The sequence below is a fragment of the Topomyia yanbarensis genome, chromosome 2 (genome assembly GCF_030247195.1).
Source record: "Topomyia yanbarensis strain Yona2022 chromosome 2, ASM3024719v1, whole genome shotgun sequence".
Classification (NCBI taxonomy): Eukaryota; Metazoa; Arthropoda; class Insecta; order Diptera; family Culicidae; genus Topomyia; species Topomyia yanbarensis.
In genome coordinates, this window is record NC_080671.1 from 331,378,619 (window position 1) to 331,522,797 (window position 144,179).

The following is a 144,179-nucleotide window of genomic DNA, read 5'->3' on the forward strand; positions in this document are numbered from 1 at the left end:
CTAACATGTCAAAACTCTAGCTTCTATTATTCATCATTTTCTATTATTTTTTTAAATCAAATTTTTTTATCAAATTTTAAAAAAATAACGTTTTCGCCATTTTTTGCTCAACTCTAATCATGACCTTATTCATTGTTGAAAAAGAATTAACTTTTGTTTGCCCCAATGAATGACATTGTTATTCAAAAAAATCCATTTTTGGCAAAAAAAAACTTTTCAACAAAAATAGTTAGATATGCAGTGCCTTGAAACAAATTATTCCCCTTAAAACAACCTTGAAGTTGTCTGAAGACTACTTCGGTTTTAAAGCAATACCGCAACAATAAGGCCATTACAAATCTTTTTTAAAAATTATGTCCAAGTACAAATTTTTTTCTGAAGGGGGGGGGGGGGGCAAACAAAAAATAAATATTTATTTTAATAAACACAATTTTTTTTCTTTTTACACTTTCTTTCGATTGAACAATGGTAGACGTTTCCACAGGGTGATTTCGTATAGCGGGGTTGAGCTATTTGTTTTACTAGAAAAATTCAAGCAAACATTACTGAATCAATCAAAAGTTTACATAGGAAAGGGATGCTAAAGTTTTCGTTTTAAATAATTTTCCGAACAGTGCAATTTCTAAATTCCCAAAAAAGCTTGAAAGTTCTCTAGAACTTAATGTAAACATTTAAGAGTACATTAAGGTATTAACTTTTGGTTGCTTGAACAGTTTTCATTTCGTTGTGGCGGCATATGGACCGACTGTACACACAAGGCATGAAAATCGGTCAACGGTGAACCTGCTTGATAACAATGTACAGAAACAGGATTGCAACATTTCACTTATGGACTTTTGGAAAACATTCTGGATATCAGAAAATGTCTGTATGTTTTATAGTATGGTTAAAAAAGCTTCAAAACTGCATTGGCCCTAGGTGGGACTCACTTTTGTGCCTAACCACTACTAACAGTCCTCACTTTTCTTCTTTCAAAAAAGTGAGGTTCTCGTGGAACAAAAGCACGAGACTGCATCGAAGCGTTATATCGTGGGGAGGCTGATTCAGTCTCAAGACAAAATGATACATTAGAGCAGTTTAGCTCCGAACACATATCCGGCTAATCGCAGTGATGAACTTCCTTTGGCCATTTGGCTCCAGTTTCTGTGAACCATTTAGTTCCTGTTTTCGCGAGCCATCTCAATTTCCCGTCGGAAGTTCTCCCGATACCGATGCCTGTTGCGCGAATCATTTAGCTCCCAGTTTTGTCGCAATCTACTCGCATAGTCAATAAATCCTACTCAAAGGGCCAACCAGTACTTGGCGAGGACGGTTCGGCGATACCGGATAGAGCGTAGCTTCTGGTTCGCTGCTTCCGGTTCGTTGAAAACTCGACGACCCACCGCTGGTGCTTCACTCGACCTACTCGATCTTGTCCCTGACGGTGAAACTAGTCTGCTCACATGCTTCGGTCCAGCGATTTCCGCTGGTTCGTGGTGCTCAGTACACTGGCGCCTCAAGCAAAGCTGTGGTTGCTCTCACAACCTTCCCCTTAACATAATCGTCGTGACTTTAAAAGTTCAAGTCGATGATATATTTTCCGACCGCGCTGTCTTTCGGCTGCTAGTCATCACCAACTCTGTTTTATGATGGGCAATCGTCTCCGTGTCGAGTGTCTCCTTTTCTAGTGATTGTCCGATTACTTGGAACACCACATCATCCGTGAAGCCGAAAATCGTTATATCTCTGGGAAGGTTCAGCTTCAATACTCCATCGTACACTGCGTTCCACAGCGTCGAGTCTAGGAACGTCAGTTGTATCTCTGCTGTCTCCACAGCTCCCACAACCGTTTGGATGGATTTCACTGTAGACCTGCCTATAAGGAAGCCGAATTACATGAGATGCCGTTCTCACGGTCCGCGTACTTCGTTAGCTTGTTCAGGATTACTCCTTCTCTCTAACATTACCAAGGGATATATTGACTACGCTGAAAGATTTCCATGTTGTCCCGGTATCGGAAGCAACATCAGCTTTTGTCGCTTCCAATTATCGGATCGTTTTGAACATATCCGGGCTCTCATGTATCACTTCACTTTTATGGCTTTCGCCATCTCGATAACCTGTTTGTTGGTAAACCGATCTTCATCTTTGTGATCATACCTAATAATAGATTCATGTTGTGGGGAAAACCTTTCGATGGTGACCTCCATCTATTCCGGGCACCTTTCAGGTGGTGCAGCTGAGCCTTTTATCTTTGTTATGCCAACTTTGTAGGTCTCTCCTAAGGAAAATCGCGTTGGCTTTGTGGTAAGGCTTTCTTGTACAGCTTGACTGCTTTGTTGAGAGCGGTTCTTGCAGCTCGCTTACCTCGAGCCTTCTGACTTCTTTTTAATTTTACATATATTTGACACGGCTCAATGCGTTAGCACAACTGAGCCGTGGAGCGCACCTTGGGGGTCATTTGGTCCGTCTTCTCTCGCGTTTTAGTTTACGTCCATGTCATCATCGGTACTGCATTCATCTTGCTCATCGTCGGATGTTCTTATTTGTTGTTTGTGCTTACGGGTCGCTATTGTAAATTCTTCTTCATCGGTATTAGATTCCTTATTGGTGGTGTTGGTTGTTGGTTTGGAAACATTTGCTGTAATCGTTGTTACTTCGATGTTGATAATGGCAGTTGGTTTAGTGGTACTGGGGCCGATCGTTGTTGAGCTGGTGTTTGTGAATGTCCGGTCTGCAGTCGTTGGTTTACCAACTGGTTGTGGTTTAACATACGATGATTGTATACCGGCTTTGGTCGTATCAGGTGGAATTTCTTTAGCAGTCTCTGCGCAAGGTTTCCCGTGGTGTAGCGGATGATCACAATATTGACAGGTAGGAATCTGTCCTGGGTGCGTGACTAGTGTTCGTTGAGAATATTCAACACCATGAGGTGATTTGCATGTGAAAGTCAAGTAAGAGGGAATAGGTTTTGTCGGACGCATTCTCACCACACGAACTCCGTGGCGGAGTCTTGGGAAGAAGTTCCTCCAACTATCTTCCTTAACACTATTCACCTCTCCGTATTTTGACAGGATTTATTTGATAGCGAAGGAACTAGTACGTGGTGCCAGGTCATGTCAACATTTATATATGTTGGGATACTGTATAAAATGTCATTACATTCGATGACGTGTTTCATGTTGTTCTGGGAATCGAATGATTCTGCTTGACTAATGTTTTTTAACATATTCAGTACCGCATGACGTAAATGGTGGAATTGCACCGCATAAAGTACCGCAAGCTACGTTGAACTTCAAGTTCACCTTCAACATTTGCTCCCCTTCATGAATTGATGGTATTACCGGATATTTCGTGTAGTCAACAGCAACACAGTTTGCCCGCATCGTGATATACTTTTGCTTGGCATTGTCACTCATTGTTTGTTCACGTATCACACACTAGGCAGAAGGAATCAATTTTTGCCAAGCGTCGCGCGGGTAAATTTGATTACTTGCCCTGCTATTGCAGCGGAACGATTTCTAGCTTCTGAACTGAGCGAGATGAGAAACCGAAGTGATCTCCGACTTCTTCTCAAGCTCGGAGGCAACTTATACGTAGATCGATAATCGTCGTATTGCACCCGGCGACCGTTTCTCAGTTTCCCATCCCTTGGTATGGTCGCATTACACGCCTTTGTTAGTAGTGCCGTGAACTCGTTCGCATTTAGGTTGAAGAGGATACCCTGAAATTCAAGTTCTTCGACGGACACGTTCCTGTGATAAATCGCTGTTTTCCATCTTCACTCGTTTATTTATCTCCTACATATTCATATTCATGTGTAGTTCATAGTCCTGTTATCAATGCTGTACCAAATCGCTTGGTGGTCGCTGTGGATATATCCTCGCACACTTTTCAGTCCATCTTTCCGGTTACTCCAAGGCTACAAAAATTGACATCGATAATGGATTCCCGGTTCTTCCTGCGGTAAGTGCCGATGATACCATTATTTGTAAGATCTATATTTAGCTTTGCTAGAGCATTAATGATCGCTGATGGCCAGACAAAGTTTTTTTTTAATGTAGAATACATTTAAGCTTTCAATATAGGGGTCCCGTTTCAAAATATCGGCTGCGGCACCGCGTCAGATTTTGAACGTTAATAACTTTTATCATACTTAACAGAATGATTTGATTTTTAGGCCAATTTGTTGAAAATATGTTCCTCTATGCTGTATTAAAATTTTAAGTATGTATAACATGCACTAATAACAAAAAATTGTGTTTTGAAAAATCTTTCGAAAACGACTCGGAAAAGTGAAAATTTTCAGCCCATCCCGCACAGAGCCGTCAAAATGGTGGACCAACCGAACAATAAAATAATGAAAAGTTTATATATAGGTCCACTACATGTTTGTTTTATGATTATTCGTATTTGGTTGCTTGACGAGAGCAGTTAGTGGGGGAAAGACGGCATACTCCTTTGGTTAGGCCATTAGAAGCCGGACGGAAAGGAAAGGCTCACGCACGGCACGAGAACGAGCGAGAAAGCGATAGTAGTGCATATTAGCGCGATTATATAAATATCTGTCGGTCGGTTTTTCTCATTCGTATTCGTTCAAGTACTAGCAAGCAGCCAGTCCACCGAAGTAAAGCAGTTGGCAATGACGACGGTCCGATAAAGTGCCCCAGCTACTGGTGACTCATCGGAACTGTCGCCCTGCAAGAATTTCGCCCCAACTAAAGGGCAACTAATCTGTAGGCTATCGTTCCAGCGTCTATATAAGAAATACGATGTGTGGAACGAAAGAAAGAGAATTTAAATTATCCTCTCTCGCTCGTTTTCGTGCACTGCTTTTCCATTCCTTTCTGCTGCTAATACCATCATAACTTAAACGAATGTGCATGTTCCCCCACCATCTCATGGCCAGTGTTGCCACAATTGCATGTTGCTATTACACTTTGAATTATTTTATCGATCCTCTCTAGTATTGATAAAATATAGAACGTGCAAAGTACACTAGTCGCATGCTTTTATTCGAACTTTTTGGCAGCCTCCGTTGATTAACTGCATAAATCGATTTGTTTGTGCAGCTCCTTGCTAGTAGCAAACTAAATAGCCTTTATCAGCGCTAACAAATAACACAAAAGAATTTAAATTTGTGAAAATATTTTCCTTCCTTCTTTTCAAATCTGTAACATTCTTTGAAAATATTGTTTGAATGTTGTTATTGAAAAACTGAACATGCAAGTTTGCTAGCACTGGCCACTACATTGAAGGCGATGGAAAGACAGAATATTCGTTTTGGTTATGCTAGTATTGGTAGCCGAACGGAAAGGAAAGGCGCAGGAATGGAACGAAAACGAGCGAGAGAGCGATAGTAGTGCTTTCTCGTGTGTTTATATATGAATATTGGTCAGTCGGTTTTTCTCATCATTCGTATTCGTTCAAGCACTAGCAAGCAGCCAGTCCACCGAAGGAAAGCAGTTGGCAATGGCGATGGACGGAAACAGTGCCCCAGCTACTGGTGACTCATCGGAACTGTCGCCCTGCAAGAATTTCGCCCCAACTAAAGGGCAACTAATCTGTAGGCTATCGTTCCAGCGTCTGGTTCGTGAGATTGTACAGGACTGCAAAGTCGAGCTACGCTTACAAACCTCAGTCGTAATGATGCCCCGAGAAGCCAACGATGCCTACTGGTTCGAGAATGCAAAATAGTGCGCCTGGTTTGTTCGAGAATGCAAAATACTGCACCAAACGCATAACTTTCAGGCCAAATATATTAAACTGGCTCACCGTGTCGCGGGGAGTGCGTCTGAATTATGCTCCCGCAATAAAACAATAAACGGTTCTTTTCAGGACCAATTAATTGTGTTCTAATAAGAGTTAAACTGAAATATCCATTTGAGGTGTTTAACAATTTTCAGCAAGTAGGTTAGAAATACGATATGTGGATAGAAAGAGAATTTAAATTATCCTCGCTCGTTTTCGCGCACTGCTTTTCCATTCCTTTCTGCTGCTAATACATCATAAATTAAACGAATGTGCGTGTTCCCCACCATCCCATGGCCAGTGTTGCCACAATTGCATGTTGCTATTACACTTTGAATTATTTTTTCGATTCTCTCTAGTGTTGATAAAATATAGAACGTGCAAAGTACACTAGTCGCGTGCTTTTATTCGAACTTTTTGGCAGCCTCCTTTGATTAACTGCATAAATCATTAGATTTAAATTAACGTCTCGAAGTGAAGTCACGATGCTCCGGTTATGTCACAGACATTACCCACCCATCTTTTTTTAGTTTAGTAGAGCGAATACGAATTACTATCGCTCTCTCGCTTGCTCGTTTTCGGGCTATGTTCCTTTTCATTCTTTCCTGCTACTAATACTAGCATAATCAAAACGAATGTGCGTCTTCCCACCATCCATTTAGTGAGCAGTGTTGCCAAACGCATTTTCAGTTTTTCATCAATAACATTTCAACAATATTTTCAAAGAATGCTGTAGATTCGAAAAAAAGAAAAATAGTTGGTGATGGAAAAGAATTCCCAATTAGAATTTTTAACCATAATTATAACGAATCATTTGAAAATTTCACATGCAAACGTAATTTCGTTGCATATCATTAGATTTGGATTAACGTCACAAGTGTAGTTACGACACTCCAGTTATGTCGCAGACATTACCCACCCATCTTTTAATGTAGAATATTTAGTCTAGAAATCAGAATGTTCCAATGGTCGTTTCAGGCGACTTCAACATAGATGTTTCAAAACAAGAGAATTTGAAATTTGTTTATTTTATGAATGAATGTTTCAAGCTTCGTTTGATCTCTGATCCATCACAAGCAACTACACTTGCAGGCACATGCATTGATCTTGTATTTGTCAAAAACGTCAATGCAGAAACCCGAAGATATATTTCGTACTTTTCATATCACAGACCAATACTTTTTTTAATTGATCCAGTGGTTTAATTTCAAATGTAAACAACGCTTGAAAAATTATAACCGGTTGACGACCTACACCTACACCAATCATGTCAGAATCACCTCCTGGACAACAGCTAAGCCCGGAAATAGTAAGAAGTCAGAAGCATCCAACGAAAATCGAAGCCAGCGCATCTCCCCACCAAGGCCAACAACGCCAACAAAAACGGTCCTTGTCAGGACCACCATCATTTTTGTAAAGAATAATTTGAAATATTCCTCGCCCAAATCACCTTTTGTCCGAAAATTCCAATGAATATCAACATATTTGAAGAACGTGTTCCTTATGTATTCTACATCTCTCCGGTTATGTCGCAGACATTACCCACCCATCTTTTTGATTCCAGCGTCTATCTCGAAAATTTCGCATGTTTCTGGTTCTTGGAATATTTCAGAATTAATGTCTCTTCGGCTTCTTGGAAAACGGCTTATTCAATTTTCACAAGCTTAGCCTTAAATGGAAGGTTTGGTAGCAGATTCATAAGAATCGCACATATGGCTGCGGAAATACGGTATGAATACTAAGATCCCATATGAAATCTTTAAATGTCAAAAACCTTTCGGTAAAGTTCATGTATATTGAATATTGAATCATATATAAATCTCCAGGAGTCTGATTTGAATTCAGATTGTTTCCTTATCGAAATTATTTTCGAATGCAACGATCGATTATGTCTCTATCGACTGTTGCGTTTAAAATGGAATCGATTCAGAAGTCGGTCTGTATTAGCCTTTCCATGAGATGTTTGTTTGATAATACACAGATGGGTCCTTCCTTCCGCGACCAGCAAACGTTTCATTCGATGTTGGACTGGATCGATGATCTCATTTAAACTTCACATTTACCCGAGAATGGTCAAAATAAAAATTATCATGGGATGGTAATTTCTAAAACTACCATAATAGTTTTCAGTTACGTAAAGCAAAATCTGGAAGCTATTGTTGTTCTATAAAACGTGACAATTTTTTGAATTTTGGTTATTTTAAAAAAATTATTTGCCCCCTGATTTTTTTCAGCGATTTTGAAGGGGGGGGGGTGACATAATTTTTAAAAAATATTTGTGATGGCCTAATTTAAATAAAACTGTTTTTCTACGAAACACTAAGAAACACGCTAGCCTTCGATTTTAAATTTGTTGTAAAACAAAAAGTATGACAGATAGAGCTTACAAGTCTTCAGCAAACTTTTCCAAAATTTGTCGTTCTACAATTTCGCTGAAGGTCGTTTGGCTCTAGCTGGAATGATTAATAGGTTAATTTTTTGATCTTGGTAAAATTAGAACCACTCTAACTGTTGTTTTAACGAAAAGAAGGGGCTCATAAACTACGAAAGCTTCTCCGCAGACTTAATTCGTTGTTTAGTTTTAGTAAAATCTCAAAATTCCTGCTAAATTTGCATTCTGGACCACTGTGCAGTGTGCGACTGCTGTGGGATCACTGTAGATGTCCGCCACGCGATTCTCCACTGCAGAAAATACGACGAAGTTAGAATTGATATCGAGTCGACTAGTCTGCGAGCAGCTCTGCGCAACTCCGAGCAAAATGAGGAGAGTATGATAAAATTCCTAAGGGAAGCTAACCTGTTTAGAATGTTGTAGTTTGATATTATGAATTGTAACGATAACTCCATTGTTAATTTTTCAGGCAAAAATGTTTTTCCTCCAATACGAATGCACCCTTTCTTGGTGTAAAGTGTAGTTAATAAACAACAACCTTCTCTGCTTTCACAAGATCACTAAATTTGCTGGTTAGGCCATACCGTCAACTTCTAAACACACCCATAAACACTACTGCCACCTATAGAATTAATGTGAACTACGATAGTCAGCTTTGGTCGGTATAGTAACTTGCTTTAGAGCACGCGACGAATTTGTTTCTGAGCGTCCATCAACTATCAGGACATAGGTCCGTTCCAAGCCGTGTAGCGACGAAACTAATTCACGGATCAAAAAACATTTTACTAACATATTCTAGACACGTTCAGTCTTCGATTTATAAAATAAAAAAACGATTAAAAAAAAGATGGGTAATGTCAGAGACATAACCGGAGTGAAGTATAATACATTTGGGATTATTTATATACATATGTAGGCTATCAACGGGATTTTTCGGAAAAGGGAAAGACTTCTAATTATTTCTTCATCAAAATAATGGTGTTCCTGAAAAGGACCGTTTATGTTCGCTTTGAAAAATGATGCGCTGGATTCGATTCTTGTTGGATGCTGCTGATTTCTGCTCTCTATTTCCGGATTGAACTGTTGTCCATGGGTGCGATACTGACATGATTGGTGTAGCTGTAGCGTTATAAACTGCATCGTATAATGAAAATATTAAATTGCTGGATCAATTAAAGAAAGATGGCGTTTGGTCACGGGTTTCTTACAATAATATTGTATTGCGTCTACCACCTGCGTTTCGAAGGTCTTCATCTCCAGGGCAAAAAACACTAACAATATTATCTTTGTCAAGTTTGTTTGAACATTTGAACGGAAGACGCAACGCACTGATCTACCTCAGACGGTCCCCGCACTCAGCACTCATTGCTCAGTCTGCTAATGATGAGTAGAGTGGTGAAATTTGAAATTATTTTTCGAGTTAGCTAAAAAAAGATGGGTGGGTAATGTCTGCGACATAACCGGAGAGATGTAGAATACATAAGGAACACGTTCTTCAAATATGTTGATATTCATTGGAATTTTCGGACAAAAGGTGATTTGGGCGAGGAATATTTCAAATTATTCTTTACAAAAATGATGGTGGTCCTGACAAGGACCGTTTTTGTTGGCGTTGTTGGCCTTGGTGGGGAGATGCGCTGGCTTCGATTTTCGTTGGATGCTTCTGACTTCTTACTATTTCCGGGCTTAGCTGTTGTCCAGGAGGTGATTCTGACATGATTGGTGTAGGTGTAGGTCGTCAACCGGTTATAATTTTTCAAGCGTTGTTTACATTTGAAATTAAACCACTGGATCAATTAAAAAAAGTATTGGTCTGTGATATGAAAAGTACGAAATATATCTTCGGGTTTCTGCATTGACGTTTTTGACAAATACAAGATCAATGCATGTGCCTGCAAGTGTAGTTGCTTGTGATGGATCAGAGATCAAACGAAGCTTGAAACATTCATTCATAAAATAAACAAATTTCAAATTCTCTTGTTTTGAAACATCTATGTTGAAGTCGCCTGAAACGACCATTGGAACATTCTGATTTCTAGACTAAATATTCTACATTAAAAGATGGGTGGGTAATGTCTGCGACATAACTGGAGTGTCGTAACTACACTTGTGACGTTAATCCAAATCTAATGATATGCAACGAAATTACGTTTGCATGTGAAATTTTCAAATGATTCGTTATAATTATGGTTAAAAATTCTAATTGGGAATTCTTTTCCATCACCAACTATTTTTCTTTTTTTCGAATCTACAGCATTCTTTGAAAATATTGTTGAAATGTTATTGATGAAAAACTGAAAATGCGTTTGGCAACACTGCTCACTAAATGGATGGTGGGAAGACGCACATTCGTTTTGATTATGCTAGTATTAGTAGCAGGAAAGAATGAAAAGGAACATAGCCCGAAAACGAGCAAGCGAGAGAGCGATAGTAATTCGTATTCGCTCTACTAAACTAAAAAAAGATGGGTGGGTAATGTCTGTGACATAACCGGAGCATCGTGACTTCACTTCGAGACGTTAATTTAAATCTAATGATTTATGCAGTTAATCAAAGGAGGCTGCCAAAAAGTTCGAATAAAAGCACGCGACTAGTGTACTTTGCACGTTCTATATTTTATCAACACTAGAGAGAATCGAAAAAATAATTCAAAGTGTAATAGCAACATGCAATTGTGGCAACACTGGCCATGGGATGGTGGGGAACACGCACATTCGTTTAATTTATGATGTATTAGCAGCAGAAAGGAATGGAAAAGCAGTGCGCGAAAACGAGCGAGGATAATTTAAATTCTCTTTCTATCCACATATCGTATTTCTAACCTACTTGCTGAAAATTGTTAAACACCTCAAATGGATATTTCAGTTTAACTCTTATTAGAACACAATTAATTGGTCCTGAAAAGAACCGTTTATTGTTTTATTGCGGGAGCATAATTCAGACGCACTCCCCGCGACACGGTGAGCCAGTTTAATATATTTGGCCTGAAAGTTATGCGTTTGGTGCAGTATTTTGCATTCTCGAACAAACCAGGCGCACTATTTTGCATTCTCGAACCAGTAGGCATCGTTGGCTTCTCGGGGCATCATTACGACTGAGGTTTGTAAGCGTAGCTCGACTTTGCAGTCCTGTACAATCTCACGAACCAGACGCTGGAACGATAGCCTACAGATTAGTTGCCCTTTAGTTGGGGCGAAATTCTTGCAGGGCGACAGTTCCGATGAGTCACCAGTAGCTGGGGCACTGTTTCCGTCCATCGCCATTGCCAACTGCTTTCCTTCGGTGGACTGGCTGCTTGCTAGTGCTTGAACGAATACGAATGATGAGAAAAACCGACTGACCAATATTCATATATAAACACACGAGAAAGCACTACTATCGCTCTCTCGCTCGTTTTCGTTCCATTCCTGCGCCTTTCCTTTCCGTTCGGCTACCAATACTAGCATAACCAAAACGAATATTCTGTCTTTCCATCGCCTTCAATGTAGTGGCCAGTGCTAGCAAACTTGCATGTTCAGTTTTTCAATAACAACATTCAAACAATATTTTCAAAGAATGTTACAGATTTGAAAAGAAGGAAGGAAAATATTTTCACAAATTTAAATTCTTTTGTGTTATTTGTTAGCGCTGATAAAGGCTATTTAGTTTGCTACTAGCAAGGAGCTGCACAAACAAATCGATTTATGCAGTTAATCAACGGAGGCTGCCAAAAAGTTCGAATAAAAGCATGCGACTAGTGTACTTTGCACGTTCTATATTTTATCAATACTAGAGAGGATCGATAAAATAATTCAAAGTGTAATAGCAACATGCAATTGTGGCAACACTGGCCATGAGATGGTGGGGGAACATGCACATTCGTTTAAGTTATGATGGTATTAGCAGCAGAAAGGAATGGAAAAGCAGTGCACGAAAACGAGCGAGAGAGGATAATTTAAATTCTCTTTCTTTCGTTCCACACATCGTATTTCTTATATAGACGCTGGAACGATAGCCTACAGATTAGTTGCCCTTTAGTTGGGGCGAAATTCTTGCAGGGCGACAGTTCCGATGAGTCACCAGTAGCTGGGGCACTTTATCGGACCGTCGTCATTGCCAACTGCTTTACTTCGGTGGACTGGCTGCTTGCTAGTACTTGAACGAATACGAATGAGAAAAACCGACCGACAGATATTTATATAATCGCGCTAATATGCACTACTATCGCTTTCTCGCTCGTTCTCGTGCCGTGCGTGAGCCTTTCCTTTCCGTCCGGCTTCTAATGGCCTAACCAAAGGAGTATGCCGTCTTTCCCCCACTAACTGCTCTCGTCAAGCAACCAAATACGAATAATCATAAAACAAACATGTAGTGGACCTATATATAAACTTTTCATTATTTTATTGTTCGGTTGGTCCACCATTTTGACGGCTCTGTGCGGGATGGGCTGAAAATTTTCACTTTTCCGAGTCGTTTTCGAAAGATTTTTCAAAACACAATTTTTTGTTATTAGTGCATGTTATACATACTTAAAATTTTAATACAGCATAGAGGAACATATTTTCAACAAATTGGCCTAAAAATCAAATCATTCTGTTAAGTATGATAAAAGTTATTAACGTTCAAAATCTGACGCGGTGCCGCAGCCGATATTTTGAAACGGGACCCCTATATTGAAAGCTTAAATGTATTCTACATTAAAATATGGGTGGGTAATGTCTGCAACATAACCATAGTGTCGTGACTACATTTCGGGGCGTTAATTCAAATCTAATGCTATTGAACGTAATCACGTTTGAATGGGAAATTTTCAAATGATTCGTTATGATAATTATGGTCAAGAAAATACAAATTATTTTTGACATTAAAAATGTCTTATTCCACTATCTGGGGCTAGGTGTCATTCTAAAATCTAAACTATCTCCCATGTAACGAAACTATGTAAGGTTTGCACGCTTATAACTCCGATATTACTAGATGGATTTTAATCATTCATACACCAACCGATTCAGAAACACCTTACTTAAATATTGGTAATAATTTAATATCTCCCCAATAAAAGTAGACTTTTGGAAATTGGTAAAATTAAAAAGTTCACAAAAAACGGGAAAATTACCATTCGTGATGCAGATTTCTCAGACACAGCCGTCAAGAGAGGGCAGCTTAGTTACTCAATGAAACACGAAAAGTCATAAATAGAAGCAACGCATGTCCGTTCAAATCAGTTGTTGCTCTTATCCCATACGAGCAACATCGTCTCCGGGCGATGCAATAAGCGCTATCGATTTTCGGCAACGTTGGCATTTGCACACACTCGCACCTAAGTGACTAAACCATATAGGGTAAAATGCCTATTTTCACCATACTAAGCAGGGTGCCTCACTAATTCATTAATTTCTCGGCTTACAATTCATGGAATGCGAAAAAAATGATATCAACCGCTTTGCTTCATTGTTAAGAATCAATATAGTAACACAAATGGGCTGGAAACAGTGAAATTGTCGTGTTTGAGCGCAACGGTGACGCGTACCCGTTTGAATCAGTTTTTGTTCTTATGTCTAACGGGTAAGATCATGGCTGCAGCGTTTGGGCACTACAATAAGCGGTAGACGCTATGCATTTTCGGCAGCGGTGGCCGTGTGCGGATTTCTCGGGTACCAGCACGGTGTCACAGAATGATTTGCAAAGTGGGTGGGCGGGGTGGTTTGGATTTAATTCAATACGGTGTGTGCTGCTTAATAGTGTTGCGTTTGAAAAAAATATATTTATTTTTATGCATGCGTGTGCGTTGTAACGTTGGAATCCATGTTTACGGCGCTTTCTAGCTGCGTAGGGTAAAGAGCCTATTGGTTTTCATGTTTCATATTTCGGTTATATGTTTTTATCAGTAAGGCATCTGACAACGTGCTTCTGTAGTTATTGCACTGTTCAGCAGCGTAGTATTTTATATAGGAGAGTACACTCAGGTTTTTTACGCGGATTTTGAAATTTACGCGGTTTTCATTAACGCGTTTTTTTTAAATTTACGCGGTTTTCATTTACACGGCCTGTACTGCCCATATATGAATAAGAGTCCCATATTGAAAAACAGCAAGCCGAGAAAAACGCTGTTCAAGATTTACATTTTTCATTGAGCCTTATGGATGGGACAATCATGTTTTGGTATTTTTTTCGATATTTTCTGAACAAACCTGGTAATCTTATTTGTGCATTATGATTCAGTGGTGATACAGAACACAATCCAGCAGATATCTCATTTTCGACCAAAATCCATATGGGACTCTTATGCTTATATGGGCAGTAGACTGCCCAGAAAAATATTGAATTTTTGAAAACACAATCGGCCCACCCCTGCGTCGATTCCTAGTCCCACCAGGAGTACTTACTCCAAATTTGAAGCAAATCGAACAAGTCTAGCTACCGGACCAACGTGCTTGAAGTTTGTATGGGATTTTTAGACAATTTACATGGAGAAAACCCTCTTGCTCACATTTTCGCCGCTAGGTGGCACTGCATACATCAGATTATCACCAAAAGTGAAACTTAAGAAGATAATTCTATTGTCTACAACTTTGTTGAAGACTGCAAAGCGATTCGACTCGAATAGGAAAAGTTATTAAACTTTTAACGAAGTGATGTCTGAGTCAGTTTTGCATGGGGCCTAGCAGTGCATGATAGTGTATCAGTACTAGGTTCTAACAAACTAAACATTTTTGTGGATTAATGGTTAGATTTAGCTGAATAGTATGTTCGGAAGAATTGCAGTACATAATACGAGCTATGCTTTGGTTAGAAAATTTTAGTTCAATCTGTGACCGCATAGATGGCGCCATCACTAACTTTTCAACGGAGAGAGATAGAATATCGAAATGTTTAGAAGAATTACTGCAATATTCTTGTTCTACAACTTTGTAGAAGACACCTAATTTCTATCTCTCTTCGTTGAAAAGTTTGTGTTGGCGCCATCTATGCGGTCAGATGTGGAACTAGAATTTTCTAACCAAAACATAACTCGTATTATGTACTACAATTCTTCCGAACATACTATTCAGCTAGATCTAACCATTATTCCATAAAAATGTTTAGTTTATTAGAACCTAGTACTGATACACTACCATGCACTGCTAGGCCCCATGCAAAACTGGCTCAGACATCACTTCGTTAAAAGTTTAATAACTTTTCCTATTGGAGTCGGATCGCTTTGCAGTCTTCAACAAAGTTGTAGATAATAAAATTATCTTCTTAAGTTTCACTTTTGGTGATAATCTGATGTATACAGTGCCACCTAGCGGCGAAAATGTGAGCAAGAGGGTTTTCTCCATGTAAATTGTCGAAAAATCCCATACAAACTTCAAGCACGTTGGTCCGGTAGCTAGACTTGTTCGATTTGGCTCAAATTTGGAGTAGACACTCCTGGTGGGACTAGGAATCGACTCAGGGGTGGGCCGATGGGGGTCATTTTTTTCTGTCACTCTAATGGGCAGTGTATCCCCTGCGTGAAAAATCTGAGTGTGATTGCATCGGAAACAATCACATTCCGAGCAGAACTTTTTGTTTTCTAATTTCAAACCCCTTATTTTCGTACTGCACACAACGGAAAATTTTAAAACAGAACTTACCGTCCCAGCAGCAGTTTAAGCGGGTGTTCTTTTTCGATTCAAATTCAAGCCATGTCTTAAGCGTTACTGGACTTAAAATTGTTTTCCCAGTTTATCCAGTCAGAGTATCTGTCCTGCTCTATGTATTTAAACACAGTTCTAATCGCGTTTCAAAGTATACAACAAATAGAACGGTTGGGTATACTAATTTAAATCTCAAAATAAATCTGTTTTAAATTATGAAACAAACCGCTGTACTGAAGATATAATTATGTCAGTCCTATTACCACATAAAACACCTATATAACATAAAACGCTGCAGAATTGGTTTAATAATACAATGTTTACACTACAGAGTTATAACACGTGTTAATAATTAGCAACAAGAAAAATGTCCCCAAGATAGCATAAAAACCCGTTTTAACTGGTAGTGCGAACGTTGCATAACAATGTAATTTATCAAATAATTTCATTTTTTTCACCACTAATCGATCAAGAAATACTTAAACTTAAGATTGTTTACTTAAGTTCACTAGTACATTATTGAAAATTTAAATGGAAAATGAAATTTCATATTTCATGGAGAATCTGTATATTTCCGTTGGCGGGCGTGGGCTTCCTCATCACAGCTCTCAATATGGAACTTTTCTTTTGAATATATTTTCTGGACAGACCAGCCTATTTTTACTAGATGGATCAGCCAAATAATGCCAATCACCTAGTGAGATACTTGATTAATTAATAGATTACCGTTAAAAGACCTTCAATAAATTATGTTTTGACTGGGAGGGTATATAGCAAATTGTAACATATGAAAACAGGCGAGTGAACAAGAACGTGAGTCGATATGTGTGATAGATAAAATTCATTTGCACGCTCTTGAAAAAAGCTACATTTTTAATTTCACCGTGGTCGTGTCCTGTACACAACCCTTTAATTTTTCTTCTTTTCCAATCTGCAACATTCTTTGAAAATATTGTTGAAATTTTATTGATGAAAAGCTGCAAATGCGTTTGGCAACACTGCCCACTAAATGGTTGGAGGGGAAAAGACGCGTATTCGTTTAGGTTATGCTAGTATTAGTAACAGAAAGGAATGAAAAGGAGCGAGCAAGAGAGTAATAGTAGTGCGGATTCGCGCTACTATACTAAATATTGGTCGGTCGGTTTTCTCATCAATCGTTGTACACCAGAATAGCAGAAAATTTCGCGCCATACAGACCATCGGCAAGCAGTCAGCAACAAAAACCATCCGCGAAAGTACCTCAACACCGGGTGACGTTGAGGAGCCAAATTCTACGGAACAGGAATTGTCACCCTGTGAGAAATTCGCCGCTACCGGAAATGAACGAAACTTTCCTCCCACGATAAAACAAACCAATGGTCCTATTCAGGCCCAAATTAATTATATTGCAAGAATTTTTAATTGAAACTTCATAACACTTCGGTTGTCAGACATTACATGCTTGTCTTTTGACATTAAAAAAGTCTTACTACACGATGTCAGGGGCATGTGGAGATAATTCGTGTAAGCACGTTATTTGCTGTGTAGCTATAGTGGAAAGATTTTTACTCTGGGCGAGATGAGAAGGTAGACTGACTTTAATTAACTGGTGATTAAAATGGATAATTTTTGTATTTTTATAGCACGTTCAAGGAATTTTTCTTCTAAAAGTGGATTGTGTTGAGATAGAATGGCGATTTGGGGCCTCGCCCAAGTAAACACGAAGCATTATTTAATGGCTTTAGATATGTTCTATACTTGCATACAAAACATATGCTTTACGGCTTCATAGTTCTATAGAGATCATTAAAGCACACTTAGTGCCGGAAAAGACGAAATAGTGTGAGAATAGAGCTAGTTCAGAAGCACCTTAATGGCTGTCAGCAATGTTAATATAGAGCCGTTTAAAAATAACTTTTCCTTTCTTTATCAATACTGCAAATGAAAAAATAAACTTTCGATAATACACTCACCCTTCCGCTCTTCTTTCATTTGGCGTGCCGACTGTTTAAATTGACGATTTAGTGCCCATAGAAATGGGATTCAATCCGCTGTTGAAAAGCTCGTCCCAATGTGGTATATGCGTTTGATCACTGATCTGTGAGAAGATTTGCTTGTATATTCGGTTTAATCCAAACGATACCTAGACGTTTAGTTGAAATTACGCAAACGTGGATTATATTTGCAATTGGATTTTTGTCGAAGAATCGTGCAAAATTTGCATTTTGATTTTACGTTTATTGCCTCATCATTTATTACAGGAAGGCATACGAGTTTAGGTGATTATTGTAACGCATAGGTATATTTGTTATTGTTCGGTGTCTCAAAGCACTATAAGAAGATTCTATATTTGCATTTAACTTCAAAAGCTTTTTAGCACGATGTCTATGTTCTGTATGTCGATATAGTGCTAGATTTAATATTTCAAATTTTAGGTACGTTGAAGCATTAAAATACTTGTATGCGGCTAGTTAGCAATAGCAATGCTAACTTATAGTCAATTTAGAGTTTTAAATTAGTGCTTATGGTTACTTGGGTGATCAAACGCGTATACCAAATTGAGACAAGGTTTTCGACTGCGGATCGAATTTCATTTCTTTAGGCAATAAATCGTTAATGTAAACAGTCGGCATGTCAAACGACGAAGGGTGGATACGTTATCGAAAGGTATTTTGTTTCTTTTGCTGTGTCGATAAAGAAGGGAACTTATTTTCAAAAAAACACAGCTCTATGTTATCATTACTGACGGCCATTAAGGTGCTTTTGAACTTGCTCTATTCTGGCACATTCTTTCGTCTTTTCCGATACGAAGTGTACTTTAATGATCTCTATAGAACTATGAAGCCGTAAAGAATATGTTTTGTATGCGAATATAGTACATATCTGAAGTCATTTAATAACGCTTCGTGATCTCTTGGGTATATTCCTTACCCCTAACCTTACCACTTCCCCAATCTTTTCCATCAGAAAAATCATGAAAAGACGATTCATTCGTACCATTTGAGCTAGATGGATGCTGCTGATTCCTGAGTACCCGCAAATTCGAAAACTCGTAGCTATGGCAATTTTACCCGATTTGGATACCATGGAATAAGATGCTGTCGAAATTCACCTGTCTGGCACGCTATCTGTGGATGTGGATGAGTCAACCGGAGACTAATAGAAACCACGGACTCACGAGTTTCTCAAGACTGAAGAGATACCAACTCATACTCAATTGCGAATATCGTAAATTTTTGATATAAATGATTTTGCAAAAGCATTATTTAGCCGTGCTTTCATTGGTGGTTTACTTGTTGGCGCCGCCTTTTGGCGATGAACCACATCTGAGATAGGTAAAACGAATTGTCTATAGAAAAATGTTTTCAGTTTGTATTTGATCATCGTTGAAATCAGTTCGCTTGTCGCCGGAGACCCGCTTCGTTAGTTCCTGGAAGGAATACTCCCCGTTAGCAGCATCAAACAAAGGCGCTCTCAAAATTACCTCCATCACTAGACGTGTACAGAAGTCGCATTATTAATATCAAGGAAATGTCGAAATAATATTCACAACAAACGGTCCTTAATAGGACCACAAAATCATTCTCAGAAGAATTACAAATGAAATTTCCATTTCGTGCTTTGGAAAATAACTTCCCTCTTATCGGGTTAGTTATTTTCTATAATAATATGCAAAAAATGTGCGACCAATTGAATGGAAGCAACAGAATACCTACAAAAATTTGAGCCAGAAAAGTGACATTGACGGAAAAATTATTATCGCGGTGCTGTACAGAACAAATAGATTTTTGCGCAATTTGTTGGGAAATGATCAAAACAATTGTGTAGTAGATTCCGTAGAGGATACGATTTGTTACCTTTTGTGTGTAATCCTAAATAAGTCGATGGCATTACAGGATGTATCCACGAATAATATGGCTGGCTCACAAAAATGGTCGCATTTTTAATGTCATCGTGGTACTTTCTTGTACACAACCCTTTAATTTTTTCTTTATTCATGCAAGTTATGACTGACTGATTGGTTTAAACATTGTGTATTTTGGTTAAGTACAATGAAAGTTACAAACTTTCAAAACGCGAACTTCGATCCAAATACGAATGTTGATAGAAACAAATCTGTAGCGGACCTATATTTAAAACTTTTCATCATTTAAGTGTTCGGTTGGTGCACGATATTGACGGCTCTGGCCGAGATGAGCTGAAAATTTTCACCATTTTCGGTAGTTTTTGAAAGATTTTTTAAAGCACAGTATTTTCGGTATTAATGCATGTTATCCATACTCCAAATTTTAATAATACATTGCGGAACATATTTTCGATAAAATTGCCTTAAACCTTAAATCATTCTATTAAGTATGATGGAAGTTATTAACGTTCAAAATCTGACGCGACTGCCACAGCCGATATTTTGAAACGGGCCCCCATATTGAAACGTTAGAAGTATTCTACTTCAAACTTCTGGTTTTAGGGAGCCTAAGTACCACAAACTTTCTGGTCATTTGGACAAGAATTCAACGCAACGCAACACAAAATCAAGAATACAATTTATCGCAGCTTCATCCCATCCTACTGTCCAAATTAAAATGATCATCTTGGATTGCACTTTTCAACAAACATGTCATTTCTTTTATTGTGAGTCCATCACTTTACGATCATCATCAACGACAATAAAATTTTCCTCCTAAAAGCACTGTAGCTTATATGTCTATAATGAACTAAACGAATTGTATCCCCCTTTTTACACAGCAAATTGTAATTACTAGTCGCTTCATCTTTTGAAATGCAAATTCAGTATGTATAACGATATCACGCAGTTGTTTGTGAAACGAATCCCCCATTACCATACCATCAACATACCTGTAAGTGGTATATTAGCAACGCCGTTAATTTGATTGATGTTGTGGTTGAGCGGATTTATTCTAGATCACCAAGATAACATTTACAATGCGCATGCTCAACTTTGTCTGATAAGCTTTCTGGGATGTACGAATAGCTCATCAGAAACATATAGAATCAGGTTGATTGTTCTTGTAAATCAGATATGGTTCTTAATCGTGTACTAATCAATAGTATCTTAAGTTCAGTATCGCCAGGAGCAACACAGATCCTGCCTCAACCAAATTTGATTTGTAGCCTACAGAGCACGTGGAGCACGCAGCCTTCAAATCTATCACTCATAAGCATAGAGATGTTAGTGTATGCACTTACTACGAGAACACTATCGCTTTTCAATCGATCAACTTGCCTATATAGGTTACTACATGCACAAGTGCACCGCGTTACGTTGTCTAGCATTTAGTACGCCTAGGTATGCACTATTTCAGTGTCAAATGCACTTTGAATCAACGTTGTAATCACTAGCCTGTAGTCTCGAAACAGCACAATTCCGAGGCGATCCTCTCCTAATTAGTCATTCCAGGCAGAGCAGTGCGTTCAGTTGCTTCTAAGCATTCGCGCGTTGTTCACGTTTCGCGCCATTTACGCCATCAGCGTGCGACGATAGGGCAAAAGTGCATCCCTTGCAAACTGAATGAACTGTGAGGACATTTGTGGTACCGAACGAAAATGATCCTTGCTTTAACAGTGCTTCTGGGGACCATTGGTCTCGCAGTTTATCTGTACCGAAAGTTCGCCGATGCTCTGTATTACGCGTCCAAGCTCGACGGTCCCAAAGGCTATCCGTTGATTGGGAACGCGCTTCTATTTGTCAACAAAAGTCCCCCGGGTAAGCATTAGTCAATAGACAATTGGGGTCGGTAGTAGGTGTGAACCGACTACTAATTACTAGCAGATTTGCATGACAAAGCCGAGTGAGATGTATGTGAAGATTATTTAAATCTTAAAAGTTCGCAACTTGCTGTTGGTTTGAAGCATTGCATTTCTGTGTTAAACGGGAAACCTACTGTTTACATGATTGTAATTTCATTTGATAGAAACAATTCTTTCGAAATTGTTATTAGATTATTGGGAAAAATTAGTATTGTAGTATTAGTTATTGGTTATTGAACAAAATTAGTATTGTGCGTTTCATTGTAGTAGCTGTTGTTGAATTAAAGCTTAGTTTAAGATTTTTTATTCTTCAACCTCTACTTGATTGGCTCAGAAAACATTCAGTGATAATGAATCGGAATATCAGAAATAATACATATGGTACAGCTGTAACGAAATAACCCCAGTTCTTGTTACAGATAAATCTGTAACGAGAATCTGTAACGAGAACTAGGGATATGGGAGTCGGAGGTGGATAGTTGCTATAATGATGAAAATAAGATCTAAATATTGACAAATGAATACATTCACTACATACTTAAGGAGGTTGCCTGCTTTAGGAGGCATAAAAGAAGCGGATTATTGCGATTTTTCACAGAAACAAAAAACAATTTAGTTTTCTAAATTTTGGGAATTTTTCTATATATATTTATATAACTTATTTTTTGCTAAAACCGCCACAAACTGCGGACTTATAGGTTATTTTTTAGTGGAGTGCTTAGTCCCTGTAGTACCTAATTGGCGAGAGAAAAGCAGCTCGCAATTCCTGTTAAAAACAAAAAAAACTTTAGTTTACTTTCTGCTTGAACTCATAAATTCGTAAAATGGTAACTTTTTTGAAGTTTCAAAATAAGTATATGTTTGAGATGAATTTTTGAATTCTACCTGCTATAAAAATATTCAAAAACCGTGTTCACCTAGAAGAGAATTCAACTACCGTAAACCGGGGTGACTTTGATCATCGGGGCGACTTTGATCACTCGAAACTTTTTTCGTAGATCGCTTATTGAACCAGAATAGTCGACCGAATCATTTTAATTTAGAATGATTTTACTCTAAGCATATGAAATACTGATTTGTTATACTTTTTGAGTATATTGTTCGGTTTTGGGGTACAAAAACTTCAAAAAACCGAAATTTGACTTTACCTTATTTTTACGAAGCTTCGTAAAGTGGCCAGGCACAAATCCCCGACTATGTACGGGGAACGTGCCATTTGAGCCAATATATTCTGATTGAGCAAAAGTAATAAATTACAAGCGAGTTTTAGATTGGGATATGCCAAATTTAGTTTTAAGAGATTGTTTATTTTAAATACATTTTTTTGTAAAACTAGTTGGCAATTTTTTTAAATTATTTTAATCTAAAATTCACAACATTTTTTTTTATTCTTCAATATTCCAACGTGTTAAAATGGATGAAACTGATTGTACTTTGATAAAGAACTGAAATAAAATAATTTTAGCAGTTTTAAAGGTTTTCAGAATCTTTTATTCTAGTTGGACACAAATTATACGAATTTTGGTTACTCGAATTTTAAGTAAATTAAAATACTTTGTATAATACCAATTAACATCTATTTAACAATTAGTATCTTTCCAGAATTAGTTTAAGCAAACATTTGAATGAAACACATTGACATCAATAACTTAATGTGGATGAACATGAAGGTTATCAAAGTCACCCCGGAACACGAAAACTGACTTCAACTTGAAATATTTTTTGAAAAATAGCTGTAAGCGGACAATTTTAGGTAAAACCATTCAATCTTGTTCTCCATACAACAGTACATGGTTTAAAAATATTAAACTTGAAAAAATGTGTTGCGTCTAAAAATATGTAATGATAAATTCGAAAAGTCATCAATTTCACCCCGGTTTACGGTACTAAGCTTTTAAACATTGATTCGTTTCAATCGGTCAATAACTGCTGTTGATATTTGTCGGGACTACTCAGAAAAATCGTAGTATGGTAAGCGAAGAATACGCGATTTCAAGTTTTCGATATCAAAAAGGACTAATTATCGATTAATTGCACTAATTTTCCGATAGCTCTAGTTTACTCACAAGAAATTTCAAGGGTCTATAGTAATATATATGCAAACTCGGAAATAAAAACTTATTCCAATAAAAAAATTCATAGTAACCCTGCATACCTCAAAACTTACAGTCGCGTACAGGGCCGGCGGAAAGCGTGGGTAGTATGGGTAGTACTACCCACTCGAGAATAACCGAGTGGGTAATTACCCACTCGAAACTTTGAACCATTTCAAATAATTTAGATGTGCAACGCATGTATCTCGCACTACACATATTTGAAAACATCGATGTACCACAATTCTATTTGCATAAACGAACGTGATTTAATGTGAATGTAATGTAAGCGTGTGCATTGCGAAAAAAGAAAAAAAATCCTTACTAATGGACCCCTCACCCTATGCTTTCTACCCACTCGGGCGTAAAGTGTTTCGCCGCCCCTGGTCGCGTAGCTTATCTTATAATGAACAGCTTTGTTGAAGATCGCATATTGATTGGGGGTTCCCCTAAAAAGTTATTTAACTTTGTAGACCAACCAATTTTTTTGAAATTTCCTATTCTAAGCGTGTGCGAAAAAGAGAGGCAACGCATAACTTTATATGAGAATATGTTTTTACTGTAAAGTCGGATCAATATTCAGTGTTTGGCAATGTTGATCCTTACACCATAAGCTATATATCTGCAGATGTTGTTATATTTGCAGAGTTTTCGAAAAAGGCTCATATTTGACAAATGGTATGTGAAGCCAATTACCGTTTGATTTAACAGTGTTCCGAAAAAAAGTCAAAATTGTTGCCGGTCTAATACTTATACTAAGGAACTGTATTGTGTTGTACCTTCATTAAATATCCTCCCACCAAAGTAGGTGGCAATTTTTTAACCGGTGTATAGGTGCTTTGGAGTAACAGATCAAATCGTCGAGTTTAATGACCTGACGTTCGAATTCTTCGTGTGACCACCCAAGCATTGCATGGAAAGGTCATCGCTTAGAAGTTCCTCATAAATTGGACGAATGATTTTTTCGTCAGTTACTCGATTAGTATGCTTCTTCTTCTTCTTCTTTCTGTGTGCTCTTTAAATGTCAAATTTTGACAGATGAGCCGTGGGGATGGCACAGCGATTGCTATATAGCCAGTGGTGTTTTGTTTTTAGTCTCATCGACTTTACTTTCAGCACTGTCGACTGGCTTTCCATTTTTGTAGGAGCATTCATGTTTGTGAGCCGTTGTCAGATTTTTTTGTCTATTTCTCGGAGGAAGGCTGTTGCATTGCGGAGTATTGTTATGTTTTTGGTGTTGAAAACTTGGTAGATATTGCTGTCGTTGTTTAATGCGTATTTGTGTCTGATTTGCGAGTAATTGATGCAGTGGAAAAGTATGTGTTCTGCGTTTTCAAACGTGTTGCATCTTTCGCATATGGTCAAGGCTCCGAAAATGGCAACCACAGGCGAAATTATTTTTTATCAAATTTTGCGTCAAACTGTTTGTTTTCCGTATGTATATAACCTCTAATATTAAAAAATATGAATGGTGATCCCAGAAAAAAATTTCATGTCTGTCATTTATGAAAGTTTGTTGATGCTACTTGCATGACCTGAAAGTGACTAAAAGACCATAAGGAGATAAAAAGGTAAACAAAATCCATATTTTCAACTTTTTGCTTGCAACCACATTTTTCTATCGTAGTCTAATTTAAATTTGATGATATTGCTTGAAAAAATTTGATGAATATGGATTATTGCTTATTTTCAATTGTGAAGTAATGGAAACCAAATAACTTGTAACATGACAGATCAAAAATTCAAAAAAGTTTTGTGGACCACACCAACAGCATGCATACAATGTCTAACCTGCATTTTTTCTTACTACTTTGAGTCTACTTTTTGAAACTGTATTGTGAAAACTTTAAAGTTTTATTAATTTTTAAGAAAACACAATTTATCTTATGTAACGTGACAGATTTTTTCTGCTGTAAAGCAGTTCTATCAAGTTTGATTCAATCCCGTATAAATAAATACCATTCCCGAAATCTTCGGAACCATTTCCAAACTATTCATATAATGCTCACCATATTGGGAATACTACTGATATATTCCACCATTATAATTGAACTGTTTTACTACCATACCCATTATAGTTACCATTTGCTATACCTCCCATATATCCTATATTGAAGATTTGTATACTACATTGTACTTTTGTGCCAGAGGTTAATATTGCTCTGTTGGTCTTTGTTATCCGCATATCTGTTGACGCTGCTCTAAAAACCTGTAGCTTAACATGATCAAAAATCCTCGTCTTACAATATTGCGGCGATAGCTCAATTGGATAAAGCGACAGTTCACTTAGCCTCAACGAAACTCTCATCAGAAGATTGCGTGTAACAAAATAAAATTTCATCAATCGATAGAATTGAAATGTGGAATGGGAAGACGTTTTTTTTCCACCAATATTTTATGCAGCGCTAGATCTAAAATATGCATGTCACCATAATCTGTATAGTTCTTGAATGGTATGTTGTTAAAATGTATATGGAAAATCGCATATTTTGGTATGGTGACCGTTCTTAACAACCCGTTGTTTGTATGGTTGGGTATGGAAAAACGACACTGGTTATGTTCGATATTATACCAAGCAATGGTTAATCTATTGTTGAACGTACCATATGGAAAATGGTTTTTCGACGTTTGATGCAATGGTTGGAATATGGTACAGATTTATGCGGGATTGCGTCAATATTGGTGACCATCTTTGATCCTGATGAAACCTTTTACGTTTCATGTATATGGGAGACTAAGTATTTTTCAATATTAAACAAACAATTTTTATTCAAGAGTAATATTTAAAAAGGGCATATGAGATCTTGAATGCGCTACTTTCAATATATATTTTTCGAAAATCGCCATTTGTGCAGCAAAACTATATGATAGCGAGTTCTAGGGAATTAATTGTTCTGTGTGAATATTTTTTGGTGATATTTTTCAAAAAGAAAGCAAAAAATGTTAAAAATGCAAATATATTGTTAAAAAACAAAAAAAATGAAAATGCAATTACAGAAAAACAATGTTTTTTTTGTTAACGAAAGCCTGTAAACTGATGAAACTATAATTGCACTATTAGGAAGTTATTAGTAAGAAAACATTTTTAACTTCAAGTATTCTTCTAAATTTCTTAGTATTTGCCAGTCATAAATCTAATTTTCTTATACAATATTAATACTAAATAGAATTTCGAAGCAAAATGCTCTTAAGAATTTTTTTTTCAAAATATTTTGATTTTTTTTCAACAAAAATATCTAGTAGTGAAAATACGCCCTTTTAATAAATTACTCACAAATTCCAAACGCAAAAAACATAACACGTTTAAAATATAATTGCAAATAAAAAAACTTTAAAATATGATTGCATCGTAGAGAAAATAATAATAAAAAGTTTTAACATATTTCAATAATTCTTTTAATTTCGAATTTTTATTTAATTTTTTTTCTTTAAATGATTTAGTTATAGAATGTATTTCAAAATGGGTTTTCAATTCAAAATGCTCACGAAAATTATCGTTCAAAATTCAGATGTTTTCAAGTTATTTTGGATTTTCTTTTGACATAATATGTTACTTCGTGAAATTACGACCTTTTCAAAAGTTTGTTCATCAAAACCAATATGATTTTCAAAATAAACATGAAATTTCCCGTTAATGCTCAGTTCCTAAATTAAGGATGATTTGTGTACGATTGTCTTGATATCCTTGCTTCAATGAAAATGCAGAACTGTAACGTGACAGATTCTGGTTGTAACGTGACAGATCATTGACAATACTCCATAAAATCGAAAACAAAGTTTTTCTTCAGGAAAACTATATTTCAAACTCTTCCTTGCTTTCTAAGCTTCAACTTAAAACTGTTTTCATGCAATTTTGGGGGCCCACGGAACAGACTTTTTCTATTTAGTCGGGCAACCTCCAAATTAACTGCGAAAATTGTGTAACGTGACAGACGTATCAAAATGACAATAAAGTGAAAACGGTTCATGATAGAAACAAACTTTCTGTAGAAAAAATGTGCGGTTTAGTGACCTTAACAATGTGCAGTTGTGATAGAATATGGTTTTATTGTTTTTGCTGACTTATCTTATGAAATATGCGTAAAAATGTAACGTGACAGACAGAAGCCTTGACCATGTGCAGTCTGGTATCATGCTCATTTGGAACAGCCAAAAAACCGAGTAATCGTGTCCTGCTAGTAGGCGGTTCAGTGTGCGAGTTTCTGTATTGGTAAGCTGTAATCCGGTGTACCAGGGTTTGGTCGGAATCGCATTTTGGATCTGGAAAAATTTGCGTCCTTTCCCGTCTTCTGAAGCTTGTTTGAGGTACCACTGTTGTGCATTTGTATTTCCAAGATGCAGAAAGTAATTCACCACGTCGTGGACAAGCATGTTGTTGTTGCAGATTTGATGTTGTTCTAGAGCTACTTTCGCCAAGTGGTCAGCTATCTCGTTTCCGGTGATTCCAGTATGTCCCGGGATCCATTGCAATATGGTTTGAGTTTTTGAAGTCATCGATAATAGACCTTCAATGATCTCGTCCCGATAGTGATCCTTTATGTTTGATTGGATGAACTCCAACCCTGCTTTTGAGTCTGTCATGATAACAGCGTTGGTGATTCCGGAGCGCCATACATACTGAAGGGCGACACAGATGGCCTCCAACTCCGCAGACGTGATGCATACGTAGTGTTCGAGTTTTAAGCTGAGGCGGAAGTTTGATGATCCATCGTATATTCCAATTCCGCAGAACTCCCAGTTTTTGGACGCATCAGTATGGATAATGCGTTTACCTGCATATTTGCCGTGAATTAAAGCGAGAGTTAGCTGTGTCAAGGTTTTACTGTTGGTTAATTTCTTTTTCCAGGTGCCGCCCAGTAGTTCGGTCTCGATCTGTACTTCATTCCATTGGGCTTTGCTGGCATGTGAAGGAGATAACTCGCGAAGAGTCTATGCGTGATCTAGAGCCATCTGTTCGATGAAACTGTACCGATTGTTGTCTTGCTCCTGGTCCTGATCTATTATGATATCAAGTTGTTGTTTGACGGCTGATTCTCGGTGGTAGTGCTTTGCTAGCTGTTTGCCAGCGTTCTGTTCACGACGATACTTGAGTGGGAGTCGACCTGCTATTGCATAAAGAGTGTTGATGGGTGTTGTTTTTGTGCATCCGATAACCTTTCGTAGGCACTGATTGTTTAGCACGTCAATTCTCTGCAAATTCGATTTGTAGGCGGAGCCATATATTGTTGAACCGTAGTCCAGGCAGCTCTTAAAGAGCGCATTGTAGACCATTCCGAGTGTTTGCGGATGTGCGCCGTACTGGGTGCCGCTGATGACTTTTATAAAGTTTTGTCGTTCTGTCAGTTTTTGGATGAGATCTCTTAGATGTGCACCATATCGGAGTGATCTGTCTAGGATTAGACCCAGGTACTTGTGAGTTCGAACAATTTCGATATTTATGTTGTCTACACGAATGTCTATACTGTGCGGACTGTTGATGAAAATCATAGCTTTGGTTTTTTGCAGGTTAATGGATAGGTTTAGTTCCTCCACCTTACCTTTGAATTTTCTTAGGAAAGCTTCTGCTCTAGCCACAATTGTCGCTCTGGAAGCGCCTTCGATGAGGATCGCGAAGTCGTCGGCGTACTGTACAAGTATTACACCTTCGACTTTGATGCTGTGAAGTACTGCAGTATAGACGTTAAATAGAGTAGGTGAACTGACATCGCCCTGTGGTAAACCTTGACTGACGATGCGGGTGAGCGTTTCACCAGCCACCTCAAGTTGGATTTTTCTGTTTGTTAGGAAGGTGACGAACCAGCTTGTCAGTTTGGGAGGAATATTCAGATTCAATAGTATTTCTTCAAGTTTATCGATTTTTACGCAGTTGAAAGCGTTGGAGAGATCCACGAAAACTACTGCGGCAATTCGATTTTGTCTTTTGATCTGACAGATTCTATTCGTAACGAACTCGAGGCATGTGGTGGTTGACATTCACTGTCTAAAACCAAAAGATAGGTCGGGGATGACATTTTTTCCTCCAGTACGTCTTCAAACTTCTGGAGAATGGCTGAATTTAGCAGTTTCAAAGCACAGTTTACTAGTGAAATCGGTCGTGTGCCGTCAACATGTTCGGGATTTTTCCCCGGTTTGCGAATTGCGACAACCTTGATTGTTTTTAGGTCCGTAGGTACTCTTTGGGTTCTCCAGATTAGATTTAGATCCCTGATTATATTGTCTCTCACTGTTGGTTGTAGCATACCCAGTATTTGGTACGAGATTCCATCTGGTCCTGGCGCTGATGTTTTTGTTCTCCCCTGGACCTTCTTGGCGATGTGGCTCTGCCAGAAATCCACCGAAAGAACGTCGTAGTCAGCTCTGTGAGCTAGAGTGTCTTCTTGGTAAGGTTCAGGCGGAAAATGTTTATCGAGAAATTCGTTTGCTGCTGTGATGTCGACGTGGACCAGAATATTTTCGACTTTTTTTTCTGCGACCTGTTAGCTGTTTTAGTTTGTTCCATACAATGTGAACGGGCGTTTGTGGGTCGATGCTTGTCACGAACTTCTGGAAGTTTGCCTTCGATGATTCCTTCTTCTTCTCGACAAAAATCGCTTCCTTCCTTTTGAAGTCCAAAAGCTCCTTCATGCCCCCGGTTTTGTTGAATAGTGTTCTAGCTGCTTTCTTGTCTTGCCAGGCTTGCTCGACTTCGTCAGATTACCAGAACTTTGGCGTGTGCTTGTTTTTCTACTTGCAGAGTTTCAGGACGCTTTTGGTCTCCTTTTGAAGTTCGGCTATAGAGCTTATCTTGCTGCTTTCCATGTTTTTGACATATTTATAGACTTTTTTTTCATATTGGTGAAAAACTGTGACCTCGGGCGAGGTTTGATTTGTATGATTGTTTCCAGGGCCATATGGTGACTGCCTACTCCGTAGTCGAGGATGTTCGTGGTCGCGTCGAGCAGTAACGATGGGGATACTAACACAAGATCAATGGCTGAGGGTCTTCTGTTCAGATTCGCAGGAAAGAAAGTAGGCTGTCCGTTGTTCATGATAACTAGATTTTCGTCGTTTACCAATTCGAGCAGTATTGATCCTTTCCCATCCGTGTGCAGAGGGTTCCAGGCGTAGTGGTGAGCGTTGAAGTCGCCTTCGATTACAACTTTGCTAAACCCAGACGCTTTGTGAAGAATTTCTTTCATCTCGTGTTCGAAATCGGTAGCAGATATATTCGGTACTACATACAGAGATATTACTAGAATATCTGTATGAGCAATGTGTCGGCCTACTGCTTGGATTTTTGAGAAATCGGGTAGCGGATATTCTCTGGACTTGATCTTGTTGTTAATTATTATACCTGCACCTCCATATCCATCACTTCTTGACTTCAGAAAAGAGAAAAACCCTGGTATTCTATACTTCGATTGTTCCAGCTCTAGCTTACTCCAGCATTCTGACACAAGTGCAACATCATATCTCTCTTCAATCAACACTCGCGATAGCTCTTCCTTATGCTTTTCTAAGCTTTGAATGTTTATCTGAAATATTTTTAAGACAGTATCTGACATTTACTCACGGTTTGTATTCTGTTCGGCTCTGCGTTTGCTCCTGCTCCGTGACCGCTCTTTATGCTTCGAGTCGAGGTTGTTGCTCCGATGTATAGCACCCAAAGATTTGGGTACGTTATTCGTTCCGTTGCTGTTCGTAGTTGTTTCAGCACCTAGCTGTTGGTTTATTTCTTGTGATCGTTGCTCTGCTTTTTTTTTTGGGCCCATCTCTCATTGTCTGTGACGTGGAATTTGTTATCTGCATACACTTCGATGGTTTCCACGGGGGTGCCGTCTTCTAGTGGGCGTTTCGTTTTCTTGGGCTTGGGCTTGAACCCGGGTTTTATTGTGAATTCACCAGCCGCTATGGCTGTGTATGATTGCGGTAGTGTTGGGAACTCATCTTCGTTCGCTAGTACATCGTACCGGTTTTGGGTAAAGACGGGATGCTGTTCTTTGGCTTCCATGTAGGTAAGCGTTGTTCGAGCCATGATCGTTTGGGTTTGAGCAATCTCTGGTCTCGTCTTCGTGCAGTGCCGAGCAGTTGGAGCATCGTTTCTTCGATCTGCAGTTTTCGGTTCGATGGTTGTATCTCAGACACTTGAGACACAGGACCGGTCTATTGGTGAAAGGGCGAACTGTATTGATGCAGCAGAACATTCGGACGTCTCTGGGTAGCTGACTTGCGCGGAAGATTATTCCAATCCGGTTAGTTGGTATTTTTCTGCCGTCCTCGAAACGATGTAATCTGTTGATGCTGATGATCGGGTATGGGCTTGTGATGTTTTTCCGAATCTCTTCAATCTCCATGTCCGCCGTGACCCCGGTAACTACACCGGAAACCGAGACGAAACTTCGTGGGATGTACGCTTTGTAGTTGTTTTCCGTCAGCAATTTATCGTGTTGTAGTTGGTTTGCCGCCTGTAGTGCTCCCAGGTAGACAACAAGTTTGAATTTTCCGAGTGCTCTGATGTTCGTTATACTTTCGCGATACGTCTCTGATGTCGTCATCAGTTTGCCATAAGATAGCTTGTTTATATGTGCGGTCCCATCCTTGTTGTTTAGCAACTGCACAATTACTCGATAGGGTGTGGGGTCCGACCCGTTGTATTCGTACAGTTGATACACCCTTCCGCCGTCCGGCGGCTTCGCCATTTTGAAAGGCACCTCCGCCTTGCGTAGATTATTTCCAAAATCGAAAAACTAAAGAAAATTCTCTTCTCTCTTAATTTTTCACTTCACCGCGTTAGTTGGAATTAGAAAACTGTTAATCAGTCTTTTTTAGTGCGAGAGAACACCAACAAAAACCGAAAATATTTCCGCTCGAAAAAACCAATATGGCGATCGCCGCAGATTTTTCACCCAGAATGGATTAGTATACTTAGTTCAAAGAACTTTCAGTGAGCGTCAACACGAATTGAACGCTTGATAGTATGCGTTGGAAAAAATGCGTTCAACTTTGTCACCGTTTTATCCATATAAAACATTTATTACACTCTAAAAGAACAAAATCAGTCGATTTATTAGATTATACGGATTCAAATAATGCAAAATAGTTGGTGTAAGAACAATTGACCGGGTGGAATGGTGCTCTTGAAAAAGTGGCGGTGATTTTTCGACACGCCACCACACTGTCCCGGGGCACGCAACACAACTGCGTAGTGAAAAAACCACAGCCACTTTTTCAAAAGCACCATCCCGCCCGGTCAATTGTTTTTACACCAACTATTTTGCATTATTTGAATCCTGATAATCTTATAAATCGACTGATTTTCTTCTTTTTGAGTTTAATGAATGCTTTATAGTATAAATCGGCGGCAAAGCTGTACACAATTTGTCCTACGCATACTACCAAGCGCTCAATTCTAACACATGCTCAAAGAAAGTAACTTGAGCCTTAAGGCTCAAGTTACCTCAAGGGTGCGTAAGAAAAATTGTGTTCAGCTTTGCCACCAGATTATCCATTTAAACCTTTCCAAAACTCTAAAAGAAGAATATCAGTCGATTTATTAGATTATCACGATTCAATTAATGCAAAATACCTGCTGGAAAAACTATCGGCTTAGCTGAATAGTGTTTTGAAAAAGTGGCTGTGGTTTTTTCATTGCGCAGTTGTGTTGCGTACCCCAGTACGGTGTGGTAGTGTGACAAAAAATCACAGCCACTTTTTCCAAAGCACCATTTAGCAAAACCGATAGTTTTTCCAGCAGCTATTTTGTATGATTTGAATCGTTTTTTTTTGCAGATATCATGGATTTATGGATTAACAGTGTATTTTTTTTGGAAATGATTCTAAACGGCCAATTTTATAACAAGCAATGAAAAAAATTCGGGGGAAAGCTTTAAAGTACATAGTTTAAACTGGAAAAATAAGTTGTTCTCACTTACCTTACTAACAGTGGCATTGCGCATGAGAAAGTGACGTTAAGGATGAAGGTAATGTGATGCGGCTTTGCCGCATAGTCGAGTCCAAGGATTCGAAGCGGCGCAAAGCCGCGGAGAATCCGCCGGACGGGGTTGTTTCGATCTTGCTATCGAGGGTGCAATTAAACCTGTAATTTGTAATATACTCAAACATAGGAGCTATCCCTAGATTAAGTCCGACTGGGCGGCAGCGAAGTCGGACAGCAGGACAAGAAGCGATGTGGCGTAGCCACATTAGGCATTAACAACGTTTTCACGGTGTATTTGGTAGAACAATTTTATTCGAAAAAAAATCAGCATCGCTAAAACTTCAGCATGTGATAGAATGCGCTTTTCCCTTTTCGTTTGAAAGTAAAATTAAAATATTCTGTCGAGGGCTCCAGAATAACTTTTTATTTTAAAGTTTTTTTGTTTGAAAACTTAGGTTTTTCAAGGATACTGGTTCACATTTTTGTCCCTAGGTAGTACTTTAGAATTCAAATATTACCAAAAGTGAGAATCTGATGCACAGTTTCATTGTGTACAACTTTGTAGAAAACTACATCGCGATCTAAAATCGCCAGAGAAAGCTGTTAACTTTTTATCAAAGTTTCTTGATTCGCACGGGCCTATTCGTTAAGAAGCTTTATTCCAAAAACTTTTTCATTTGTAAAAAAAAATGGATTGCTTTATTTTAACAGTGTCCTCAGAAAAACCTAAAGGCAAGCAAAGTCCAACCTTTAAGCGGAAAAAAACATAATTCCTGATTCCACCGTTTTATGCGCACCAATGATATTTTAGGAGCAAGAAGATAAAGAGAAGAGTAGATAAAATTTGAACGAAATTAAGACTCTTTTGAAAGATGCTGGGTAATGCAGCAAAATGAAACAATTTTTTCTATCACAGATATATTTGTTCCTTCTTTATTATTTCTTCACTCATTCTGGAGCATGCTTGATGTAATCTTGAATCAACCTTTTTGCTCGTTAGCTTCTTGTGGGATATATTCGGCCCAAATTTTAACTTTATATTTGACCAAACTCAATTAGGTATTCAGTCATTTGTTTTGATTTCTGTTGAGAATCCTGATTGACAGTTTCATGAAGGATAGAAAAAAAAATTCAATGAGATTTACAGTGACACAATCTCATATTCGTACACCTGTAGTGTATATGTTTAATATTGTTTTATAAATGTTTGCGCTATTTAATATAGGTATTGTTTTGTAAATGTGGTAGTAAAATCATCATCTGTCGTTTTCTTATCATTTGTAATCAAAAATGTGCAAGTTTCCGTACACTACACATAAAAATCATTACTTGGTGTAAAAATGGCTCAATTTCATATTCGTGCTCTTTTGAAAAGTCAATTAATTTGTAATTTAAGACCTGTTATTTCTTTATTTTTTTGTTTTACTTAGAAAAATTCATTTTATGACTACAAAAAAAAGGTTCATTTGCACAGTTTGCTCTACACTGGTTTAAGAAATTCACTCAAATTGACCTAATGATTCAAAAAAAGTAAACTAACTGCCATTATGGGACGGAAACTATAATGAGAATAATCTTAGGAACTACTATTTACAAGAATGGGATAAAATTTAAGTTGAATACACACAAAAACTAGTGGTCAGCATTCCAATACGATTGAAAACTGTAATTACAAACAAAAGCTACGACATTGAATATTTATTATAGAAATTTCAATTGATTTTTGAAAAAGTATGTGTACTGTACGAATATGAGATTGCGTGTATATTTGACTTTCTTTAGAATTATGATTATTTTTGAAAAAAATGAGCATTTGTAGTACAAAGATAATTATTGCATCGTCCCTATGGTATCTATAAAACTATTTCTACATAAATAAAATGTCTCGTAAACTAATGTCTTACTTGTAAAATGCATATAAGCATTCCGCATAGCGGTGTACGAAAATGAGATTGTGTCACTGTATGTTCAAGTTTGTTAACTTTTGGGAATCACTGTACATTGAACAGAAATCGCTATAGTGAATGATAAATGGTTTTGTCTATTGTACGAAGATAGCGATAAATATGAAAGTAGATATAGAAAGTAGGGGAATTGTGGGAAAAACCGACACTGTGGGTAAAACCGACACCCCACAACATTTCCTAGAAATCAAATTTTTATTCGTTTCATAATGATACATTATTATTAGTACGTTTATTTAGAGCATTTGAAGAAAAATTGGATTTATGTTAGTACGCCGAATGTAATAAAAATAAACAAAACATACGACAGCAGCGTTCATACTCATCTGGATGTTAAATTTCGTTGGTAGATTTTAAGGTTTTAACCGAACAAAAGCTTTTCAAATCACCACATTTTTCACTACCTATTATTATCGGCCTGTCCTATGATCAACTAGGTGCATTGAAGACGAGTTTGAGAAATTCAATATTTTTAATCGCTTTTATAAAAAAATGTGCGCTGTTGGGGTAAAACCGACACCCTATGGTTAGGGTAAAACCGACACGCTGTTAAGATGGTTGTGTATATTTGCGATTCATTTCAAAATACTGGGGATCTTTGTGACACTTCAATTAGCCTATTAGAACACTATAGTATCAACAGAAATGCACAGATATACTCTTATTGTGTTTATTTCTTGTAAGTCTCTTTAAAAATCGAAAATTGGAATTTTTGCTTATCTGATTCTATCGAAGCTGTTGCTATTTCTGCAAAAAGCTCATCAAACCGAATTTCTAGTGTTCTCTTGGTTTGTCATAGACGAACTTTATCACAATGAGACAGTGATCTTATGTGTACCCCAATAGATCTTTGATGATCAGAGTCCGAAAAATCAAATCTGAAAAAGATAGTTTTACTAAGAAGTGTGTGTGTCACTTATAAGTGAATGAATCCAATTAGCAGAACGTAGAACGCTTGCAAATCTTCTCTTACGAAATAATATGAAACTGGAGGTTGCAACGATGTGCGCAAGGATTATTTGGAAATACTCATCAATAAATAATCCTATAGCATAAAATACTCTTATTTATAGTACTACGCTTTCGAACTTTCTTCCCCTCACTACATGATGAAGCAATAAAAAGCACATATTAGCATCATACATACTCACACTTAATTATTCACGCATATATCTCATGTTTAATAAACATAAAGACTTTAATAAAGTGGAGAGAAAATAAATTAAAGGGGGTGTCGATCTTACCCCTATAGGGTGTCGGTTTTACCCGCAGTGCCTACAAAAAGTCACTTTGTTTTCCAAGTTTTACAACCAATAATTTTTAACGAAATTAATTTTTTGAAGCGCTGAAAAAATTAAGTCTTGTTAAGAATTTTCTGAAGAAGAATTCTGCATAAAAACTATAATTTTATTGGTTTGGTGGCAACTTAGAAAAATTGTTAAGCTTAAGGTGTCGGTTTTAACCATAATTCCCCTATCACCTTTACCCGAAAGACGTGTTGCTGTTAATGTCTTCAGATTCTGAACTGAACTGGCAACTCTGTCTTCTTGATATGTTGTCTTTGCTCTTATCCCATATTATGAGGGAAATCTTCAATAAACAGACTTGTATTACTTTGAGAATTTACTGAATGTTTTGTCCAGCCTGATATTTTCTTGTTCGTTTTCTGTTGTGATCCGTGTTCAACGAGTAACGACTTCGGAATTTCTTTTTAAAGTAATTAATGAAACTTGGTTTTGTTCTTTTTTCTAAGATTATGTGAAGTGTGTTCGATTTGGAAATAAAATTTGAGGACAAGCAAAAATCTGCATCTATAAATTCTGATGAAATGAATCTACCCCAAAAGTAAACAAACATGGATCCAAAGCTAGAAGAGCTTTTTTCTCTATCAATCATCTTTCTTTTAAAGTTGATAAAGAAAAAGTCATGATAAAATCCGTTACTACATTAATCAACATCTTGAAAAGGTATAAGTTTATCGAATAAATTTGTTCAACAGCTTTCCACACCTCCTTTTTCATAAAGTGTCATTTTCGCCCAAGACCCGGAGGAATCTGAAAATATATTTTTTCTGCTTAGAATGGGACTTTGTATACATTGGAATTTATCTGGATTTTCCTGTTCATTTAAACCCAACATTTTTTGTAAGTCCGTGTTAATCGACTTCTTAATCCATAAGCCCCGCGCACACCTAAAAATTGATAAAATTTTAATAACTTTCGCGGGTCATTTTACATCGATTTATAATATTCTACGAGGTTGTAGACAATAGACAATTGTCCATCAAATTCTCACTTAGTATTTTTTGAATGTCTATAGTACCAATTAGTAGCAAAAATGCGAATTAATTTCATTAAAAAAACTTAAACTTTCAATCAAAAAACTTTAAAATAAAAGTTGAATATTTTAATTTTACTTTCAAATGAAAAGGAAAAGTCCATTCTTTCATATCCCGAAGTTTAACAGATGCCGAATTTTTTTGAATAAAGTTGTTCGACAAAGACACCGTGTTTTACTTAGTAACAATAGCGGCCCTTACATGTTCAATATTTTTGTCAATACACAGTATTGGCGATATTGTTACAATATTTCAATCCCATTGAAATCCACATCATCAATACAACTTTTTTTCCATTACACGTACAATACTTTTGTCAATTCTTTCTAGTATTGTAAAAAATGTTGAACTTGTAAGGGTCGCTAATAGGATAGCATTTAATTATAAAAATAGAATATTGTCAGTGCCGAATGTGGCTACGCTACATCGCTTCGATCAAGTGCTGTCCGATTTCGCTGCAGCTCAGTCGGACTTAAACTAGGGGTAACCCCTATGTTTGAGTATACACCCAGGTTTTTTTTACGCGGTTTTTTTTGCGCGGTTTTTTTTACGAGGTTTTTTACGCGGATTTTCCAATTAACGCGGTTTTTTTTACGCGGATTTTCCAATTAGCGCGGTTTTTTTTTACGCGGATTTTCCAATTAACGCGGTTTTTGCAAAAATATTCTAAGTCCTTTTGAATGCAAAAAACATAGAAGATTTTCGGAAAGATGGAAGAGACGGGTCTGAAAGATTCCTTAAGGCCCGCACCCCAACAATATGGGTATTTTCGGAATGGTCTTGAAGAGTAGGTTCCAGAAATTGATTTTTGACGCCATTTTGAAATCAAAGATGGCGACTTCCGGTTTTAGCGAAATTCGTTATAACCCAATTCATATGGGTATTTTCGGAATGTACTTGAAGAATAGGCGCCAGAAATTGATTTTGACGCCATTTTGAAATCAAAGATGGCGACTTCCGGTTTAGCGAAATTCGATATAACCCAATTAATATGGGTATTTTCGGAATGGTCTTGAGGAGTAGGTTCCAGAAATTGATTCTTGACGTAATTTTGAAATCAAAGATGGCGACTTCCGGTTTAGCGAAATTCGCTATAACCCAATCAATATGGGTATTTTCGGAATGGTCTTGAGGAGTAGGTTCCAGAAATTGATTTTTGACGCCATTTTGAAATCAAAGATGGCGACTTCCGGTTTAGCGAAATTCGCTATAACTCAATCAATATGGGAATTTTCGGAATGTTCTTGACGAGTAGTAGACAAAGACAGATGTTTGACGCCTTTTTGAATTCCAAGATGGCGACTTTCGGGTTAGCCACATTCACTATAACACAGTCAATATGAGTGTTTTTGGAATGATCTTAACGAGTAGGCTCCAAAAATTGATTTTCGACGCCATTTTTAAATCCAAGATGGCGATTTCCGATATCGCGAAATTCGCTATAACCCAATCAATATTGGTATTTTTGGAAGTTGAAGTTGTAGTACAAATAGTTTTAATTAAACAGTTGAATTTACTTAAATTTAAGCAATATGTTTAATTTGAATAAATTCAAACCCCCAACTCACACCACATACGTCTCTTTCTTCTCTCTCTTCCATTCTCACCGCACTTTCCTGGATGAACTCATAAAAATATTTTGCATTTTGCTGGTTTATGATTAGATCTTATATTTGAGGGTGATTAAGACGATTGCCCAAATTTTTCACGCGATAATTTCGGTAAACCGGAAGTCGCCATCTAGAATTTTGAAATTACGGCAAACATCGACGTTTGTCTGCTACTCGTCAAAACCATTCCGAAAATACCCATATTGATTGGGTTACAGCGAATTTTGCTAAACCGGAAGTCGCCATCTTGGATTGCTAAATGGCGTCAAAAATCAATTTCTGGCACCTACTCTTCAAGACCATTCCAAAAATAGCCATATTGATTAAGTTATAGCGAATTTCGCTAAACCGGAAGTCGCCATCTTTGATTTCAAAATGGCGTCAAAGATCAATTTCTGGCACCTACTCTTCGAGACCATTCCGAAAATACCCATATTGATTGGGTTATAGCGAATTTCGCTAAACTGGAAGTCGCCATCTTTGATTTCAAAATTACGTCAAAAATCAATTTCTGGTACCTACTCTTCAAGACCATTCCAAAAATACTCATATTGATTGGCTAATAGCGAATTTCGCTAAAACCGGAAGTTGCCATCTTTGATTTCAAAATGGCGTCCAAAATCAATTTCTGGAACCTACTCTTCAAGACCATTCCGAAAATACCCATATTGTTGGGGTGTGGGCCATAAGGAATCTTCCAGACCCGTCTCTTCCATCTTTCCGAAAATTTTCTAAGTCTTTTGCATTCAAAAGGACTTAGAATATTTTTTGCAAAAACCGTGTTAATTGCGAAATCCGCGCAAAAAAAACTTCCAAAAATATTCTAAGTCTTTTGCTGAGTTTTCTTTTGCGCGGATTTTTTAATCAACGCGGTTTTTTTACGCGGATTTTCCAATTAACGCGGTTTTTTTTACGCGGATTTTCCAATTAACGCGGTTTTTTTTACGCGGAAGTGGATTACAGGTTTGATTGCACCCTTCAATAGCAAGATCAAGACCACCTCGTCCAGCGGATTCTCAGCGGCTTTGCACCGCTTCGAATCCTTGGACTCGACTATGCGACCATGCCGCATCACACTACCTTCGCCCTTAGCTTCACTTTCTCATGCGCAATGCCACTGTTATAAAGGTAAGGTGGATAAACTTATTTTTCCAAATTTAAACTAAAGCTTTCCCCTCGAATTTGTTTTATTGCTTTTTGTAAAATAGGCCATTTAGAACCATTTCCAAAAAAAAAAAATTAACCCTTTTTTCGAGAAAGCCGCGATTCGAAACAATTACCCTCTCAGCAGCGATGCCACATGTTTTTGTGAAATGTCTGTAGAAGAATAACTAAAATGTCTGTAAAAGTCTGTAGATGGTTGTGTAAATCCTATTTACACTAGGTTATTAATTTAAAAGTAGCTTGAAATTAGTAAACTATTGTGAAGGAATCACTCGTATTCGGATCAATTTATTCTAGTGCAACACTGTTACTCTTTTAAAAGTCTGTAGATTTCTGATTACGTCTGTAGGAGGCCATCAAAAGTCTGTAAAATACAGACATATCTGTAAATCTGGCATCGCTGCCTCTCAGAAAAACTCTTAAACTACTTTGATTATTTTTAGATTTTAATCGATTATGATTAATAGCGATGTGAAAAATAATCGATTAGCTACTAATCGATTAATTCGAAAAATCGGGCATCCCTAACTACAACTCTAGGAGCTAAACTGAAGCACTATTCTTCAGCCATAGCTCTATCAAAAATTTTAATATGTATAACAAACAAAGAATAATAATAATACACTGTGCCCAAATGAAGCTGAACCTAAAAGCAGAAGGAGCGGTTACGCTAGCGATTTTTAATTAGGCAAATAGGATATTAATATACTGCCGTTATACGCATAGTTGTTCCATGTATATAGAGAATCCCATAGAATATGGGACAAATATGCGTATAACGGCAGTATATTAATATTAATTAATATATTAATATTAATTGATTGTCGTCAATAGTGAAAGAATGACTGTAACTATCCACCAGTGGTGTTTATTTTTAATTAAAAGTGAGTCATAATTTCCAGAAAGCGGCGGATATTTTCACGCAACCAATGACGAGGGATGCACACAGGGGTGCCAACTTTTCAGATTTATCTGGATTCTGCCAGATTTTTAAGCGTCGTCCAGACATACAGATTTATGTATGTCTGCTCCAGATTTCAGAAAATTTGTCCAGATTTATCCAGACAATTTGAAAAATAACAAAATGAGATAGAATAATAACTTTTCGAGCTACGATTTTGAAAACAAAACTTTTTAGAATAGCTGGAAACACAAAATAGCAAAGGTTTTTTCGCTAAAAGTGAATAAATTTTGTTGAATTTTCATCAGCTGGTAATTCCAGCAATCCAAGATGCTGAAAACTCACAGCCTCAAATTCAATCCTCAAGCTTTATCAAAAAAAAAAAAAATTGGGCTATGCAGACAATTCCAGACTTTTTCGAAAATTATTAGACTTCTTGGAAAAACACTTGGCATCCCTGGATGCACATTCGCCGAAAGGAAGTATCATTTCATTTCTGTATATTGAAATATTCACCGAAACGTACACGCCGCACCAACTGCATCCGCTGTAAGAATGCCAGTAATTTTTGGTTTAACTAGCACATGTATTTGCTATTTGCGCTTGAAATTAAGTGATGTAGTGGTAGTAATAAGCATTCCATTTTGGTTTAAACGCAAAGACAGTTTTTGAAACAGGATTTGATTAATTAGTTTACCTCATTTATCCAATTTTATCAATTCTGTAATGTAAAAATAATCTTTGAATTATACTTAACGTGGCGAATTTGGCACCACTTGCAACTGGTATAATCAACCTGCACAAAGTGTTGCATAACGCAGGGCTGTTTTTGGAACAACATGTGTTATCATTCAGCCCTTCGCTAGGCAAAATCACGATATTATGACAGATGGGCTAAGCGCGGCGTTTCATGGAGCACGGCCGTTCCTTTCAATCGTGAAAGGCCGCGTGGAATTTTGAGGAAATGCGCCATTGATGAGAAACACGAATGAGAATTTGTTCATTACATACACACACAGACATTGTCTCAAATCGTCCAGCTGAGTTGATTGGTATATAAGACGTGCCCCCCCCCCCCCCCCTGGCAGGGTTACCATATTCACAGATTTTTTCACAATTTTTGATCACAGATTCTTTTTTACAGATGACAGTTTTTGGCATTTTGATAAAAATTTCACAGATTTTTGGAAATATTGTGATTTTTCACAGATTTTTTGGAAATTTATCACAGATTTTCACAATTTTTTTTTCCTGTTTTAATCATCACAGAGGGTAAAGAAATTTTTTTGGCCGAAACACAAATTTCAATATGGCATCCCTGCCCCCCGGGCCGCGGAAATTTTTTTTGAAAGTTTGAGCGAATTCTATACATTTCTTTTCGAAGAAATATAAAAATGTATAGTCTGCAGACTGTTCTGTAACGCACCGTAACATTTATGCGGGATCCCGCATAAATGTATACCACATGCCAACCATTGAATAAAACGTTGAAAAACCATTTTCAATATGGTTCGTTCAACAATAGATTGTCTGGTATAATATCATCAAACATAACCAGTGTCGTTTTTCCATGCTGGACCATACAAACAATGGGTCGTTAAGGTTGGACAGAGAATGTGCAAAATTCGCAAACGAAAAAAGCAGTTTTTTTCCACACCGTATGTCAGATCTTCATAAAAATCAATCAACGTAGGGTGAAGTGCCTATGTTCACCATACTAAGGAGGGCGCCTCACTGAATCAATAATTACTCGGCCTACAAACAATGGAATGCGTAAAAACTGGCATCAACAGCTTTGCTTCGTTGTTAAGTACCAAGATAATAACATACATGCGCTGAAAACAGTGAAATTCTTGTGTTTAAGCGAAACGAAAACACAAATCGAGTGCCCCTATTGTTGCGATACCATTTGACTCAATGCGTTAAACAAAGATGGCAGACACTGCTCTAACCAACGGCTTCAAATGGGTAGCGTTATAATAGAAACATAGCGATAATGGGCTCATCACGCTAAGTAGAATGTTGTTACTGTACTGCTGATTGATTTTTATGAAGATCTGACATACGGTGTGGAAAAAAACTGCTTTTTTCGTTTGCGAATTTTACCCTTTCTCTGTCCAACCTTAAGAACAGTCACCATACTACAATATGCAGCTTTTCCATATACATTTGGACAACATATCATTCAGAACTATACAGATTATGGAGACATGCATATTTTAGATCTAGCGATGCATAAAACATTAGGCGGAGATAAAGAATTTCTTCCCTTCCACATTTCAAATCTATCGATTGATATCTTTTTACAAGCTATCCTTCTGAAGAGAGGCTCGTTAACACTAAGTGGACTGACGATTTATCTAACTGAACTATCGCCGTATTATTGTAAGACAAACATTTTTGATCATGTTAAAAGCTACAGGTTTTTGGAGCACCATAAATAGATATACGAATAACAACAGATCACCAGAGCAATATTAACCTCTGGCACAAAAATACAATGTAGTATACAAATCTCCAATAAAGGATACACGGAAGGTATTGGAAATGGAATCTAAAATGAGTATGGGAGTATAAAAGTTCAATTATAATGGTGGAATATATCAGTAGTATTCCCAATATGGTATTATATGAACTTGGGAAATGGTTCCAAAGATTTCTGTAATGGTATTTATTTATACGGGATGGCAATATGGCGCAAGGGTGAGTCGAATAAATTTATTAATGTTAGTTTTGTTCTTGCGGGCTGATATGATATTGTGCTGGCCAGATTTGTTAGAAACATGTAGTATTTGATATGGCGAAATGTTTGTTGTGAAACGGACTTTGTGTATTATAGCACATATCTAAATAGCAAAAAGAAATTGACTGCACTGCCAACATCACTAGCCGCATACAGTCAACTGTCATAAATTATTCAGCAGGGAACAAAAAAAGCAAGAAAACTAAAAACAACAAAACAGTTGCCTCGTCTTAGGGTAACTGCGGCTCTAAGAGCTATGCTGAAGCACTATTCTTCAGCTATAGCTCTACCAAAAATTTCAGTATATTACACATACTTATTTTAACATATTAAATATTACACCTTGTACAAATGAAGCTGAACCTACAAGTAGAAGGAGCAGTCAGTAGCGCTAGCGATTTTTAATTAGGCAAATGAAATTACTATTGTCGTTTTCACTTGAAGCGAATCCCGTATAAATGTGTACCATATGCCAACCATTCCATCAATCGTTTAAAAACCATTTTCAATATGGTCCGTTCAACAATAGAATAACAAAAAAAGGACTTGGTTGTTTTTGCGTTTTTCAAACATGGCGGTTAATGTTTGGCTTAAGCTTAAAATAGTTTTTTTTAACAATTCGCGTGTTCTCGCTTGTATTTTGTTTGTCTAGTGCACTTCATTTAGCCAACGAATATGGGAAATTGTGGAATCGTGTGTAAGTATAGTGGAACAAGATCTCTGACCTAAACTCTTAATAAAAGTCAGATTGTGGTAAGTTTTGGTGTGCAATCCCGTATAAATAAATACCATTCCAGATATCTTTGGAACCATTTCCAAACCTTTCATATACTACTCACCATATTGGGAATACTACTGATATATTCCACCATTATAATTCAACTATTATACTACCATACTATTTTAGTTACCATTTCCAATACCTTCCGTGTATTCTATATTAGAGATTTGTATACTACATTGTACTTTTACGTAGGAGGTTAATATTGCTCTGGTGGTCTTTGTTATACGAATATCTGTTTACGCTTCTCCGAAAATCTGTAGCTTAACATGATCAAAATTCCTCGTCTTGCAATATTACGGCGATAGCTCAATTGGATAAAGCGACAGTTCACTTTTCAGGGGTGGGGGAGAAAATAGCGTAGTTGGTAAATCGATTGCCTTGTACGCGAGGAACCTGGGTTCAATCCCCAACCCCGCAAAGAAAGAGATTTCTCTAACCCCCCCGACAAGAGGCGAATGGGGAGGTTTTTATTAAAACCTTCTATAATCAAAATAAAAAAAAAGTTCACTTTTCAGTATCAACGAAACTCTCTTCAGAAGATAAGATGGCGGTAACAAAATAAATCTTATAATCAATCAATAGAATTGAAATGGGAATGAAACTTTTTTTCTCCGCCATTAATTTTATACATCGATGTATAAAATATTTTGATGTATTTAGCGATCGCTAGATCTAAAATATGCGTGTTACCATTACCTGTATAGTTCTTGAATGGTATGCTGTCCAAATGTATATGGAAAACAGCATATTTTGGTATGGTGACAGTACAGTCTGAAAGAATATATAATGTTACATAAGCCGTATTTGAAGTTTTTCCATTTTTAATTTTTAGCTACAGTATAAAAGAATTTGTATTTGAATAGTGTGAAAAATGGTTACGTGTGCTGTTATAAAAAAGTATGAAAAGAATTGTCTAAATCCCCAAACAGTAGAGATACCTGAGGGAGAGTCATAGCGGGAACCGTTCGATCTAACAGGCCAACTTCCATCCATCTTTGCCCGTGTAACAGGAACTTCATTCTCCTCTACTGAACCTTCTTCTAGACAAAGTTTCTTTCCCAAATCGATTGCATTGTTAGTGGTTTTAGAAATCGCTGCATTCAAAGTTTCGTCCATTTTGCCTTCTTCTGCGTAAAAGGTGGACTTGGTCATGAATGGCTGTTAGCTGTGTGAAAAATATCTTCGGATTGTGAAAATGTTGATCCTGAGCATACAGTTGCCCAGACTAAGGATTTCTGCAGCGCTTTAGTTTTTCGATCTGACTTGCCACATACCACCATACCACAATGTTCGCATTTGAAGAATTTACAAACAAATAAAGAAATCCAACCTGGGTTCATTAGGTTCACTTCCGTCTTCCTCTGTACTGGGAAGTATATCAGCCTCAACATTTGGCTCTTCTGGTACATCAGATACGTCATTTCGCGCTACTTCTTCGTCGACACCATCATTATCATTGAAATTTTAATTAGTAAATAGGAAAATCTCAATTGGAATAATGTAAATGTTCCAGTCATAGTGAGGTGGTTGGCATTCTATCCCACTAAAATTTAGCCAGAAACTGAGCGGAAATTCTGGATGGTTCTATTTTGTATTCCGGCTCCAGTAACACGACCGATTTAATTAGAATTAGTAGTATCACTGGAGCCGGAATACAAACTAAAACTAGCCAGCATTTCGGCTGAACTTACTGGGGCACACCATTCCAACTCATGAAAAGTCTATTTCAAAAGATGCAGACCTGTTCAGTAGATCAATGCTACCGTCACGAATTGCTACAATATTTGCCTCAAATTCGAAATCTTCACTCCATAAATTGAATTGGTCGTCTTCAAAATTATCTGCATCATCTTCATAACTATCATCAATAGAAGTTAGTACCAAAATCATGTACCGATTTTACAAATACAAACCGATCATTTTTAGAAAATGAGTTCTCGTTATCGGACTTTGGTTCAAATTCATGTGATTCGTCCTTTACTTCGGTTATTTTTGTCGTGACTAACGACTTACCTTTCAATATAGCGGCCCCTTTTCAAAATTTCGGAAGAAAAATGATGTAAGATTTTTGTTGTACTGAATGGATTTAATCAATTTCTTCGGCATTTTGTCGAAAATATTTGTACCAATGTTGTATTAAATTTTGGAATATGTAGGATATTCATTATCAACGGAAAAATAGTGTTTTGAAAAATCTTTCGAAAACGACTCGGAAAAGTGAAAATTTTCAGCCCATCCCGCACAGAGCCGTCAAAATGGTGCAGCAAATGAACAATAAAATAATGAAAAGTTTATATAAAGGTCCACTACATGTTTGTTCCTATGATTATTCGTATTGGGTTGCTTGACGAGAGCAGTTGGTGGGGGAAAGCCGGGATATTAATTTTGGTTAAGCCATTAGAAGTCGGACGGAAAGGAAAGGCTCATGCACGCCACGAGAACGAGCGAGAAAGCGATAGTAGTGCATATTAGCGAAAGCGTTACGTACATTTTGAACCTTATTAACTTTTCTTCTACAAAACGGATTGCCAATCTTGTTTCATAAATCGGAAGGAAAACGTTCAATGCTTGCTACCGATACGTTCTTTGCTATATAAAATTTGTTTAAATAGTTCGAAAACTACTTTAAATGAAAGCAACATTAATGATAAAACCTATAAATAGGGGTGTCGCAGCTTTTCTCAAAGCCAGACGTGTGTAAGACGCAGTGCATAACAGACGTGCGTGGTCGTGAGAAGCTGCATCGGACGACCAATCAAATCAGCTACCATCGGAGAGAAGAAGAAAAACGTTGGTGGAGGTGGTGGCGGTGAGAAGTCCAAAAAGCAAAAGGCTAAGAAACGCAGTCACTGAAAAGGCGGTTGTAACTGCCACTAAAAATGCCACCAAAACATCGAAGGCTGCAAAGCGTACTCATTCGGTGTGAGCTGCGAAAGGGGAAAGATCGTATGGATGTACGCAGTAAAAACAATCGTCTGCAAGGTTTGAATTGTTTTAAAAGATTCCCGTCTTGAATCAACATAGTTATCCACAAACCGTCCTTATTAGGACGAAGGCAAAATGGAAAAAGAATTTAATTAGAAAGTTTCTTTTATTAACTAGTATTAAGTTTGCGCTTGGTAATTCTGTACTTTTACCAGTGAATCAGAAAATGTTTTTCTAATCTACAAACCCGAAGTTTTTTGCAAATCCTTCCAAAAAAATCAGTGAATGTGGCAACTCTACCACTAAGCGAAAGCTACACCAAAACGAATGATGAAAATATTTTCATTTATCGAACAAAAGGACGTCCTTCCATCTGCATTGTAAAGTCAATAAATAGGAACACCATGATGAAAACCGTGCTCGTTCGGCGTGAGCTGCGAAAGGGGAAAGATCGTACGGATGTACGCAGTAAAAACAATCGTCGGCAAGGTTTGAATTGTTTTAAAAGATTCCCGTCTTGAATCAACATAGTTATCCACAAACCGTTCTTATTAGGACAAAGGCAAAATGGAAAAAGATGGGTTGGTAATGTATATGACATAACAGGGGTGTCGTGACCACACTTCGAAGTTATTTCAAATCTTGCAAAGCATAAATTGACATAATTTCAATGATTGTTCCTTTATGAATGAAATGACAAATTTTCAGGTCAACGCGGCAATAACTTTGCAATTTATAGAACAATTTTATATTTTTAGTTATCATATATTAACTGTCATCTCTTCCAAACAACTTAACCCTCTGCTGCCAACCCCGTGCTTGTACAGGGTTACGGAGAGTCATTGTAAAATGTCCAATACACGATTTTATGTTATTACCTCCACTAAAACACTTCAGAACACTCCCACCTGTCATACATGTACATTGTCTGCTTGTTGAACTCATTATATGAAATTATTGACCTGTATTCAATGCGGAAATAAGGAAAAGATTCCGATGGTTGTTTCGAGAGATTTTAACATTGATATTTCAAAGCAAGAAAATTGTTCATTTCATGAATGAATGTCTCAACGAGCTTAGAATCCAGAGCATCCCCTATCAACGCAGACGCCAACAACAAAGTTTCTTTTCAGAACCACCATAATTATTATAAAGAATAACTTGAAACATTCCCACATATTTCATTGAGTATCATTCGATTTGAATTACAAGTCAAACGAGTAGTCACGACACTCCGGTTATGTCCTAGACATTACCCACCCATCTTTTTCGAATCCAGCATTATTTACACATTCTGTGCATTTTTCAACCTTTCTTTTCTTGCCCCTCAACCACTGATTAGCTTTACCTGTATGTTTTTTTTGTGTGTCGAAGCATTTTCTAACGTGGGCGTAACCGGGGATCGAATATTCGGCGGGTGTAAACTTCCAACTTCTCGTGAAGTTAGCGGAAAGAAAATCAATCAGAACTCGTAGGCGGAGAACAAGATTGAAAAGTTGATTGGTAAACAGACAGCTAAAAATCAATCAAGTATAAATCAGCAAAAGTGAGCAACAATCAATAATAAAATAAAAATATATAAATTTTTTGCTAAATTTGCTACCTTGTCTAAATGACAAGTTTTTCACATATAATAATATGTAGGTATTATAGGTACAATAATTACGCATTACATATGCTAATTATTTTCTCTGATAAGGTATTAGATATACAGTTAAGAGCTTTTAAATGAAACTCCATTAAAACCCTACTGCAGCCTTAACCTTTGCCTGATAAAATATTGAACAAAACCATTATCGTTTTTCCATACTCGACCATACAAACAACGGGTTGTTAAGAACGGTTACTATATCAAAACATACTTTTTTCCTTTTACATTTAGACAACATACCATTCAAGAACCGTTCAGCTTATGGTAACAGGTATATTACAGATCTAGCGATGCATAAACTATTGAGGAAAAAAGTCTTTTCCCTTCCACAAATCAACACTATCGATTAATGAAATGTTATTTCGTTGCACTCCATCTTCTGAAGAAAGCTTCGTTAACACTAAGCGAGGACTGACGCTTTATCCGATTAAGCTATCGCAGTAAGACAGTAGGATGAGGATTTTTGATCATGGTAATGTACAGAGTATCAGACCAGTTCATCCAGCCACGGAAGCCCGGTTGGCATCAGATGGAATTCGAGCTTTAATGAGTACTAGGTAGAACCTAGCAATAAACTAGGCTTCCCGCATAAATAAATACCATTCCAGAAAACTTCGGAACCATTTCCTAACTATTCATATTATACTATATTGGGAATGCTATTGATACATTCTATCATTATAATTCAACTATTATACTACCATACTCATTTAGTTATCATTTTCAATACCTTCCATGTATGCTATATTGGAGATTTGTACATATACCTACGACATTTTACTTTTGTGCCAGAGGTCTGGGTCGTTTTTGCTATTTGTATATCTGTTTACGCTACTCCAAAAACCTGCAGTTTAACATGGTCAAAAGTTGTCGTCTTTCAATAATACGGCGTTAACTTAATTGGATAAAGCGTCAGTCCGCTTAGTGTCAAATGTAGAGGTAGAGTTCTTTTTTCCTCACCAAATATTTTATGCATCGCTAGATCTAAAATAGGCATGTCATTAACTGTATGGTTCATGAATGGTATGTTGTCAAAAATGTATATGGAAAACATCACATTTTGATATGGTGACCCGCATAAATCTCTACTATAGGCCAACCATTGAATCAAACGTTGAAAAACCATTTTCAATATGGTGCGTTCAACTATAGATTAACCATTGCCTGGTATAATATCGAACGCACGTTCGACCATACAAACAACGGGTTGTTAAGAACGGTCGCCATACCAAAATGTTCTTTTTTCCATATAGATGTTGACAACATACCATTCAAGAACCATACAGTTTAGATCTAGCTATGCATAAAATATTAGGTGGAGAAAAAAAGTCTTCTCGTTCACATTTCAATTCTATCGATTGATGAAGTTTTATTTCGCTGCGCTCGATCTTCTGCAGAAAGCTTCGTTGGCGCTATGTGGACTGACGCTTTATCCCATTGAGCTATCGCCGTAATATTGTAAGATGAGGTTTTTCAATCATTTTAATCTACATGTTTTTGGAGCAGAGTACCCGAGCAAAGTCCAACATCAAAATTACAGAATATTTTGAAAAAACAAAAAAAAATAGACAACATATTTTGATATCAAGCATCAAATTGAAATTTTATTTTGATATCAGTTTAAATTTTTCCAGATATGACATCATATTTTGATCTCATTTTGATGTGCTTACATTTTTAGAAAAAAATGTTTGTTTCTATTTCTTTGACAAACATCAAATTGATTACTTATTTTGTTATCAATGAAATATTTCACCATCTCAATGAGTTTTCAATTTGCTTTCACTGATAGCATGAATAGTTTTCTGTTTGATGTCATAGTGCAATTTTTCTGCTTTCGATTTTGATATTTTAACCTTTAAAACGACCAAAATGATAACAACCTGAGCAATCATTCCCTACTACATCACAACATCAAGTTTAGTTCTCAATTTGTTATCAGACTCTGCTCGGGTAAACAGATATGCGAGCATCCATAAATGACGTAGCATTATATGGGGGAGGGGGGAGTTTTGTATTTTGTGATGATGTGTGACGACAGGGGGTAGGGGTCATGTCATGCTACGTAGCTTTTTTAAAGGGGAATAGGGGTTGACCTGATGTTGAAAATTTATCATCTCGCTCTTAAATATGCTAGGCCCATTAGTTTGACACATATTGCCCTGGGTACACACATGTCAAAGTAATGGGATACAATATGCTAGAGCGAGACCCCATGTTTCAGTCCATGGAGACAGTAGCGGTTTGCTTCCTCTAGTAGTTATAATCTCTTTTGCTTGAAAATAATGTCCATTTATTTATTTACTTGAAATTATGTCATAATCCGAATAGAATTTTACAATAGCATTTACCCTACCAACAATTATAAAACAGTAAATGTTATAGTTATTACTGTTTCAACATTGTTCAACGCAGTGTCCTCGCAGTAGATTTACAATAAAATTTAATGTGACAATTAATTTTACTGTTCAGCAAATAACTAATACAGTAATTTCACATTAAGTTTTACTGTTTTCGAGTTAAAAAATGTATGGAAAAATCGATTTTTTTAATGTTAAGATGCATAACCACCCCCTCTTTTACTGTAAGAGTAGCACGGTGTCTTTGTCGAACAACTTTATTCAAAAAAATTCGGCATCCGTAAAACTTCGGGATATGAAAGAATGCACTTTTCCCTTTCATTTGAAAGTAAAATTAAATTATTCTGTCGGGGGGTCTAGAACAACTTTTTATTTTAAAGATTTTTGATTGAAAACTTTAGTTTTTTAATGAAATTAATTCACATTTTTGCTACTAATTGGTACTACAGACATTCAAAAAATACTAAAAATGAAAATCTGATGAACAATCTCATTGTCTACAACTTCGCACAAAATTATAAATCGATGTAAAATCACCTGAAAAAGTTATTAAAATTTTATCAGTTTTTAGGTGTGCGGCCTATGGATTAAGAAGTCGATTAACAAGGACTTACAAAAAATGTTGGGTTTAAATGAATAGTAAATTCAGATAAATTTCGATATTTACAAAGTCCCATTCTCAGCAGAAAAAATATATTTTCAGATTCTTCCGGTTCTTGGGCGACATTGACACTTATGAACAAGGAGGTGTGGAAAGGTGTTGACCAAATTTTTTCGATAATCTTATACCTTTTCAAGATGTTGATTAATGTAGTAACGGATTTTATCATGCCTTTTCATTTCTTTTCTAGGAGACAGATAATGTAAACTAAAATGACCTTTCTTCTTGATCCTATCCTGCCTGGTAAAATACAATTGACTTAAATTCAAAGCTTTATATTTGATGAACTAAAGTAGACAGTTCGAGTCATTGTAATAAACGACGGATTTTATTGCAACTTTGGGTTGAGAATCCTGTTTGTCCTTATCAACATTAAAAGAAAGATGATTGAAAGAGAAAAAAGCTCTTTGAGTTTTGGATCCATGTTTTTTATCTTTTGGGGTAGATTCATTTCATCAGAATTTATAGATGCAGAGTTTTGCTTGTCCTCAAATTTTATTTCCAAATCAAACACACTCCACATAATCTTAGAAAAAAAGAACAAAACCAAGTTTCATCATTTCCTTTAAGACGAAATTTCGGAGTCGTTACTCGTTGAACACGGATCACAACAGAAAACGAACAAGAAAATATCAGGCTGGACCATACATTCAGTAAATTCTCAAAGTAATACAAGTCTGTTTATTGAAGATTTCCCTCATAATATGGGATAAGAGCAAAGACCACATATCAAGAAGACAGAGTTGCCAGCTCAGTTCAGAATCTGAAGACATTAACGGGAACACGTCGTTCGGGTAAAGGTGATACTTTTTATATCTACTTTTATGAGATCGCTATCTTCGTACAATAGACAAAACCTTTATTTCTCATTTACTATTGCGATTTCTGTTAAATGTACAGCGGTTCCCAAAAGATAACAAACTTGAACATAAAACTCATTGAATTATTTTTCTATCCTCCATGAAACTGTAAATCAGGATTCTCAATCAAAATCAAATCAAATGACTGAATATATAATCGAGTTTGATCAAATATAAAGTTAAAATTTTAGGCCAAATATATCCCACAAGATGCTAACGAGCAAAAAGGTTGATTCAAGACTACATCAAGCATACTCCAGAATGAGTGAAGAAATAAAAATAAAAGAAACAAATATATCTGTGACAGAAAAAAAAACTATTTCATTTTGCTGTATTATCCAGCATCTTTCAAAAGAGTACTAATTTCGTTCAAATTTTATCTACTCTTCTCTATATCTCCTTGCTCCTAAAATATCATTCTTCTTCTTCCAATTATGTTTTATTTTCCGTCGGCCTATTTCAGCTACGAGGCCAAACACCGACGCCAGAGAGGTGACACTCCCACTATCTGGACTGGATATCGACCTATCAACTCATGGACCGGGGACCAACGGCTTTACTTCCCTTCCGAAGGAAGGCGTGACCTCAGATTTTTCTCACCTCTGAAAAATCTCAAAGACTTGGACTGGGATCCAGACAAACTGTGGTTTGTGGCCGTCACGCTTACCACCCAACCATCGGTGCCGTCTAAAATATTATTGGTGCGCATGAAACGGTGGAATGTGCAATTATGTTTTTTTCCGCTTAAAAGAGGGACTTTGCTAGCATTCAAGTTCTTCTGAGAACACTGTTAAAATAGGGCAAACCAATTTTTTACTAATGAAAATGTTTTTGAAATAACACCCGTATAAATAAATACCATTCCAGAAATCTTCGGAACCATTTCCTAACTATTCATATAACACTCACCATATTGGGAATACTACTGATACATTCCACCAATATAATTCAACTATTATACTACCATACTCATTAATGGGATTTTCGATTGATTGGCACCGGTGTAGTGGATTGCACTTTCTAGCAGAACTTTCAATGGAACATACCCAGTTTTCTGCACTTCTGCTAGAAAGTGCAAAAACGGTGCAGTTCCAGTGCACTCCACTACACCAGTGTCAATCAATCGAAAACCTCATAAGTAACCATTTCCAATACCTTCCGTGTATCCTATATTGGAGATTTGTATACCTACTACATTGGACTTTTGCGCTAGAGGTTAATATTGCTCTGATGATCTTTGTTATTCGCATATCTGTTTACCCTGCTCCAAAAACCTGTAGCTTAACATGATCAAAAATCCTCGTCTTACTATATTACAGCGATAGCTCAGTTGAATAAAGCGACAGTCCAGTTAGTCTCAACCAAGCTCTCATCAGAAGATTGAGTGTAACAAAATAAAATTTCATCAATCGATAGAATTGAAATGTGAAAGGAAAGACGTATTTTTTCTGCGCCAATATTTTATGCATCGCTAGATCTAAAATATGCATGCCACCATAATCTGTATAGTTCTTGAATGGTATATTGTCCAAATGTATATAGAAAATCGCATATTTGGGTATGGTGACTGTTCTTAACGACCCGTTGTTTGTATGGTCGAGCATGGAAAAAAGACTGGTTATGTTCGATATTATACCAGGCAATGGTTAATCTATTGTTGAACGAACCATATTGAAAATGGTTTTTCGACGTTTGATACAATGGTTGACATATGGTACAGATTTATGAGGGTTGCCACCCCTCCGGGTTTCACCCGGATTCTCCGGTTTACGGGAGCGATCTTCGGGCCTCCGAATTTTATATCAATTTATCCGGGTTGGGTGGGAAGAAGCATAATTTTAACTTTTTTGAAATTAGTCTTTGCAAAATATTTAAAAAGTCTCTGTGTGCTCTGGTTCAGATTTATTTTGTCCGACTAACCCTTCGTTTCAAGGTGGCGAAGAGGATTTCACCAAACATTGCGGATTTCGTTCGCAAACCAATTGGCGATTTGCGGCAAAACCAAAATTAGTCATGCGACACCTATGATTCAGCTCATGAACTGGCAAAGTGATACAATTTGCTTTTTTTCACCCGTAAGTGAGTCGTAGCTTACAACAAAATCTTCATTATCTTCTCGGAAAAAGCTAACCACTGCCAAAATATGAATGAAACGAGTAAGAAATTTAGTTTAATTTGCAATTATTCTGAAAGTACAGCCATTTGCAACTGTTTGACTCATACATTTCTTCGAAATGTAATCGGGGTATTATTGTGGTTATAAAAAATCGTTCCATAAATAAAGTTCCAACTCGAAATCGAGACCCAATCAGCACTAATGTCAAACTCCTTTATATTTTGAACTACGTAGGAGATTCAGTGAAGACTATCGGAGAGAAGGATCGGCTGTGCATGATACAAAGCTGACACTTTCCTATTAGCCGGATATACTCTTTCCTCGCGTGATCTGGAAAGTTTCATGAATTTACACCATCTCATGAAGGTTTAGCTTATCTTAGGACGAACGGGAAATGCTGTTGCGGCGGCTACGGTGCTCAACAAATTACATTTCGAAACAGCGCGCATATAGCTCTGCGAATAATATTAGAAACCACTATGTTTTACACTCTTTTCGCAAGATGTTTACTCATCATCTGATAAAATGATGATTTTCCTCCATTTTCATAAACAATTATCAACAAATTGATCGGTAATTTGGTGTTTAAAAGTCATTTTTTACCAATGTTTACAGAAAATATATGCACTATGACAGAACAGAATAAAATCAGCAACACTTTCCTTCCAGCGCTATCTGCGAGCGGTTTCAACGTAGAATCGCCAATGAAAATGGAAAACAAATCGAATTTAAGGAAAGCAATATTTCGCTATATGCTACAATTGAAATTTTGCATTCTATTACGTCGCTTAAAACGGTGTAAAAAGTTTTTTGTTGCAATTTTACCAAATCCACTGCACTGTTGGTGATGCTTATCGACAGCTGCACCAAGATATGGCGGATTTGTTCTAATTCTACTGGCTAGGTCAACATCAAGCGAATTTTTCCAGTGTTGTTGCTACTCCTGCAGCGACCCTTAACTGTTGGCTAGGGACGTGAGTTTTGCCTCTTTGTTGGGACCTCTGGTAATGAATATCCAACTGTGATTCCGCCGTCCTGACTCCTTTACCGTTCTTTTCCTATTAGTTGTGAAGGAGAGCAATGCTCATTCGATTTATCTACCACAGCGAGAATAGCTGGTGCTTTTGTATTCTGGGCCCTTAGCCGGGGAAGTGAAATGCTAATTAAACCGACAAAACCGTTCTCAAATGTAAAAAAATTGTAAAGCTTTCTTTTAAACCGATGTAAGAGTGGTGCGCAATAAGTTTGGCAACACTCTACGGTGATTGTGAGACAATTTTGGCAATGAAAGCGTACATATTTTAAATTAAAAAGCGCTTTAAAATGTCGAGCAATCGTTTTGATTTCAATTTCAATTTTTGTCTGTCTCATAACACTAGTTTACAAAATAAAAATCTGAACTTTAATATTCGAACACCATTTCTGATGTAAAATTTCGTGCTGAATCCGAACATGAGGTCCAAAAAATTTACAGTAGAACAGTTTTCGTAAAAAAATGAATTTCTCCTTTAAAATTAAAAGTGCGTTCAGTTAAATCCAAATACTTTCGGTTGTAGTGCATCGATATGAAATATTATAATGTTGAATTAAAGATAATTGAATGTTCTTTCGATCGTTAGAACATTTTGTTTTAGTGCTACTACTGGTTCTGGCGTTATTTACGAATCTATTGAACTTTTTCCTGATTTTTCGTCATATTTTGAAGAAAAAATAGCGTTTGGTCAATATTTTGGGCAAGATAATGCAATCCTAAAAAATATATTTTATGGGAAATTAAAGCCTATGAAGCCTATAACCAATGAAAATAAGCACTTATTAGTTTAAATCGGATGGAAATTGTGAAAGTTATTCAATTTTTGTAGAATGGAGATTTTTGAGTTTCTCTGGGTCAACTTATTGAACCGTATCGATTCCAATTTTTTCTAGGCTTTGTTTCATAATATATGAGGGACTCTCTGTCAGAATTCTGTTAAACAAGTAAGTTGAAGAATTTTGAGAAAATTTAGTGTGGTGTAATATTCGAATTCGTTTATCCAAATGATTCAACACTTCTGATAACAATAATTTTAGGCTCAATGAAATTATAAGTCATCGAATGATTGGTATGCAATACTGTATGTAATATTTACAAGTGTATTACATACAATAATACTCTTATGATACAGACGTCATAAAATTCGTTTTTTGAAACGTTAGCTGCTCAACTGGATTTTGTACAATGTTAATACAAGCTTTATGAATCCGTAGAAATATGTGATACTACATACGTCAAGTATTAAAAAATTTATAATTTGTAAAACTTTTATTTTGTTATCCTTCAGAGGCCATCTAGCAGTTCGTGTTTTGAAATTATGTAGGACATCGAATAAGACTTATTTTAGGTTTAAAATCTCAAAATCGGAACTCCAGAATGATTTGAAGAACTTAGAATATTTTGTAATTGCACATAGATGTTTTACGCAATATATTGTAGTACATTGAAATTTTGTGAACCAGTACAGTAAAATCGGTACATCATAGAAGCCAATGTGAATCCCATATAATTTAACTCCAAGACGTTTTAATAACTTCAAATAAATTGTTGGCAGAAAAAACGCGACGAAATAGGTGGATAAGTCATCATTCGTGAAGCTAGTGTCCGAATTTATCATTTTGCACTGTCATAAACTTCCGATGTGTGTATCCAGGCTTTGTGGAGCGTGCAGTTTACAACTTCTCTTGAACATATGCGATTCTGTATGACACATTTGAACATTATGCGTGCCAAATTTTTGATGACATTACTCCACTGAGCCTGAACTTATTGTTTTAAGAAGTCTTGAATCATTTTGATAAACGAGTTCGAATATTACCTCACATTAAATTTTCTCAAAATTCTTCCACTTACAGAATTCTGACAGAGAGTCCCTCATATATTATGAAACAAAGCCTAGAAAAAATTGGAATCGATACGGTTGACCCAGAGAAACTCAAAAATCTCCATTCTACAAAAATTGAATAACTTTAACAATTTCCATCTGATTTAAACTAATAAGTGCTTATTTTAATTGGTTATTAGTAGGCTTTAATTTCCCATAAAAATATATTTTTTAGGATTGCATTATCTTGCCCAAAATATTTTCCAAACGCTCATTTTTCTTCAAAAAATGACGAAAAACCAACAAAAAGTTCATTAGATTCGTAAATAGCGTAAATAGTGTTCTAACGATCAAAAGTGCATTCAATTACCTTTAATTCAACATAATAATGTTTCATATCGATGCACTAAAACCGGAGACATTTGGATTTTACTGAAGGCATTTTTAATTTTATAGGTGAAATTCATTTTCTTACTGTAACTCGAAAACTGTTCTACTGTGAATTTTTTGAACCTCATTTTCGGATTCAGCACACGATTTTACATTAAAAATGACCACCAGCTTATTTAGTTCAGAAATGCTGTAAACTAGTGTAATCTACCATCCCCCAGGTTTGTGAAAATCTCCGGGTCTCCAAAGGTGGCAACCCTATTTACCAAATATCCCAGTAAAGCTCAGCCGGAATTGAACTGGAATTCTGGCTAGTTCCAGTTCGTACACGGGCTCCAGTGACACAACCGATTCTAGTTAGAATCGGTTGTGTCACTGGAGCCCGTGTACGAACTGGAACCAGCCAGAATTCCGGTTCATTTCCGGCTGAGCTTAACTGGGATAGATCCCATCAGAACATTGAAGAAGAACTGTTCTCATCTTTTAAAGATTAAATTTTATGTTTGGCCTTTTAAAAATTCGTCAGCATTGCTCAACAAAGCGAGTTAAGATAAATTTGTTAGTTATTGATTCAATAATATCGGTTTGGTGACATCGATTTTTCTTTCAAAATTCCAATTTTTTCCACAATAGATTTTTACCTCGAAACATCGATTTTTTTCCTGCTCGATGTTCGACCACATTTATTTTTTCGAATTAAAACAGAGCGGAACATCGAACCGAAAAGATCGGATGCAAAAAATCGATTTTTCGAGTGAAAAAATCGCTTTGACGTCGCCCATTCCTACACTCCATATTTCATATTCAAACATCGATAGCGCACTATATTCTTTGTTCCACATCAAAGCGATGGAGTTCGTATTACGGTAAAACATTAGAGGGTCGATATATAATATCTTATCATAATTATTTTTGAAGAGCTGAGTGAAGTTTATTATTAACTTGTGCCGGCTCAAAAACGACGTTGCTTACGGCGTTGCGCACTGTAAATTAGTGTTTGTCGTTTAAAATGAAATTCGTTTCATTATAAGTAAAATTATATGTGAAAAAAATCTGGCATGCGGAATCCAGACAATCCGACGCGTTAATATTTATAGTATAAGAATTGATGAAACGTGACTCGTGAGTACGACGCAGAGAAGATTTGAATATGTTGGTATTGCCGTTTGGGGAATTTTTCGTTGCGACCGTTTTAATATTAAACGTCTTGCTATTAGAGCATTTTATTCTTAATTACCGTAAAAGTATTACGGGTGAGTTTTGGGTGTAGATATTCACTTTAAATTTACCTTAAGGAGGTCTGACAGTGCCCCTTCGCCCAACCAAACCCGGTCACGCCTATCTCTATTCAACAAATTGGTGTTTCGAAGACAACCATTAACATGCTCACTATTCGATATAAGAAGTGTTCAGTACCTTAGTTATCGTGTAAAGTTTGTTTAAAATTGCTTTCAAAACGTCACAAAAAATTACTCGAATCTATCAATATGATCGGTAGAAATTGTTTCAATGGCATGGTTCAGGTCCGGACCTGGTAAGGGGAAACGGGGATGGGCTAGATCCAGGGACTGGTCCGGATCCGGCTACTGGTTCAGATCCGGGAACTGGTCCGGATCCGGGTGCTGGTCCGGATCGGGAACTGTGCCGGATCCGGAAACTCCCTAAAAATTTTATTTCACTATCCAACCTACCCAGTAAAGAAAATCCGTAATTCAGGCTGGATTCTGCCAATATTAAGGGAGATTCCAACTCGAATTTGGGCAGAAATTTGCCAGAATTCCGGTTGGTTTGACCCGATACTAACAGTATCATAGAAATCGACCGAATTATCCTACATACGAACAGAGCCGAGGTTGACACATACTGAAAAAGTGTTTGATTGTGTGATACACATACACAACCGAAATTCGTCATCCCATCGTTTATTACCTTTGCGGGAATATGAGTTTAATGCCGCAATGCGCAATTGCGCGGTCTGTTACCGAAAAGACAATAGAATCTTACCCAAAAGTAATAGAAACATACCCGCCGGATTTTGGGTGCAGGAATGTAAAACTGTCGAAATATTACAGACGTTGCCAAATCAAATTTTTATTCATTTCATAATGATACATTATTATTAGTACGTTTGTTTAGAGCATTTGAAGAAAAATTGTATTTACGTTAGTACGCCGAATGTCATAAAAATAAACAAAACATACGACAGCAGCGTTCATACTCATCTGGATGTTAAATTTCGTTGGTAGATTTTAAGGTTTTAACCGAACAACAGCTTTTCAAATCACCACATTTTCCAGTACCTATTATTATCGGTCTGTCCTATGATCAACTAAGTGTATTGAAGACGAGTTTGAGAAATTCAATATTTTTAATAGCTTTTATAAAAAATGTGAACTGTTGGGGTAAAACCGACACCCTGTGGTTAGGGTAAAACCGACAACTTTGTTAAGATACTTGCGATCCATTTCAAAATACTGGGGGTCTTTGTGACACTTCAATTAGCCTATTAGAACACTATAGTATTAGCAGAAATACACAGAAATACTTTTATTGTGTTTATTTTTTGTAAGTCCCCTTAAAAATCAAAAATTGGAATTTTTGCTTATCTGATTCTATCGAAGCTTTTGCTATTTCTGCAAAAAGCTCATCAAACCGAATTTATAGTGTTCTCTTGGTTTGTCATAGACGAACTTTATCACAATGCGACAATGATCTTACGTATACCCCAATAGATCGTTGATGATCAGAGTCCGGAAAATCAAATCTAAAAACCTGTTTTAATCCACCTAGAGGTGCAATTGTGCCTTTCTCATTTCTCCAAACTATGATATAATAGCTGGTTCGTACAATATAACATTATGGAAATCTCTTTCATTCTTATTACACTTGGCAAGTACATATATAAGAGCACCTTTTTGCATTCATCGCGGTATCGGTTTGAATCGGAGTTTTCTATGTGATCGCACTCCACAACCCGTAACTCCTGAGCCGGAAGTCGGATAGAGATGGAATTTAATATCAGTTTCCGGGGACGCGACACCTTTCATTTGAGACTAAGTTGATCAAATCGGTCTAGCCATTTTAAGAAACCAATATAACCGTTATTCTGAATTTGGATACTTCAGGATCCGTCGATGGTGGCCAGTGTGACCAAAGAGCCTTTGAATGACTGTTGGGGACCTAGATCTACAAATTCAACAGTTGTGCACATTTTGGAAAAAAAATCACCTTTTTACATTCATCGCAAAATTCGTTACAATCGGAATTTGCTGCGTGATCGTACGTATCACCCTGTAATTCAGGAACCAGAACTCGGATCTACACAAAATTCAACAGCAGCTGATGGACCTTTCATTTAAAATCAAGTTTGTCAAAATCGGTTCAGAAAATTCCGAGAAACCGATGTGGACAAATCAACAAATTTTGTTTTGTAACCATACTCTTCAACTCGTAATCCGGATCAAGATGTCGGTTGAAAATGAAATTCAATAGCAACCTATGGGAATATTATACCTTTCATTTGAATCTTAGTTTGTAAAAATCGGTTCAGCCATCTCCGAGAAACCGATGTGTACATTTTGTTAATCCGCACATACACACATACACACATACATATATACATACATACATACATACATACGTACATACATACATACATACATACATACATACACACATACATACACACAGATATTTTGCGATCTCGGCGAATTGAGTCGAATGTTATATGAGACTCGGCCCTCCGGGCCTCGGTTAGAAAGTCGGTTTTTGGAGCAATTGCATAACCTTTCTATATAAGAAAGGCAAAAGAATAATATTTAATTAGCTTAATAAGCATGAGTTCAATGTTATCTTCATGTGATTATAATTTGGAAAGGTTGGTGGAATGGGTTTGAACGTGTAGGGAATGGGGGGTTAGTAGAGTGGGAGTGGAGGATGCGTGAGAAATCCTTCATCTTATTTCGGTATACGGGGTGGATGAAGGAAATGCAGGCGTGAGGGTGGTCCAAGGGAAGGGGAGTGATGAAGGAGGGAGGTGTAAGGGCAAGGCGGGGGGAGGGGTGGTGACGCAATACTCAACTGCATATTTTGCCTTCCATTTGAGACTTGGTTTGAGAAAATCGGTTCAGTCATCACCGAAGAACCGATGTGACTTTAATTGTGGAATATGCCCGGAATTCCGGATTTCCGGAATCGTAGATATTGGACAATATATTCAAAGAATGTTTGATTGGCAATCAGTGATCTAGATCTGCGATTAGAAGTAATTTGGTGACCATTTCAATAGTTTTTAGCCTCTGAGGTATTACGATTGTACCGATTTATATGGAAAATTCCAGTGTATCCTTACCAACACTCCTGTAACTCCGGAAGCAAGAGTCAGAACCGAATGAAATTCAGCAGCAGTCAATGGCATTACTGTATCTTTCATTTGAAATCAAGTTTGTAAAAATCGGTAGAGAATTCGTTGTGGAATGGGTGTGATATTAGTTTAGGAACTTGGCGAGTTCCCCGGGGGCGTTATGAACCGTCATAGGTGGCCAATGTGGTCAAAGCTGCTTTAATTGATCATTAGTGATCCAGACCCGCAAACTAGAGTAATGTTACATCAATTTTGATATGTTTTACATCATTTGAACATCATGGTGGTACCAGTTTATATGGGAATTTGCTGTGTGACCGCACTTTTCAACCCGTAACTCCGGAACCGGAAGTCGGATCAACTAAAAATTCAATAGCAGCTTATGGGAACGTTATACCTTTCAGATGAAACTAAGTTTGCGAAAATCGGTTCAGCCATCTCTGAGAAAATTGTGTGAGTTTAAATGACACACACACACATACACACACACACACATACATACACACACAGACATTTGCCGATCTCGACGAACTGAATCGAATGGTGTATGACACTCGGCCCTCCGGGCCTTGGTTAAAAAGTCGATTTTTACAGTTATTGCATAGCCTTTCTTTATATGAGAAAGGCAAAAAGATAGTTTTACTAAGAAGTGTGTGTGTCACTTATAAGTGAATGAATCCAATTAGCAGAACGTAGAACGCTTGCAAATCTTCTCTTACGAAATATAATGACACTGAAGGTTGCAATGATGTGCGCAAGTATTATTAGGAAATACTCATATCAATAAATAATCCTATAGCATAAAATACTCTTATTTATAGTACTACGCTTTCGAACTTTCTTCTCCCCACTACACGATGAAGCAACAAAAAGCACATATTTGCATCATACATACTCACCCTTTATTAGTCACGCATATATCTCATTTTTAATGAAGATAAAGATTTTAATAAAGTGGAGAGAAAATAAATTAAAGGGGGTGTCGATCTTACCCCTATGGGGTGTCGGTTTTAGTCACAGTGCCTACAAAAAGTCACTTTGTTTTCCAAGTTTTACAACCAATAATTTTTAATGAAATTAATTTTTTGAAGCGCTGAAAAAATTAAGCTTTGTTAAGAATTTTCTGAAGAAGAATTCTGCATACAAACTATAATTTTATTGGTTTTGTGGCAACTTAGAAACATTGTTAATCTTAAGGTGTCGGTTTTAACCATAATTCCCCTATTGAGAGAAAAATTAACTTTTAATATTTAACTGAAAAAATTACATAGTTGGCAACACTGTCGGCAAAAAATAATATTTTTTATAGACTCCTTGAACAATTTTCTTCAAAAGCCATCTTGTGGTTTGATTCGAGAGTAAATAGAACCGGAGATATGATCAAAAGAAAATCAAGGGTTTTGGCAATTTGCCAAAACGGGGGGTGCTCCCTTGACCCGAGGGGTGGTTCAATTGACACAAAAATTTGGGTTTTTTATATATTGACCCTAGATGAACAATTCCTCTAAATTTTGTTTAAATCCGTGAAGGTCGATTTCAAGTTTGCATCTTTTTTTGATCACTTCGCGTGGAATGACCCATATTGATCCCTGCATGCTGATCAATACCGACGCCGGCTACGTCCGAATGTAGATCTTCTGGGAAAGGAAGGAATGTTAGTCCGATACATGTTGCTACTAGAGACCGAGGAATCCTCTGCATCTCCACATGTATCACGGGAAGGGGAGAGTTGTTAGTAAGTGTGCCAATAGCGTTATCATGTATTAATTGCTCTGGGCAGCCGGCTGCCGAGAATTTGGGAAATTTATCATTTGTTGTATTGATACGATTAGCAAAATAAGCAACTTGAACTGCGGATAGCCGGCTATAAGGAGCACTGCATATATATTTTAAATAATATTCAATCACGCGACGATTTTTTTCGTGGTTTCTATCGTGTCGGTGCTGATTTTACCCGGCGATCGTTGGAATAAAATGCGGAGTCTTATACAGAAGATATTTGCCTGCGTCTTTATTTTTTTCTTATCTCGAGTACTATTCTTGTAGATAGTTGGAATCGCACATGTATAATGATTTCGTAGTAAGAGGGGCTTTTATTAATATTAAACTTTATTAAGAAGTGTGAAAACAGGAATGCAAACTGAGTTATTTCAGTTGTTACGTTGCGTTGCGTTGTGAAGATGATTTTGGCGAATACGCTACGCCTAGCATTCTCCATCCAGAAACTGGGGTTTTGAATTTAGCTAGGAGAACTGCCTGTGTGAAGCACCATACAAGCATATTTATAAAAATATTTACGCTACAAAATGTTCGAGGCCCTTCGAATTTCCTCAAACGCATGTATATTTGCATGCATTTTAAACTTTTTTTTAGGATTTCATGAACGTTTGTCTTCAGGATGGATTATTTTTTTGGATAGGGCGGATGCCTTACAAAAAACCATTATAAGCCAGTATAAGACTGGCCAGGCAGAATGAAACATAACAAATCCGGCCAAAAAGTGTTGAATCTTCGAAAGACCTCAAGAAGTCACTTTTGGTCGCTTCCATGTGGATTTGTCCTTTTACGGACACAGATATGACGTAGAAATTAATATTTTTCCACATCCACAGATCGCTAGCCATACAAGGTATTCTTTTTTTTCCATACGTTTATTTGATACGGCATTTGCAAAAGCTTTTTACGCCAGTTTCTTTTTTTACATAGCACGTTACAAAAATCCTTAAGACTAATTTTAACTATACTAGTACTTTGTCTAAAACTAACACTGAAATCACTTTATTGTTTGCTTTTTTCCTTACATTGTTGTATTTCATAATGATCTAGTATTTTCGGGTGTATTTATTTACTTTTTTTTCTGTTATTGTCTAAATTTAAAAACTAAATATTCTAGGACACTTTATGGGTGAATGATTAGCCTTGGATGAGAGTATGAGGAGATGAATTTAATTAAATTTTGACTGACGCTGTTTTTAGAAAATGATAGATAAGTTCCATGTATAGAGGATCGCGATACGCCAGGATGTCTCTAACAGGAACATGGATTGGTCTTCCTCGGACTTGTAAAGAATCTACTAATTGTGATCTGGCTTCACGATATTCAGTGCAGGACCAAACAACATGCTCAATGTCATGGTAACCTTCTCCACAAGCACAATGATTACCCTCAGCGAGCCCAATACGACGGAGATGCGCATCTAAAGTATAATGATTGGACATGAGCCTAGACATCACACGGATGAAGTCCCGACTTACATCCAATCCTTTGAACCATGCCTTCGTTGATACTTTAGGGATAATTGAGTGTAGCCATCGTCCCATATCTCCATTGTCCCAAGATGTTTGCCAACTAGCAAGTGTCCTCTGTCGAGAAGCGCTATAAAATTCATTGTAAGCGATGGGTCTTTCATATATTTCACCATCTAGTGCACCAATCTTGGCTAAATTATCAGGTTTCTCATTGCCGGCAATAGAGCAATGGGCGGGGAGCCACACTAGGGTAAATTTATAACATTTGCTTGTCAGGTTACTCAGAGATTCTCGTATCTTCCCCAAAAAGAATGGATCGTGATTATCAATCCTCTTTGAGCGTAGAGCTGCAATTGTGCTGAGACTAGTTCCGCTATATAAACAGAGGCGGGTTCTGCAAGTTTGAGAGAAATTGAAAAATTATTGTTGAAAATACCGAAACCAGTGGCCTCACTGATTCGTGACCCATCAGTGTAAAACATTTTAAGGCAGTCTATGTGTTGATATTTACTTGTGAATATTTTAGGGATCTCCCGCGAGCGTAGATGATCCGGAATTCTACGAATCTCTGCTTGCATGGACGTGTCGAAGAATAAAGTGGATTCAGGAATATCTAGTATATTGACGTATGTGGGAACATACCTAGCAGGCGTTATTTCTTGTGTCATGTGATTGAAATACACTGTCATGAATCTGGTTTGGGGTTGAAGCTCGACAAGTCTTTCAAAATTTTCAATTACCAGTGGGTTCATAACCTCACATCGAATAAGTAAACGAGAAGAGAGATCCCAGAATCGGTCTTTTAAAGGAAGAACTCCCGCTAGTACTTCAAGACTCATCGTATGGGTCGACTGCATGCAACCTAAGGCAATTCGTAAACAGCGATACTGTATCCGTTCCAGTTTAATAATGTGAGTGTTCGCAGCTGAACGGAAACAGATGCATCCATATTCCATTACTGAAAGTATTGTTGTTTGATACAATCTTATCATGTCACTTGGATGAGAACCCCACCATGATCCAGTTATTGTTCGCAGAAAATTTATCCTTTGTTGGCACTTCTTTATCAGATACCTAATGTGGCCTCCCCATGTACCTTTAGAATCGAACCAAATTCCGAGATATTTAAAGGTCATGACTTGGGCTATCGTTCTACCAACCAACTGAAGCTGAAGCTGAGCTGGATCACGCTTCCTTGAGAAAACGATCAACTCTGTTTTCTCCGTAGAGAAATCGATGCCCAGCTTTAAAGCCCAAATTGATAAATTATCCAAGCTATCTTGCAATGGTTGTTGTAAATTTATAGCTTTTGATCCTGTAACAGAAACCACGCCATCATCTGCAAGTTGCCTTAGAGTGCATGGGCTGACAATACAATTATCAATATCATTCACGTAAAAATTGTAGAGAAGGGGGCTTAAACAAGAACCTTGTGGGAGACCCATGTAACTTATTCTGAGTGTCGCCAAATCGCCATATGAAAAATGCATGTGCTTTTCTGACAATAAATTGTATAAATAATTATTTAATATCGGTGAAAGACCACATTGATGTAGCTTCTCCGAGAGAACATCAATGGAGACTGAGTCGAATGCTCCTTTTATGTCTAAGAACACAGACGCCATTTGTTCTTTTTTTGCGTAAGCGAGTTGGATTTCTGACGAAAGTAGCGCCAGACAATCATTCGTTCCCTTTCCCCTCCGAAAACCAAACTGGGTATCTGATAGCAAGCCGTTTGCCTCAACCCAATTGTCGAGACGTCGTAGGATAATTTTTTCCAACAATTTCCTGATGCAGGATAGCATTGCAATCGGTCGATACGAGTTGTGATCGGAGGCTGGTTTTCCCGGTTTTGGAATAGCGATAACTCTCACTTGTCTCTAGTCGTGCGGGACAATGTTCTGCTCAAGAAGCTTATTGAATAAATTCAACAAGCGTCTTTTTGCTAGGTCAGGCAGATTCTTCACCAAGTTGAATTTAATTCTGTCTAGTCCCGGAGCATTATTGTTGCATGAGAGAAGTGCAATTGAGAATTCCATCATTGTCAAAGGCGAATCTATGATATCGTTACTTGTGGGAGCATCGCGAGTGATTTTCTGCGCAGGAGCAGAATCTGGACAAATTTTCTTGGCAAAATTAAATATCCAACGATTCGAAAAATCTTCGCTTTCATTAGTCACGTTTCGATTCCTCATTCTTCTGGCTGTGTTCCAGAGAGTACTCATTGATGTTTCTCTTGACAAGCCATTAACGAAGTGTCTCCAATAACTAGATTTTTTGGCACGACGTATACTGTCAAATTTGTTTTGCAAAATGAAATAATTTTCAAAGTTCTCACGTATACCCCCTTTCTGTTTCATAATTTCTTTGTAGGCAACTTGTTTAGCTTCATATGCATCAGAGCACTCTTTGTCCCACCAAGGATTAGGGGGCCGTCTACTTATTGTCATTCCAGGATTGCATTTCGTTTGGGCTTGTTCTGCTGCTTCAATAATTAAACCCGCTAAGAATTCATATTCTTCGGTAGGGGGTAGCTCTTCTGTCGAAGCAAGAGAAGTGAAAATTAACGTTTCGTATGTTTTCCAATCAATATTTCGTGTTAAGTCATAAGGAACATTGATTGAATTCGTAAGGCCTAATTCACTGTTAATTGAAACAACGATTAGCAAATGATCGCTACCGTGAGGATCAGGTACAACCTTCCACGTGCAATCTAACCGAAGTGATGTCGAGCACAGAGATAGATCTAATGCACTTGGACGTGCAGGAGGTCTGGGGATGCGTGTTGTTTCGCCAGTATTTAAAACTGTCATATTAAATTCGTCACAAACATTGTATATCAAAGAGGATCGATTATCATTGTAGAGGGAACCCCACAATACTCCGTGCGAGTTGAAGTCTCCCAGTATCAGACGCGGAGCAGCCATGGATTCCACTACCTCAAAAATTTGACGTTGTCCAATTTGAACTTTGGGAGGTATATATATAGAAGCGATAGACATGTCTTTGCCTTTAATGTTCGTTTGGACAGCAACAGCCTCAATGCCCGCAAACAAGGGGATGTTAATTCTATAGAAAGAATAGCACTTTTTAATTCCTAGAAGCACTCCTCCATACGGGGTGTCTCGGTCTAGGCGAATAATGTTGAAATCATTTAAGTTGAAATTAATGTTTGAGGTAAGCCATGTTTCACATAGAGCAAAAGCATCGCATTTTAAATTATGCAGTAAAATTTTTAAGGAATCAATTTTAGGTATGATACTTCTGCAATTCCACTGTAAAACAGTGATGGAATCTTTCATTGGAGGAGGTGAATTACCCATTGAAAGATACAATCGCTGCAAGGATGGGCCATTGAGCAATCAGCTGCTCTAAAAATGTTCTAATTGTTGGGAGGAAAGCTGAAAGTATACTCTTTAGTGGTTCAGAAATATTGAATGCTTTAAAAATCCAATCAACAATTTCAGAAAATTTCAATAATCCTACCCCCGGCTGAGGCTCAGAGGAAGTCGAAATTTTATTATTTCCAGTAATGGTGTTCTGTTTGGATTGTACGTTCCCAAAACCGGGCGGAATTGATTTCGGTTTTGAATCGGAATTTTTCGGTTTTGGGCGCAGTTTATCTATTGGTGGAGAAATTTTAAGGCCCTTGCTTGGCAGCTTGGGAAAAGAAGACTGTTTTCTTTTTCTGGAATTTCCGGGTAAAACAAATGATGTACCTTCGCACGCTCCGTCAGAGTCAGACTGTTCCGAAAATAGAAATGTGTAAGTGTTTTCTAAGAAGATGGGTTTAGGGGTAGCATTTTTCAACATTTCTGCATAGGAGCGCTTAGACCTCTCCTTCAAGGATCGTTTAATTTTATCCTCACGCAATTTATAAATGGGGCATGCAGGGACCTCATGTGAGTTTTCTCCGCACATTAAACATTTTTCTGAATTTTCATTACATGTATCCTCTTGATGAGAACCCCCACATTTGCCACACCGTGCCTTATTGGAACAGTAAGTGGCTGTGTGGCCAAGCTGTTTGCAATTAAGGCAATTCATTACACGAGGGATAAAAAGGCGAACAGGGAGACGAATCTTATCGATAATGACATAGTTGGGCAGCGCAGACCCAGCGAAAGTCACTCGAAATGAGTCAGACAGTCGATAAACTTTTTTATCTCCTTCGTGTGATACTGAATGCAATTGCTTGCATTCAAGTATTTTTACGTCTTTAAGTATGGTGTCTTTGAAACGACCAACCCCATGCTTAACTAAGTCATCAACAGTCAAACTCGATTCTGTGATGACCCCATCAATTTCAATTTCTTTTGAAGGAATATACGCTCTATATTCACGCGTAAAAAGCTCGCAAGAAGCAATTGTATTGGCTTGTTTGAGACTACCAACGACAATGCGTATTTTATCTTTATTAACTTTGACGATCTCTTTTACATCCGAGAATCGCGAAGTCAAATCTTTAGAAATTTGAATGATATTTAGCGCCTTTGCTTTACGCCTAATAAATACAATCCATGGTCCCGTTGACGACTCTGGGTAAATTTTAATTCTAGTCGGATTTATATTTTCAGCATAAGGCTTAGGGGGAGGGTCTGTTACTCGTTCTCCCATCTCTTCATCCATTTTACCTAGTAAGAAAAACTATCACAAAAAGGAATGAAAAATATACCTGTTATCTGCTATCTATTAGGTGACGAAGACACCGATAGAACACACCTCATGTGTTACGTTGTAAACTCGGTGCCCGTTGTTTGACAATGTGACACTTGCTGTCCTTCTTCGTCGCGTTGCTTCTTCAGTAGAGAAATAGTCCTACCTGCAACACTTCAAAACTCTCTCCGATTAAGCTGCTCGTCGGTATCACCACCACAAGCGCGCTCTCTCCGTTTCCACCACTTTGGTAGACAAATGTGGCTACCTGTGGCTTGCTGCGAAAATCCCACTGTCGATGCGGCACTTTTCGGTGCCACTTGTTTTCCTTATTCGTCGTATCACTTCTGCGGTAGACAAATAGAGCAAATGGGTCTACCTGTGACGCTTCCCTCTCGTCGATTAGAATTGGCCGACGACACCAATACACTATATTTTTTTCTGTGTGTACAGGCACGATCACTGTCGATTTCTGCCACCGCGGTAGGCAAATTCGTCTACCCGCGGTTTGCTGTCAAAACACCACTTGTCGTGTATCAAATGTCGACTCACACTTATCAAACTCGTCTCTCTCTCCCACAATAACGCATACAGCGTCTCGCACTCCGTCACTCTCTCGAGAACAAAACCTTCCACCTGGAGGCACAACCGTCTCGGTCGGTTGCAAAAACTGTTATGATACAAGGTATTCTGGTTGGTTGGCTAAGGTTCGGTGCCTTCCAAACGTTGTATACGTGTGTAGTAAACGTTTGGGATACGGTGCAATGTGCGATTCCGAGCTGCTATAGATCTATTATTATCCCCATCACGAAAAAATGTTGTGAACAAATATTTTTTTGTTTTGAATGAGTGTGCGGGGCCCCCAAAATTTCGGGGCCTCTGGCCCTGGCGCAGTGTGCCCATGCGTAACGACGGTACTGGTAACGAAAACAATCTTAGCAATATGTACGAATAGGGCCGTCGAGAGCCGCGTCGGGCCCCATGGCTTGTATTACTGCCGGGCCCTTTTAAACCGAAGCCCTCTAGTTTAGTATGAGATAGTACCTCTTCAACCATAATTTCTATTAGTCTCCGGTTGACTCATATTGCCACATCCACAGATAGCGTGCCAGACAGGTGAATTTCGACAGCTTCTTATTCTATGGTATCCAAATCGGGTAAAATTGCCATAGCTACGAGTTTTTGAATTTTAGGGTACTCAGGAATCAGTAGCGTCTATATGATGACAATTCTCATTCAATTTGTGAAATGCAGATAGAAGAAGACGAAAAGGGAAGAGAGAGGTTAACAGTAAGATCGTTGACAAATAAAATCAAAAGGAATAGATCTGTTCACGTAGAAGTTGTTTTAATTGTCGGTCAATCTTTAACCGGGCTAGATGTTACCACCGTTATTTTGAAGGACTGTCGATGTCAAGTGTATACGAAAAAGTGGGAGCACTGCCGAATCTCTCGGAAGTGATTTTGTGTTCCTCCCATAGTTTACAAAATTTTGCAGTGAAATATAGTATATTTAATAGGAAATCAAAGTTCATCGCTCGGTAGGTCGTTTCTCCTGTTGTGTTATGTGTTGGTAGGCAAAAATATCGTTGGAATAGTGTAATTTGACGTAGTGATTTTATCGTCACATCACAATTATTTTACTATGTATGTGCGCGACTCGAGCGAGCTACCAAAAAAATGTTCCCACTTAGCATCGACAGCGCCATCTGAACTTGACTAGTTGATGCAACGATTTCACTGATTCCCAGTTAAACTCATTCATGAATGGAGTCAGTACCCGGTCAAAAGAAATGCGGACGAAGATCGTCAGGCGATTTAAACAGTTTGACGTTTGACTCAACTCGCCTGTGCTAATTGCCCCTAGGAACAAATGCTATTTGCGAATGCGATTTAAAGGCAATTTCAATACATAGACGACAAATTTTCTGGCGGCTGCAATGGACTTGGTTGTTTTTGCATTTTTCAAACATGGCGGTTAGTGTTATCCACATTATTCATATTATTTATCTTATTAATTCAATAATTTTTTTATTGTTTTATTCATGTTGTTTGTTTCATTTGTATTAATAATTTTTTAAATTGTTAGTTTTTCCCAGTTCATATATTGTTCAGTTTCTTCATTTTATTAATTCGGTTTAGTCAGTTCTTTTAGTTATTGGATGACAGTTAGTTAGCTTGAAACAATTTAGTTTACTCTATTAATTTCATAACTTTTTTTTAATATTGTCTGATTTTCATTTGAGCTAATTTGATTTGTATTATTAGTTTGATTTATATGGATCATTCTATCCATTTTATGAATAACTTTTTTTGCTTCATAATTGTTTTGATTTTTGGTTTGTTTTGTTATTGTTTTTTAATTTATTCAGTTTATTATACGTGTTATACGTGCAGGACTCGAGGCTGTGCTTGTCTCACATATAGTTGCTTGCCAGCTTTGCGTGCGTTTGGCAATTTAATGAATAGAACAACAGTTATATGTATGAGAGGTGTCTCATCCCACTGATGGGTGGATTAAATCGGTTTTATGTATACATGTGTGTATATATGTATATGTGTTTGTGTGTGTATATGTACATATAAATGTTCAAAAAATGGTTGCATTATACACGGGATTGTTTTGTAGTGTACACATATAATCTAATAATGTGAAAAACTGATACTTCTGGATAGAAGTCAGATCTTCCTCCAATTACAGCTCCTTGGAGATCTCCAATGGAACAACTTACACAAGTCCAACAGGCAGTGACACCAGACTAGGAGAAACGGAAGCGCTGAGGAGAACACGGAGTCTATCGGTTCTTTTTTATCATTTCCCCTTTTCTTTCTTAAATAAGCAGGAATTCAAGAAATGTGGATGAGAGTTAAAGGAGACATAAATGGGAGATAGGAATGAAGGTAGAAAACTGAAAAAATGGTAAGTTCTAGTACACATGTGTTATGTTATATATATATACAAATTGAACCATTATAATAAATACGCGTCGATTCCTGCTTAAATGAAATCGAAAGTTTTACTGTAATGTTACAATCCAATTGATACAAACATTACAGTAAGGCGGGGCTAGTTGATGGAACGATGACCTCGGAACATGTCTGGCACTGTACACGAAATGGGTCATCGGAAAGTCAATTGAGCTAACACCTTCCTAAATCCGTGAACCAAGTTATTTGCATGAATGTTTAAATACATGCAATCATCTTTTTTCTGTAAATCACTACCAGCTAGTGGGAGATAGGAAGGTTAACACACACACACACACACACACACACACACAGGAATCAGTAGCGTCTAGCTCAAATGGCACGAATGAATTGCCTTTTCATGATTTTCCTGGTAATGGAAGGATTGGGGAAGTGGTAAGGTTAGGGGTAAGGAATATACCCATGAGATCACAAAACATTATTTAATGGCTTTAGGTATGTACTATATTCGCATACAAAACATATTCTTTACTGCTTCATAGTTCTATAGAGATCATTAAAGCACACTTAGTATCGGAAAAGACGAAATAATGTGCCAGAATAGAGCAAGTTCAGAAGCACCTTAATGGCTGTCCGCAATGTTAACACAGAGCTGTTTTTTTAAATAACTTTCCTTCTTTATCGACACTGCAAAAGAAAAAAATACCTTTCGATAATGTACCCACCCTTCCTCTCCTTTTTTGTTTGACATGCCGACTGTTTAAATTGACGATTTAGTGCCTATAGAAATGGAATTCGATCCGCAGTCAAAAACCTCGTCTCAATTTGGTATACGTGTTTGATCACCCAAGTAACCATAAGCACTAATTTAATACTCTAGATTGACTATAAGTCATTCCTATTGCTTACTAGCCGTATACAAGTATTTTCAATGCTTCAATGCACCTAAAACTTGAAGCATTAAATCTAGCACTATATCGACATACGGAACATAAACATCGTGTCAAAAAGCTCTTGAAGTTAAATGCTATGAAGTTTTTATAGAAAACTGTAAATGCAAATAAAGAAGCTTCTTATAGTGCTTTGAGACACCAAACAATAACAAATATACCTATGCGTTCCAATAATCATCTAAACTCGTATGCCTTCCTGTAATAAATGTTGATGCAATAAACGTAAAATCAAAATGCAAATTCTGCACGATTCTTCGAAAAAAATTCCAATTGCAAATATATTCCACGTTTGCGTAATTTCAACTAAACGTCTAGGTAGAGTTTGGATTTAACCAAATATACAAGCAAATCTTTCCACAGATCACTGATCAAATGCGTATACCACATTGGGACGAGCTTTTCAACAGCGGATTGAACCCCATTCCTATAGGCACTAAATCGTCACTTTTAAACAGTCGGCACGTCAAACGAAAGAAGAGCGGAAGGGTGAGTGTGTTATCGAAAGTTTATTTTTCTTATGCAGTATCGATAAAGAAGGTAAAAGTTATTATAAACGGCTGACAGCCATTAAGGTGCTTCTGAGCTAGCTCTATTCTGGCACACTATTTTGCCTTTTCCGGCAATAAGTGTGCTTTAATGATCTCTATAGATCTATGAAGCCGTAAAGCATATGTTTTGTATGCAAATATAGAACATATCTAAAGCCATTAAATAATGCTTCGTGGTTACTCGGGCGAGGCCCAAAATCACCGTGCTATCTCAACACAATCCACTTTTAGCAGAAAAATTCCTTGAACGTGCTATTAAAATACAAAAATTATCCATTTTAATCACTAGTTAATTAAGGTCAGTCTACCTTCCCATCTCGCCTAGAGTAGCAACTGAAAATCGTTCCACTATAGATACACGGCAAAAACGACTGCAGACAAATTGTGTTGCTATTGATTTTTGGAAATGTCCTGTAAAACCAGCTACTCGCAAAGTGAAATAATTACTAAATGTGCAGATTGTACTCAGTCCGAGAGAAGTTAACGCCCTTCAAATGCACCATATCAAACATTAAGAAGCACAGTCGTGCAGCACACTAACGAAAGCTGCCATTTTAACAACATCATCCCCGTATATACAGGCAAGGGCTCTAGAGAGACATGCTTACACGAATTATCTCCACACGCCCCTGACATCGTGATTAACAAATTTAAGTCATGATACGGAGAAGTGGCTTCCGTAAGAGCTGTAACTTCACATTTTCCCGGGTTTTTGAGATGAGAATGCTCCCGCAAAAACCAACTTTTTCATACGTAACCAGTGGGTGGAGATAGCGTAGTTGGTAAATCGATTGCCTTGTACGCAGATCACCTGGGTTCAAATCCCAACCCCGCACATAGGGTTAGAGATTTTTCTATAGAGATTTCTCTAACCCGACAAAGAGGCGAATGACCCTAAGGTTAAAACCTCTATAATAAAAAAATACGTAACCAGTTTATGCGGATCAACCGAAAATGGGACGTTTCATCAGACAACACTGGTTATGCAACCATGGTAGATTCCTATACGCGAATTCTACAAAAAGACACTGCACCACGGAAAACTTTGTGCAAAAGCAGCTAGGAAAAGCCCACCTACTATAACCGTAAACAGCACACCATTATCTTATGACAAGCCACAAATGGCTGCAAAACGAATATCTACGGATCTGACAGGAACAAATATTCACTCAACAACAATCACGCCCAGTGTCTCCAAGCCAACAACCGGCACCACCAGCAAAGAAGCGAATGTAGAAGAGGACGGATGCTTTTGTCCGTGCGCTCTATTGATTTTTTCAAAAATACTTTGAATTGGCTTCTCAATATTTTGTAGTGTATTCCGTCGATTAAAGCAATAAAACTCGTTTTTAAAACTTGTACACAAAGTAGAAATCTCCCTTAAGAACGTTTGTTTTAACAAATGTCAACCATCAAATAAAGTTTTCATTTTTCACGCATTCCTCATATAACAATTTAATAAGGCGAATGATTACAAAGAAATTACTATTAGGGGAGACCGGGGCTAGTTGGCGGTGTCTTCAGTTTTAATTTTTACCGCTTTGCTGTAGGTAGATCTTACAAAATAGAACACGCAGCATGAAAGAGCAGACCGTTGGCAACGTCTCTGATTTTTTATGAAGTGTTTGATGCATTGTGTCCATTTTTAGAGACAAAAATATGTGACGCGTAAAACCCGCCAACTTACCCCGGCCCCGGGGTAAGTTGGCGGTATTTTTGGATACGCCAAAAATTAAGCAATCAAATAGAGATTCAATTACTTCAAGGGTCATTTTGGAACGTGCTGAATGTCTTTTCAAGAAAACTGTATATTAACCGACATTTGCTATTATATTTCAGTTTCAATACCCCAGTATTTTAGCTTTGCCGCGTACTCCCTATTCAAAAGCAAATTTTCGAAATTCTTTATGCTATTGGCCGGAATAATTGTCTCCTGCATTGACGAGATACACAAGAAAAAGAAATTTCTTTCTTTGGAGTGAATTCCAGAAATAAAAATTTTTGATGACTTTTTTGCACTGTAAATAGTACCGCCAACTTGCCCCGCGCGCAGCACCGCCAACTAACCCCAACCGCATATTTTATCAAAAACTATTTAACAATAGCTTTTGTTTGTGGATTGATGTAATAACTATACGGATACTGAAAGCTCTTTTCATGCGCTATCGAAAAAAATATTCATTCGGGAAATAGATTGAAAATCACCCTAAATAAAGCAAAGTATTTAAAATTTAGAAAATTTACTTGGTATGCTCAAAAACACAATATCACCCACAAATTCCACCAAACAAATCGTTTTGCAACAAAAACACATTGGATAATGGGTTTCACATAACTTGAGGTACACAAAAAGAGGCAGCGCTATATGTCTAAAAGAAACAGAGAAGAAGGGATTCCGCCAACTTACCCCAACCGTCAACTAGCCCCGGGCTCCCCTACTATTTTTATTGCTCTTCTATGAATACCGGACGTGTTCGCCCATCTTCCGGGTAAAAACGCAGGCCCCCAAATACGAGACGGGCCCCAGGGCAATTGCCCTGGCTGCCTCCCCCTCTAATCGGGTCTGAGTCGAAAGTTAACCGCGATCAATTTCTGAAATTTTGTATCCAGCACCTTCAACTCCGTACAGCCGATGGGAGGATTTCTTCTTATTTATATTTCAACGATTTTTCAGTTTGGTTTTTAAGTATTAGTTGAAAATAAATTGAACGGCCTGAAATAAAAAATAAAATATAAATACGCAGCAAATGTGCGCGTCGTTTGTTCCCCTTCCCGGCAGCATATGAACACAGATCTCACCAGTTCGTTACTAATGCCGTTCCCGCTTGAAACGAAACTGAGTCAGGCTCCAACACCAGCCGCTGTCAAAATGTATGAACTGACAGCGTTTGATGCAAAAGCCCGACTCTGCACCGGGTTCAAGCAAAAATGGTCTAAGAAGGCATCTGACTAGGGTTGCCACCCCTCCGGGTTTGACCCGGAGACTCCGGTTTTCGGGAGCGATCTCCGGGTCTCCGGGTTTTACATCAATTTCTCCGGGTTTGGTGGGAAGAAAAATAGGTTGAATTTTGAAGTAGAATACTTCTAACATTTCAATATAGGGGTCCCGTTTCAAAATTTTCTGCCAGAATTTTACCCGATTTTTTAAACGTGAATATCTGCCTTTGTACTGAATGAAAAAATAAGATTATTACGCTATCTGATTGGAAATATGTACAACAATTTTGTATCCAATTCGGTAGTATGTACAATTACTAAAAATAGCGGAAATTATGGATTTTATGAAAGTAGTAATTATCTGATCCATGATTGGTTGGTACACTCAGGCAAAAAATACAGCGAATTTCATAGGAATATCGCATAATTTTTAGCCACAAGTAGCACGTATGGAAATCATAAGATTATCTTATGAAACGGCATTTATTATGTCAAATTGGTTTGCTATGATTTCATGTTCCATAAGGCATCTTTGATTTATCATAAGGCAATATTATACATTTCTCTTATGTTTATGATAATCATAAGATGCTCGTATGAAATTCAAACAACTGCCATATGCCATATAAAATGTTAAGATAATCATAAAAGTCGTATGTTTTTCATATTAATCTTATGGAAACATAGTTTTCTTACTTTTCTATGCATCATAAGATAAATCTTATAAATTTCGGTATACGTTTTGCGTGAGTGTACAATTCGCTCAAAAAGCAAGCGGTGCTGGGACTGCCTCTTTTTCATCGAAAGAACTGTGACGGGTATAAAAAGAGAACACAAGAAAAATGCGTTAGTTTGTGTTCTGACGTTGTAAGCGTAGCAGCTACTGCGTTTCATGTCAGCACATTCTTCGATGGTAGGTAATAGATACCATGATTGCCGCCAGGCGCTGATGATTCTAATCATGAAATGACGTGACAATTTTTGTATTTCAATATCACACTATTGAAAAACAAGCAAAAATGAACAGATCTGAAAAACGTGAAAACTCCCATACATCAGTCAATCTATCCCCTCAATAGGGAGCAGGTTAGTAATTCAAACGAACACGAAAAGTTATAAATAAATGTGCCGCGTGCCTGTTTGAATCAGTTGTTGCTCTTTTGCCAGACAAGTAACATCGTGCCTATAGCGTCTCGTACGACAGATTTGAGCACCCAGCACACTACGCTTCTATGAATGACGTCATCATCGACTATTTAAAGAATATCATTTCTCGAGCGACTTCATTCTCCCGTCAAACTTCGGGCCGTAAAGAACAGCAGTAGCAATCATGCATGTTGACAATGCACTGCAATAAGTGCTGCATTTGATCACTGCTACCGCTGGGGGTGATCCGATGTAAATAGCGCGCGGCTGGAAGAGTTGGCAAACCTCAGTTTAAGCTGACTAATTGTTCCATAAATTAAAAGCCCTTTTAAGGGCTATAACAATAACAAACAATAAAGAACAAATTGGAATATTTCCAATCATTGATAGCGATAATCCAATTGCGCAGTTTATATTCGTTATTTGTTGCTTGCGCGTATATTGACAATCTGAAATTTGCAACAATCTGTTATTTGTTTAAATTTATCCTCCCGAAACAATACAAAAATGTGCAGCTACTTAAAGTACATTTCCAGGTTGAATTTAGCGAAAACCTGTGATTTATTAAAAATAGTCTTTTGGAAACATAATCCAAAATTCTGCAATGTTTCAGAAAATTGGAGGATGTGGCAACACTGCCAGCTAGCGAAAGCCGTACCAAAAAGAATCCGCAAATATGTTTTCGTTATTCTGCATGAAGGCAGTCCTTTCATCATCAGTGCGAAAGTGATAAAAGCCGATGTCACGTTTCAAGTTATCAGTATTTCATATTAGATGCTGAAGAGAAAGGTTGTTTCTTTTCATTTCGAAATATTTATCTGATGTAAGTAACGTGTGGCAAACCTTTTTTTGCAGCTGACTAATTGTTCCATTCTGCAGGTTATTTTTGTTAAACCAAAAGCCCTTATCTAGTTTAGTATTTTTCATTCCATAGCACGCGTGTTTGTGTATCCCACAAATAGTCCTTTTCCGGACCCCACATACAAAACAGTTAATTTGAATGATTCCCTTAAAATCGTTCTTTTTAGGACCCCAAATATAAAACATTTCAGAGTTAATGTCAATTAAACCACCAAATATATAAAGATACATATATTAAACTTTCTTCGTTTACGAATAATTTGATTTATGACCAGTTATTTTTCTAGCAGGTATTTAAAGATAGATGTAAGGTTTTGTTTGTGAGCATCATTAACTTATGTTCCCATTTCATGGATTTGAAACAAATTTTTTTTAAAACTTGCATTTATCACACTATAGCTTATCGATTTTAAAAATTTAAAAATTCAACAATTATCTCTAGCGAAGAATAGCATGCCTGTGTGTAGTTCTGAAACAGTGACATTAAGGGGTTTTAATTTGGCCACGGATAATATTGCTTGCTCATAAAACTGGCTGCATTTTTAATGTCATCGTGGTCTTGTCTTGCACACAACACTTATTTTTTTCAGAGCTGAATAAATGGATTGGCGATGGGGTGGTTTGGTGCGAGAACCGCGCTCTGTTGTTCTTTAAATTATATGTGGCGTCAGGTGCTTGTACAGAAATTCACCCCGACGCGCGTTCCAGTGTGCACCGTGGTGAATTTATTTGTGTGTTTGTTTCCTCCAGCAAGCCGTAATGCGTACTGGTTGTTTCGTTGTGTAAAGTAGAGATGGTCGGGTTTCAATTTTTTCGAACCCGAACCCGACCCGAAACCGAGAGCTTGAAAATTGAAAAACCCGAACCCGACCCGAGCCCGACATTAAAAAATTTGAAAAACCCGCACCCGACCCGAGCCCGAAAATTTTAAAATTAGAAAACCCGGACCCGACCCGTACCCGAGAATGAAAATTTTATAAAACCCGAACCCGACCCGACCCCGAGAATTTTAAAATTTGAAAACACGAACCCGACCCGAACCCGAAAATTTTTAATTTGAGAAACCCGATCCGAACCCCACTTGCTAGTACGGAGAATCCTCCAAAGATCTCGAAGATTTTTAATTTTAGACACCCTAGCTCATCTTAGAGTAGTAGAATCACTCGAATTTGAAGTAGCACCATACGCGTTGAGTTATATCTGCCTATGGCAAAACGAATCACTGGCGAGTAGAATCCGCATTTTTATTTGATATTATTGAATGTCGAATTTGTAATGTTATGAGAAACTTAGAAATCGTCGATATCTTAACCGGAAAGTAGGATAAATCGGTGGCTAACTCATGGGGAAGCAAAAAACTTAATGGTGACAGTTTCAAACTACCTTGCTCGTACCTAATCAAAATTTCTAATTTTGTATCAAAAACCTTTCCTGCAAGGCAGTTTTATATGATTTATCACATGTATTAAATTAGCTATGGTAATAGGCCACAGCAGTACCACCAAATTTGTGATTTCAAAATATTGGGGATTTGGGTTATCGTCCCCGGGTACAACGCCCTTTTTAGTCAATGGTTGAAAAGCATCTCGTGGATCGCAACTATGCCAAAAATATAAATCGTGCTGCATTGAAATTTAATTACCATTTTATTTTATATTTTCGTTTAAAATATACATTGGCAAAGCTTATCCCTAGAATGGTTTTGTGGGGTACATTTGTACCCCAGAGCTATTTGCACTCATTGTTATTCCGCCACAGTTTATTTTAACTGCAAGCAATCTTTATCATCAATCAATTTTATTATTATTAAACTTCCATTAAAGCAGGTACAACCTATTTGTTACATTTGACCAACTTAACAGTACCCGTTTAAAGTTTGTTAAAGTACAAAACCGTTTACGTAAATGTTTTGTCATGTGTACATAATCCCGAAAACATTATATCTTTTTTAAAAGCAAAACATCGATACATAGTAAGCGAGAAACTTGAGTAAAATTTTATGTTTTAGAATAAAACTATCCAATTTAATTATAAATTTAATAAAAAATAGGCATATTAGAGCGACTGTAGTTCTGGGGTACGAATGTATCCCAAAAAACCGGTTACTTAGAGAAAAAATCACGAAACCGTTGTAGGGTTAGTGGATAATTATTATTCAATATGTAGCCACCATACTACCATCTCTCTGTCAATACGACCAATCAGGAGCGGATCAATAGATTGGTGTTTATTATTTCTACTTCCCGTAGATTTCTAGTCGCTTTGCTTTAGATACAATTTGTTGTACACTTCAGCCGAGTTTTACGCGTTTACTCAGACCGCGGCCTACGTATCGGTTTTAAAGTACCTGTCGAAATTAATATTTTGAAACGGAAAGTTGAACCAATATTTTCCGATAAATTCCTATTAACTTGATTTATTACTAATTATCATAAAAAATAAATCGCAGAGATTTTAGATGTGAAACACGTATTGTTGAATGCTCTCTCATGAATATTCTTTTAAAAAATAAAATGCGACGAATTCTAGCGATTTAAAAGTCTTCCATTCGTATCACGAAGTATAAAAAGAGACTGGGTTTTGTACATAGATGCAAACAGCGTCAAGAAATGGTTGGGTAGTTTTGTTCAAAACCCGAACCCGACCCGACCCCGACAATTTCTAATTTGAAAACCCGAACCCGACCCGAGCCCAATAGTTCAAAATTTTAAAAACCCGGACCCGACCCGAGCCCGAGAATTTCAAATTTGAAAACCCGGAACCCGACCCGAACCCGAGAAGCTTAAATTTATAGAACCCGACCCGAAACCTGTCGGGTTCGGGTCGGGTCCGGGTTTCGGGTCTAAAAACCCGAACCCGACCATCTCTAGTGTAAAGGAGATGGTGTTGGCTTATTGGATACTGATATGATTTTCTGTTCATGATTTGATACGAGTTACTTCGGAAAGTTTATTTACAAGTTTATAGAGTATTTTTGCACAACCAGGGGAAATTTAAAATACTTGGTCCTCGGATCAAACTGAGAAATAGTTTTACGTATCTTCATGTTATAAACTCAGTTAAATAACGGTCCGAAAAACAGATTAATTGTATCCACATTAAGCCCGGCTTATTTTGTGTGCGGCCAAATGACGCAATGTGCTTTTTACTTATTTTGTTTGCGAATATCGCGGCTACATAAATGAAAAGCTCCATTATTGTGAAAACTCCGCTCTAAGATACCTGCTTGGTTAAGGTTCGAGCATATTTATGAATTTATGAAAACATGGAGTAAACGCGCCTCCTAAGGAAATATGATCATAGTTTAGCTATAGAACATTAATTGGGAGAATTTAATAAATATCATTCAACCAACATTTTCCCCTGTAATCGCAATCATAACGCTTTGAAAAATGTTCAAAATTTTAATGATTCACAACAACAACGGGACAGAAAGCTCGTTGGACTAAAACGTAATTTTGTTTTCTGTTGAGATTTCACAAAAGTGTAGCTTTAAATCGTCTTGGGTTATGTAATTATTAGGTTTTCAAAACAATTGTTCTATTTTAGATTAGAAAGATGGGTAGGTAATGTCAACGACATTACCGAAATGAAGTAGCATATGTTTTAAGTTGTTAATACGAATGCTGCAATTTTTACTAATTTCTGAAAGTTTTATTAAAATAAGTTATTTCGGTATTTCTAATGGAAATAGCGAAATAAAGGTACAAGTATATACGATTTTCTACTGTTGCCAAATTAATTGATTCACTCTTATTTAATGCTCTTTGCAGGGTTACCATATGAGGATAAATATGTTGGTATATTTTAGGTTTCGATGTACGTGTACCGATATTTCGGTATTTCCATTAGAAATAACGAATATAGTCAAAATTGTAGCATTCGCATTAACATCCTAAAGTGTATTCTACTTCACTCCGGTTATGTCTCCGACATTACCCACCCATCTTTTTTTTTTTTTTTGAAATTTATTGATTCTTTACAAAATATTTAAAAAGTCTAAGTTAACTATTATTCTGGTTCAGATTTATTTTGCCCGACTAACCTTTCGTTTCAAGGTGGCGAAGATGAGTTCACCAAATATTATTAATTTCTTTCATAAAGCAATGAAAATGAAATAAATAAAATTACTACAAATTAACCTTCCGGCAGTCGCGCTCTGAAAATCTAGCGAAATCGTCTTAGGGTACCAGCGGCTGCTCGTTCGGTAGGCCATATGCGCGACTTCCGGAGGGTTAAGGAAAGTAATATTTCCTCATGTGCTACAATTGAAATGTTGCATTCCACTAAGTCGTTCAAAATGGTGTAAAAAGTTTTTTTTGTTGAAATTTTACCAAATAATTTCACTCATAGTGGTGCTTATCACCAGCTGCACTAAGGTCTAGCAGATTTGTTCTAATCCAACTGACTAGGTAAACATCAAACGAGTTCGTCCGGTGTTGTTGCTACTCCGGCAGCGATCCTTAACTGGGCTAGGGAGGTGAGTTTTGCCCCTTTGATGCGAAATGAAAATTTGTTGGTGATGAATAACCGACACCACATAGTGTGATGCCGCAGCTCTGCCTCCTTTGCTCTCCTTTTCCTGTTAGTTGTGGAGGAGAGCAATGCTCGTTCAACTTATTCTCTACAGTGAGAGTAGCTGGTGCTTTTATATTCTTGGCACTTAGTCGGGAAAGTGAAATACTACACCACATTAAACCGATAAAACCGTTCTCAACCGTCAAAAAATTACAGCTTTACTTTAACGTAGTAATTAAAAGCGATTAAAGTGCTCTAAAATGCCGAGCAATCGCTTTGATTCCAATTTCTGTCTCGTTCCACTCAAAATCTACCACCCCCCGATCAGTGAAAATCTCCGGGTCAAAGCCTCTCCAGAGGTGGCAACCCTACATCTGACGCGTGCTACCCAACCGAGCTGCTAATTATTTTAATCGCCAGCAGTATTCTTATTTATGTAATTCAAATCATAGGCGAGTAGATTCTAGCGGGATTCAAGCTGAAGCCAAACTGATTCAGAATTAAAATATAAAATAAATGGGATATACACCACTATCACTCAACGAAACATCAAATGTTTGTAGTCATGTTTTATGACTCACAAGATTAATACATATTGAAATTACATGTGATTACGCCACGTGTTGTTGACCGATGTAGTCATAATTATCATACAATACATCACTATATTTTCAGTCGTGTTGACCTTGAGTCACAGACCTGCATTACAAAACACTTAAAAACAAGTAAGCTATCGGATAGAAAATAATTTTTTTAATTTTTTTACTATCGTTCGTGATCCTGTGAAGATAGGTCAATGCCCGTCCTTTGTTTTTTTATCATTTCAACCGAAAACAGGGAACTTAAAGTAGTAAACATATAGAACACAGCTACCGAAATCATTTCAAAGTATTTTCGAAAATCTGTGTTTAATTAAAGAATACATCCAAACCAGTGCCCTAATTTCCAATAATAATAATATAAAAATAAAATAGGAGAATTTTTAATATAAACTTCGTTCACCACCAATCGAGCTTATTCCTTTAGCTGTAATTGGTTAACATTTTTTTTAATAAAAACAATTGATAAATGCATTTTTTCTAGCAATAAGTAATAAATAAATTTAAATTATTATGAGCTTCCTGCAAAGGTACGATGGGACCCTTAAAAGGATTCTTTTCCGCTGGGTACTCGCCGTAGCTTCTTGTCAAATTTTGTGTTTTGTCGGTCTCGTATTGTTTTTTTTTGGTCTCAGCGTTTCCGCGATTCGTAACTTGGTTTTGTTGTGCTGACCTTTTTTTGTACGCTGAGAACTGATGTGTCCACTACCAGGGGACTCCGTTTGTGAGCTTTTTGGTGTGGGGGTAAGAGGCGGGCTATTAAAAAAAAATAATACTTGAGGTAATGCATTCACAAAGCTGGCAGAGGCGCTGCTACGACGGGTACTAATGGGTAGGACGAAAATAGGCTCTATTATCAACATTTATAAGCAATCAAATTTAAAAACAAATTTTTCGGAATTTCAAAACATCTTTTGAAGACTATTTAAAAACTGAATTTAAATTATAGATCCTTTAATAACTCTACCAAATCACCCTATCTTGAAAAAAAAATTACCCAATTTGTTAATATTTTGAATATTTAGGTTAAAAAACGGAGAAGTATTTACTAATATTGATTTGTGTTATGCATGAACTAAAATTTATTTTTTTGGAAATGTGTAACCCTGTAAAGAAAAAAATGGGTTAAAATTGATTTGCGGATGGTGTTGCTCACTATGAATTACTGTATGTTCAACGTTACTTCGGTCATATTTTGTACACAGTTTTTTTATTTGTCCATTAAATCATTTCATTACTTTTCATTAACTTCTTTATCGGTTGAATACCATGCCCATGTTTTGCTGCTAAAAGATCGCAGCATGGAACGAGAGAATTCTGCTTTCAAAAATTAGTTTGAGAATGATGAGCGATGAATGTAATTCGAGTATGTATGTTGTCTGTTTGTCTGTGTTTGAACATTATCAAACATGCTACTATATCAAACTAACACGGTCGTTTGTGTTTTTTATCGTTGCAGAATTTTTTTTCACTGTTCGTGACCTCGTCCAGCAGTCGGGAAAATGTTTCCGTCTTTGGTTGGGACCGGAATTGCTCATCGTAGTGACCGACGCCAAGGTTGCCGAGGTAATTAAATTACTTTAACATGCGAGGGTTGCTGGTGTTGGAAAGGAGTGAGAAAACCAGTCAGCCGGTCAGTGTGACAGGTATGAGCGGGCTGATTACACCGGCGATGTAAGGCCCAGCTCGCCGGTTTTACAGATGCCAATACAAAACGCTATTTTTTTATTGTGGCTACGCCGTCATGCGTTGCCGCTGTCTGTTGCTTGATTGTTAGCGGGGCGTGTGTTTTGACGGGGAGCTTCATCCACTTCGTGAGATTGGTAGACAAACTAGATTTAGCTCACAGTCAGTAGAATAATTAGATTAAGACTTGTTGGCATTGAAACCTCAAGGTTGCACAGTAATGTTCATTGATAACGGAGCTGATAATTAAAACGATTCAACCGGGTGTAGTTGTAGGTTTGTTGTTAAAACAAAATAAGAGTTTATGGTTCAAAACAAACGTAACTAAGAAAAACAGGTTTCCAGTTTAAATAAAAATTCCTTGAACTGGTCTCCAATTTTTTTATTAATCCAAGTAAAGTGTGTCCCACATCAAATTGAATCACGAAAAAAACGCTGTAGAAAATGACCTAGTGGACCGATCCTTCTCAAACTTTCAGACAATGAAATATAACACATTAGTAAGATTTTGACATAAAATTTCTCACTAGGGAGATTTAAGTTAGGATTTGTGTCCTTGATGCACAAAAACTGGTTTTTCCAAAAAAATTCTTCCTAGTGAGATATTTTGGTGATAACCCAGGGAAAACCCTTAGGGAGAAATACGGCATAGTGCTTTCGCATAGGCCTGCTAAACCAAGACAAGTTTCTGCTTCACTGTGTCTTATCGGCAGAAACAGAACTTCTGCTCGGACGGGACATCACGTTTGACCAGCGCGTTTTGTTATCTGAAACATCAATTTGTTTCTAGCTTCGCACACTATTTTGTCTTGCAGTTCCATGAGAAACACGCTTTCTTAAATTTTTATCCTTATTGAAAGTTTGCATGTTGCTTGACAGATCTCGCGCCTATTCTCCTATGAATAAACGAGGAACTGTTTTCAACATTTGCTCTTGCACAGTTATTCGTTTCTTTTCCTCGCATTTGAGATACCAATCTGCCCAAATGATTGAATTAATTTATATCATGGAAAATTTTAAATTCGATATCATCTTTTGCTGTCATATCGAAGGTAGCGATTATAAATCGCTTGCACGTATTGAACATGTATCGACACAATATTTTGATATTGCGAGTCGATCTTTTGATGGGCACATAATAATTTATGTTTTTGAAATACGCTTTGCATGTTCCATTGGGATGACGAATTAAGTCGTGATATGTTGTATATGCTTTTTGTTCTTCAAGGGTTTTATGAGCGATTCTTTGATTGTGTCCTTTATAACGCATTAATTATTGTGTTGTCTCATTAAGAACTTGTTGCAATTGTTTTCTATTCCTATTGCTCCTCTCTCCACAATCGAAAGTCTTTCATATTATATCCCATTTTTCTATAATCCCTTGAAGAAGCTATTTCAGTTTTCTCTTTACTGTCATCAGTGCACTGGTCCATATGGACCATTTCGTTAACTTGTTGACGATCATCTACTTATGACCTGTGTTCCAGTGTAAATTCATCCTCGAAATCTTACTCGTACAGAACTACATGATCTTGTGCATGCTTTAAATCGATTGTCAATCAAGGTGATACTATCGCTTATCTGTGGTATTTTGATCGACGATCCAATCGAAGCGTTTTGTTTCAACTTTTTCATCAAATTGTACAGTTTTAAGCGATTCGATCGGTTGAAGTTTATACCCACTATTGTATATGATTCAGCATTAGTAGTGTATTCCAAGTCTAACCATTGCTTTCCAAATCGAAACGATCTTTATTTTTTTTTATTCATTTCGTTTATTTGATAGGCACAAATGCGTTAGCTTGGCGGTGCCAAAGGCTTTTGTTTTTACATTTTGGATATCTTAAAACTAGGAGGTTACAATGTTGAAATATTTTTTTTACAAAGGAAAAGAAAGTTTACAGCTATCTTAAGACTAGAAATAAGATTCAATATACAAAAGAGGGCCAAAAGATTTTTTATGAAAAAATTTAAAACAAGGGATTCACTTTGATATACAAGAGGGGGACTAATAGTATTTTACGAAATATTTTACGGTTATCTTAAAACTAACAATATAGTTTAGTACACAAAAGGGGGAACAAATATTTATGAGAAATTTCACAGAAATCTTAAAACTAGGGATTCAATTCTATTTACAAGATGGAGGACAAGAGTTTCAATAAAGAGTAAAAATTATAGCTATCTTAAAACTAGGAATACAGAATACTAATTTGAATTTTTTAACTAAAACTTATGCTTGGTCAAGATATTCAAAGGGTGGCTTATTTCCGCATCAGTGTAGCAGCAGTTGTATCAAGGACAGGGGAGAGACAGGGAAAGAAGAGCAAAACTTGCAACTTTCGCTCGAACAGCGGGGGGGGGGGGGGGGGGAGGGGGATCAGCGTATCAAATTTGCGCCTCAGTATAGTAAGTCGTCGAGTACCGGATTGGCGGATGGTATTCTTCGGACCCGCGGGGAATCTTTCAAAAGTCATCGGACCCCGAGTCGCTCTCGCTTCAGTTTCCTTCTATGCAGGCGTAGTGGTAAGGGCGATGGCGGTTACATAGTGGCACTCTGGAGCTGATCGGTTCCACAAGGCAGGAGGAAACTCTAAAAACGAGAAATAAAAGAGAGGGGCTAAATTGGGATATTTATCGTTTTTATGAAGGTATAAATAAGGGACATATAGGGGAAATCACGAGTTGCCAGCATATCTCGGACTGGTACATTGGGTGGTCTACCTCGGGCCCGAAGGGATTCCTTTAACTGAGACCTGGCGTCACAATACCCGGCGCACACCCAGACAACGTGTTCGATGTCGTGATAGCCCTCGTCACAAGCGCACAGACTACTCTCCGCAAGCCCAATACGCCGCAAATGCGCATCCATCGTGTAGTGATTGGACATAAGTCGGGACATTACACGAATAAAATCCCGACCCACATCCATCCCCCTGAACCAAGGCTTCGTTGATACCTTTGGGATAATCGAATGTAGTCATCGTCCAAATTCCCCATTGCTCCACGAGGTTTGCCAACTGTTGAGCGTCCTCTGACGACAAATACTAAAAAATTCGTTGAAGCAGATTGGTCTTTCGTATATGTCACCATTTAATGCGCCCACCTTTGCTAATGAGTCGGCCTTTTCATTGCCCGGGATAGAACAATGAGAGGGGACCCAAACAAAGGTAATCTGATAAGATTTTTCAGATAACGTACACAAGGACTCCTGTATCTTCCCCAGAATTGCTTTTTAGGCTTCACCGCACGAAGAGCCTCGATAGAGCTGAGGCTGTCCGAAACGATGAAGTAGTGATCTGTGGGCAGAGTGTCGATGATCCCAAGGGTGTACTGAATTGCAGCTAACTCTGCGACGTAAACTGAAGCGGGATCATTGAGCTTGAATGAAGCGGTGATAGTATTGTTGAAGATACCGAAGCCAGTGGACCCATCGAGATTTGATCCGTCAGTGTAAAACATTTTGTCGCAGTCGACTTCTCGGAATTTATTATAAAATATATTGGGGATCACCTGCGGGCGTATATGGTCCGGGATTCCACGAATCTCTTCCTTCATGGATGTGTCGAAGAATACAGTAGAATCAGAAGTATCTAGGAAACGGACACGGTTGGGATTGTACGAAGAAGGATTGATGCTCTGTGCCATGTAGTCGAAGTACAAGGACATAAAACGGGTTTGAGAATTAAGCTCGACGAGCCTCTCGAAGTTTTCTATTACCAACGGGTTCAGAATGTCGCATCGGATGAGCAATCGATATGAGAGTTCCCAAAATCGATTTTTTAGCGGAAGAACGCCCGCCAGCACTTCGAGACTCATCGTATGGGTCGAGTGCATGCAACCCAAGGCAATGCGCAAGCAACGATACTGGATTCTCTCCAGTTTGATGAAGTGTATGTTCGCAGCGGAGCGGAAACACCCGTACTCCATCACCGACAATATCGTTGTTTGGTACAACCTGATCAGGTCTCCTGGGTGAGCACCCCACCATGTTCCAGTTATTGTTCGGAGAAAATTGATCCTTTGTTGGCATTTCTGTTTCAGATACCTAATGTGACATCCCCAGGTACCTTTAGAGTCGAACCAGACCCCGAGATATTTAAATGTGAAAACCTGGTTGATCGTTGCACCCATTAATAAAAGCTGGAGTTGCGCCGGCTCACGCTTCCTAGAAAAAACAACCAACTCAGTTTTCTCCGTGGAGAACTCAATACCCAGCTGAAGAGCCCAAGCAGACAAATTGTCCAAGGTATTTTGTAATGGTCCTTGCAAGTCGGTAGCTTTGGGCCCTGTAACAGAGACCACCCCGTCGTCTGCAAGTTGCCTTAGCGTGCATGAATTGGCAAGACAATCGTCAATGTCATTCACGTAAAAATTGTAGAGCAGGGGACTTAGACATGAGCCCTGGGGAAGACCCATGTAGCTAAATCGCGATGTTGTTAAATCGCCATGCGAAAAATGCATGTGCTTTTCAGACAACAGGTTTAGCAAAAAGTTATTTAAAATTGGTGAAAGACCATGCTGGTGCAGCTTCTCTGACAGAATGTTGATAGAAACTGAGTCAAAAGCCCCCTTAATATCCAAGAAGACTGATGCCATCTGCTCTTTGTTAGCATAGGCCATTTGGATTTCTGTAGAAAGCAACGCAAGGCAATCGTTCGTCCCTTTGCCTTTGCGGAAGCCAAATTGTGTATCTGACAGTAAGCCATTTGCTTCAACCCAATTGTCGAGGCGAAACATGATCATTTTCTCGAACAACTTCCGAATACAGGACAGCATTGCAATCGGCCGATACGAGTTGTGGTCGGAGGCTGGTTTTCCTGGTTTTTGGATGGCGATGACCTTCACTTGCCTCCATTCATAAGGGACAATGTTACCCTCAAGAAACTTGTTAAATAAATTCAACAGGCGCCTTTTTGCAGTGTCAGGCAGATTCTTCAGCAAGTTGAATTTGATTCTGTCTAACCCTGGGGCGTTATTGTTGCACGATAAGAGAGCAAGTGAGAACTCCACCATCGAAAACGGTGTTTCGTTCGCGGTATCGTGAGAAGACGCGGCGCGGTACGTTTTCTGTACCGGGACAGAGTCCGGACAGATCTTCTTGGCGAAAGCGAATATCCAACGGTTTGAATATTCCACGTTCTCGTTGGTACTATTATGATTACGCATACGTCGAGCCGTACCCCAAAGAGTGCTCATCGCTGTTTCTCTCGTTAACCCGTCGACGAACCGGCGCCAATAACTGCGTTTTTTGGCTTTCATTAGACTCTTCATTCGCCTTTCTAACGACGCGTACTGTTGATAGCTAGCGGATAACCCGCCTTCCCGGAAGACCTTATATGCAGTGGACTTTTCCGCGTACAGCTCTGAGCACTCTTTATCCCACCACAGGGTGGGAGACCGTCCATGGGTATTCGCGCTGGGTACTGGTTTAGTCTGAGCTTGATTCGCACTGTCGAGAATCAAGCCAGCCAAAAACCTGTACTCTTCCTCCGGAGGAAGTTCTTGAGTGGATTCGATTTTAACGGATATCGCGGTCGCGTAACTCTTCCAATCAATGTTCCGTGTGAGGTCATACGAGACATTGATTGTTTCCGATGGTCTTGAACCGTTAGCAATTGAAATCACGATAGGCAAATGATCGCTACCGTGGGGATCAGGGATCACCTTCCACATGCAATCTAACTGTAGCGATGTCGAGCAAAGCGACAAATCCAACGCGCTTGCGCGTGCTGGTGGTGTAGGAATCCGCGTCATTTCTCCCGTGTTTAAGATGGTCATGTTGAAATTATCGCAAAGATCTTGGATTAATGTTGATCTATTATCATCATGAAGACAGCCCCATACCGTACCGTGCGAGTTAAAGTCTCCCAGAACTAGCCGCGGTGCCGGTAAGGATTCCGTGATATTACAAAGCGTTCGGTGCCCTACCGAGGCTCTAGGAGGAATGTAGATGGAAGCAATGCAAAGGTCTTTACCTTTGATTAAAACTTGACAAGCGACAATTTCAATGCCTGGTGTCGAAGGGAGGTTAATTCGGTTGAAAGAATAGCACTTTTTGATCCCCAAAAGTACTCCTCCATAGGGGTTTTCTCGATCCAGACGAATTATATTAAAGTCGTGGAAGTTGAGATTTATATCGGAAGTTAACCAAGTTTCACATAATGCGAAAGCATCACATTTTAAACTATTTAATAAAAATTTAAAGGAATCGATTTTCGGGAGGATACTTCTGCTGTTCCACTGTAGAACAGTGATCGAATCGGTGACCTCGTTCGATGACTTAGCCATCGAAGGATACGATCGCTGCAAGGAGGGGCCATTTAGTAGTCAACTGCTTCAAAAATGTTTGCACTATAGGGAGAAAACGTATCAGAAGGCTTTTAAGAGGATCAGTAACATTGAAAGCTGTGAAAATTAAGTCCACTATGTCAGAAAATTTCATTAGTCCGCTACTGGACTGAGTATCTGTTTGAAAAAAGGGGACACTTGGGGTTTTTGGTGTCCCTGGAAGTGGTGGGTACTCCTTGTTAGAATTAATATTTCCAAGTCCTGGAGCAAATTGCTTCGGCTTTTGTGCATCACTTCCGTTGGATTTAATGATTGTAGTTGGGCGCACTCTGAGTGGACGACACCTTGGCACCCTTACGGGGCAATGTAGGGGAGGCTGGATTTCTCCTCTTCCTGGATTCCCCTGGGTTAACCAAAGATGTTCCCTCTCGTGGGTCGTCAGATTCTTGCTCAACGTTAGCCAAACCAGCATAGGGATTTTCGGACAGGACAGATGGCGAAGCATTCTTTAGCATTTCTGCATAAGAACGCCTCGAGCGTTCCTTAAGGGAGCGCTTAATTTTATCCCCGCGCTGCTTGTACGCATGGCACGATTTAAGAGCATGTGAAGGGCCCCCGCAGCAAATACACTTTTCAGTTTCGTTGTCGCAAGAGTCATCCTCATGCTCTCCTTCGCATTTGCCGCATCGTTTCTTATTTCCACAATATGTGGCTGTGTGGCCCAACTGCTTGCAATTGCTGCAGCTCATGACCCGCGGTACAAACAGGCGAACTGGTAGGCGAACCCTGTCAAGGAGGATGTAGTTGGGAAGAGAGGACCCGGCGAATGTCACCCGAAGCGAGCCTGATAGAGAGTAGGTAGTCTTACCTCCCTCGGTGTTTGCGGTATACAATTGTTTGCATTCTAAGATCTTAATCTGTTCAAGAGAGGGGTCCTTAAAGCAGCCAACCCCGTGCTCCAACAGTTCTTCGCATTTCAGGCCCGGTTCGGACACTACCCCATCGATTTCACAGGCCACACAAGGCACGTACGCTTTAAATTCCCGTGTAAAGCGCTCACAGCAAGCAATCGCGTTTGCCTGGCCGAGATCATTCACTAGAACACGTATCTTGTTTGCCCGAACACGTGTTATCTGAGTTACAGCCGGGTAATTAGCAGTCAGATCTCGAGAAAGTTTTAATATATTAACCGGCTTCTCTCCGGTCCGAAAATATACCACCCATGGCCCAGAGGAACCTTCTGGGTACTGCTTTGTACGGGGAGCAATGCGAGTATTAGGGGGATCAGGGACTTCCATGATTACATCAGATGGTATTTAGCCCTCGGCCATTTAAGCACGAGGGCAGAGCGTTATATAAACGGGAATGTGTCTTATTATTTGATTTGAGTAAAGTAGGGAAAAGGAAAGAAAGCAAACGAGGAAAAAAAAATAAAGCAAAACTTATCTGCAAACAACGTCGATTGTTCCGCACCAGCGAAAACAATGTACTGGATTTACTGTCGGCACCAGCAGAACGGCAGCTAACGATCGAACAAAGGATGACCTTGATTCACTAAAATTTACACACCGAACACCACTGTGAAATATAACAATCCGTTCCGTTCAAAGGTTGGGAGACGTATGATCTTTATTTTGTTTCGCTTCAAATTTCACTTGAGAAAATAAAACACGTTTGATTTCTTCAAATTCAATTTTGCAATCGCTATTTCCCGCCAAGAGCCGTCTCTGAATTTCTCTGCTGGTATCATTGTAGGCGGTTACCAGTGAGCCCAAATACACGAATTCGTCGACCATCTCGATTTCGTCACCGTCAATCCTAACTCGGGATGGGAGTTCCACATTGTCGTCTCTAGAACCTCTTCCTCTCATGTATTTTGTCTTCGAAATGTTGATGGCAAGTCCAATCCTGCTGGCTTCAGCCTTCAGTCTGATGTACGTTTCCGACATCGCCTCAAAGTTCCGTACCATTATGTCAATGTCGTCGGTGAAGCTAAGTAGCTGGACGAACTTCCTGAAGATCTTGCCACTCGTGTCTTTCCCCGCTCTCCTTATTACACCGTCTAACGCAACGTTGAACAGCAGGCACGATAGACCATCATCTTGCCGTAACCCTCTTCGAGATTCAAAGGGCCTCGAGAGTGTCCCTGACACTCGAACAACGCACATCACCCGATCCATTGTCGCTTTGACTAATCGTGTTAGCTTATAAGGAAAACCGTATGTGACGAATTTCGCGCCAACTCGAACAAATGTTGGCAACACCCTCTCAGATTTTAATGAAACTTTCTGTACATGAGAACTTTGTCACAAAAAGCCACTTAGCATACTTTGTTTTTCCAAAAAGGATTTAGACTGTCTTTTGAAAAGGGCCAAACTTTTTTTTGCCATTTTTTTCAAATGGCTATAGTTGTTGTTGTTGTTGTTTTATTTACGTCACTTAACACCGTAATACGGGTCATTCGTGACGGTGATGATGAGAGAGAATAATGTTTTTTACAATAGTCACTATTTTTAGATTTTATCGTAAAGACCTGCAGCTTTTATGAAGAGTAGCATTTTTTCTTCCTCGACTGGGTCGTTACCCAGTGCCGTTGCAATGTTTGAATCTATTTCCATTTCTTTTCTGAGGTCTTCGTAGATTTCACAGGATGCGATTATGTGTTCCACTGTAATATGAACTCTGCAAGCTTCACATAGAGGTCTCGTTGCTGCTGAGATACAGTGAGGATGTGTATATTTTGAGTGCCCTACCCTCAACCGGGAGAGTGTACGCTGCTCTCTTCGTTCTGCTCGGTCCTTCCACTTGCTTGTTTGCATTTTGATTTTCCTCAGTGGCGATGCTCTTTCGTTATTCCATTTTCGTGTTAGTTCTTCCTTTAACTCGTTCGCTATTTTTCTTTTTGCGTCTTGTGCTGGAGTTCCCACAAGGGTCATCTTACCAGCGCGACCTAGGTTGGCGAGTCTATCAGCTTCGTCATTTCCTGATATTCCAGTGTGACCGGGTATCCATGTAAGGGTTATATGGGGTTTGCAGTGCTCCTGTATGCCCTGCACAAATGGATGTGTGTATCTGGGATTCTCAAGAGCCGACAGTGTGCTGGCTGAGTCCGAAAGTATGAGCATCGGGAGGTGTGGCTCCGCGTCGTTTTTAATAGCGTAATATATGGAATATGCTTCAGCCGAGAATACTGACAGATGGTCCGGTAATCGGTCCGCAGTCTTGTATCCCGACCCACTTACACTGAAATCAACTCGGTCTAGTGCTTTGGATCCATCCGTAAAAACTTTTCGGTGGTTTGGGAATTTTTCTTGCAAGGTACTACCCACTATGGCAGCTACCTTCCTGGGTTCTTCCCCTGCTTTGATGGCGTGTTTTATGGTCCAGTCGACTTTAATCGGGGGCAGATTCCATTTCCGGTCCATAACCCTATAGCGCTCAGCAATACGTGGGAGCTCGTGACAATGATGTTCCGTAAGATTTTTGTTGGCCTGTTCCTTTATGTACACATCATCGTCGCCACCGAAGGTCTTCTCCAGAAAAGAAATAGCTGCATTTGCAATTTTCTGTGTGACTAATAAATCGAAGGGGGGAACTCCTGCCTCGATACATGCGGCCAGAGCTGGAGTTCCTGGAAGCAATCCGGATACAGTTCTGATGGTTTGGTTGTAGACCGGACCTAGTCGGAGTATCATACGGTCGGTAGTTCGGCAGGTTAGCTCGATTCCGTACATCAGCTTGCTTGTGATGATCGCACTGCTAATCCTTAGTGCCGTGCTACGGTTATTCGAGGGATTCCTTCTGGTGATGGTACGGACGAGTCGTGTTCTCTTCTGTGAGTCCTTATGTATCATATTATAGTGTGCTTCAAAGGTAGCCCGTCTATCAATAACCACTCCTAGAATTTTTAGTTCTTTTTTGTAAGGAATCTCTATTCCTCGGACTGTTACGGAGTTTCCCCAGGGGTGGTGATGGTGGTTGCAAACATGAGAAATGGCACATTTTTCGGCAGACATGGAGAAGCCAGCCTTGTCCGCCCACCTGGCAACCGTCCTAGTTGCAGCTTGAATTTTCCTACGGATGATTTTAGGTGATTTGCCTGCGACCAGTAAAACGATGTCGTCAGCAAAAACAAATATGTAAACTCCTACCGGTAAAGTTGCGAAAACTCCGTTCATTGCTATCAGAAACAAGATGACAGCTAGCACAGAACCTTGGGGGACTCCGGTATCTTCTGTCATAATTCTGGATTTTTGGTTACCTACTATTACTCGGAATGTCCGTTTCTGTAGGAAACCCTGCAAAAAGCTTGTTAGGTTCCCGCCTATTCCCCAGTCTAGAAGCTGCTTGATAACTCCTGGTCTCCATACTCTATTGTATGCCTTGGCAAGGTCAAGTGCTGCAATATCTATGTGGAGCCCTTCCTTTAAAGAATCGTCGATTACTTGTCCCAGCGTCGCCATGTAGGTGCTAGTTTCTCTACCTTTCAGAAAAGCGTGCTGCCTCTCATCTAATAAACCACGGTCGTGCAGAACGGTCATGAGACGTTTAGAAGCCATTCTCTCCATGACTTTGCTAATGCAGTTTGTTAGTGCTATGGGTCGGTAGTTCTTGGGTTCTGATGGGCTACTACACTGTTTGGGAATCGGAACCACCAGACTCTCTCGCCATCCTGTGGGAAAAATTCTGCTAGACCAGATGTTATTAATGGTGTCCAGTAAAGCCAGTTTTCCTTTTAATGGGAGCCGCTTCAGTAGTGGGTAGGATATTTCGTCAGGCCCTGCTGATTTGCCTTTCGATGAGTCAAGGGCGATCAACAACTCGTTAATGTCAAACGGCCGATTGTACTCTGCATCGGGTTCAAGTTCTGGGGTTGGACTGTCGATCAAAGGGCAGTTACTAACATATCGAGAGCGGATGAATTTTTCATTGTATCTATCCATTGACGAAATCTCTTTGAAGTATTCAGCCAGTGCATTGGTTACATGTATTGGATCTCGAGACACGGTAGTACCATCATTGATCGCCATGCCATTTACTCTGCGTTTTCCACTAAGAGCATTAACCCTGCGCCACATTTCGGCAGCGGGTGTGTTTTCGTTGATTCCCTCAATAAATGATTCCCACGAATTGGCTTTAGCTTTTCGGACGCTCTTTCGACTGTTGTTCCTAGCTTTTTGAAATCTGATTTTCGCTTATTCTTTTTCGGGATGATCGGCAGGAAGCCGTTTATATTTTCGTAGAGCTTTTCGGCGAGTTTTGATGGCTACTTTGACGTCATCACACCACCAATGTACAGCCTTGGCTTTTGGTATGGAGCTGGATCGAGGGACACTGATGTGTGCTGCTTTCCAGATCAGTTGAGTTATTTCTTCTGGGGAGTATATTATATTGGAGTCAGTTGTATCTATGATCGCTCTCTCGTACTGTTCCCAGTTTGCCTCGTCGAATCGCCATCGAGGTCGGCGGGTGGTGCTGGGTGCTTGTTCACTACATCGAATATTGATCGGGTAGTGATCACTCCCATGGAGGTCGGTTGAAATGGTCCAATGAAGATGTTGGAGAATTTCTGCTGGCTGCTGAGATGTCAATGTGGGACTCGGTCTTGCCCCTCAAGAAAGTCGGGCTTCCGTCATTCATCACTACCATATCTGTGTTTTCAAATGCAGCCATTACTTCGGCACCTTTCTTATCTGTGCTGGACCCCCCCCCCCCCCCCCCCGAGGATTATCGTTGGTCGTTGTAGTTGGCCTAGCAGTTCATCCAGTTTCTTCTGCAAACCCTGATGCCTTGTATTTTGCAAGTAGATTGATACGACGGTCACTGGGATCGGGGCTTGCAATCTCACTGCGACAGCAAGAAGCTCTGTGTTAAGGTTGACCACCGTATGTGGAACCGACGAATGCACGGCGACTGATGCGTTTTGATAATGGTTTACTCCTGATTTTGTAAGCCATGTATACTCCCCTTGCAAAATCGTTTCAAGAAGGTCCGGGGGTGATCGATGTACTTCCTGTAACGCCAGGATAAGTGGAGGATTGCTACCGATGAGCAGTTCGAGTTCGGCAAGGTTGTTGAGTAGTCCATTTATGTTCCATTGTAAGGCTATTCTGGTATTTCTCTCCATGTCGGGGTTGTCTGTTAAAGAATATAAGGACGAGGAAGAAGCACGATCGAAACAGAAGGAGTTGTTACTTGCCTGTGGTGTGAGGCAACCCGTATCAGCAGCCGTCGGAAGCTCATCAGACGAATCTGGAACATTTCCGATCAGGGCCGATACGGGAGGCGGAGCTCCTTCTGAGCTGTTTACAGGAGATGATCTTGTGTTATTCAGATTCCGTCGATCGTTGCCAGTTGTCATTACCGGGTTAATTTTGACGTTTGTTTTTGGTGTACTTATTTTAATTTCTTTTTGCGCACGGGTCGCAGTGATCGCTTATTTGTCTCGACAGCTGGGATAGTCTTCGCGGTTTCTTCATCGGATATGTCCAAAAGGATTTCGGTGCTGCTCATGTCGTTTTGTTCGTCCGCTGCTTCGTCGGGTTCGGCTCGTTCAGGGCTTGTGTTCGGAGTTTGTGTCCTTCTCTTTTTTGTTATCTTGTTTGATGTGTCCATTGCTTGCATGTTAGCTTGTTCTTTTATGAATTTCTCATGAAGCTGTTGGTTCCCCTGTTTTAGTTCCAACACCGATTTTTGTAGCTCTATTATGACATCTCTCATTTTGGTTTGGTTTTCGCGTATTCTGTGGTTGTGTTTGACAAGGGATTCTTGTTGTACTTTTAGCTGTGTTTTCAGTTTGGTGTTTTCGTCCCGGAGCTGGGCAATCAGTGCATCTTTTTCATTATCTGTCTTGATGGTGCTTGTCGATTCCTTGACAATATTTGCGAACGAGGTGGGGGCGTTTCTAGCATTGTAGTTTTTTTCTGGCTTCGTTGAATGAGATTCCTTGCTCCACTTTGATTCGCATTATTTCTTTCTCGATCTTGTACGCGGGGCAGTCTCTACTGGATGCGGAATGAGGGCCCTCACAATTTCGGCAATAGGCTGGTTCGACACATCGTTCACCTTCTGCAACGTGCGCAGATTTAGAGCAGTTTGGGCAAACTTCTTTGCTTTTGCACCGAGTTTTGGTGTGTCCATACTGGAGGCATTTGAAGCAGACCATTGGTGCCGGGTAAAATATTCGCGTTGGGATTCGAATCGGTCCAACGAAAAGGTGCTCCGGAATGGTCGTTCCGAAGATAGTCAATATAAGGGTATTTGTTTTTTCCCGACCCCCATCGAGTGTCGGACGAGTTATTCGGTGTACCTCGGTAACTTTATGTCCTTTCCATTCGGCCAGTAGATCTTCCTCAGACATGTGAATGAGATCGAATGAGCTTACGACGCACTTGCAGGTATTTAATGTTCGGTGGTAATTGATCTCTACTGTGGTACCGTCTATCAATTTTTTGAGTGCTAGCAGTGTTTGTACTTGCTTTTGATTACGAACATGAAGGACGTAGCGGGAGCAGCGGTCCTCAGAGTGTGCGGATTCAATCTTTCCGGCTGCTTTTTCGATCGATTTCATTGTGATAAATGGGTTTTTGGGTAGCGAAGCACCGTTCGTAGCCTCCAAACACAATATATTTAATTCACCAGCCGTCTGGCTTGGATCCAGCCATGATTGGAGCCGTGGTCCATTTTGTGGTCTCGTCTCCAGTGTCGGCGGCCAGGCCCGGTCGGGTGGTATCGTCTCGGCCGGCATGGCCGGACGGTTAAATGCCTTTTTTTAAGGTTAGTTATTCCTTTGTTCGCCCTGTGTATATAGCAATGGCGGCACTTTGCTTACACCGCACCTAGGTGGTTTAGTTTTCACGCCGCTATTTTTAGTATATCTTTACTGATTTCAACAGTTTTTTTAAAAAAAAAAAACACTTCACTCACTGGTCTTTGGCGGACGAGAAGTTTTTTGATGCGAGATATAGTTAAAAGCTATAGAAACCGAAAGATATTGTGAGCGCGAGCGCGTCTACTGTTGTTGGTTCGACTGTACAGTGTGAACTGAAATGGCTATAGTCTAAAAATGAAAAATCCTATAAAAAATGTTATAGGAGTGATTTTCACAAAATTAGTCAAATTTTTGAACAAAAATATTGAAAAAAAATCGATTTTAGAAATTTAAAATCGATTTACAAAAAAAACCCATTTTGATTTGGAAGAAATTGTGTTCCAAGATAGGTAATTATGTTCCATACCTATCGTCAAAAGTTCAAGTTGGGCACTTTTAAGGAAAATTCGAAAAAAAACTTTTCCTTGTCCAAACTGAATTTTTTTCAGCGTATTTTTATCGAAAACTAAACCAATGAAAGTCATAATCATCTCAGAATCCATCTTCCCAGCTGCTAGTTGCCTGATACATGCAAAAAGTATCAGTAACGAATTTGGTATATATTCATAACAAACTTGGATGAAGACTGGGAGATTGGAAGACAAGAAGACTTGAAGACTGCAGTTCACTTGTTCCTCTCAAAACTGATAAATTTTATTAAACAATTGACAAACTTTTCTAAAATTTATGTCTGATGGAGCAACAGCACAATACAAAAATAAAAACTTTGCAAGCTTGTGTAGATTCCAGTCAAAGTATGAGTTAAGCGCAGAATGGCATTTTGTTGCGGCATCCCATGGAAAAGGACCCTGTGATGCTATTGGTGGCACTCTCAAGCGAATGGCAAAAAGAGCCAGTCTTGCTCGCGACTATGGAAATACCATAACAAGTTCCTGAGAGTTATATAACTGGGCAGTTGAACAAACTGATAAAAATATCCCAAAATTAATTTTTTGCTACATATTCACTGAACAGTACAACAAAATGTCAGAAGAACTCTAAGAGCTATATAATAACATCAAAACAATATCTGGAACTCAAAAATTCCACAGTTTTTTGCCTATTCCTGGGGGCAAAGTAGAGACGAAAAGGTATTCTAATTGAGAAGATGAACCAAAAATATTTTCTTTGTATAGAAATAATACAAAATTGCATGCATGAAGATAGTTTTAGGACAAATGTATTATATAAAAATAAATAAATAATTATGTTAAATTCAATACATAATGTTGTGGTGGTTATTTCTTTCTCTGAATCGTCATCAGCACTAAACAAGAAAATAAAAAGTAATAATGGAATATTTGTTCAACGACATAAACTCTTTTCAATGGGATTCTTGATTAAGGGTGATAAAAAGTCAAGAAAGTTTAAATTTACGTAAAGGAATAAACAAATGATTTCATTACATCAAACTTATAATATTTTGGTGGTACATTTTTCAGTAAAATAAACAAGCATAAGTTTATAAAATTAAATTGATAATTGGCGGAGTTATGGCTTTTTTCCCCAAAACTCTTTTTTATTTAAGAAGTTTGCGGTGATCACGATTGGAGACCAATAGATCATCCAAAATCCCAAAATTCAAAAAATTCCATTAGTATATGAGTATTCCTCGTACCTTAACAATTAGTTCAATAAATATAATTTTTTTTCCTGCATTCGAGAACGTTTTTAGTAAAAAACGCTGTTTTAAGCTCTAAAAATTGTATTAAAAAATTCTTACCAATGAAATAAAAATTTATAAATAAAAAAGGAATCGTTAAAGTACGAGAAAAATTAATTACGATCAATTTGAAAAAAAATTAAGAAAATTGATTGAGTAGTTTTTCGGCAATCGTCATCACGGAAAAACCATTTTTACTAAAACGACATTTTGAGATAATCGAGTTTGAAATTTCAAATTACCACTGCTCTTGGTAGACGAAGCTCGCTTGATAGCGCTGTAACTTTCGATCTATTTTTCGGGTCTTTATAAAAAATTTGGAAAGCATTCTCAAGGAGTTGTACTTCCAGATAAAATAATAAAGAAAAATTTCGATTTCATGAAAAATGAAAAAGTAGTTAACCCCTAATAAAAAATTTTCTTAGTTGCCAAATTAGACAATATATGGGGGTGGGCGTAGCGTAGTTGATAAATCGATTGCCTTGTACGCAGCGCACCTGGGTTCGAACCCGCACATAGAGTTAGAAATGTTTCATAAGAGATTTTTCTAACCCGAAGAGGCGAAATAAAAAAATTAGACAATATCTTCTCAAAAACTGAGTTTGATTGGATTCTGAGATGATTATGACTTTCATTGGTTTAGTTTTCGATGAAAATACACTGAAGAAAAAAAAATCAGATTGCACAATGAAAAGTTTGTTCGAATAACTTTTTTTCCTTAAAAGTGCCAAAATTGAATTTTTGACGGTAGGTAGGGAACATAATTACCTATCTTGGAACAAAATTTGATCCAAATTAAAAATGGTTTTTTTTTGCAAATCGACTTTAAATTTTTAAAATCGATTTTTTTCAGTGTAGTAGTCAATGAGGAATTTTTTCAATATTTTTATTCGAAAATTTGACTAATTTTGTGATAAACACTCCTATAACATTTTTTTTGTAGGATTTGTCATCTTTAGACTATAGCCATTTGAAAAAAATGGTAAAAAAAGTTTGGCCTTTTTCAAAAAACAGTCTAGATCACTTTTGGAAAACAAAATATGCAAAGTGGCTTTTTGTGACAAAGTCTTCATGTACAGAAAGTTTCATTAGAATCTGAGAGGGTGCTGCCAACTCTGAGTACGATTTGGCGCGAAATTCGTCATATATGAAATAAGTTGATAACTATTCAACGGGTGCTCGGATTGTCTTGCAGTCTTCGACAAACTTGTTCGGCTATCTTCAAAAGCTCAACTCATTCGTTATCGAGCACTCAGTCGAGATAGAAGTCTTTTGTCATCGGTCCGTACACTCTATAGCGACAAATAGTGTTAATCCGCGTTCAAGGTTATTTGCACACTCTACGCCTAGTTGAGGTTTCAGTATTTTTTCCCTTCTTTTGTGTTTCTGTTTCTGTACCGTTAGCCGGTCAGTGAAGTGAAGCAGCGTTCTTCTAGTAAGCCGTCTGGATACCGTTACCTACACAAGCTAAGTATTAGTTTTCGTTTCCCCTTCTTGGTTGTCTTAATAACGTGCACTGGGCAATAGGCCCGTGCAAAAATGACTTCCCCTGACGGCGGTTCATCTCAAGGTGAGATGGACGTCGAAATAAAATCGGCTCCCCGGCTCAAAGTATATCCGAGCTTGGCCACCGGGCCATTTGTGATCTTCTTTCGGACCAAAGAAAAAAAGTGTTAGAATCTGTTGCAGATTTCTCGCGTTTTGACAGACCGGTATTCGGCCGTGACAGAAATATCGAAAATTCGCCCTGATAAGCTTCGGGTGGTTGTTAACAGTTCAACTCAGGCAAATGATATTGCTGGCTACGAGCCCTTTACGAGGGAGTACAGGGTGTATATTCCAGCTAGCAGGGTTGAAGTCAGTGGGGTCGTTTCCGATTCGAGTCTGAATTGCGAGGACCTGCTAAAATATGGGACTGGCTGTTTCAAAGACCCCATGCTTAAGCCAGTGAAGATACTGGAATGCAAACGTTTGCATTCAGCATCAGTCGCAGCCGACGGGAAGAAAACATACGTCAACTCAGACTCTTATCGGGTGACCTTCGCCGGCTCTGCCCTGCCCAATTACCTCCTCTTTGACAAGGTTCGTCTACCTGTTCGCCTCTTTGTGCCGCGGGTCATGAACTGTACTAATTGCAAACAATTGGGACACACAGCCTCCCATTGTAGCAATAAAGCCCGCTGTGAGAAATGCGGTGGGATTCATGCGGATGATTCCTGTGGTAGAGATGTCGAAAAGTGTCTCTACTGTGGGGGAAACCCACATGATCTCCCTTCATGTCCCGCGTACAAACAGCGCGAGGAAAATCTTAAGCGTTCCCTTCAGGGTCGTTCTAAGCGATCTTTTACAGAAATGCTTAAGATAGCTACGCCACCTGTCTCTACGAACATCTTTACCAACTTGTCTACTGACGAAGGCGACTGTGATGAACCCCAGGAGGGAACATCTTCTGCTGTGCCTAGAAGTAGTAGAAAAAGGAAGAACATTTCCTCTTCCAAGCTTCGTCGTAAAGGCCAGAAGGTGTCTCTTCATGGTCCCCCTAAAATAACTACTCAAGGAAGTACTGTTGCAAAACCGAAGCAAGTCGCTCGCGGTCTCAGTAACCTGAGCTCAGAAAAGGAGTTCCCAGCACTTCCAGGAACATCAAAAACCCCAAGTGTTCCTATATCTCAGCCAGAGAAAGAAAACAGTGCTGGCTTAATAAATTTCTCTGATATTGTGGACCGTATTCTTACAGCGTTGAACATTTCTGACCCCCTTAAAAGTATCTTGATAAGCTTTCTCCCCGCAGTAAAAACATTCTTGATGCAGTTCACTGCGAAATGGCCCCTCCTTTCAGCGATTGTTTCCTTCGATGGCTAATTCATCGAACGAGGTCAAGGATTTAATCACTGTTCTACAGTGGAATTGCAGAAGTATTATCCCGAAAATCGATTCGTTTAAAATCTTACTAAATAATTTGAAATGCGATGCATTTGCCCTATGCGAGACATGGCTTACTTCAGAAATAACCCTACACTTTCACGATTTTAATATTATTCGCTTGGATCGAGAAGACTCTTACGGAGGAGTACTTTTAGGGATCAAAAAGTGCTATTCTTTCAATCGGATCGACCTCCCCTCGACACCAGGCATTGAAGTTGTCGCTTGCCAAACCAGAATTAAAGGCAAAGACCTTTGCATTGCTTCCACCTACATCCCCCCTAGAGCCTCAGTTAGCCACCGACGGCTTTGCGATATTGCGGAACTCCTCCCCGCACCGAGGCTAGTTTTAGATGACTTCAACTCCCACGGCACGGCATGGGGTTGCCTTCATGACGATAATCGATCTACCCTACTCCATGAGCTTTGCGACAACTTCAATATGACCATTTTGAATACGGGTGAAATGACACGGATTCCTGCCCCTCCAGCGCGTCCGAGCGCCTTAGACCTGTCCCTCTACTCGACATCGCTGCGGTTAGATTGCATGTGGAAGGTAGTCTCTGATCCCCACGGCAGCGACCATCTGCCAATCGTAATTAATATTGCTAGCGGTTCAGGGCCACCGAATACAATCAATGTTTCGTATGACCTCACACGAAATATTGATTGGAAGAGCTACGCGTCTGCGATATCCAAAAAAGTAGAATCGACACAAGAGCTTCCTCCGGAGGAAGAGTACGGGTTCCTGGCTGGCTTGATTCTCGATACCGCGATTCAAGCTCAGACTAAACGCGTACCAGACGCGAATTCACGCGGGCGTCCTCCCAATCCATGGTGGGACAAAGAGTGCTCAGACGTGTACGCGGAGAAGGCCGCTGCGTATAAGACCTTCCGGGACGACGGGGTGCCAGCTAGCTACCGACAGTACGCGATGGCGGAAACGCGCATGAAGAGTTTGATAAAAGCCAAAAAACGTAGCTACTGGCGCCGGTTCGTCGACGGACTAACGAGAGAAACATCGATGAGCACTCTTTGGAGTACGGCCCGGCGCTTACGAAACCGAAACAGTACCAATGAGAGCGTGGAATATTCAAACCGTTGGATATTCGATTTTGCCAAGAAGGTTTGTCCGGATTCCGCCCCGGCACAGAAGATCTACCGCGCCGCGTCCCCTCACAATAATGCGAACAAAACACCGTTTTCGATGGTGGAGTTTTCACTTGCTCTCTTGTCATGTAACAATAAAGCTCCAGGGCCAGACAGAATCAAATTTAACTTGTTAAAGAATCTGCCATACTCTGCCAACAGACGCTTGTTGAATTTATTTAACAAGTTTCTTGAGGATAATATTGTCCCTCATGACTGGAGGCAAGTGAAGGTCATCGCCATTCAAAAATCAGGAAAACCAGCCTCCGACCACAACTCGTATCGACCGATTGCAATGCTGTCCTGTATCCGAAAGTTGTTCGAGAAAATGATCTTGTTTCGCCTCGATAATTGGGTTGAAGCAAATGGCTTACTGTCAGATACACAATTTGGTTTCCGCAAAGGCAAAGGGACGAACGCTTGTCTTGCGTTGCTCTCAACAGAAATTCAAATGGCTTATGCTAGCAAAGAGCAGATGGCATCAGTTTTCCTAGATATAAAGGGGGCTTTTGATTCAGTTTCTATCAAAATTCTTTCTGAGAAGCTGCACCAGCATGGTCTCTCACCGACTCTAAACAACTTTTTGCTAAACTTGCTGTCTGAAAAACATATGCATTTTTCGCATGGTGATTTATCGACATCACGAATTAGCTACATGGGTCTTCCCCAGGGCTCATGTTTAAGCCCCCTTCTCTATAACTTTTACGTGAATGACATTGACGAATGTCTTGTCAATTCCTGCACGCTAAGGCAGCTTGCAGATGACGGTGTGGTCTCTATTACAGGTCCCAAAGCCGTCAATCTGCAAGGACCATTGCAAGATACCTTGGACAATTTGTCTGCTTGGGCCCTCCAGCTAGGTATCGAGTTCTCCACGGAGAAAACTGAGCTAGTCGTATTTTCAAGGAAGCGTGAACTAGCGCAACTACAGCTTCAATTAATGGGTCAAACTATTGCTCAGGTTTCAACTTTCAAATATCTCGGGGTCTGGTTCGACTCTAAAGGAACCTGGGGATGTCACATTAGGTATCTGAAACAGAAGTGCCAGCAAAGGATCAACTTTCTCCGTACAATAATCGGAACATGGTGGGGTGCCCACCCAGGAGACCTGATCAGGCTGTACCAAACAACAATATTGTCGGTGATGGAGTATGGGAGTTTCTGTTTCCGCTCCGCTGCGAACATACATTTCATCAAACTAGAGCGAATCCAATATTGTTGTTTGCGTATTGCTTTGGGTTGCATGCACTCGACACATACGATGAGTTTAGAAGTGCTGGCGGGCGTCCTTCCGCTGAAAAATCGATTTTGGGAACTCTCATATCGATTGCTCATCCGATGCGATATCTTGAACCCGTTAGTAATTGCAAATTTCGAAAGGCTTGTCGAGCTCAATTCTCAAACCCGATTTATGTCCTTGTACTTCGATTACATGGCACAAAATATCAATCCTTCTTCATACTATCCCAACCGTGTCAATTTCTTTCATGCTTCTGATTCAACTGTATTCTTCGATACATCCATGAAAGACGAGATTCGTGGAATCCCGGATCACATAGTCCGCAAGTGATCCCAAGCATCTTTCATAGTAAATTTCGAGAAGTCGACTGCAACAAGATGTTTTACACCGACGGGTCAAGCCTCGACGGCTCCACTGGCTTCGGTATATTCAATCAAAACCTCACCGCCTCATTCAAACTCAATGATCGTGCTTCAGTTTACGTCGCAGAACTTGCTGCTATTCAGTATACCCTTGGGATCATTGATACTTTGCCCACCGATCATTACTTTATTGTCTCGGATAGCCTCAGCTCAATCGAGGCTCTCCGTTCAATGAAACCTAGAAAGCACATTCCATATTTTCTGGGGAAAATCTGGGACCGCCTGCGTGCTTTGTCTGTAAGATCGTACAAGATTACCTTAGTTTGGGTTCCCTTGCATTGCTCCATTCCAGGTAATGAAGAAGCGGACTCTTTAGCTAAGGCGGGCGCTTTACAAGGTGACATATATGAAAGACCAATTAGCTTCAGCGAATTTTTCAGTATCACTCATCAGAGAACCCTCGAAAGTTGGCTAACTTCATGGAGCAATGGTGAACTGGGAAGGTGGCTACATTCGATAATCCCTAAGGTATCGACGAAACCTTGGTTCAGAGGGATGGATGTGGGTCGGGATTTCATTCGCGTGATGTCTCGGCTCATGTCCAATCACACACGCTGGACGCACATCTCCGGCGTATTGGGCTCGTGGATAGCGGTATCTGCGCTTGTGGCAACGGTTATCACGAAATCGAACATGTTGTCTGGTCATGCGCCGAGTACTGTTCTGCCAGATCTCAACTATTCGATTCCCTTCGGGCCCGAGGAAGATCACCCAATGTCCCGGTTCGAGATGTACTAGCAAGCCGCGATATTCTCTACATGTCCCTTATATACACGTTCCTCAAAACCATCAATATCCAAATTTAAATGCCCCTATCTTTTCTCTTATTATTCCCAGAAGTGCCCTCTTCCGCCTACCGTACCCCAACGATGGTTTGATACGACTCCAAGACGAGACAAAACATCTGTCGAATGAACCAACAACATGAGATCTACAGTACAACATCACACACGCAGCGCGGTGTGTTCCCGATCCGTATCTGAGCCGTACTACGTAATCGTCTGGAGGAACCCCTGCCGGCTCGAGGAAAACCGCCCGGCGTCCCAATACTTGATGCATCCGTTCGAATTTGTAATCCTGGCCGTTGATTCCTGATGCCGGAAACTGAAAGTTTATATCCCCCCCGTTCAGCCTTGTCCACCCTCTCTCCCATGTCTCTGATACACAGATGTATGACTTCACCCCTTCTCCCCTTGAATATCTTCCCAAAACTTATGTGCCCCCCTATCTTCTAGTGTTAGTTGATCAATCCGTTCGAATCTGTAATCCTGGCCGTTAATTCCTGATGCCGGAAACTGAAAGTTTATATCTCACCCCCCCTTCAGCCTTGTCCGCTCTCCCTCCCATGTCTCTGATACACAGATGTATGACTTCACCCCCTTCTCCCCTTGAATATATTCCCAAAACTTATGTGCTTAGTTTTAGCTGATCAATATTTAATCTCGATAAGAAATGCCCAACAGTACCACTACTTTAAAATAGCCCTAATTAATTCCCCTTAATCTTGAACCACTCTTTCTAGTTATTTCTAGTTAATGAGCTTGTAAAATGTTCCGCTTAGTTAATAATTAATTTCTCCTACAATCTCCCTTCTAAAAATCATAAAGTGACTTACTAGACAAAGAACACACAAAATGACCCGTCCCCCAAATCTTACGAATATTATATTATACCCTCTTTTATATGTATAAGTTAGCTGTAAAGTTTTTTTTTTAGTTTCATTTATATAATGAAACTAAAAAAAAAATAATATTGAAATGTGTAACCCCCTAGTTTTAAGAAATTCAAAATGTAAAGCAATGAAAAAATGGCACCTTCAAGCTAACGCATACGTGCCTTGTCAAATAAACAAATTGAAAAAAAAAAGCTCAACTCTTTCCTAGGTCAGTGTTTGGATAGTTATAGCGATTTTTAGCGGCGATTTTGTGAACCGCGTGGCCAAAAATCCCATACAAACCGATTTCGCTCAAATTTGGACAGTGTCATTTTTTTTCATGGTTTGGAATGACGCACAGTGGGGCCGAGTCGGACAAAACTCCCAAAATTTATTGTTGATTTTCATTCCTTTTATATTTTTTCCTAAATTTTTCATACCTAAAGCTGTATTCACCAAATTTTTGAGTCAATCGATTGGAAAATATAAGTGCTACATTTTTTGAACCGTGCAAGGTCTTGGAAATCTGCAAGAGTTTCAGTGACAAAAAGGTTTTATTCATTCTAATTCATCTCAATTTAATAGGTACTACAATGATAATTTAACAACACATATGTGCGTTTCTAAGAGAAAATCATCTCAGAAATTCAATGGTGTATTTCGATTTGAGAAATAATGAGTATTTAGAAAGTTACCAATGAAATGAATATAACTATGTTGTTTAATGAGGACTTATTTACATTCAGAGTGTCATTATCGGTAAAAGCGTGTTGAAGGATCTCATCTAGTACAACTTACGTAAAATTTTATCAAGTTTTCAAAAATCATAATGTCATCTTGCGATGTTTTGCGCCGAAGGTTGATATTTGGTGACTTGCAAAATTAGTTTTTTTTTCGTGGAGACGCATGGATTTTTTTGATTTCATGAAGTTTTGCATTATTATTCACCAGTGGATTTCTTTTTCTGAAGGCTGCTTGTAAATTCTTGGTTTCCTCGATACAAATATAAGTATGCCTTATCCGTCTTGCAACTATAGCTGGTGTTTCTACAATTTCACAGTTATCTGCAGTATAGAAAAATTCAAATAAATAAAAACCAACGATGCAAACTAAATGCAACTATTATTGTATCTTTCCGTGAATCCTATCTCTTTGGTAGGTATTAATCGTTAGCTTTACTGGTGACGGATGTAAGGTAAACGCTTGAGTGTGTGAAGTGTTCTTTTCTATCCGATTTTTAATTATTGGCCAGTAGTGCAACATCGAAAATCAATTTCAAAACCTCCCTCAATAATTCACTTCCAAATTGACGAGAGTTTCATGCAAAAACGCTCACGCCTCTATTACAAAGCATACACAAACAGTGCAAAGTATGCTCAGGGTATTTTTGCTCGAAAAACCAAGTCAGTACCCATAAGGAAAGATATTCATATCATCATTGAATTTGAAAATCAATGGAAAAGTATTGAGCGGTTTCCTACAGTATGCGTCGTATGAGCAATAGGGTGGGACAAAAAATAGATTCCAGCTCCGAGCAACTTTTTGGGTACCATTTGGGTCCTAGAACATCTGTGCAAATTCTTAGCTTGATCCCTGAAACTATATTTTTGCGCCCGTCGTTTAAAGTTTACATGGGATTTTATATGGAAAAATTAACTTTCACAAAATAATTCCTCCAGGAGTCGCCCATTGCATCCTAAAAATAAACCGTTATGTGGCTTTTGTAGGAAATTTAACAAAGAAACAAAGTCTCGAAAACTACGAAACGATCTGACGCTTGAGAAAAAAAGTTATTAAGCTGAAACCAATTGATGGTCTGACGATTGATAAAATATTCATTTTTTCTAGCACCTCTGTTGTTGGTTGTCCAATTATATGCAATTTTGTTTTGGTCTTCTCTTAATGTGTCTAAATCAATAATCTATACTGTTTGGCCACTTCGTAAGGGTTTTGAGGGATTAATTGAGGCTTTTTTGTATATAATTAGAAAAAGTTAAAAAATTTGTATATAATTCGATAGTCAGCAGCAGTGATGCTATGAAAAGTGAAATTTTCATCAATCATCAGGGCATCAATCGGGTTTTTCTTAATAACTTTTTCCACAAGCATCAGATCGTTTCATGGTCTTCTAAACTTTATTTCCCTAACAAATTTCCTATAAAAATTAGACATCTATTTATTTTTAGGAGGTAACGGGCGACTCTTGGAAGAATTAATTTGCAAAAGACGTTTTCCCCATACGAAATCCCATATAAACTTTAAACCGTGGGCGCAAAAATATAGTTTCACCGATCGAACTAAAAATTTGCAGAGTTGTTCTGGGAGCTAAATGGGACCCAAAAAGTTACTCGGAGCGAAATTTAATTTTTTTTTTCATATAACCATGTCCCACTCTAATGAGCAACTGTGACTAGAGCATAGTAGGGCATGATTTGAGATCTTCATCAAAAACAATTAAACCTGTCAACTTTTAGTAGATTTGGTGATAACTATAAATAAATAAATCAATAAAACAAGAATTTAAGACATTCTATCACCACCTTATTACCACCTTAAGATATGCTCTATTTTATAACTATTCTAAATGCATACGTTCATAAATTAGTACATCAGGATTATCTCTTAAGGAGCTATGAAGGGATGATTTTTTACGATGATATTCCAATTAGACTGATGATCTACAAACAAATGTATAAAATTACATAAGAGTCTATTCTCAACCACCAAAGGCATCAGTCACAATACCAGTGTGCTTTCTGCTGCTACCCAAGCCAGCGCAAACAGTTGATTTTTTCTTGTGTGCTTTGTCTGAATAACAAATGAAACCGTTACTATTATTCTATCAAGATGACTGAGTCTCGACAACAAAATGTGATTCTTCGGGCCAACACGGTGGCCATTGACTTCCGGTCTTTCCGCATAAGACCGAGTATTGGTGATGTGGAACATTTGCTGAAGGAGAAAATGCAGCTTCTGTTTTCAGACGTCAGTTTCATCCAGTTGGAGCACGTCAGACACGCGGTGCTGATAACGTTCAACAAATTCGCCTAGGCAAAAAGATTCATTTCGCAAAACAACTTGAAATACGTTCTGGATTGTGACACCGCGAAAATCAAGATCCCTGTGTATATGGATAACGGAAACGTGGAAGTTAAATTACATGATTTGGCACCACGTACTTGCAAAGTAGCCATTAAAAGATTCATGTCGTATTTCGGAGAAGTGGAATCCATTTCGGAGGATACGCGGAGGAACTACTTTCCAGGTATTTCAAATGGTGTTTTTGTGGTGAGAATGCGGGTGGACCTACCTTACCCTGCAGTACACAACAGAAGGGGGTGATACCATTATACAGCGAACTCTATGTACATATCAAGGACAAAATAACACGTGCCAGTTCTGTGAACAAACGGCACATTACGGACAACCCTGCCCAATAACCGCTAAGAAAAGCTCATCTACAGAAAGAAATACCAACACTCAGTCTCCAATATCATTCCCTGAGCCACAAACGGTTGCCAAATTTGTGGCTGCTGTTCGAGCAATAATGACAACTGCGAAAGCCGCGTCAAGTACCACAAACTCAACAGCTAATTCCTGCAATGAGGGAGTTACTAGCAATGACGGAGGGTTCACGCTCGTTACCCGAAAGGGAAAGAAGTTAGGAACAACACCTGATCGCGAACATCAAGTCAGTAACCCCAATGATGACCCGGACATGTGCGAAGACGACAGAAATACAAATGACCCCCATGATATAGTTGACGTGGATGCAAATAGTTCCCCAACACGAAAACAGATCTCCGCGCGCAATGGCAAGTCGCGCATACGGGATCGATCTTAGCATTAATTGTTTATTATTTTTATTGTTTACATGATGTAAATATATAAAAGACCCACGGCTCCGTGAAGCTAACGCCTTGAGCCGTGCCAAATAAACGAATTAAAAAAAAATAAAATTACATAATTTTTTGTTCACCAGATTTCGATATATTAGAACCACCCTAGCTAAATTGTCACTAAGGACTACCCTAGGAAATCAAAATGTTTCAGTTCACTTACGAAGTATCTGTTTTGAAAAGTTAATAAAATTCAATTTTGCGAAATTAAAAAAAAACTTTTAGAGCCACCCTAGGCTGTCTAATTTTCATTTTAGCGTCCTAATTTATTCAAAATCGAGTTCAACGCACCAAAATTACCCTTAGATGATATTTTCAGTCATTTTAAACTACTTTCGAGCTTTTGGCCAGCTATTGTATGGAGTGGATCCACTGTGCGACGCTAGGGGGTGTAGATTAGTGATTTCGAAAATGATCGTTTTATTGTCACCCTAGCACATGGATCGAAATAGGTTGAAAACCTCTGTATAAGATGACTATAATTTATATCGAGAAAGAGAAATCTAGAGAAAATTTTCAATAGGACGTAAGTAACATTGAGAGCCTCTCTTTATTTACTTTCTCTTTCGTTCATTACGACGTCATTACAACACTTTGCACTAATTTTCCAGTGCATATCGAAAGCCGACGGTTTTTACTAGAATATTATGCAAAGAGTAGAGTAGTAAATGTTGAAATGGTCGCGTAATAAACAGAAGAGAAAGACCCCAAAGAGAATCTCTCATTGTTACTTAAGTCCTATTCTAAATTTTCTCTAGAAATATTCAAATCTACCTCCATTGAGCCAGAGGGGCTGTCTGTTGTCGGAGATACCTTCAATGCTCGCGCAAAGAAGGTTTTATCGGACGAAACAGAAAGTTAATGCAACGAAATTTAAAAGAGTAGTGTAATTCGCACTTAGCGGTGGTACATTTGCAGTTTCAGTAATCAACAAACACATTCTCGCTGAGCAGTCGGTCACGCAGCCCGTTAACAAAGGGTATTTACAAATAGCCATTATCAGGAAATTTTCACTTTCACTTACATACACCATGTCTGAACTTTCGTCACTATGAGTAGAAATCACTTCGAATCTTACTACTCAAAAAAGTGTTTCGCCGGCCTGATCACTGCCGATTATGAGAGAAAACCCATTTCTGCCACAGTACGATACAACCCTTTTGAAATCAGCAGAAGGTGGTGGTTCATTATGCGGCAAACATGCCGAATAATAGTCGTATTTCTTGTTTATGTTGTCAGTTTTATTTACCGTGACAGCACAAATAGCGCGTTGTGAGGTCGGATATAAGACATGCGTCAATAGCACTATTCGCAAGTATACATGCACGAGACATTTCACGTGGATTTGGATCACGAAGACGGGGTTCAGTAGCTTTCCAACGTAGAAGTTTTCTGTATGGAAATACGGTTCTTGAACCAAAGCTATGGAAGCTTTTTCTTCCTGCACAAGGCGGGATAGATTCATGGTTGCTGTACGTTTATGCTGAAGATTAATTTGTGCTACTCTAACCATACTCGATTACAGCACTACACATTTCATCATCAGCATTTGCTGTACAGCAACTAGAAGATACCAAAAATACGTTGGCTTATAATCGCCTATAGCAAACCCCGGAATGGGTATTAGGGACATGACCGTCATTTAAAACCCACGATTTGCGAAGAAACAAACGTCCACTGCGTCAGAGATTCGCGTAACACAGCAAGGGTAAGACCCACGACACTCCGTGCGCGACCGGTATATTTTAGTCCTGCCAGCCATTCAGTCTTTGGCACGGAGAAACACCTGGACATGAGGACTCCTGCTCTCATGTCGTAAGAGGAACCCAGTGGATGAAATCTTGGTTGAGAATCTTCAAACCGCCGGATACCATACGGCCTCTAGGCTGGTTTTGTCCTTCGAAACCGTGACTCATATTCACAAAAAAAAACAATATCACCACTAATAACTGTTGCTGAAAAGGAATTTAACATTATTATAAAACACATGATTTCTGTTCATAGTTCGGTTTCGCAACGTAAAAACGTGATTATTATGCTTTTGAAAGCCATTTTCACATATTATTTCAATTTTCATTGTACTTTGTTGCATCAGTAATATGTTTTCGTACACAATTGACCTATTTTTTCATTTCAGGGCATTCTAAGTAGCCCAAAGTACATCGAAAAGTCCAGTGAGTATGACTTTATACGACCGTGGTTGGGCGAAGGACTTCTTACCGGTACCAACAAGAAGTGGTTCGCATTCCGGAAAATAATAACTCCGTCGTTCCACTTCAAAATCCTGGAGGAGTTTGTAGACATTTTCGATCAACAGAGCAGCATCTTCATCAACCAACTCAAACCCAAGGCAGTAAGCGGCGAGACCTTTGACGTCTTTCCTATGGTTACTCTGTGCGCATTGGATGTGATCTGTGGTAAGGTTGAACTAGATTGATGTATTACTTATATTTGTACTATATATGGGAAACAAGAATAAACTGAAGAAACTACAATGACATGTTTCGTTTGGAATTTCAATTCAGATGTAAACGCTTATAGCTGAGTTCGAATTGCAAACGGAACATGGCGTCACTTTGTTATTCTAGTCTCTTTAGGGAACACCAGAGATCAGGGGTAAAGTTATATAAATTGTTAATATGTTCACAATATTTGCAGAATCTGCTATGGGAACAAAGGTGAACGCACAGATCCGATCCGATTCAGAATACGTAAAGGCTGTGAAGGAGTGCGTTGAAATTGATTTTTGATTCCTTCAACCATATAATTCATGTTGTATTGTTACAGGATTACCTATATCATCCACGTCCGCACATACGACGTGATGGCCCGTTACAACTTCATGTTCAATATTTCCTCATACCGACGGAGACAGGACAAAGCCCTGAAAGTTCTCCATGGATACACCAACAGCGTGATTCAATCCAGACGAGCTACGGTTGCACAGCAAAAGATAAATACGACCGACGAGCAAGAAAATGATGTGGGAGTTCGTAAGAAGGTAGCTTTTCTGGATATGCTACTCCAGGCGACCATCGATGGACGGCCGTTGACGGATTTGGAGATTCGAGAGGAGGTCGATACGTTCATGTTCGAAGGTCACGATACGACTACTTCGGCTATTAGTTTTCTACTGTATCGTTTGGCCAAACATCCTGAAGTTCAGCAGAAAGTATACGACGAAATTGTGTCAGTGATTGGGAGTGATCGTAAACGACCGGTGAGCTTGGCGCAGCTCAATGAACTTCGCTATTTGGAGTTAGTAATCAAGGAAACTCTTCGTCTATATCCATCTGTTCCATTCTTCGGCAGAAAAATGCTGGAACACAGCGAGATCGGTCTGTATTCATCCGTGAGCTATAACCACCAAGATCTGAGAGATTGTTTTCTTTTCAGAGGGCATAACCTTCCCGGCTGGGGCTAACATCATCCTGATGCCATTCTTCATGGGACGCGATCCGGAGTATTTTGATGATCCACTAGACTTTCGACCGGAGCGATTCGCCGTTGAATCATCTGCGGAAAAAGCAAACCCGTACCGGTACATTCCGTTCAGTGCAGGTCCTAGGAATTGCATTGGGCAGAAGTTTGCCATGGCGGAGATCAAGAGTCTTATAAGCAAGGTGTTGAGATATTACACAGTGCTGCCACCCGAGAAGGAGCATACCGGGGAAGAGTCTTTCATTTGTGAAATGATCCTGCGACCCACCTTTGGCATCCCGATACGGTTGAGCGAGAGAAAGTGATTTTTTTGTTCGTCAATATTTTTGTGCTGTGATGTTGCGATGCACATTTAATTCAGGTAATAAACTATGCACCAGGGAGGTGTTTTATTATTAGAGCAGGTGATGAGCCTATTTACGCCATGTTTCTATAAAACTCGTTTATAAAATAAAAATAAAAATCTGAGCTTTATTATTTGAACACCACTTCTGATGTAAAATTGCTTGCTGAATCCGATGATGTCCAAAAAAATCGAGAAGACAGTTTTTGTGTTACAGTAAAAAAAAGATTTTCATCTTTAAAATAAAAAGTACGTTCAGTAAAATTCAAATATCTTCGGTTATAGTGTATCGATGTGAAATATTATTATGTTGAATTAAAGGTAATTGAATGCACTTTCGGATATTTGAATATTTTGTTTTAGTGCGACTACTGGTTCTGAAGTTATTTACGAGTGTATTGATTTTTTTCTTGATTTTTTCCCTATTTTTTAAAGAAAAGCGATTTTTCCCTATTTTTTAAAGAAATTTTTGAAAAATTGAGGCCTGCTGATAGCCAATGGAAATAAACACTTATTAGTTTAAGTGGGATAGGAATTGTGAAAGTTATTATTTTTTTGCAGAATGGGAATTTTTTCAGTTTCTTTGAGTCGACTTATTGAACCGTCGCGATCCCAATTTTTTGTAGGACTTGTTTCATAATATAAGAGGGTGTCTCTTTCAGAATTCTGTTACCGCAATAGAAAAGCGATATGAGAGGTTCTGGGACGAAGACATGATGGGTGATCTTTGTGATGTGAGTGCGGGTTATCTGAGTGATATCTCTCATTTTAGACTCTAAAAGACCGGAAAAAATTTAACTCATTGTAAAAAAATCCATTAAAAATCATTAACTTTTAAAAATGATCGAAAATTCACTTTTTTAACTTGGGTCGCTGCAAAACTAAAAATTTTACATATGATCGACACATATTATATATTTTTGGAAAGTGCATCTCGGTACCTTTCAACCTGCATATTGATTATATTTATTGGATGATTTTCACACAAAATCGACTAAAAACTAAAAAATGTACTCGCAAACAAGTTTTTTGAGAAAATCTCAAAATCGCTTCTTTGAATAAAAAATGAATATTATTTTCGTATTCAGCGACCCAAAATTAGGCTAGAAAATCTTTTTCTCGAAGCTTCATTTTTCTTGTACACTAGTGTAATAGAATATGGGTTGGTCCAATTCGGAACTTTTGCCGTATATACGATTTAATAAACGATCACAAAAAACCGTTTGAGAACAAAGTATGCACAGTCGGACAAACTTTCAGGAGAACATAAGTTTTCGTAAATCGGTTGACAGATTTTGACGGTATAGCACATACCCTATTTTAGGTAATTTGGTCCAGCTCTTACTTTTTATTGTATATTTACTACAAAGTTTTATGTATCAAAGAGAACTTTTCATTTCACAAATCGAAATTTAGTAAAAATCAAACAGGAATAACTTAGGCCAAAATAGGAATTTATTTCTATTGCAAAAAATTGGTAAGAAATGGGTGGTCAGAATTGGAACAGGGTTGGGGTAATTCGGACCTTTCATGTACTTTTATGCAGAACCGTTTATACACAATACGGTAAAAGATCGGAGAAAGTCGCCTTAGGAAAAAATGTGCGCAATTGATCAGGCTTTCATGAAAAAAAATATTTGTTTGTGAATCGGTTAACACGCTCCAGTTCTGTACCTCATAGACCCTTACTAGGTCCAAATTGGCCCAGTTCTCCTAAAAATTAAACAATGAAAATCAGCAAAAATAAGAACGATTTTTTTCTACTTCAACATTAAATAAATGATTAAAAACGCTTATATAATACTTACGTAGTAAAACAACCAGTATTTAAACTGGTTTTGTCACGAGTCACACAGCAAACTGGCTATACCACCTTTTCCTACTCTTACTAGGAACCCTAAATTCAGTTATGGTTAGGGTCCCAGGTCGAAAATTGCAGAATTCTAGTCTTCACACGGCTCCAAAGAAGGCGTGTGGTACATTTGTACCCCAGTGCAGCGTTCTAGGGTTAAAGGGACGTTGCGATACTTCCGAAACTAGTCCGTAATTGAAGCAACCTACCTAGTTATACCCATTGAAAAATTTAATTCGGAATTTTTACGATTTTGGAATGATTTCCGAGTTAAATGCAAAAACCGATTCAGACTCAATCGTTTCCCGCATACTTATTTACCATATGCCCAACCATTGCATCAAACGTTCAACAATAGATTAACCATTGCCTAGTATAATATCGATCATAATCAGTGTCGTTTTCATACTCGACCATACAAACAACGGGTTGTTAAGAACAGTCACCATACCAAAATGTGCTGTTTTCTATATACATTTTGACAACATACCATTCAAGAACCATACAGATTATGGTGGCCTGCATATTTTAGGTCTAGCGATGGATAAAATAGTAGCTGCAGAAAAAATCTCTTCCCCTTCACATTTCAATTCTATCGATTCATGAAACATTATTTTGCTCTCGCCATCTTCTGAAGAATGCTTCGTTGACACTAAGTGGACTGACACTTTATCCAATTGAGCTATCTCCGTAATATTGTAAGACGAGGATTTTTGACCGTCTTAAACTACAGATTTTTAGAGCAGGGTAAACAGATATACGAATAACAAAGCCCACTAGAGCAATTTTAACCTCTGGCGCCAAAGGACAATGTAGTATACAAATCTCCAATATAGGATACACGGAAGGTATTGGAAATTCGCGTCGTCGAAGGTACCGTGTCGCCATCTACAAAAGTTGTGCCTGTGGGTGATGCAAATGTAAACAAATGATGTTAATTTTTCGTCGGTTTTCAAATGGACCATTTTCAAATTTTCAAGAATATTGAGTTAATTAAATAAGTGAAAGGGATTAAATAGACTTCCGCTAAACCTTTCTGCTAAGCCACCAAACCTTTGTCAAAGCTTGTTCACAGAAAATATGGAATAAGAATTTCACGTGTTAGCATAGGTTTTCCTCTTGGTTAATTGCAAATTGTGATTTTAATATACAAATATATTGAAACGTAATTTTAATGGTATGGGCCAATAGAGCATCAGCCCAATAAAGCACAACGTATATAGTTTGGTATTTTTTGCCAGAGAACGCGAAGAAAAGTTCTATAAATTGGTCGAATTTCACTGAAAGTATAACTATCAAAAACACTCGTGGTTCTGAACAGAAGTATGGAAATTCGGAATCCACCGAATTTTGACCGGTGTGTATTGCTACTTATGACAAGCGGAAACATCTGCCCAGCCAAAAACTACCTTGATAGCGTTCAACTGCTCAAAACCCACCCGTGTTTCTTTAAAGCAAACTACAGTAGGATTCCGTTTTTGGATACAATATATTTTTTTTCAGTTGCCAAAACAGGAACCGTGCCAAAAATGGAAACTTACTTTAAAAGCTTTTATTTTCAATTTGTTACATCATAAATGTTACAACAACAGTAATTATATAAGAATATGTGATATGAAATGAAATGATAGAAGAAAATCAGCAAATACAATTTCATTTGCTATGCCTTCCCCCATAAAATGTAGTAAATATGACTGCCATATCTGGAAAAAAAGTCAAAAGTGATATCAATTATTAAAACTAAATGTATATGAGCATTTTGTAAAAGATTTACTATGTACAACAACAATGTTGCCAAAAACGGAACCCATTTGTTGCCAAAAACGGAACATTTTCGTTACCAAAAATGGAGCATGCCAAAAACGGAATCTTACTGTATATGCAAGTATATAGTCCTAAAATCTTATTCGCCATTACTGTGATATCCTCTTCATGGTTGAAGACATCCGTCTGCGTGGTTGAAAACTGCAGATAACCTGCACATCAGTATATTTTTCATTTTGTTCCATATACATTGATAGCTCCTGGCGGTATAAATATGGCCAACGAAAAATACACATTTCTCCATAACAAACTAATTGAATTGAGAGAAATTTTTACCATAAGCTGGATACATATTGCTTTTCAATCTGTAAATAAAATTTTGGACGAAAAGGTGAATTTTCCATACTTTTTATCTTTTTGAAAACATTTGTTTTTTGCTTCACAAAAATGCGTTATGTTGAGGACGCATAATAAATATGTTCTACGACTTTTTTTACTCGTTTCTTTACCAAATTAGCTCGTTTGATGATTTTTGTTTTGATTGGTACTAACATGTTTATGTATTTATGAAAAAACCGTTGAAAACGGCACGTTTAAAATTATTCATTGTCCATCATCCATTTGTTTACATGAACTTCACGCACACAAGCTGTCAAACTCAGCTTCGTAGTCGCGAATGGTAACTAAAATGGGTATGGTAGTATAACAGTTCAATTATAATGGTGAAATATATCAGTAGTATTCCCAATATGGTGAGCATTATACGAATAGTTTGGAAATGGTTTCGAAGATTTCTGGAATGGTATTTACGGGTAGCCTTTCTATAGGAGAAAGGCAAAAATAATGATCATTATTGAAAATATTCTATTTGCCTAGTTAAAAATCGCTAACGTAGCTAACTGTCCTTTCTACCTCTAGGTTCAGCTTAACATATTCCGTATTATTTACCGCTTATATTATTCCTTTTATATTTTTGGTAAGGCTATGGCTGTAGAATAGTTCTTCGGCTTAGCCCGTATTCAGAGGTGTCCTATCTATGTCAACGAAGGTACGAATTGGGCAGAGGTGGGAAAATACCGGTTGAGTACCGGTATGGTAAATCAAATTTTCGTAAGTGTTTGTTTCCTTTACATTGTGTGCGGTCTTATCACTGGTTGTTTATACGAGACACGAAAACCAAACCGAGTTTCGTTTACACAGCACCGGAGTTTGGTTTTGATTTTCGTTTATCGGTGCACGAGTAAGGGAACAGGTGCGCTGCGTACAAGGCAATCGATTTACCAACCACGCTACGCCCACCCCCACTTATGTCAGTTCAATTATGAATGGGATAGGGCACAGTCTATAGAGAACAGTTGCGCAAAGAGTGAAGTCAAAAAAAGCCTACCTATCGAGCACAATTGGAATCCATCTCTGATACCTCGGCAGCAAAGTTGGATTCTAATTTTGCTCGATAGGTAGACTTTTTTCGGCTTCACTTTCTGCACGCTCTTTGCGTACCTTTATACTAGGGCCTTTAGGATAGGGGTGTCATATATGTGGCATGAAGGAATATGGGAAGGCAATCGGATCGGATGCGTTTAAACAGTACTTCAATGTTTGAAAATAAATCGGTCCGAAAAACCTTCCTCCAACCGATCATCCAAAAAAAATATGTGTTTTTTCATAGCCCACCAACGGCTCAACCAATGAGTAACTGACATGCACATAGTTCATGTAGAAAGAGCAGTCAGCTATCCTAGCGATTTTTAAGTAAACAAGCAGGATATTTTAAATCGTTTTCCATTCCTGATAGTTTTATAGTTTTTTTCACTTTCTCTTTAAAGTACGAATCACGCGATACATCAGCCTTCCGTCACCGGTACGGAACGTCAAGATTGGTTACATGCAGGTAAATAGAGACATTCACACACGACATCAACGGCACGGAACGTTTTGACGTACGGCACGTGTGAACGGGCGGGCACACGAGAAACATTTAACTTGTCTCCTGACTGACAGAACGATGACATTCCGGTAATTCGTGCATATTCTTATCCATTAACGTAAGCTGATGTATCGTCGGATTAATTTCGTTCAATTGACTTTTGGAAGCCTGTGCTGTGCGGGAAGAGCTGTGGTTAAGGTGTAATTGATTGATAATGGTATAGAATAATATCCATTTACGGAATATAACCAATCAAAGCAGGGTGGACATTCATATTCTGGAAACGATCGATTCAAGGTTCAAAGAACTTTCGGTGAGCATCTACACGAATTGAACGCTTGATAGTATGCGTTGCAAAAAATACGTTCTGCTTTGTCACCGGTTTATCCATATAAAGCAATTATTAAACTCTAAAAGAAGAAAATCAGCCGATTTATTAGTTTATCACGATTCACACCATTACAGCCACTTTTTCAAAAGCACCATCCCGCCCGGTCAATTGTTTTTCCACCAACTATTTTGCATAATTTGAATCCTGATAATGTAATAAATCGACCGATTTTTTTCTTGTAGAGTTTAATGAATGCTTTGTAATGATAAATATCATAAAAAAGTAGTTTAAAATGAGCAAAAAACCTCATCTTACATTATTATGTCAACAGCATTCTTCAGAGAATTGCGTACAAAGAAACAAAATATCCATCAATCGGTAGAATTTGAAGTGAGAAGGCTTTTTGTTACTCCTTATAAATAGTTTATGCATTGCTAGATCTAAAATATGGGATATATTGCAAACTATATGGTTTTTGAATGGTATTTTGTCAAATTGTATACAGTGACACAATCTCATATTCGTACACCTCTAGTGTATATGTTTAATATTGTTTCATAAATGTTGGCGCTATTTAATATAGGTATTGTTTTGTAAATATGGTAGAAGAATCATCATCTGTCATTTTCTTATCATTTGTAATCTAAAGTGCGCAAGTTTCCGCACACTACACATAAAAAATCATTACTTGGTGTGAAAATGGCACAATTTCATATTCGTACATTTTTGAAAAGTCAATTAATTTGTCAATCTTAAGACCTGTTATTTCTTCATTTTATTGTTTTACTTAGAAAAATAGATTTTATGACTACAGAAAAGTGTTCATTGGTACAGTTTCCTCTACACTAGTTTAAGAAATTCTCTCAAATTAACGTAATGGTTAAAAAAAAGTAAACAAGCTGCCATTATGGGCCGAAAACTAATTATTAGTTACCAAAATCTTCATGAAATCTTTGAAATTGTCCAAAGGTTGCGTCCAACTATTTAAAATGTTGCTAAAAACTGTAAACAATTTACGATGAGGGATAAACGAGCTTTAATTAGAAAAATTTGGGAAAATCGAGTAATTAATGTTATATACGGTAAATAAATTGAATCATAGCGTTTAAGTATAAGTCTGCTCTGGTACGTAATGTATGGAGAACGCATAATTACAATGCCTGTGTTCTGACCGGGGTCAAGTTGGGCACCAAAATCCAGGCACCAAAGTTTTTGGTGCACACCCTTTACCAACGGTGGCGCCACCTATGGAAGAGTAGCGAAACCTTCAGGCACCAAAATTTTGGCGTCAAGTTAGGCACCAAAATCCAGGCACCAATTTTTTTTTGTGATTGCCATTTAATTTAGATGACAAACATTGTGGTTGTTAACAATTGCGGTTTTCGATTGATTGACACCGGTGTAGTGGAGTGCACTGGTTTTGCCCTTTCTAGCAGAAGTGTCAATGGAACATACCCAGTTTTCTGCACTTCTGCTAGAAAGTGCAAAAACGGTGCAGTTTCAGTGCACTCCACTACACCGGTGTCAATCAATCAAAAATCCTGAATATATGCTATGAAAAACCGAATATGCATTTTATGAACTTCAAAATTCAGCTGATGATCAGTAAGGGTATGTAAAATGCGATAAAAATCACCACGAAAATGCCTCATGGTATGTCACTTTTGTTCACATGTTTTGTATTTGTTTGCAAAATATGCTGTAAAAAATTAAACCCAGGTGTGCGGGGTCGGGACTCGAACCCAGGTACGCTGCGTATAATGTAATCGATTTACCAACTAAAGACATATTTTGTGGTTATTTACAAAATATGCTGTAAAAAATCAAATCCCGTTTATCTCGCCCTCAAAATCCAGCAGATGATAGATTAGGGTGTGTAGAATGCGATAAAAATAATCATGAATATGCCTCTTGGTATGTCCCCATACAACTTTTGAGGATTTTTCTTTTGCTTACATATTTTGTGGTTGTTTGCAAAATATGCTGTAAAAAAATCTAATCCCGTTTATCTCGCCCTCAAAATTCAGCAGATGATAGATAAGGATGTGTAGAATGTTTGTAAAATATGCTGTTTACATATTTCGTTTTGCTTTTTTTATTTCGATTATAGAGGTTTTAATATTAAGATCATTCGCCTCTTCTGGTTAAAAAAATCTCTTATGCACAATTTCTAACCCTATGTGCGGACTATGGGGACTCGAACCCGGGTGCGCTGCGTATAAGGTAATCGATTTACCAACTACGCTACGCCCGACCCTAAAGACATATTTTGTGGTTGTTTGCAAAATTTGCTGTTTATATATTTTGTTTTCCTTTTTTTGTATTTCGATTATAGAGGTTTTAATCTTATGGGGTTTTCGATTGATTGACACCGGTGTAGTGGATTGCACTGGTTTTGCACTTTCTAGCAGAAGTGTCAATGGAACATACTCAGTTTTCTGCACTTCTGCTAGAAAGTGCAAAACGGTGCAGTTTCAGTGCACTCCACTAAACCGGTGTCAATCAATCGAAAACCCCATTAAGATCATTCGCCTCTTCTGGTTGAAAAAAAATCTCTTATGAAATTTTATTAACCCTATGTGCGGGGTCGGGACTCGAACCCAGGTACGCTGCGTATAAGGTAATCGATTTACCAACTAAAGACATATTTTGTGGTTGTTTACAAAATATGCTGTAAAACTCGTCTTGAAACCAGGAAAATTTAACCAGCGACAATAGTTTTTCCTCTTGTTTAGTGCTAATCCATGATATCGGAAGTTGTACGAATACAGCGCACTACTTCCGACGAGTTTCCATTGTTTAGAATCAGAAAAAATACGACTGTCGCTGGTTGGATTTTCCAGTTTTCAACTGCAACCAGAATAACATATTCCGATAGTCATATATCAATAACGGAATATGTCCCGTATATGTGAGATCCGAGAACAAGCCAATATGAAGATATCACCTGTGAAACCTGTACCTGTGCACCATGGTCGACCCAAACTATTGCCCTCGTTGCGGATTGAATTTGCGGCCACGGTACAACCAGAGACTAATTGAGACGGCGGACTGACGATTTACCCGTGGCTCAAGAGGTAGCTCATGTAGTAGTAGAGGGTCCCTCGAAATGTCAAACAGAAAACGCGTGGATAATCGAGGATGCTTTGCTTTTCTATTGTAGTTTTTCTGGCTAGTTACAGGATGTGTATTTTGTATAACCGAAAAATATTTATATGTTGTAAAACAACCAGTGTATCAGTTCCTAGATTTTCCGGATGTCGCTTTCAACTTGGGAGATTCATCATTATCATGATCTAATGAGCCAAGTCCCACTCCTAACAACAATTAGTTTTTCTGACCCTGACCGCAAATCGCCTACAACAACAACAATGTACCGTTGACTTACCCAGAATCATCCTCAATTTAAGGTTTTTCGGATATTTTTATTCTCCGAAAGTTTTTGAAACATATTTTGCAAACATTTCGTAGTTAACGAGCAACGGATGTCATGCCTTACCCATTCCCTATGCGATTATAGAATTCAGTACCATATTCAAATCTCCCAGTCCCAGATCATTCCGTTCCGAACCTAGGTTATCACCCAAGTAACAATTGAAGTTTTAAAGCACGCTACAAGTGCAATCTAAGTTTTATCAGTGGCTACAAAACTATCATAAAACCGCAATTGTTACTAGGGCACTTTCTAATCGAAGGCAACACAACGGACGGAACATTAAGGCTCAAGGTGTTTGTCATATTATCCGAAAAAGCTGTGTGTTCTGTGCATCGTAATATCCCGGTCATTATTATGCACATTTTTTCGGAATCGGTTCAACTTTTATGACGCACACGAACTGCATGTCATTGTCTCCACAGGGTCTAATATCTCAAGGAATGATAAGATGCCCATATTATGCATCGGATCACCTGTTGTTAGCATATCCTTTACCTCTCTTCAATTTTTTTTTCAATTGTTTTCGGTGATGTTGCGTAAAAAAATTGCAACACACTTCTGTAGAGAGTACACGTAAACAACAACAGGTGTATCCTAGCAACGAAAAACAAACAAGTGCTACCAACTTTATAAGCTTGAAAGAAAATGACACCAAATTAGTTTGTTAAGATTGGCAGAACTGAAGGGACCGCGCTAGTCCTACTACTTCAAAAGATCTAGTACACCGCGTACCGTAGAATTTCGAGTGTTTCTTCGTGAGTTGGTAGTCTCGATTAGTCTCTGGTACAACCGTGACCGAATACCCCGTTGGCAGCAGCGGCAGCAGCATCAGCAGCATGAACAGCAGGAGAAGCAGCCACCGCAGCTTCAAAGGGAAGCTGAACTAATGCGGCAAATCGAGCAGCTGCAGCAACAGCTGCATGTGCTTAACATACGGCAGCAGTAGCCGCAGCAGCAGCAGCAACCGCAGCAGCAGCCGCAACCGCGGACGCAGCAGCAGCAGCCGCAACAGCAGCAGCAATAATATTAGAGAAAAAAGACAAAAAACAAAAAAAAACCAAAAAAAGACAAAAAAACGAGGTCAAGGATCCAGACACAAAGGCCCTTTTCAGGGCCACCCAATTGGTTATTTAAGAATTTGAATTTTTTGGTTTCCATTTCTCGACAAACATATGATTACGGCTTAAAAGCCAACTGTCAAAATTCTCTTTGAAAGAAAATTCCGGAAAAACCGTTACTGGCTAAACACAGTTCATAGCAGTTAATGAAAGAGAAAACTTTTCTCTTTTGTTTACTACCAACATCTGTGACTGGCGAAAAACGGTTTGTCCGGAATTTCCTTTCAAAGAGAAGTTTGACAGTTGGTTTTCAAGTCGTAATCATATGTTTGTCGATATTTGATTTATCATCGAAAATGCCGCTCTATCCATCTAACCGATTTTAAATCATCTGACTGAAGCTCGTTCCTGATTGGTTCCCGTTAATTTCATGCACTGAGCTGCAAATCTGGATCAGAAAGAACTGTCATTTCAGTCGGTTTCAGCAAGTCCACTTGTCAGATGTCCACAGACTGTATGTCAACAGCAGGAGAGAAGGTGATTATTAGGATCAGCGTTGCCAATATTTTTTTCAAAAAAACTGGGACTTTTCACGAAAAAAACTGGAAAAAACTGGATGCTCAAAAAAAACTATCTTTGCCCTTGTAATGTTTAAATCAACAATTCAATTAACGTAATTTTATGTAAACACGCATGTTCCATACCTTTTACTGAAAATTTGAACCGGTTTTTTTGATATTGTCCAAACTAAAAAAAAATATATTAAAGCATTCGAATTTGATTGTAATCGTAACAGTTACAGTCAAATTTTACGGTTTGAATCTACACATCTACAAAATCCTAAATTCAAGACCATTTGCTAAACTTGAGCATGCGCTTAAACCTTTCTCACGATACCACTATAGCAACTAGCTGAGAATTCAACAAATGTTCATCAAAATATTTGATGCAATGTACTGCCACCTTTGTGCTTGAGTAAAATTTATTTGAAATCGAATTAAAGGGTACATTCCCGAACCGTTTTACTCACAAGTGGTATAGAAAGAGTTCAGGTTACGGTGGATTAATATCTTATTCTGGGGCACTCTGAATCATCCCATCGCTTGTTGGAAAATTCTTTGAATCAAGTTACAATTTGTGAGAAAAAACTAAATAAATGGATATTTAAAAAACTGGATAAAAGAAAAATCTTCAAAAGTTGTATGGGGACATACCAAGAGGCATATTCATGATTATTTTTATCGCATTCTACAAATCCTACTATCTTCTGCTGAATTTTGAGGGCGAGATAAACGGGATTAGATTTTTTACAGCATATTTTGTAAACAACCACAAAATATGTCTTTAGTTGGTAAATCGATTACCTTATACGCAGCGTACCTGGGTTCGAGTCCCGACCCCGCACATAGGGTTAAAAAAATTTCATAAGAGATTTTTTTCAACCAGAAGAGGCGAATAATCTTAAGATTAAAACCTCTATAATCAAAATACAAAAAAAAGGAAAACAAAATATGTAAACAGCAAATTTTGCAAACATCCACAAAATATGTCTTTAGGGTCGGGCGTAGCGTAGTTGGTAAATCGATTATCTTATACGCAGCGCACCCGGGTTCGAGTCCCCATAGTCCGCACATAGGGTTAGAAATTGTGCATAAGAGATTTTTTTAACATCAATGAGAAGAACAATTTTTTATTTACTGAACAACATTGAAACATTTTATCGGAATATTAGAAAAATTGTAAACTTTGTCTACGAGTCCAAATTCAACATCCTCGACTCAAATGGCTGTTGTTTCGAAGGGAGAAAATCGAATTCAGACCAGGACGTAAAAGCTTTATAACAGCAGCCAAGCGCAGAGACAGTGAACTTTTTTATATGGGGTATTCTATATCCACTAGAAGTGCTAGAAATGTGGTCTTCATTGCTGGAATGATGATTCAGAATGTGTATTTTAATATGAATATCTTAAAATAAATTTTAAAACAAAGCTTCCATAAAATGGTACTTTTACTAAGAAATGGTGGATATTGGAAATCCGTTCAGGAGAAAAACCTAAAGGATAAGGCGTGCAAAAAACGTTTAGAGTAAATTTATAATTGCCCCTGTGTGCCCCGTTTATTAACTGATTAGAAAAATAAATAAGAGTATTTGTGTTTGGTTATTGGCTTTCTCAGTCTAGTATATATGTATCAAACGACTTAATTTTTGATTAATAGATGTTTCGGTCGTTTTGGCGACCTTTTTCAAGGAAAACTACATTAAAACTATATTTGCTTAGGTGCTTGTTTTACAATGTTGAATGTGAACTCACTTCACTCATCTGTCTGTCGCTATTGTCATGTATACGACCGAAACGTCGGATATACAAAAATTAAGTCGCTTGATGCATATATACTAGACTGAGAAAGCCAATAACCAAACATAAAACACCCCCAGTCGTTCAAAAAAGTTACAATCTAAGAGTATTTGGATGAAAAGTGCGAAACTATCACGATTATAATGAGAATGATCTTAGAAACTACTATTTAGAAGAATGGGATAAAATTTAAGTTGAATACGCATAAAAACTAGTGGTCAGCATTCCAATACGATTGAAAACTGTAATTACAAAGAAAAGCTACCATATTGATTATTTACTATAGAAATTTCAATTGATTTTTGAAAAAAATATGTGTAATGTACGAATATGAGATTGCGTGTATATTTGACTATCTTTAGAATAATGATTATTTTTGAAAAAATGAGCATTTGTAGTACTAAGATAATTATAGTATCTTCCCAATGCTATCTAGTAAACTATTTCTACATAAATAAAATGTCTCGTAAACTAATTTTTTACTTGTAAAATGCATATAAGCATTCCGTATAGCGGTGTACGAAAATGAGATTGTGTCACTGTATGAAAAAGGATATTTTAGCATGGTGACCGTTATAAACCTTTCGGCAGTCGCGCTAGTGCACTGAGTGCACGCTGCTCTGAAAATCGTTTTAGAGCAGCTGCGGGTGCTCGTTTAGTGCAGTGGCGTAGCCAGAAATTTGGTTTGGAGGGGGTTTTGATGAAATTTTTTGAAAAAATGCTAAAATTTAATATGAGTTTGATAAATTATTGAAAACTCAACAGTAGTCTAACAGATGTCATTTCAGTCTACAAACAAGAAGGATCAACATGGAACAGTTTTCAAACCTCTATAGATTATTTTCTTATATAATATGTCAATGAAGTCAAAAATTGCGATCTTTTAAAGTGGGATAAATGATCTAAAAAATTTTCAACGTTCAAGATCACCTAATATAATAATCCTTGACTTTGAAGGTTTGACAACTTCGGGAAGTTATCAACATAAAACAGCGCCTGCTTTGATATAGAAATTTTAGTGATTAACTCTCATAGAGGTAATTATGGTGAATTAATTTTTCAAAAATATTAAGAGACATGGTGCCTTCAGCAAAGTTTTCGATAATGTCATTTCAAACAATTTTGTTGAAAATATGAAGGCTACACGAATTCAACATATAGGGAATAAATGGACTGGGCCTGCTATATTTCTTCTTAGTGAAGAAAAATTTAGGTGAAAACTATTTTTTTCTGCGCTACGGATAAAACTGTTTGAAACAATCATTGCGAGTTGAGAACACAAAACCTATAACTAAATTATGGATGGATGGAACTGAAACTTGCGTTTCGACTTCATCTCATCAGAATCCGACACTAACTTGGTGGGCGGACTAAGCTAGCTCCGAATTGATGCTAGCTCCTGAAAATGGAATCACTCTTTGTGTTTTTGAGTTCTTTTAATATCTGGGAATTATTTGTTTTAAATCCAGTTCCCTTATTTTTTTTGTAAGCTTCAAAGGCACCTTGAACGCAATGTGAATTTATTATTTAATTACCGCAGAAGAGATTTATCAAATACAGTAATTTCAGAATAGCTTGTTGTAAAGGTTTTCTACTACTATATTTCGATACTCTGAATATGTGGGATATTTATGTCTTTGACAAAGTTGTTTGAAATAGAACTTTCGAAAACTTTGCTGGAGACATTAAGTCTCGACCCAAATTTGGTTGAAGAGTAATTCTTGTCTATAATTACTTCTAGGAGGATTAACCGTCAAAATTATTCTATCAGCTGATGAACAGTTTTACGTTTTGAAATTCTTCAATGTTACTTAACATCGAAATTTGGCAGTTTCGAATGAATGTGATCGTGACCGTTAAAAATTTATCGAGCATTAATTTTACTTTTCTTTATTAGTCAACCTCACAACCTGCAGTACTAGAACGAAGTACACAAAATTTTAGTACGCCATTCATTGCATCCTGCTAAGAGGCTATTCATATAGTTGATAATACAACAAAAATTCAATGCTCATAAAACCGATCCTGACCTGCTAGAGACAAAATTACATCAGCTTTCAACTAGTTTCTGAAATGTTATTCTTGTTGTCAACCATATTGAATTGTTGTCTAAACTCTACACAATCTAAAAAAATACATTTTCAGCAAATGTTGAAATGTATGTAAGTTTTCGGTAAACAAGCTTATGTTTTATATGCAATCAACCTATTCAAATTTAGATTCCCATTCGAAAAATTGTCTCTAATCCATATTTTGAAGCATCTTTCCAAAAATGAGCTCATAATAATTCAGACAGTTATTTTATTTTACATTGAAGTAATTTGACAACTATGGGATTTTGGCTAAGAGATAAGTTACAAGATCCCCTTCCCACAATTTTCCAAAAGTTCTCATGACGCTTTAAACACAGTTCTCAATGTAGTGATCAGAGAATATTTTTCCAAAAATATTTTGTGGAATATTACATTAAATTCGTCAGCATCAATTTTTTTTTCAATCCAATTAATTTTGGTTTGGGGGGGGGGGGGGGGGTTTAACCCCCAAATCCCCCCCCCCCCCTGGCTACGCCACTGGTGCTGTACGAATATGAGATTGCGTGTATATTTGACTATCTTTAGAATAATGATTATTTTTGAAAAAATGAGCTATTTCTACATAAATAAAATGTCTCGTAAACTAATTTTTTATTTGTAAAATGCATATAAGCATTCCGCATAGCGGTGTACGAAAATGAGATTGTGTCACTGTATGAAAAAGGATATTTTAGTATGGTGACCGTTATAAACCTTTCGGCAGTCGCGCTCGTGCACTGAGTGCACGCTGCTCTGAAAATCGTTTTAGAGTAGCTGCCAATGTTCCAGATTTATCTGGAATCTTCCAGTTTTTTCCTAACTGAACAGACATTTGTTCAAGCCAGACATTTTGCCAGATTTTTTAAATTTTGCCAGATTTTTCCAGATTTTCTTAATTCTACGTTACACCACAGAGGAAATGCCATTATGCCAGATTTATCCGGCACAGCTAGAGTTTTTTGAAGCTTCCAGCAAAAAGATAAAACTCTCATTCTACCAGATTTTTAAATTATAGAGATTGTTACATACAATTTTTGGAAATCTGGGTAATATTTTCCAAAACAAAAATCGATTGATGTTCTATGAAGACCAAAATGTATGCCAAATTCCGATGACTTTGAGGTTGCTGTTAAGTGACAGATTTTTCCAGACATTTTTATTTGAACTGCCAGATTTTCTTTGAAAAATAGTGACAACCCTGAGCGGGTGCTCGTTTAGTGGACCATTTGCGGTTATGTTCGATATTGCTTGTGGCACTAAAAACTGGATTCTAACCGCGCTGTGCACTTAACATTCTTCTATTACATTCTTCTCATAGTCTGGTTAGTTCGACTTGTCTGTCTATGGCAGTACCATCTTTATCACTTAAAATACATATGTTTCGACAGCTCGCAGTTTTCAGTAGCAGTTTGATCACTCGCACTTTGAAAGTGCGGAGTCCAGGTTGGTGCGAAGTGCGCAATACAAAGGCGTTTTGTTTATGTTATAAAGGCTAGCGTAGAGTGAAGCCAAATCAACCTATCGAACAGTCAGATGGCTATACCTATCGTGCAAAGTAAACAGACATTCTGCTTTAGGAGAACACGCAAGAAAAGTATTAGTGTTGAGAGAAATAATATATTTCATATAATAAAATAAAATATTTCAATCGTCTAAACAATAAGACACTGTATTCAATTTATAATACTTTTTTGTAAAAATGTAATTTAAATTACATGGAATAGTATTATGAATAAATTGCTATAAGCCACGAAACAGTAGGTTCATTTTAGGCAGTGTTGCGCATTCCTCTGCACGGGACTCTATAATACCTCAAACTAGTTCGATATTGTACCAAGCAATGGATAATCTGTTGCAAATTAACCATATTGAAGATGGTTTTTAAACGCTTGATGCAATGGTGCATTTATGCGGGTTATGTATCGTCTGAATTGGGGATAAGTTTAATTAAATCCACGCAAACTTTTGAAGAACTAATGAAAACTCCGTAGAAAAGACCTACAGCAATTTGAAGATCTACGGAAAATTTCGTAGGCTTGACAACCCTGTTTGTCATTTGTTTAATATCCCTCTAAGAGCACCCGCACCAATGCGTTGCTAGTCGGACTGCTATAGCATGCTAGATTGACATCATTCGTTACTATTTTGGTTAACGACCGAGTTACGCACCGGTCGTTGCTATCATGGTTGTTATTTTATCTTTCCCTTTTCGCACCGGTAGTTGGTAAATAAAGTTGCTACCCGTAGGTAGAAAAAAATAATGGAGAACGCGGATGTCTTTCTTGAGTATTTTACTGATTCGAGCGATGAAGAAAATCATTTCGCGGAACAAATATTGATATACGCATTCAAATTCAATCACCCGAAGAAGCCGAGGTGGTTCCCAACCTGGAAAACGACCGAATATTGACCGACGAGCAGAGGAAGGTGCCATTCGATTGTTCAAAGATTACTTTTCGGAAACACCTATATATACGGATGAACAATTTCGTCGACGTTATCGGATGCATCGTAGATTGTTTTTGAAAATTAAAACGAAGATTGAAACAAACGAATACTTTATTCAAAAACCAGACGCAACTGGAAAATTGGGACTGACATGCATCCAGAAATGCACGGCTGCTATTCGTCAGTTAGCATATGGATCACCGTCGGATGCAATGGACGAATACGTTCGAATCGGCGAATCTACAGCTCGAAAGTGTTTGATGGAATTTTGTCGCACGGTTGACACAATATTTAGCGATGAATTCCTACGCTCACCCACGCGTTCAGATTTGAAGCGTCTACTTAAAGTCGGAAATGAGCGAGGTTTTCCGGGTATGCTGGGATCGTTAGATTGCTGCCATTGGCAGTGGAAGAACTGTCCTACTGCTTGGGCAGGGCAGTATAAAGGTAAAGAGAAGAAACCTACTATTGTTCTTGAAGTGGTTGCATCGTACGACTTATGGATATGGCATGCATTCTTTGGTATGCCAGGATCAAACAATGATATTACTGTACTGCATAGGTCCCCTCTATTTCAAACCTATATAGCGGCAAAACACCATCAGTGAAGTATGAGGTTAATGGTCACACTTACAATACCGGGTACTATTTAGCAGACGGAATATATCCTCCACTTGCCACACTTGTGCAAACGATAGCGTCGCCCGTTGGCCAAAAGCGCAAGGTATGTTGTAGTCTATACTTTGTTTGTCTAGAAAGAAAAATTTTAAAAGACGTTAATGAACACTTAGTCCGTATGTATGTCTCATTCCTGAAAAGTTAAATTACAACAAATGATATTATTCGTGTAATAAGAATCCTTGTAACTGCATTTTTGCCTACAAAAATTATAGTAAATAGTCCATTTTACTTATTTTATTTGTTTTTTTGCAGTACTTCGCAGAAAGACAAGAGTCTACTAGAAAAGATGTGGAACGCGCCTTCGGTGTATTGATGGCACGGTTTGCCATTATAAAAAATCCGGCTAGGTTGTGGAATAAAGAGGATTTGAAATCTATTATGCGCACCTGTATAATTCTTCATAATATGATCATTGAAGATGAACGGGAAGATTTAACGTCATACGATATAGAGGAAAGCAATGTTCATGAAGTAGTGAGACCAGTTGATGATTTTACAGCGTTTCTGGGTCGATACAGAGAAGTACATAACACCAGCCTTCATCATCAACTACAGAATGACCTGATTGAGCATCTTTGGAATATGAAAGGGGATGAAGAGTAGTTTTATATTCACTACACTACTAATTCATATTCTTGTATGTAAAATTAAATCTTTCCACAAATTCACACATCTTTTTCATAATTTATTTAACATGGCTGAATGAATTAGCATAACTGAGCCGCGATTCTTTTTTTATTTTTACAGTATGCGCAAAAAACTAACGCTGATTTAATATCTATTGGTCGGATCGTGTTATCATGTCGTTCGCTGGCGGAGGAGTATTAGTTGTGTTGCCTGTCGCAGCTTGGCTTGGAGACAATTCGTCGCTGTTGTGCTATCTTATGACAAGCGCCATTTAGCACTTTTCGAGAAAAACGATTTTTAAAGTTTGAGATTGAATATCTTAAAATTTTTAAATGTTAGAAGCTTTTTGGAGAAGGCATTCGATGCTTCTATCTTTTCTGAAGTAAACTCTCGATTTGTGCGAAGATCGGTTGACTATATTTACAGTTTTTGCTTAAAGTGTAAACCAAAGTCGCTCACATACGTGTCATAAGTGTGTATTGATGATAAAATATGTATGACGTGTCACAAATGTGTACAGAAGATTTCATATAAAAATGAATTATAACTGATTCGTAAAATTATGCGTTATAGATCACTATGTTCAATATTATACTTTTCCATGCGATAGCAGCAATATCAGGTTACAAAATGATGGTATTAGAACACAAAGTTTTTCCAATTTTCCTCCTTTATTCAGGAAGAACAATGAACAAAAATTGGTTTCATTGACAATTTAGAGACAATGTATATCAAACAATGTTATTGTTGAAAGGTGACTAGACGAAACAAATGTTCTTCTTGCATAATCCATCACTACATTTCGGTATACTTTCCACAACAAGTAGAAATCTCAAAAGGAAATTTGTTCAATAATCATGAATATATAAACCAACCATTGGCAGAAAAAAACTACGGTAGGAAAAGTTTTGCTCCCGAGACAAGAACCTAGGTAATGCTTATGGTTGATCTGCATAGGAATTACCTATGTCATCAGAGACATCTGTTGGCTTGCTATAAGCTTTTCGGCTTATAGCAAGCCAACAAACTAAGAATGTTGTCTCTTTTTTCTTTGTCATAAGATAGCACAACTCGATCACTCGAGAAATTGGCGCTTGTCATAATCGTGTTTCGCTATATCTCAGTAACCCAGCAGAATTTCAAAATTCTGAAAACGCGACCGTATGGAGATTTTAAAACTTAGTAACATGGCATATCTAATGCTGATTTCGTTTTTCAATCAGAGTTGCTCTAGGTTCGCTCGGAGCTGTCACTTTTGTATGGAAACTGTAAACATTAGAGCGAACCTAGGGCAACTCGATTCTAAAACCGAAAACAGTATAACTCAGTTCACCCCAAAATGGCGTTTGTCATAAGATAGCACAACAGCGACGAATTGGCATAATCGATGTTACTTTGCTGTTGGTGAGGAAACTGATTTCCTGGTACGTGTATTCTTGAATGATCGCGTACGGACCTTGATACTGATGCTTAATTTTAAATGTATGGTAGAAGGTGGAAGAGAGTCAGTTTCCCCATGTAGCTAGAATTCCCTGTTATGTCACCATGGGACGTGTTGTCTAGAGAACATGAGTGTCATTTTTTATTGGTCCAGCTGAAGGCATGAGTCTAGGTTGCTAGGACCGAGGCTATACTTCCAGACGTAACCGTTTCTTGATCGCACGAGTGGTGGGATAATGCTTAAGACCGCATTTGCAAGTTTATAGGTGCTACAACGTTTATTTAACTACCCGGGTGTTTTAATGTTGGCGATACCGCGGACATAAGTATATGTAGATGTTGCAATTGCATGATCATGAACACGGGCGCGTGTGGGTTCGCGTTTGTAGATTTGTGAATGCTATCAGGATCATTCTATCAACGGGGACTATCGTGCTTGGGAGATCGCGGGCGTAGGCGTGCGTGAATGGTCGCGGAGGGCTGCCAAAGATAATAATTTAAGGTGTTGTTGAAGTTGATAATCAAAATAAAATGATCGAAAAAGAGAAGGGAAATGAAAAAAATGCTCCGAAGCGCAAACGTTATCGTCACACAACTGAGCCATGTGAGCCGAAATGCACAACTTCAATTCCACACTCTGGTGACGACGAGAACAACGAAGAAGTCATTCGCAAGTACAAAGTCAGGTGTAGCTGTTGAAAAAATACGTTATTTCCATCCGCGGTTTTATGATTTTTCACATCATTTGCCACATCCTCATTTTCTTACCTAAATGACGTCAAGGGATTGAATGTATTATTTGTGTTACCAATTTTAAAATAATTTGCAGTATTCACAGACGTCAAAGAAAAGTTGGACCACTGATTTTGTAGGCGTGTACATTGTTTTATTGAACCTCGAATATAGTGATCTATCGTACTCCTAGATTTTATAAACATCAAAATAAAGTAATTCAACAGCAGTCAATAGAAGTATTGTAACCTTAATATGAGTTCAAGTTTTAAAAAATCGGCCGAGAATGCACTGAGAAATGGGTGTAGCATCAACTTATAGCGTTTTCGTTTTTTCTTGGTGCTACACCGGTGTAGTGCAAAGAAAGAGATAGACTGACTACACCCAAGTTTAAATGAGTGTAGCACCGGCTACACCGGTGTAGTGCACTGTCAAAAACAAAAATGCCATTAGTAACATGACAAGTTACCCGGGGCACCAAGAACCGTCATAGGTGGCAAATGATGTCAAAACGATTTGGACGTGCTTCTGCAAGTAACTTTGCACCCATATTAACATATTTTTCGTCATTTTAAAATCTTAGTGTTATCAGATTAATTGGAAATTTACTGTATGCCGCACTCCTCTACCTGTATCTATGGAACCGGATCTACGAATTAATAAAAACTGTTTAAACTAAGTTTAAACAAACCGGTTTAGCCAGCCCCGAAAAACTTTAAAGGCATTATCTGACACACACATACACAGCCATACATACATACACACAAAAATTTTCCGATGTCGACGCACTGATGTCGAATGGCATGTGCCACTTGCTTTATACAAGAAAGGTAACGAGATACCTGGAAGTATTTTTTCGCATTCCTTGAACGTTACTTCATATCATATTAAACTGAAAAATACAGAAAGTGCTCTGGAGATATAATATTTTGAGAAATCAATATCACTTAATTCGCTGCAAAAATATCAATGGGAAAGTGGGGTTTTCCAGACAGAGGTATATGTAATATACACCCGCTCGAAGGTCTGTAGGAAACGAAACTACAGACATGCCAAAATCGCAATCTTCTCGGATAGCCAAGCAGCACTGTTGGCATTAAGGTCGTCGAAATGTGAGTCCAATCTGTTTTGTGAGTGCATCACATCTTTACAACAACTGGCAACTCGGAATAAAGTGATCATATTCTGGGTACCTGGCCACCAAGGAAACAATGGTAACGAAGTGGCTGATGAATTAGCCAGGCGTGGTTCATCAAGCTTGTTTGTTGGACTAAAACCATTTTTTTGGTATATCTATCTGTGTAATCAAACTAGAACTGTCAACTTGGGCAAGAGACCAACTACTAAACGACTGGCGTAACGTAGGAGGCGCTCGACAAGCTAAGAAATTCATAGATCCAGATACAACGAGAACCAAAAAACTAATGGATCTAAAACGAAAAGCTTTACGTATAATCACAGGTTTATTTACGGGACATTGTCATGCTAAGTATCATCTGAAAAAAATGGCAAAAGTGAAGATGACAACTCGTAACTACGAGCCCAAGAGCTCGGAACATATTCTTTGCCGTTGTGCAGTACTATTTCTTCGAAGGGAGCGATACTTCGGAAGGCATCTAATGACGCCTCACGAGGTATGGCATACCTCTCCCAAACGGATCCTCAGCTACATTAATAATGTACTACCCGATTAGGACGACACGTGTGGACAAAAAATCGACTCGCTCCCAACTACATTGGATTCAGGCAATTTGTAACGACTTTCGTGGTAGTTTAAAGTGTGTCAGCGTCGACTTACGTGCCAAGTATAATAATAATGTAGTAGACGTTTCCACAATTATATTGAACATGAGCTAATGAATCATAGTTTGGACAATCGAAAAAGATACAATCGCACCACTAGGTGGAATAAAGCAGGCTTTTTTAAATTAATAATACTGCATTATATTTATAAATCATATGATGTAACGGAAAAAAGAATAAGCCTATAAATACGGCGAAAAAAAATTAATAATAAATAAATAAAATATTAAAAATCTCCATCAGAATCAGACTCATCTACAACATCATTATTTTCAATAGTATTCTCTACATCCTCCCTATCATCGTCTAGAGGCTCCGGTCTAGGCTCCAGTTCGTTTTTGAAAGCCTCTTTGGTTTCGTTCAGGATCCTTTTTTGTTCCAGCAAGTAAAACTCTCTTGCTGTTTCGTTTAAACCATTAATATCCACAGACATAATGGCGTGGTTTGCCATTCTGCTTAAGGCGAGTGCCTTTTGCCTGCAGTACATCAGTCGTTCCTTCGCAGCAATAGCCAACATATTCCCCGCTTTCGCTATTTCACTTCCGACGTGATTGGAGGCGCATCCTTGGCTCAACCTTTGCGCTTTACAGGCCTTTTGACCGATAGGACGGTCGGAAGATGAAGGCACTGGATCTGGCAGATCTGTTTCGCCTCTGGCCAAATCAATTTCTGCATCTAACCTTTTTGGAGTGGGTGATTTCTAAAACAAAAATAAAAGCAATAAGCAAAAATAATGGAAGCAATAATCAAAAAGACGTACCTTTACTGTGTGATACTGCTGCCATTTCGGGGCACTTTGCAGTATGCTGTAGCAGTGCATTAAAGTAAATGGAGTCTTCTCCGTCGTTGCAAATAGTGCAATCGCTTGTTTCAAAAAATCCTCAGGAGACGCCCCACTTTGGCAACGGTTCTCGATTTGGGCAACACAACCTGCAAACTTGCTTGCCATTTTACTAATGTGATGCCATCTAGCTTTTATTCCGCTAGGGGCGCGTAGTTCTGGATTACCCGGAACGTGATTTTCGCTGCATATCTCCAGAAAACGATCAAACACGCGATCGTAAAGCGTTTTAATGGAATAATCCGAGATGAACACGTTGCTATTCGGGTTGGCAAAGCATGCTAGATTGCCAACTTTATTCGTCATTATTTTGGTTAACAACCGTGTTACGCACCGGTAGTTGCTAACATGAGCTAGATACTTGACACTCTTTTTTATATACTTTAATGAAAATCAATACTATTTATAGGTGGCCTTATCTCAGTTCACTATTTCTTATTACGCGTTAAAATACTGGACCTGAAAATTATATTCTGTACAAAAATCATTTTTTAAATATATGTGACCAAAAAGACATCTTTTAATTCCAAGACAAACTTCTGATTTCTAGATTTCCTGATGACTAATTAAGGCTTATCAACAAAGTAGAAACATTTGAAACGTTATGATTAATTTTGTTTATTTGACCTCATTTTATCTATTGTATTCATTTCATTCTTTGTATGCATTTCGATCAGTTTATTATCTCATGTACCTTATTCGTATCATTCACTTAATTTATTTTATTCACTTTTTTCGTGTTATGCAATTTTATATTATTTGTGGGGTTCACATATTTTATTAATTTTATCAATCTGACTAATTTTGTTCAGTCATTCATTTTATTCATTTCATCTAGAACGTTACACTGATAGAATGTATTCGTAAATCCCTGCTAATTAGATTCGTACTCACAATTTTCATAAAATATTTGAATTTTTCGTACATATGATGAATCATTCGTATTTCTATTGAAACACTTTTATTTTTTATTACGAGTTTTTCGTGAAAACCACGAAACGACAACGAACGGCTTATTACGAAACGACTTCATTAGGCAAACGAATTTTTCACTGTGGTATACGAAAGTCTTAATAATAATATTTACGAGTACCATTTGTCAAACCGTCAACGTCAACAGAGCTTCGATAGAGGTAGAATATGGAGTCAATAATTGTTGATCACCACGATGATCTCGGTCTGACTATTTAGTAACCGTATCCGTGTCCTCCAGTTTCAGGAGGATTTCCTGAACCTCTTACGCTTCCAGTTGATCCATAATCCGGAGCAGTACGGATTCAGTTGAGCCATCGTGAACTCGTTGGTTTTGTATGAAGAAGTTTGAGTTTTTCTCTGCTGAAGCAATGTCAAAATAGTATGCTATTAAATACGAAAACTTTTCTAAAATGGACGAAATGAATTCGTGCGACCAACAAAATCGTTCGTAATATACACAACCGTTTATTAAAATAAACGAGACATTTCGTTTCATTCCCGAAAAATAATGCCGTTTTCAACAACATTCGTGCAATGTACACTGAATATGTAAAATTTACGAAAGCTTTCGTTCATCAAGCGACCATTACTTAACACCACAATCTTTGTAGTCCTCAATAGAGGTGAGCAGATTGAAATAAATTCGATTTTGCCAGCTCAAAAAATTTAAAAAAATCGTTGTTGTCATCGATCATTGCTGTGATCCTAAAAGATCGATTGAAAATAATATGATAATCGTCCGTAATATACGTAAACACTTATTAAAATAAACGAATCATTTCGTTTCATTCACCAAAATGATGTCGTTATCAACGACAACAATCGTGCAATGTACAGCAAATAAGGAAATATTACGAAAACTTTCGTTCATCAAACGGTCATTTCTTCATACCACAATAAAATCGATTTGGCCGGATCATTTTTTTTTAAATTAAAAAAAATCGGTGTTGTCAAACATCGATCCCAAAAGATTGAATGAAAAAAATAATATGCTAATAAATACGAAACCTTTTTTAAGATGAACGAAATGAATTCGTGAGACCAACGAAATCGTTCGTAATATACATAAACGTTTATTAAAATAAACAAAACATTTCGTTTCATTCACGAAAAATAATGTCGTTATCAACAATAACATTTATGGAGTGCATACTAAAAATGTAAAATTTACGAAAGCTATCGTTCACCAAGCGGCCATTCTTGTTCATGAAATATTTACAATGTACGAAAATTCGTTGCAGAAAACGACGAATGAATTCGTGCATTGTAGGATAAATTTTATCATATTTACGAATTTATATTATCAGTGTAATGAGACACATTTTAATTTATTCTATTAATTCTATTACTTTTTATTATCACTGATTTTTTTCATTTCGATCATTTTATTTTTTTAAAGAAAACAAAATGAAAAAAAAAATGATAAAATATATAGAAAGAAAACATTTTAATTCATTTTATCACTTTCCTCATTTTGTTTATTTTATTCATTCTATTCATTTTATTTAGTTTATTAACCCTCTGTTTACCCTGTTATTTATGAACAACCACGTTTTCAAACAGCTATAACTTTGGGGGTAAACATGATTTTCTTACAAAATGTAAAACTAATAATTGTGACTATCACCGTTTATTTGAACGCTACTAGTTACAAGAAATATCTGTAGAACTTAAGTTATTGCACTTGTTCTGA

At 38.0% G+C, this 144,179-nt stretch overlaps 2 protein-coding genes and 1 pseudogene across 2 annotated transcripts; 2 read left to right on the forward strand and 1 right to left on the reverse strand.

Moving 5' to 3' along the window:
* Window positions 1-21,095: 21,095 nt before the first annotated feature.
* LOC131683920 (cytochrome P450 4d2-like) lies at window positions 21,096-118,287 on the forward strand. Its single transcript, XM_058966331.1, has 6 exons — window positions 21,096-21,427; window positions 87,022-87,128; window positions 116,496-116,775; window positions 117,017-117,086; window positions 117,146-117,696; window positions 117,755-118,287. The coding sequence occupies exons 1-6, from the start codon at window positions 21,268-21,270 to the stop codon at window positions 118,102-118,104; spliced, it is 1,518 nt and encodes a 505-aa protein (XP_058822314.1). The 5' UTR covers window positions 21,096-21,267; the 3' UTR covers window positions 118,105-118,287.
* A 7,372-nt stretch (window positions 118,288-125,659) lies between these two features.
* On the forward strand, window positions 125,660-136,776 carry LOC131680592 (uncharacterized; annotated as a pseudogene).
* A 4,120-nt stretch (window positions 136,777-140,896) lies between these two features.
* On the reverse strand, window positions 140,897-141,619 carry LOC131680593 (uncharacterized). The gene is made up of 2 exons (XM_058961306.1): window positions 141,431-141,619; window positions 140,897-141,370 (listed from the first exon to the last, which is right to left on the reverse strand). The coding sequence occupies exons 1-2, from the start codon at window positions 141,617-141,619 to the stop codon at window positions 140,897-140,899; spliced, it is 663 nt and encodes a 220-aa protein (XP_058817289.1).
* Between the last annotated feature and the right edge of the window lie 2,560 nt (window positions 141,620-144,179).

Excerpts from the sequence above, each read along its gene's own strand:
- LOC131683920 (XM_058966331.1), top strand. The coding sequence starts at position 21,268 with ATGATCCTTGCTTTAACAGTGCTTCTGGGGACCATTGGTCTCGCAGTT. Across the intron at positions 116,776-117,016 it reads CGCATTGGATGTGATCTGTG|AATCTGCTATGGGAACAAAG; the intron begins GTAAGGTTGAAC and ends CAATATTTGCAG. Across the intron at positions 117,697-117,754 it reads GCTGGAACACAGCGAGATCG|AGGGCATAACCTTCCCGGCT; the intron begins GTCTGTATTCAT and ends TTTTCTTTTCAG.
- LOC131680593 (XM_058961306.1), bottom strand. The coding sequence starts at position 141,619 with ATGGCAAGCAAGTTTGCAGGTTGTGTTGCCCAAATCGAGAACCGTTGC. Across the intron at positions 141,371-141,430 it reads AGCAGTATCACACAGTAAAG|AAATCACCCACTCCAAAAAG; the intron begins GTACGTCTTTTT and ends TTTTTGTTTTAG.